Source organism: Centroberyx affinis, unplaced genomic scaffold (genome assembly GCF_046629955.1).
Source record: "Centroberyx affinis isolate AG114_WGS23_722 - 3 ecotype Tasmania unplaced genomic scaffold, CSIRO-AGI_Caff_v1 ptg002337l_1, whole genome shotgun sequence".
NCBI classification, from domain to species: Eukaryota; Metazoa; Chordata; class Actinopteri; order Beryciformes; family Berycidae; genus Centroberyx; species Centroberyx affinis.
Window position 1 is genome coordinate 1 of NW_027280604.1, and position 144,179 is coordinate 144,179.

At 43.3% G+C, this 144,179-nt stretch overlaps 6 protein-coding genes across 6 annotated transcripts in view; 4 read left to right on the forward strand and 2 right to left on the reverse strand.

The window, feature by feature from the left end:
- The first annotated feature begins 10 nt into the window (after window positions 1–10).
- On the forward strand, window positions 11–10,980 carry tars3 (threonyl-tRNA synthetase 3). The gene is made up of 11 exons (XM_071533188.1): window positions 11–83; window positions 2,231–2,329; window positions 5,356–5,522; window positions 6,279–6,441; window positions 7,011–7,148; window positions 7,690–7,767; window positions 7,860–7,960; window positions 8,649–8,753; window positions 9,304–9,376; window positions 9,689–9,803; window positions 10,328–10,980. The coding sequence occupies exons 1-11, from the start codon at window positions 18–20 to the stop codon at window positions 10,474–10,476; spliced, it is 1,254 nt and encodes a 417-aa protein (XP_071389289.1). The 5' UTR covers window positions 11–17; the 3' UTR covers window positions 10,477–10,980.
- Window positions 10,981–12,354: 1,374 nt separating this feature from the next.
- tm2d3 (TM2 domain containing 3) lies at window positions 12,355–19,911 on the forward strand. The gene is made up of 6 exons (XM_071533190.1): window positions 12,355–12,463; window positions 13,276–13,377; window positions 15,728–15,888; window positions 16,275–16,449; window positions 18,191–18,266; window positions 18,380–19,911. The coding sequence occupies exons 1-6, from the start codon at window positions 12,358–12,360 to the stop codon at window positions 18,543–18,545; spliced, it is 786 nt and encodes a 261-aa protein (XP_071389291.1). The 5' UTR covers window positions 12,355–12,357; the 3' UTR covers window positions 18,546–19,911.
- A 2,191-nt stretch (window positions 19,912–22,102) lies between these two features.
- On the reverse strand, window positions 22,103–28,386 carry larp6a (La ribonucleoprotein 6, translational regulator a). The gene is made up of 3 exons (XM_071533192.1): window positions 27,608–28,386; window positions 25,171–25,369; window positions 22,103–24,177 (listed from the first exon to the last, which is right to left on the reverse strand). The coding sequence occupies exons 1-3, from the start codon at window positions 28,384–28,386 to the stop codon at window positions 23,071–23,073; spliced, it is 2,085 nt and encodes a 694-aa protein (XP_071389293.1). The 3' UTR covers window positions 22,103–23,070.
- A 5,045-nt stretch (window positions 28,387–33,431) lies between these two features.
- On the forward strand, window positions 33,432–75,624 carry LOC139655818 (leucine-rich repeat-containing protein 49). Its single transcript, XM_071533186.1, has 17 exons — window positions 33,432–33,491; window positions 33,657–33,722; window positions 33,836–33,914; window positions 34,545–34,647; window positions 35,251–35,454; window positions 36,335–36,401; window positions 41,126–41,269; window positions 49,485–49,546; window positions 52,445–52,592; window positions 54,997–55,080; window positions 57,790–57,965; window positions 58,782–58,877; window positions 66,674–66,908; window positions 67,898–68,083; window positions 68,924–69,033; window positions 73,839–73,992; window positions 74,875–75,624. The coding sequence occupies exons 1-17, from the start codon at window positions 33,432–33,434 to the stop codon at window positions 75,088–75,090; spliced, it is 2,190 nt and encodes a 729-aa protein (XP_071389287.1). The 3' UTR covers window positions 75,091–75,624.
- A 10,262-nt stretch (window positions 75,625–85,886) lies between these two features.
- LOC139655822 (thrombospondin type-1 domain-containing protein 4-like) lies at window positions 85,887–134,451 on the forward strand. Its single transcript, XM_071533191.1, has 17 exons — window positions 85,887–85,915; window positions 86,085–86,154; window positions 87,603–87,940; window positions 89,012–89,456; window positions 90,613–90,715; window positions 92,422–92,558; window positions 120,973–121,177; window positions 124,101–124,276; window positions 125,657–125,753; window positions 126,028–126,225; window positions 126,997–127,126; window positions 128,009–128,213; window positions 128,744–128,917; window positions 130,716–130,889; window positions 131,072–131,251; window positions 132,132–132,276; window positions 132,423–134,451. Exons 1-17 carry the CDS (start codon window positions 85,887–85,889, stop codon window positions 132,563–132,565), a joined length of 2,949 nt encoding a protein of 982 aa, XP_071389292.1. The 3' UTR covers window positions 132,566–134,451.
- A 536-nt stretch (window positions 134,452–134,987) lies between these two features.
- The window catches only part of pepd (peptidase D), a 20,518-nt gene continuing 11,326 nt past the window's right edge, over window positions 134,988–144,179 (reverse strand). Inside the window, exons 8-15 of the mRNA XM_071533189.1 lie at window positions 143,441–143,516; window positions 142,546–142,592; window positions 140,620–140,688; window positions 138,955–139,032; window positions 138,184–138,332; window positions 137,891–138,075; window positions 136,776–136,967; window positions 134,988–135,546 (exon numbers count right to left, since the gene is read on the reverse strand). Of these exons, the coding sequence (XP_071389290.1) occupies window positions 135,403–135,546; window positions 136,776–136,967; window positions 137,891–138,075; window positions 138,184–138,332; window positions 138,955–139,032; window positions 140,620–140,688; window positions 142,546–142,592; window positions 143,441–143,516 (940 nt within the window). The 3' untranslated portion in view covers window positions 134,988–135,402. The remainder of the gene's footprint in view (window positions 135,547–136,775; window positions 136,968–137,890; window positions 138,076–138,183; window positions 138,333–138,954; window positions 139,033–140,619; window positions 140,689–142,545; window positions 142,593–143,440; window positions 143,517–144,179) is intronic.

The following is a 144,179-nucleotide window of genomic DNA, read 5'->3' on the forward strand; positions in this document are numbered from 1 at the left end:
CTTCCCCAGACTCCAAGATGCTGAAGGAGTGGGAACGTTTCCAGGAGGAGGCCAAGAACCGAGACCATCGCAAGATTGGCAAGGTGAGTCTCTGCTGCTCACTGCAAACAGCCGTGTGTTCAATCCTGGCTCGGGTATTAAACTGGAAACTGAATCTGTTGATACATCACTTTATAAAATGATACTTGACAGGGTTTGAGGTTTGGTGGGAGTTTCTACTTGTTCTCAGTGAGGGTTACAAGTTGGAGGGTGTCGTTTTCATTTATTGTTTCATAATGTGGGCGTTGTGATGAAACCCTTTGAGACTGTAACAGTGATTAAGGGCTATACAAATAAACTTGACCTGACATCTGGAGATACAATCAGTGTTTTATTAACTTAACATCCGTTAGTGAAAAAATATCTTTTTGGTTTGCAACAAAAAGTCTTTCACAAACAAAATGTGATTTAAACACTTTAACAGTTCTAATTGAATGGTACACATGTCTACAGAAATTATGGACAGAGTGTGTTTAGATATATGTTTTGTTTTTTAAACCTTTATTTAACTAGATAGACCCACCGAGGCTAAGAATGTCTTTTTGGTGGAAGACCAGGCCAAGAAGGCAGCCTCAAGGCAAACAGAAAATTTAGAGACAGGCCATATACAACAATGTGCAAAATGCAGTCAAAGTTGCTTAGAAAGAGAGCAAAGTCTAATTTTCTCCCTCCTGTGCTCCAGTAGGTAGACTTCAATACAAAACAGAAGGCCGCTGGGCCAAACCTGTTTAAGTCTTGACTAACAGCTCCCTTATTGAGTCACAAAGTCTGCCTCAAGATCCTTTATCAGTTTCAAGTCGCCAACATAAAGCAGCTCCTTCAGCTGTAGATCATTTTGCAGCAAGTTGCATGTACGAACAGCTTATGACTATGAAAACTATGCTTGTTTTGTGTTGAAGTGTCTGTGTTACTGGTTTATACCAGTTGAGGGCACTGTGTTCTATATGTTGCCACATTCTGTGACATCTGTGAGTCATCTGAGCGCCCCAGCTGGTTTCCCAGCCATGGGAGACGCAGACGGCAGCACCACATTCAGCACTGATTACAACACAGCTCCTTATTAAAACCTGAGAGTCAACACTGTGCTGTACCAAGCCAGTAGGAGGGAGGTGACAAAAGGGCCATGTTGTTTTTAAAGATGGTGCTCTGTGGCATGAGCCCAAGATAACCCGCTCCATTTGTAGATAGATGGATGAATAAATATGTAGATAGTAGTAGGTGTACATAAAGATGTTTTTTCTACTTAGAAAAAACAAAACGGTGCATCAAGAGAACACAACATCTGAAGATGAAGTCAAGACTTAAATGTGCATTAAGTAAGATTTTTATTGCACAATAGCACAAGTCAACTTATGTATCAGTGGCACACAGTGAGCAGCCTATATCTTCAGTTTCTCATGTTTTATTGATCTATCAAACGAAGATCACACCACACCAGTCGTGACGTTTCCGGGAGTGTGTTTATCAGATTCCTAGGTGCCAGTCTTGCTGCCCTGTAGCGGCCGTAATATATCTGCGGGGCTTTGATAGGCTTGTTGATCAATACCAATGAGTCAACGATTACCTCTCCCTGCGCTGAGATTTCTGCCTTCCACATTCTCTGTTTTGGAACCAAAACTCCCCACTCATTGGAATTTCAAAAGGACTCCCAATCCCCAAGACATTTGCAAGACATTTCAGCTGTGAAGGCTAACGAGCCGTGTTCTCAAGCGAAAAAAAAATGTCAAAATGGCAGTATTATTATTACAGTAATTTGCATCAGGATATATTGCTCCTTCACTCAATATTTCTGTTGGATTTCCGCTCTAATTACAGCTTAATGGTCTTAATGGTCTAACTATAGTTTGTGTCAATTACAGGCTATTGTGGCTCAAGTGGAGAGGAGGGGTGAGAGGTGTAGGGTGGCGGTCTGAGCCAGAGACCTGTGTGTGTGTGTGTGTGTGTGTCGGGGGGGGGGGGGGGGGGGGGTTGTAAGAAATGACAAAGGTCATGTGTCAAAATCAAACCCACAGTGTTGGGAGGAAGCAGTATGAACCCCATCTTGCTACCAGGGCATCCTATCTGCTTCTTTTTCTCCTCACCTGGAGTCCATTGAACCTTCTTTGGCTGTCACTCATTCACAGATTGGGACAAGGACATATGAAGTCATTAAAAAGTCTTTCTCTGCTCTCTGGTCCGCTCTGCTCCACAGGATCAGGAACTGTTCTTCTTCCATGATCTCAGCCCCGGCAGCTGCTTCTTCCTGCCTCGTGGAGCCTACGTCTACAACACCCTCACCGAGTTCATCAGGGTAAGAGTCGAGGCCCGATGCCGAATTTAAGTCATGACTCAGGTCACGCTTAACATTTCCATTGTGCTTGTGCTGATTGCCAGCTCATTGACATGTAGCCCACGATGAATGTTTTGTTTTGCGAAGCATACAGTCACCAAGTAGCACATAGATTAGCAGCACAAGTGTTGCAGTGACCTGAATAATTCAGTTCAGTCTTTATAATTATCTCAGAGGGCAGCTGATTTGCAGTCCTGTGTAGCTCGATAGGTCGAGCGAGGTGCTAACACTGCCATTGTCACTGCCATTGTCAGGGGTTTTGTACTGGATGGAGCTCTGGATAAAAGTATTCACTAAATGGCATATGTAAGGAAATAGCGTTACACACACCCATATTCAGCTCCAACTTAATAGGAGCTTATAAAGAATTTGAGTGACAGTGCAGTTTAATAGGTTTTGACTCTTAGCCGCCCACAGCAGCTATGTACCTGTGGAGAGGCTGATGAACTCTGCAGTGCTGTACGTGACCAGGCTGAATTATGGCCTGAGCTGTTCAAAGGGTTTGTCAATCAGCATAGACATGACCTCATTGCATGGACTCGGAATATGATTCAGTACATTTCTGTGCTAAACAAACATAAAAATGTCTAAAAAGATTAGCAGAGTGTAGTCTTAAGGAGCTTGTTGATGTATCAACCATCTTAAGCATAACATGTTTTTGACGTTGACACTTAGTCCAAGTGTTTCTGTGGAATGAATATTTAGAACTCAGCTGCCATTGGCTTTGAGTTTAAATCAGATTTGACATGGTGCACACTCAGATCTCCAGGGGCCGCATTCACAAACATTCTGAGAATCCTCTCAGAGAGCTCTTAGCAATATCCCACTTAGTTGTGGGTTATTTGGCACTTGACGCCCATGAAAACCATAACATAAACTACTCACCAAGATCGGGTGCAGCTGGACAAGTTTGTAGTGTTTGAATGAGGCCACGAAAATATCGGGACTGGTCAGCAGAGCTGTAAAAGGGGAAATGTCCCTTGCTTGGGTGAATGCAGGGTCAGTTGGGTTTATGAGGCCTTGTGCATTTAGCATGACTTGAGGTTGTTGTAACCAGTGCCTTGCCCAGGTGCAGGTGCGTCTTGGTCTTGGAAACAGAGGGGGTTGCTCCTACATTGGTTTACACTAAAATTAGTATTTAATAATAAAAGTAGATCTGGTCTCCCAAACAGGAACTATCTCTCCTAAATGGTATCCCTCCACTATATTCTCTTCTATCAATAAAAATGCTTTGGCAAAATTATGTTCTAAAACGTTCGACCAACAGTCAATTGAAAATCAGTGTTGAAACTCCTAAGTCTCCTAAAAGTCCTCCTCTCTACTCTTAACAGTTTTTCACCTTAGCAGCTCTCGTAAGGGCTAAGATGCTTCTTGAATAGTTTTACCTTTACTAGGATTTAATCTTACTTTTAATGGGAAATTCTTAGAAATTGTCTTAAGAATTGTCTTAGAATCGGACAAACTAATAGGAAGTTTTGTGAATACAGCCCCAGATCTTCAACGCACATTATTCAACAACGTCAAACAATAACATTCTCTCATGTGCTTTGAGCAGTATCACTTGGTTAAAGTGATGAGATCTTGCTCACTAATTGGCTGTTTATGCACGTCAACATCATAACATCATAACCGGTGAAGATGCCTGGCTTACTTCAATATTAGACAAGTTACTGTGGCATGGAAACATTTTTCTCGTTTCACTTTTGGGTTTCGCTGTCAAACAAATTCAGACTTGTGCAGTGTTATCGGTGCATTTTGAGTGAGCAGCACATAATATTGTAATGGGATCATCATTTCTTTCCCCCGTATTAGAAGTAACCTAGTATTGGTAAGTTAAAGAGTGTAGCTGGCGGACAAACCTTTCAGAATTTGTTGACAGGACAAACTACGTAGACAGGAATATTCTGCTAATTGGTTTATTCAGGGCAACAAGGGACCCAATCACAGGGTATCAAAGGTTCATTTTTACAGCTCAACCCAAATAAGACCTTAACCTGATTTATGACCAATAGCTGAATTGCATGCAAATTGCATGTCGATTCGTCGGCCATCCAGTATACAGCTCTAATTTTGGGTCCAGCACAGCACTTGGCCTCGTAACAGCTAATGTTTGAGAGGCACTCAGATTTTCACATTCTGTGATTGCGGCTCAAATCATGGAGTGGACCAAAGTTGAGTCTTGAACCAACTGCAGATATTTAAGTAACTTGAATCAACAAGTTGAGTGACTGTACAGGAACTTGTCTCTGTGACATAGTCGCAGAGATGCCTTGACAGCTCCAAGAGTTTCACAGAACATGCTGACGCACACGGTACCGGGCCAAGAGGAGGGTGCAAGATCATTATCACTTCACTTTGGTGTTTTACCACTATGTAAAAAATAAACCCAACCAGCTAATCTTACTAATCTAAGTTCACTATGCATTTTGCTCTATAACTTTATGTAACTCACTGTGCAGTGAACCCCTCTCAGATTTACAGGTGAAGGAGGCTGGCAGTTGACTGCACTGACATTTAGAGGCGTAGCTCTCTTCATCCACTTACCTTTATTTATCCAGGGAAAGTTGAGTGAGCATGCATGATCTTTTTCAGCACCTTCCTGCTTCACATTCACAGTTATGCACATTCACACGTGGGAGCTGAGCAGCTCCACTGGAGCAGTGGGGGTTAAAATGCTTTGCTCAATGGCACCTCAAGAATGAGACCGTTTCTCATTCTCTTTTTCCCACCCAGATTCACCCAACTGGTCTGGGGACACAAGCCCGGTATCATCTAGTCTACCGCCGCCCCGCATCACCATTTGTAGGAAATGCTGCAAAGACAACAGGCAAAAAAAAATGCAGAGGGTTGGGTTAGGGTTATCTCTAGTTCGGGCTAGAGATTCACTGCCAGAACGCATGATTCAGCTCAGTTCAGTAGAACTTCAGCGCAATCCAGCAGGCAAGTTTAGCTTGTTTATTTATTTAGTCTTTCCTCTTGTTGTGTAGGAGGAGTACTGGAGAAGAGGCTTCCAGGAAGTAGCCTCCCCCAACATCTATAACAGCAAACTGTGGGAGACATCAGGCCACTGGCAGCACTACAGCGAGAACATGTTCTCCTTCCCCGTGGAAGACGACATCTTTGCACTCAAGCCCATGAACTGCCCCGGACACTGGTAAATTCATTCGCCCTCACTCTTCATTAAGAGGGAATACAGTTGATCACACCAATTGAAGACTTCAAGACAAATGTATTTAAATGCACCCTTAACAAAAACAGTGCTTTAGTGCTTTACAAAGTGCTTTACAGAACAACAAATAACAGATACTAATAAAAACAAATTAGAGAGATCCTTTTCTTGAAAAATGTGACACTTACAGAAAAGTTATCAGCAAGAAATTATAACTGAATTAGTTGTTCATTCATTGGTAATTATTTCTATGGCATTACAACTTTATGAGCTAGTATACAGTGGAGACAGATGGGCAAGATTGTGGGGTGGCGTTGGCTTTACTGAATCGTTAATAGCAAAACATTAAAACATATGCAATGTTGTTACCAAATTAACATCTATGTAATGTTATCTATTGTCTTGAAATGTTTGCTTACATAAAAGTGAAATTATAGTGAAGTTATCATCTCTACATCTGATATATTGATCACTGAACATCAGGCAGCATTTGAAGTTTACTTCTAAAACGCTATATATCAAATATATCATTACCTGAAATTCATTATTTGATGTCTTGATGCCTGCTATCCTTTGAAGAGTACCAACATTTAATTTTGTGCTATAAATCATTTTTTAAGTGTCACTTTTTTTCTAATGGTAAAAATATTTTTTGTCATGAAACTGAGACAGTGTCCACCTAATGACTAATGTTATGTATGTTCCAGTGGGATGATTGACCTCTTTCTGGTTGTCCTTCAGCCTGATGTTCAGCCACAGGCCCAGGTCGTGGAGGGAGCTCCCTCTGAGGCTGGCAGACTTCGGGGTCCTGCACAGGAACGAGCTGTCGGGAACACTAACCGGCCTGACCCGAGTGCGACGCTTCCAGCAGGACGACGCTCACATTTTCTGCACAATGGAACAGGTGACTGCATGAGTAATTTTCCACATTTTCCAGGGTTGCTGTGCAGGTGTGAAAATGAAAGAAAATGATTTTGACAATTTCCAGGTCTTTGTGGAAAAGCCACAGCAAATCATGAGAGAGCTTGGGGTGGGGGGAAGGCACTCTAAGTATCCACTTAGTATCAGTCAAATTTCTACCCTTTAGTTATTCTCTAATCTATCAAATTTGAGGTCTGGAGAATGGGTGGAATGTTAAAATGAAAATAAATGGTGTATGAACCGTGTTTTACTTCCCCTCACTGTAACCTAGCTATGCCTTATCCTCTTCATGCCTTTTCTAACCCCGTCTATTTTTGAGTATCTTTTACACTATAAAATCCAGGTTTTATTTATTTATTTTTTTAAATGTATAGATAACAGCAGCTATTTTTTCACCTATCTCTTCTCTTAATCCTTAGATATTCCCTGTCTGGTTAATTTCTCCCCATCTCCTTCCTCTCAAAACGCTTTGTTTCAGGCTGCTGTTATGGATAATGCGTGGATAATGTTTGAGATATGTTTCTGAATTCTGAATGGTCTGGTCTTCTCCAGATCGAGTCGGAAATGAAGGGCTGCCTGGACTTCCTCCGCTGCGTCTACGATGTGTTCGGCTTCTCCTTCCAGCTTCACCTCTCCACTCGTCCAGAGAAGTACCTGGGCGACATCGCTGTGTGGAACCAGGCTGAGAAGGTAACTTGCATTAGTCATAGTCCGGATGCTGGTAAATATTCAGCTGTAGGTCTGACTTTGTAGGTCACATTGTTTTGGTGGCAAATTATATTAAATGCAGGGACTTTGCCACACCTTTAGGGTTTAGTGAATGGGTTTAGTGACGCCCCTGTTGACATTGACTTGCTACTCTAGATGAAAGAGTTGGCTCCCTGCCCTGAGTAGTAACGCTGCGGTGAGTCACTGTCAAGTGCCTTCGTTTTCTCTTGGTGGCACACTGTCAATAAAAGACATTGTTCTTTTGTTGACATGATTTCATTATTCGCCCACTGTCGCTCTGGGTAAGAGCGTCACCTAAACACTTAAAATGTAAATGTAGAAATTGTTCCATATTGAGAGGATGTTCCATATTGGTTTACATCCTCGTGTCCTGTACTTGATTATGTTTTCCAATCTTAATTCAAGCCTCTGGACTGCTTTTGATTATTGGTCTACTTCACAGTAATTACATTTGGCCATTTAGATTTAAATTATATGTTAATGTATGCCTCCTGTGTGACAGCAACTGGAGAACAGCCTGAATGAGTTTGGGGAGCCATGGAAACTCAACCCAGGAGATGGCGCTTTTTATGGCCCCAAGGTCTGTATGATTCTGAAATTTACTGCCAAGTGCAAGATCCATTTAATTTAGCGAGGTCTGGAGAAAACTCTGCTTTTTCTGTGCCGTTTCAGATTGACATTAAGATCAAAGATGCAATTGGACGCTACCATCAATGTGCAACCATTCAGCTGGACTTCCAGCTGCCTATCCGCTTCAACCTGACCTTTGTGGGGTGAGTCACCTAATCAAAACATTGACACACTGCTGAGCCTGTGTACCTTATTGAACCAAGGATTACATATTAATCCCCCCCCCCCCTTGAATAAGACCTCTCATCTTGCACACTGCACTCCACGGAGTCACGTTCTTTACAGGTGAAGTGAAGAGATGAACGCAAACTTGAACTCATTGAGTAGATGAAGGATTGATGTGACGTATGACATTATGCTATTTATCATCCCGAAGGAGCTTCACTTTGCAAAGCTATCATAGAAAACATAGGGCACATCATACACAACAGTCGGCAATGCACAACACATTCATAAGTTTATAATATTCACATCGCATCAGTTCGGTCAGCCCAGTAATGCACATGGAACGTGGAGAAAATGAAGTGCTCAGTGTACTCAGTGGCCACATGTACAGTGAACAGAAATTTAGATGGATGGATGGACAGATGGCAGTCAAATACATACAGTACATAAGTAGATGCAGACAGATGGATACCAACAGACCAAATTGTGGTGTTGTCAGCAGCATAATAAGAAACAACATAGTCAAGATAAACGTGAAATAATACAATACAAAATCTAAAGGGGCAATAATAACTCCCTAACTCTAGCAAACTGACTAATTCACACATTGCCACATTCCACAGTAAGATTTTTTTTTTAATGTTTTGCTGACCCTGTGTCCCGCAGGAAGGATGGGGATGACAAAGCACGACCAGTAATCATCCACCGCGCCATCTTGGGTTCGGTGGAGAGGATGATCGCCATTCTCACAGAGAACTACGCAGGAAAATGGTGAGCTGCTTTCTGGTAGTTCTTGCATTCGTGGGCCTCATACCACCAAATTAAGTCCAGCATTGTGGTTTATTAAAAGTTGACGGGGGTGCTCCGATGGCTCACAGAGTAGAGCGCATACCATATAAGGCTCAGTCCTTCCCGCAGCGACCCGGGTTCGAATCCGGCCCGTGGTCATTTGCTGCATGTCCTCCCCTCTCTCTCTCCCATACCTTCCTGTCTCTCTCTCTCACACTATCTCTGTCTAATAAAGCATAAAATGCCTAAAATAAATATTAAAAAAAAAAAAAAAAAAAAAAAGTTGACCATGATACCAAAATCAGCAGGTTGCATTGTTTTTTGCTCCCTTTTTCAACCAATCAAGACAAATCTGATTTCTCTCATTGTCTTATTAGGTATTATCGTTATAAATACAACTCCCCTCCCTTTAACAGCATGACTTGAACCCCCTACTACCATACAGAATATAGCCAGTAACTTGGTCTTGCCAGGGAGGAAGAGGTGATAATGTTCATCATCTTTCCATGTATCCATTCTGTCCGTCCTCCAGGCCTCTGTGGCTCTCTCCACGTCAGGTGATGTTTGTTCCTGTCAACCCGTCCTGTGAGGAATACGCCAAGAGGGTAATCCTTCCACTTCCCCACCTTTGACTAAATTTATGTACAGTACAGTCATTATGAATGCACATAGTAATTAAATGTGGCATGTAGATTTGTAGAGCGCTATATATGGTCTCTAGCTCTATTATGGTCTCTATATGCTGTCTATCATTTGTCTGTGGACTGTCTTGTAAGTCGTCTATGTCTCTGCACCCAAATATAAATTCATGTCCATTTCCAGTACTTGATGAATACAGCGACTCTGATTCATTCCGAGTTAACATGTAATTGAAGATATCTTCCATACTGTATAATAATGAATGGTATTGCTGTCAGGTTTGTAAGCAGTTTGTGGAGGCCGGCTTCATGGCAGACGCTGACTTGGACTCTGGCTGCCTCCTAAACAAGAAAATCCGCAACGCTCAGTTGGCACAGTATAATTTCATCCTGGGTAAGGAAAATAACCGTACTATGTAAACACTGACCATCCACTGATTGAAGGGCATTTTCCTCCTGTTTTTGTTAGCAACTACCTACCAGGCTTGGCTGCAATTTGCTGTCACTTCAAAATTCAAAATGTGAGGTGAAACTGCTTTTCATTCGTTAATGCCAGAGCATTCATGGTCAATTATTTCATTTCATTCATTTATTTTTATTTAGACAGTGGGGGAAACAAACAAGAGAGACTGATTAGGGGAGACACAGGGGGCATATGTGGTTCCAGAGGCAGGGGACTTGCACTTGATTATCTCTAGGCCCAATATTGCAATTTCAAACTAAATAAACTCCCTGAATTGGTCGAATTAAAGCGAATGGACCTCCAAGCCTGCTACCCGCCCTCAGCTGTTGAATTCAGTGGCTGAACGTTTGACGGATAGCAGACAAAAACATGAACGTGTTAGGGTAGCTGTGTGAAGTGCGACTTGGCCTGTGTCAAACTGTTGTGTCTCCTCGTGTCTCCTTGTGTCTTGGCAGTGGTCGGCGAGAAGGAGAAGATGACTAACGGCGTCAATGTGCGCACGAGGGACAACAAGGTCCACGGAGAGCTGTCCGTGGCCGAGGTGCTGGCCCGCCTGAGCCTGCTCAAACAGGCCCGCTGTCGAAACGCAGAGGAGGAGTTTTAACCCCGACAAAGAGCTAATCAGACTCTTTCAGACGCTCGTATTTAAATACCTCAGGCTCAGTCTTCTCTTAGAAACACAGTCAGAGGAGCGGTAGAGGGATAAATGATTGCACACATAGAAGCGGTACTGGGGAAGTGTAGTATGTGAAACAGAATGAGAAAGGAGAAACTGATGAATTGACACTCTGTATGTAAATGGAACGGGTGGGGCGGCAAACCAACTTGAAGCCGGTACAGAAATGACTCGCCCACAGGATCGGCTGGTGGACTAATGAGATACTTTTGGGGATTTAGAAGCATTGATTTTGAATGTGGTGTTGGTATCAAAACTAAAAGTTAAAGTGATTTAAGTCTTTATCTGAAGGATGGTGATTTGAGAAGGATAATTTATTGAGGAAACGGTTGTAATCATTGTTACTAATGAAAGTATGTGAATGTGGCACTGACTTAATTTCACAAAGGTCTGTCTCCATGGTGAATGGCATAATCCAGAAATAAAATAAATCTGCCTAAATCAAGCCTTTTGTTCTTGCACTTGCATACTAAATTAAATTAGTGCTTGTACTGTAGGCCAACTGCATGCAGGCTACCAGGAATTCGTCCTGGCTCACTGGTGCATAATGCTCATTCTACAGATTGTCAGGTAGTGAAGATTCATTCTTTCGGAGTTGTATTTAAACTGTTCGGTTCCTACATGGCATTGACTGGATACTTTTAGCCAGCAGCTTGCAGTTCCCCAAGTGCATGCATTTTTTAGCTTTGTTGGCTGCAGGAGGAATTAAATCCTTAACGCTGGCAGTGTTGTTGCCATGCTTGAGCTATACATGACCACATCCTGCAGCAAATCACATCTGTCATACACACAGTGTGAGTCATTTTCCTCTTTGTTTTCGTCTTTTCAACATGATTGGCCCGCCTCTCATGCCACTGGATACCGTTCCTTGTCACTTAAAATGAGAAAAGACTATGAAGAATAACGAAACCATACCTACTGTAGTTCCCGCAATCTGACTATGTTTTTTAGTAACAAAATATTATGTATTCTTATGCAGTAGAAGTACAATACAAACAGGACGCATGTAAATCAAATGTAACAGTTTGATGGGAAGGGAGACATTGTTAAAATAAATTTCAAATTTTGACAAATATGGATTGACTTAATAACTCTGGGACGTTTTAAATGTTGGAGAGCCATACAGTAAGAAGTCAATCTGAATGCAGGCGGCCTGACAGCTATTTGGGGTGGCGTGGAGTGGGCGTGGCTAAAATGAGGACCAGGAAGTGCTGTTGCTTGTTGTGCTGCGTTCAGGCCCCATGGGAAATATAGTATATATGAGTTTCCTTCTTTAAATTACCTTTCGCCTAAGCTCTCAGGCCATACTACTTGAAAACTCGGGTTTTGGCGATTGACCCTGATTTCTCCGACATCCTGAATTCTGACCTGACGCCACCGACAAGTGAATCAGTCAGGTGTACGAAACGATATGCGCAAGCGGGAAAAAAGTTAAAAACCCATCAAAATGAGTGATCTTCATCATGTACAGATTTTGTAACTACAACTCGTCAAATCTCGTGGCAGGACACAATTACTTTCTAGGTTTTTTGTTTATGACTGATACTGCAATGGTTGGTTTGTTGTAAAGCCTAAACTGAAGAACATCACAGACTAAGTGCATGTGTGTTAAGTGTGGGGAAAAAACGGATAATGAGCCACCAAAATCTATAAAAAACTTAACACATGTCGTCTTGACGGAGTTCGAACCAGATTTGAACGGTTCGATCCCGTGAACACTTCCAGTCGTTGCTTTTAACTGTCAAGTTGTCGTGAGGGCATTTTCCCATATTGCATGAATGCAGCTTTAGCTTGCAGTGCGTAGCAACAATGGCAACTATCTGCCAGATATGGAGACCTGACCGAGGACGATGCTTGAAAACCCACGGAATCATTATCGTTTTGTTCATGGACCTATTCTCACAATGTGTTAACGGTATGTTTGTGTGGGCAGTTATATTTTTAATCCCAGTTTGGCTATCCTATATGTGATTGCTGGGTAACATGCTAACATGCTAGCTAACGTTAGCCATTTGCTATTTGTCATCTTACTAGTTTGCTGCCACAGCTAGCTAGCTAGCTAACACTGTCACTAGGCAGATATCAGTGGAAACAATGAGTAGCATTGATTGAATAGTTATCTGTCAAAGACAACAGGCATGCTTGGGTCTTTATCTAGCCATCTAGAGTGTCGGGCTGGGGGCTTTCTTGACTTTAGCAGCCCCTTCCTTCTAGCCCTGATAACGTTACGTCCCGGTCTCTCTTGTTAGGAGAGGACGTTATGCCACTCTATCAGCAATCTGGCAATTCTAAATGGCCTTGCTTAGCGGCAAACGTTGATAAAGTGTAGAACATAACAAAATAATTTTAATGAATCGTTGGGAGACACTGGTTTTGGCACATATATACATAGATCTACCAAGCAAAAATGCGAACTCGTACGACTGGTTTGCCTGTTGTTCCCACAATCTAGTTAATGTGAAGCAAATCTAAAACTTGACATTTTATTAAAATTAAGTGCTGCTGAAGTGCTGCTTTGTAGATAATGTAGATGGCACAACCTTTCATAAAAGGTCTTAATTTATGTTGTACGAGGTATTAATGTTTACCAATAAGCGAGGTTACGTTAAATTGCCAAAATTGGCCAAATTTGAGGTGAAGTTCAGTATTTGACCTGATAGGCTACATAACTGTGAGGTGAGGTAGACTAAGGTCGTATGTTGTGTTCATTGTGTGGTTGTTTATCAGGGTACCTGAGCTCTCCTCATGTTGGGCAGGAGCCCCCCTACACCAGAGACGCCCAGCACGGCCCTGTCATCACCAGCCCAGTGGTCCCTGCTGCAGCCTCCGGTAAACTCTCCAGTCAGTCACTGACATTAAGCTGACTATAAGAGGAGTGACATTATAGCACACATAAAGAAAATATGATATTTTAGGTATCCTAAGTCACTGGCTAACAAAATGCCAATATTTCACAGATTGGATCCTCTGCATTTTAGTGATACAGAGTGATGACCTTCAGGTCATGTGTTTTTTTTTTTTTCCCAAAAAGGATATTTAGCATTCGGAAAGGAACTCTTCATATGTAGCCTGAAACAGCAAATCAGTCCATAATACTCCAGTTATCTGCCAGAATTTCCTATGTCTTACATAACAACTTAGAAACAACCTTCCTTTCCAAGACACTTGAGCATGCAGTCTTTAATCAAGTCTCTGAATTCCTTTCTGAGAACTGCCTGTATGATCCTAACCAGTCTGGCTTCAAACGAGGACACTCTACTGAGACTGCGCTCTTGTCTGTAGTGGAAACACTGCGATCAGCTAGAGCTGCCGGTCAGTCCTCTGTCCTACTGTTACTTGACCTATCGGCCGCCTTTGACACGGTTAACCACCAAATCCTCCTCTCCACACTTGCTGAGCTTGGCTTCTCAGGATCTGCTCTCTGCTGGTTTGAGTCCTACCTCTCAGGGAGATCCTTTAGAGTGTCTTGGAGAGGGGAAATGTCTTAATCCCACTGCTTGTCCACAGGGGTACCTCAAGGGTCAGTGCTTGGACCCCTTCTCTTTTCAATATACACCACCTCACTGGGTGCAGTGATCCGCTCACATGGCTTCTCATACCATTCATATTCTGACGATACCCAGCTCCTCCTATCGTTCCCGCCAGACGACCCCACAGTCTCGGCACGGATATCGGCATGCCTCGCCGATATCTCAGCTTGGATGAAGGAACACCACCTTCAGCTTAACTTGTCAAAGACCAAGCTCCTTGTCATCCCAGCCAGTCCCTCTGTACAACAACAGATCAGTTTCCAGCTCGAATCAACTGGGTGTCATGATTGATGACCAACTAACCTTCAAGGAGCATGTGGCTTCTGTTGCATGCCGATTTGCTCTGTACAATATCAGGAAAATCGGACCCTACCTGTCTGAGCATCAACTCCTGGTACAGGCGCTTGTAATATCACGCCTTGACTACTACAACTCCTTACTGGCAGGGCTCCCGGCATGTACGCTCAAACCTCTGCAGATGATCCAGAATGCGGCAGCGCGTCTGGTCTTCAACCAGCCCAAAAGAGCACATGTCACTCCACTATTCATATCCCTCCACTGGCTCCCAGTTGCTGCCCGCATCAAGTTCAAGTCCTTGATGCTCGCCTACAAAACAGCAACCAAAACGGCTCCGACCTACCTGAACTCCCTCATTCAGGTCTATGCTCCCTCCCGCTCACTATGCTCTGCCAAGGAGCGGCGTCACTAGCTAGACTCTTCTCTTCTGTGGTTCCCTGGTGGTGGAACGAGTTACCAAACTCCATTCGATCCGCAGAGTCCCTCTCAATCCTTAAGAAAAGGCTAAAGACCCAGCTCTTTAGCGAATACCTTCTCACCTAATGGCCCCTGTAACCAAAACAAAAAACAAAAAAAAGGTGCCTCTATGCACTCTATGCATTGCCTCATAGCACTGCCTTGTAGCACTGCCTTGTAGCACCTATGTCCTGTTGGACCAGAACTTAGCTTTATAGCACTTACTCTCGTTGTTCTCTCCTAACTAGAACCTTGCTTGTGTTGTATGAAAAGCTCATGTGTAAGTCGCTTTGGATAAAAGCGTCTGCCTAATGTGAAATTGTAAATTGTAATTGTAAGAATAGAGAAGCAATGAGTAGTCCTGGTCCAGAGAGAAAATAATCAGCTTTCAAATGCCTCTTCTGTCTTCAAATATGTCATGAACTGAAACAAATTTCCTTTCTCTCCATCACATCACAGTGAATGTTGTTCTTTTTGCAGTTTTGTTTTCTAGCCTTCCAAATCATGGAGTTAATGACTATTCAACAGTTTTCTGTTGTTGGCCAGTAAGCAGCTCTAAGCAGCTCTGGAGCAATTGGGAGTTAATTGCTTTGCTCAATGACACCTTGATTGCTTTTGGCTTTTTTGTTGAGGGGAAAGTGTTAGTCATTCACTTCCCTTATCCAGATTTTCCCAATTGGACAAGAGACTGAAACTGGTAAACTTCTGTCACAAGCCTTCTGTCAACCTGTAGGCTGCTGCCACCCCCATTTATGAACCCCAAAATAAACAAAAAAAAATTAAACTCGGCCTCAAGACTGTTCTGTTAAATTGAGGAATGATGATCTCTGGGACTGAATATCTAGCTACTGAAATGGGAATCAAACCCTGTGTCTATATGTTTGCTGTGTTTGCAGTGTCTCCTGCAGATGAAGAGAACTACACCTCTAAATGTCCTAGTGGGGGTCTGTGTAGTCGACTGCCAGCTGACTGCATTAACTGCAACTATCACCACAACTGCAGTTATGGGAAGCCAGCCTCCTTCACCTGTAAACCCAAGAGAGGGGTCCACTGTACAGTGAGTTATATTTGATGAGCAATTAACAAATCTGTGTCGCATATACAGTGGGCTAGGTCAAGTGATAGCGTACAAAATTCATATTGTACAGTCTGTCGTATGTTTAGTTTAGTTTACTTGCACAGTGATAAAACAAAAATGAAGTGATGAAACACGGTATATCTTGTCTCTTTACACCACATGTGAGGTCCTGTTGTCCTTGTAGTATGTGTGTCAGTATGTACTGTGAAACTCTAAGTTGTCTCTATGTCTCCTCACAAATGTCACCAAGACAAATCCCTGTACATTTATTGTACTTGGTGATTAAGGTGATTCTGATTCAGAAACAACTGTGGTGTTTTAGTTTAGGAATCGTTGTGGTGACATGGTGTTTGCTCTCTTTGCAGGGGGAGTCAGGACAGCAGCAAACCAACTTCTCTCTCTCCATCACATGTCAGTTCTGCTGGCAGCTGGACCCGTCCCAGTACCGGTGCTCCAACTCCACCAGCTGTATGACCGTGTCCTGCCCACGCAAACGCTACAACGCCACCTGTAAAGTGCTAGACCATGTACATTGCTTAGGTATGGTAAATGTTGTGTTCTGGTCAAACCTGCTGTGTTGTTTTACAGAATTCGGGCTCTTCTACTGTTGGCCCCCCAAAAAGCAACTGAGGCTTAAGTGCCTCGGTCAAGGGCACCTCAGTGATAGTTGTTGAGTGAAGGGAGAGTTTTACTCTTTCACGTTCCCCGGACAGATTTTCCTAGCCAGTGTGAGGATTCAAATCGGCAACCTTCTGGTTCAAGCCCACTTCTCTAACATCTTAGCCTGGTTCCAGAATCGCTTCTCGCCCACTCTTCAGTTTTTGTCGAGCGATTCTGAGATTCTGGTGTTGCTCTAGTCAACAGCTTGTTCTCGCTCAGAGAAACAGTTGAGCCAGTCAGCGCCTTTATGGGCGGGACTATGATTTGAACCATTCGTGCAACACTTTTTCATTGCCATTTCGGCAGAATAATATTTGTTGAAATCACACCCTTAACCAACATATTGTCTTTGCAAAGACGATATTCTTGTCAAAAACCACCGTCATTCTTGGTGAAGTTAGAGACCCTGCTCTGTGGACCTAAGGGACCTGACAGTTTTATAAAGGGTCAACAATTGGGTAACATAGAATGGATCTAGGTTGTGTAATGCCTTATATGGGAAACACTATCCAACAGATCATCAGAGAGATGGGTGCAAATTTGTGTGACAAAACGGGAGGAATAAGGCAGCTCAGTGTAGGAGCTGGGAGGTAGAATATTTGATCTAATGATATTGATTTTATCTGCAAAGAAATATCAAAATTGTTTGCAATTCTCAACAGAGGGTGCTGAGACAGCTGGGAGTAAGGTATTCACAAGCCGATCAATGGTGTGGAAACCTAGGGTTATGTTTGTTAACAGTTATCAGCTCAGCAAAGTATGCAGCTCGTACATCTTTAGTTCTTTGATTTAGCAAGACCATCAGCTTCTTCATATGAATATAATGACGTGTAAGCCTGTGCTCTTCCAGCTGCGCCCTGCCTGTCTGCATTTTGTTTTTAGAAAACTGATGTCATCATTTATCCAGGGAGTTACGTTTCAAGTCAAGTTTGTTTATTTATACAGCCCTTTATCACATGCATGTCTCAAAGGACTTTGCAGAGAATGAGCCTAACTAGATCTAACTAATCAACAATCAACCATAGAACAGAATGATATACATCAAGAAAAGCACAAGAGTAGATTTTCGCAAGAGAGATGATCTGACTGCAGTGAGACATCTGGTCTTAAGGGTAACAGCTGATAGACGAGCATTATTAAAGCTATTTACCAAGTTGTCAGTATGAGAGAGCTGAGACACGTCTTGACTCATTTCTGTGAAAATAGAAATAAATTTAGCTGCACTGATGGCTGAAATTGCAAGATGGAGCCGAGGTGAAGGTCTGACAAACGGTATCAAAAAAGAATGCATTTATGATCCAAGATAAAATCCTGCATGCTTAAGGAGCAAGCCCAGGGTGAAAACATGGTCATGGGTGTAGCCAAGGTTATGTGTAGTACCCATGACATGTTGCACTAAATTAAATGATTCAGTAGCATCATTAAAATAAGATGGAAATCAGATGGCTAGAATGAAAACCAGCATGGTTCTGGGTCCTGAGGACCAGGATTGAAAACCACTGGCCTAGACGACAGATATCAGCATTTACAGCATTAAGAAATAGACCTGGAAAAAGTATGTAATTTTTAAATGAAAATGTGTAAGAAACGCGTGTCCCCTAAATCTCTTTTCCTTATATAGGTAAAAGAGATTTTCAGAAACGTTTATTCTGCAACTGGACTGGAGGATACAAATGGTCAACAGCACTGGCACTCAGGTAATCTCCTCTTTTACTGATTAACAGAGTTAAGATATCACTCAAGTCTACAGTTGTTCTGTCCCAGAGCATCTCTGATGTTTTTTTTCTTTCTTTCCCATCTCCATCTGCAGCATTACGCTTGGTGGTTTTGGGGCAGACCGGTTCTATCTGGGCCAATGGAGAGAGGGTCTGGGCAAACTGTTCAGCTTCGGAGGCCTGGGCATCTGGACTTTGATCGATGTGCTTCTGATAGGGGTTGGTTACGTGGGGCCTGCGGACGGCTCTCTCTACATCTGAGACAGAAGGCTCCGGAGGCATGGATGGATGGCTGGTGCCCTCTTCCGCTTCGTACCGCTCGGCTCTCAAAGACTGACGATCCAAGACTGTCTTATTGGCACGTCTGCCCGCCCAAGCTCCCTCTGCAACACATCCCCGCGCCATCTGCTAACAGGCAGGAAGTGTTTTCCTCCTCACACCTGGGATGACTCTACCCACATGACCATCAGATCGATCCCATTCATTCTCCGTTCGTCTCCTGTTAAGACTCAGCCAGTGAAACCGCGCATGGAGCCGTTAACGTCTATCAGTGGCTCTGCGGAAGTGAGAGTTAGCTGGTTTGAGCTGACTGATGGTTAGATTTGGTCATGCTGATAAACTATAGATAGGTTTGGTTTCCTGTGGAGCGGCGCTGGCGGAGACATCCTGTCACCTTGGAGCCCTGCGGTGCTCCTCCCTCGCTGCGGGGGGGTCAAATGGTAACCATGGCTACAGAACATTTATGGAAACACTGCACACAATAGGTAGGCCGAAAGGTAATGTTTCCGTCCTCCAAGAAAGCATGAATACACATAGGAGATATGTTTAGGTGCTTTGCTGACAACAAATAGTGAAACCTGTGAAAAGACTCAACGGTTAATTTGCATGTAGTATGGATAGACACAGTAGCAATTATACCTGATGGTTGTTACTGTGGCTGAGAGATGCAGTGTTTCTCCTACATTCATTCAGCAGCGCTGGCCACAACTGTAGGAAAATTGCCCCCACAGCTAGAGAAATTATAATCCGACCTTGTTAAAAGCCCAAATCAAATATTGGTAAATTAAGGTTCATTTAGTCTGTATATTGTGATATAAATATAAGAGCTATGTTCAAAACACAACAGGCATTGGAACTGATACAGGGAATAGGACCAGGAGGAAGCTCAGGTCCTTCATCACCCACTGCTGCATATAACCAGATTTAAAGGAAACACTGAGTTAATGTGTATCTCCTATATCACTGTGTATGTGTGTAAGTTATACAAATTTAGACACTTGAAAGTGTGAAAGCTGGGCTGTATGTCTGAATTTCTGTTCTCTTTTTATATGCTGTTAACCAGAGCTGGAGAGATACAGAAAAATCCAGTGCATTCAAATAGTGTTTTTCTCCAGTTCATATCATTCTTCATGTTGATTGTTCCGATTTGTTCTCCATACTGCCCAATCCCAATACTAACAGTGTTGTAGGATGCCTTTGCTTGAGAATGTGCAGCACAGATTTGCTCTCCTCTCACTTGCTGTAAATGTGTATTATGTTTTTGAAGTCTGGTTCTTTTTTTCTGTTGGAACACTGTAAATGACTTTTCTTTTTTTTAAAGGGATGTAAATAAAACTGTGAAATGTCATGGAACCATTTGTGTTTGTTTATGTAATTGTTCTTCGCAGTGCTAACAGATTGTGAGTGGAGATATAAACCCATTTGAAGACAACCATGCGATTTACTCCTCATCACCGCTCCAATGACTAAAAATGTCTTGCTAGAATTTGGGGTCTGAAAAAGGCCAACAAGCAAGCAACTGAAGAAGGTAAACACAATTATGACTACTGTTTCTTTGCGTGATTTAGAAAATCTAACAGTGGTTTGTACCAACTATAGGTCTTTATGGAGGGACATGTTGAAACAGGAGATATTTAAATTCTGAAATTCAAAGCAGCAGTGAATTGACTGCGACTTGGCCTTTCTAGTGCTAATTATTTTCAGTGGGCAACATATTCATGAGTACGTGTGAAGCAGTCTCTGGGTCATCGTTTTCTATTGAATTGGGGTGACCCCAGTCCCGGAGCTGGTGGGGATTCAATGTCTTGCTCAAGGACACTTCAGCAGGACAGATGCATTTTTTCACAGGGGCTTGAGCCTGTGTATGTGGCTGAAGGACGGTCTCCTTACACTTCACACCACCCTGATACCTTTTGATACGACTTCTATTATTAGCTGAGACCATTTTCACAGGTGTCTGTTGTTTTTCACACGTTGAGTGGCGGCAGAAGGCTACAGGTCACAAGTAAGCTTTTACCAGAATATTGCCAGTTCGAATTCCTGGACTGTCTGGAAAACTCTGTGGGTGTCTGCTGAGGTGCCTTTGAGCAAGGCACTTTGACCCAATGGCTCCAGTGTGGCCTGCTTAGCACCCACTAATAGAAGAGAGTGGTTGAACTGGGAGGAGCATGTGGCTTTAGTCAGTATTTCCTGGATACATTTTTTTTTTAAGTCCTTCAGACAGCACTATTAACCTCCACAGTATATAGGGAGACTTCCTACATTGAGACATCTCCCTGCTCATGTTATATAATATGAGAACTTGGTTTTTGTGTCGACTTTTCCAATTGGCTGCTTTGCAGAGTGTTGTAAATTTACTCCACCCTATTTCTAGTTCCTCAAATTTGAAACCACCCACTCAGTGACTCTGCAACTCACTCCCACAGACTGATGTAAGTGTTTGGCGAATACTCCGAGTTGAGAGGGAGAGGCAGTCTCGTCGTTTGGGGTGTTCAGCTTTTATAACTGCTCATATTTTTTAACAGTAGACAAACACACAGAGCAGGGAGATGTAACCTTATCACCACATTCTACTAGTTCCTTATGGGAGAAATCAAATTTGGGAGTAAATTACTAAATTACTGGACTAAATAACTTCTTATTCATGTAATAATGAACATTGCGCAATTACAAATAATAACCAGAACGGTGTTTGCAATTCCTAATATCTCCCTTTATAATATTCCTGTCTGCCATTACTATAAAACCACCCCTAATGGTAATTATATTATAAGAATAATGGTTTACTTTGATGTTACCTATCCAAAATGCAGTCATTATTCTCACCTTTAGAGTGAACATCCACCACAATCCAACCCACGCCGATTGCTAATGATGAGTGAAGAGAACAAAAGATTATTTATTCCACTCTCAGGCAAGTCCACTTAAGTCCCATCATCGCACAGAATATTGGAGCATGGGCTCCGGTCCTGTGGATGGAACAGTGAAGCAGGTTGTGTCCTCCCATTACGGTCACTCCTACAGCCGATAAACATCTCATACACAAAGTTGGATAAACAGAATGCTGTACCTACATGAATTCAAATGTCTACAAGCATCTCACCATGCGCTACTTTGTCTCAGACTTTGATGGTTGCCAAGGAACATTTGAAACCGCTTCACATGGGCACAAATTACATACCGAGATGTAGCTGATCTGAGTAATTGCCTGTCTGCATCATATTCGACTGGTCTCACCATTTTACCAATCTTATATCTGCTTTCCACACAGAAAGTTGATATTGTTTACATCCACTCTACATGTAGTGTCTCATTATCCTCCCATCTGTGCAGTCCATTGCAAATGTGGTGGCACATCAATGTGGAACACAGCCAATTCTGCTCTCCAAGTCTGGAATTAGTTCAGTACATGTGTTGGCACAGCTACAAGATCTCTCTAAATCTTGCATGCATATTTAAATAAAGAATTGCATTTGGGTCATGACCGCTTCATACAATCATGCCAACTCAAAATAAAATTCAGTCAAGCCAACTGCGATTTTAGTGATTTATTTGTACAATAGGAAATGCACTGTACAATACCCCAGCTCAGATGTAAAGGCAAGAACATAAGAGCATCTATTCACTCTGACCTGAACATCCCTCAAACCTCACTACCAGCTTATCAGACTGATAGAAACAGATTTAAGCCAAAAAAAAATAAAATAAATTAAAAAAAAAAAAGCTACCTGCTGCAACATTTTGCAGGGCTAGACGAGACCCTTCCCAATTTTGGAAGCTTAAGTTAATTGACTGCCAAGGCATACTGAAAACAAAGAAATTAAAAAAGGCAAAATAAAAAACTAAAAATATTGTCCATGAAAGTTAACTGGTCCAACTTTATGGCAGGGGAGAGATTATGGCCTCAGTTTAAATAGCATGTAACAATGACACTCACAGTAGACAAATACAGAAAAGGCATATGGTGATATCTCCATATCAAGTCCATGTGCCTATGCCACTTTTCACACCGTTTACACATTTACACACCATCCACAGACAATGTTGTGAGCTTCTACACACATACTTCAAGACAGAGGACTTTCCAATTAAAAAAAAAAAAAAAAAAAAAAAAAAAGACAAAAAAAGTGGAAGTTCTTCTCCACCCCACCCCACGTAGAGCAAGTTCAAACGGCAATGGAGGTGACAAGGTCCATTACCATGGTGTCTGAGAAACGGTAAACTATTTAGAATCCATTTCTTAAGTTTCCCTTGAAGCAATATCAATTTACATTCACTCAACTTTCCATTAGTAAATCAATAAGATGTCACCATGTTAACTGAAACGTCGTATAAAAATAGAACAAAGAGGCAAAACTAATACACAACAAAAAATATCTACACAGTCTCTCCAATGTGGGGTGGGGGCTGAGTGATGCGGTCAAGGATCAGGTCAAATTTCCATTTCATTGCTGGGGGATAAGGGACGCATGAGGGCGCTCATGCATCCCCGCTCATGAGGGCCATATCAAGTCTGAGTAGCAGCAGTCTTTCCCCTCTCGCCAATAGTGACACAGTGAAAACCACGGGTCCCATCGGGGCCCCTCGGCAGCCTCATTACGCCCGGTGGCAAGCCGTCGGCGTTCTGGATCTTCCGACCCAGCATGGGACTGCCGACCGGACTGCTCTCCTGGGAGGCCACCTGCCTGCGCCTCTGAACCCACGGGCTCCCTGAAGGGGTCAGGCTGCTGTCCGAGGAGTAGTCCGCCCAGCGGCGCCCGGGCTCGGGGCTCAGCCTGCCCTCGCTGGCCAAGGGAGACTTCTGGGAATGAGGAGATTTGCGCTGAGGACAGGGGCTGGCGCGCGGACTGGACCAGGGACTGTTGCGCGGGGACACGGCGGGGCTGAGGTGATTGTTCTGGAAGCTGATGCCCGCAGTGGTGGGGCTGAGCTTGTTGCAGGAGCGCGACTTGCGGGCCAACCTGGGCGACGTGGGGTTGCTCTCCGTCTCCGAGGAGCTGCAGGCCGAGTCCTCGCCGTGGTACTGGAGCTCTCGCACTCTGCTGTTGAGCGAGCGACTCTTGCGCATGCCTCCCTCCTCGCGCGGCCGCTCTTTGGGGACCTTCTTCTTGGGCGGCTTGGTGCCGATCAGGACCACCTTCAGCCCCAGCGGACCGGCCCCTCCGTCCTCACTCCCCGCGGCTTCGTTGGCTTTGACCGCCGCCTCCACCTCCTCGAACTCCACAATGGCGCACTCCTCCGTGCCCAGCTGGGTGTAGCGGCCGCTCAGCCTCTTCAGGTCGGGCGGCAGGTCCTTCCCGGGCTTCAGGACTCGCACCGAGGCGATGGTGCCGTACGTTCCAAACGCCTTCAGCAGCAGCTTCATCAGTTGCTCCTGCTGGGTGGCCCCTCCCTCGCTGCTTCCGTTATCCCCGTTGCCTCCCTCCAAGGCGGCCAGCTCCGGCCAGCTCTGCAAGTCACTGAGCAGCAGCATGCGGCTAGGCAGGGACTCGCTGGCAAAGACGGGCACCATGGATCTGCGCCGCACCTTACGCCCCTCATCGTTCAGCTCGAGTATCGTTGAGTGTCTCAGAGCGTAAGCGGTTGTTCTCCAGTCACGAGTCAAGTGTTTCACCTGCAAAGAGATAATATTTGTGTTACGCAGGCAGGGCGCCTGGTGGTTAAGGAGACCGTCTTGTAACCGAAAGGTCACAAATGTGATCCAATGTGAACAGCCTCTCATTGTGAGCTCTAGATAAAAGCATCAGCTAAATGACTAAGATGTAAGACTGTCAGCAGGGGCCATCAGTAGGGGAACTCGCATGGTGCACAGCATCCTGCGTACTACCTTCCCTTTTGTCATACTTCCTGAATCAGTAACTGTACTGATGCCGTTATAGCTGATTCATGAGGTCTGATCAACATCCTGGCCTCATTGCATTACTCACTCAGTATTTATCACTGTATAATTCACTCATGTTTAAGGTGCGTCACTTCACTGTTACCAAGCTTATATTTGCAATACCCTATTTGAATAGTGTTTGTGTTAAAAATGAAACCGAGTGAGGAACCAGATCAGTTGTGGCGTAAACAGAATTTTTTTTTTTTACCAACCAATGTATATGCATGAGCCTAAAGTAGCACCAGCTGTTGAGAATCGATGTGAGAATTTCACTGCATCCCCCAATCCCAGTAATATTGACACTAGAAACAGCCACTCAATGCTCATGAGCCTCCACAGCATGTGGAACTCATAGCAAAACAGGAGGCTGGGAGCTTTATCCAGGATTCCTACACATTTTCCATTTTAAAACTGCATATTTCCCCAGACCATAATTTAATTAGGATTTGTAGATTTTGGTCAGTGTTCCAATATGATGTATGCCAGTTGTGGCTGGAACTATGACCGGTCTTCCCACTGTGACTATCAGCTTGGCCATTTTACCATATAATAACATCTAATAACACAATATGAGCCAACAGTGGGACTGAATTTAGTGTGTGGTCATGTATATACAGAAGGGACTCTACATTTATACAGTCTTGTCCAGGGTTTGCAAATCCCAACCCTGTCAAGATGGGGAATAAACATTTCCCATGTGTTTCTAGACTTTGCAACCATGGTTACCTTTTTGAATGAGGTCAGCAGCTTGACGCTGACAAACCCGAGCTTGTTGCGTCTGACGTGTTTGAGCAGGAAGGCGTCGTGCTCCAGGTTCTCATCCGACAGGTAGTACTCGATCTGAGCAACCAGCTTTTGGATGAGGTCTGGGTCCGGGGGCTGCCAGCTCTCCTCCTCCAACTCCCCTCCACTCGTCCCGGCACCACTGTGTGTGGGAGAAAACAGTCGCATTACATTTAGCTGAGACTCTTATCAAGAACAGTTTACCATCATTGAAACAGTAAAAAAAAGCTTAAATTCCAAAATGGGCAACATTACCAGTTTCATTAATTCAACAAGGCGGGAGCTTAACAGGCTTTGGCAGCAACATAGAGGCGTCCTCGCCCTGCCATTACCCATAGCAACATGCTGGAGTGAAGAGAGCTGGTCACGCTGTTACTCTCCCCTCTTTTCAGATTTTCCTTGTGACAGAGACAAGCTGTGTCTCCAGCCGTAGTCACCATGCCTCGGTGCCCAGAACCTCAACACCACAGAGTGTCCCACCAAACCCCCAAACTGCCAAGACCTCTCCATCTGAGGGGTGCAGAGTCACAGATCTCCACAGGCTCTCCCTCCCACACAGAACATGGCTGCTCACCAAACCCACTGTACACATTTTACAAAACTGGTACAAACACTGACTACGTGAGACTGAGGCACAGCTTGATCACACTGAGGGCGCCTGGCTGAAGCTGTGAAATAAGCACATAGTGCGGTCAGGTAGGCCCACAGATCAGAGTGAGGGTCTGAATGAAATTCTGTGGATGACTCATCACCTCCTGCAGCCCCCTCTCTCCCTCCCTCCCACACCCTCCCTCCCACACCCTCAGTCAATAGCTTTCTAGCCCGCTGACCGCATGGCTGACACAAACCCACTGCTTCTTCACCCACTGACTTCAGATAAAGCCAACCAAAGGCATGAAATGCCAATTCATGTTACCTACAATGTTTGGACAAAACATAAAAAACCTATAGTAATTCTATAACCAATTTCAGATGGATGCAAATATCTCAGTAAAACTAAACTTAATAGAAATGTCATCTCTTATGGTATCACTATAAGAAAATACCATTATAGGTTGTTTTAAGTTCACTATAACCTCACTACCGAGTACCATAGACACCTATAGGAATACTGTAGGAACATTATGGTGATTTTTCGTTAGGTACACGCCACTTGAATTAACAATGACAGCCGACTGTCTGCAATTCCCTGCACTGTAACAGTTTCAACAGGCGTCCTACCAGGTAAGGTGAGCTCGAAATGCATCATGTGCGGAAAATGTGAAGCAAAAACCGCTGGCTTGCACAGGTGTTAGGAGCTCTTTGACTCTTCAGGTGTGACCTACAAGGCATTTTAAAGCGTAGTGTGTCGGATTATTGTACTGCACATCTCCCTTTGCAAATGCTTGCTCAATATGGAGAGAGGGCACTCGGGCACAATGCGCAAAAAGGTGGAAAAGGAGTGATTTATTAGCACCTCTGGCCTTTCCATCACTGACTCACGCTTTGTGCGAGCAGTAGTCCGAGCAGGGAACTTATAGGCCAGAGGATAAAAATAGCAGGGGATGACGCAGGGGAATTAGATTAGAGTAATGTGAAGGTGCCGTCCTTTATCTCTCAGGTGTCTGGTTTTACAGAACCAATACTGCCTACAGGTGGTTACAGACTTTCACTCCGTCCAGCCCTGTAAGGAAATATCACTAGTATTCCTAAAGTGTTCTGTATAGTGTGTCTGTGGCACCCAACAGTGAGTTTATAGTGACCTTGTCGTACTATGTTTTTTTCCTCCTATGGTGTCACTATAATATTCCCGTAGCCTATGGGCTTACATTTCTATTATTTGTACAGTAGTGGCCTATCATTCTAAAAAAAAAAAAATGTTATAAGATTACTATAGTTCTTTCAGTGAAACAAAAACAAACCAAGTACCCAAGCTGGCCCAAGTCATGCGTTGGCTGTCCACCAACTGAAGCTACTGCCACTAAAAATCCGACGCAGAAATAGACTGGTAGGCTTCCAATAACCTTGACAGCGAGAGGAAAACGTTTCATTCATTAGGCCATTAGGAACGCAGTGGAGAGAAAACCCCAACTACACTCAGTTTGCCCGCCTAATTATTTGCGTAATACAGTTTACCCACCTTTAGCCTACAGGCTGACATACATCTTTATGACAGTATAGATCATAGGAAGTAGTATCAAATTGAAATAAGTTGTGAGTATAAAGTCTGTTAAGAGGAATAAAGCAGAGATTCGTGCTTTTCTGGGAATACAGCCCAGTTTATTTCTCTTGATATTAGTATTCGTTTGCCATGCTGATCACTAACTGGAGGTCACAGTTTACACACCGTTTTATTTACCACCATCACTGGTTATTATAAGTAGTAAGTAAAAACCCCAACCTTGACTTGTCATGTCTTCCGATTTCGTCTTCACTACAGCTGCCTCCGAGGAAATCAATATTATTGGATGACACTTCCTCGGGTTCCTCGTCTTCGGCAGCTTGAATGGCCACTGTTATCGTCACCGTCCCCATCTCCTGCATGTGTTGATCCACCGTGATCACCTCATCCATGCCCTGCTCCACTGACGCATCTGATGCGTACTCCGCCGGGCTGGGACTGGGGATCCCCGCGGACGCACTCATGTTGTTGCCCGGGTACGTCAAGGTGCTCCCTCCGGCTCCCTTGCCTTCCTCCGTTATAGCAGCAGCAGCAGCGCCTCCCTGGAAGCTTTTAATCTCGCTCGACTCGAAGGCACCGACAGGATACGGGGTGCGTAAACCTGCTCGACGCTTCTTTGGACACCAGCGGCGGCTGACAAGGGCCCAGGGAGATCCGAGGACGCGCTCCACGGCTCGCCAGAGACCCCAGATCCAGATCCGACCCCGTGGAGGGCCCTGAGGTGCGGCGGGGCTTGCGGCGGGCAGCGAGACGCAGCCTGGACCTGGCGAGACCGAGGGGCTGGAGCCTCCTTGTGCTGCTTCTACTGCTGCTGCTGCTGCTACTGCTACTTCCTCATATGTAAGAGGCTTTCTGCTTTTGAAACGAGCTCTGGGATTGGGCCGCGGCACCGTCTCTTCGCACTCATTCCCAACCCACAAGCAAAGGCTGACACAAAGCCAGGAGGGAGGCAAGAGAAAAGAGACACAGCGCATGAACGCGTTCACTAAAGCGTGCATACTTCTCTCTTGTGTTTTTTGTTGTTTTTGTAGTTACACGGAGCGTTGTCTTTTTTTCTTTTAAGACATGGCTGCCTCGTTCACATGTGTCTAAATAGGGGAGTCGACCTGCAATTGCACGTGTTCTTCTCTAATTGGGAAATTGTCGTGCCAAGGACGACCACTCTCTTTTAACCCCGCTAATTGGATAATAGGCTTTCAGCGTTTAGTTGCATGCAGGTGTCCAGTCCGACCTTTTGTGCCGAAGGAAGGGTGGAATAAATGAATAAATGTTGGGCTAGATATCATGAAATGACTGATGTCTACGGCAGGGAGTCCAAAACATTTTAGTGCCAAGGCCCTCAATTCGATAAAATTGGGCTTTGGACCCTCATTTGAGAAGATTTGGTCGCACATATGAGAAGATTTTTGGTTGTTTTACAATGATTTTATTACAGAACTGGACAACTGTTGTACTTATGGAGTGAAACCTCTGATCAAGATAGGCAATATAATTCTGTAACTGTCCTGACTTTAATGAAATAATAGTGAAATTACACCATTGTCTTTTGCTGGGGGACCCACCGGAACCTCCTTCAGACCCCATATTGAGACTAACTCGTCTCAGTCATCTTGAACCCTACTGATTGCTTTGTGGTAAAAGGGCATAGGTAAACAGTTGGGAGTATCATCATCACGTGCAATCATCCAAATAGTTATCTGTATACATCCAACCCAATTTTTTTGATCTTGTTGGCTTGCATCCTAATGAACCTGTAAATCACCCACAACAGTGTTGTTGGCTGTTGCCAGCCCTGCATGAAATAGCTTTACTCCTCCCTGTTGGCAAGCCAGGCTCACAGCTGGTGGACTGTCTGACTCATTCTCTGCACCACATGCCATACAGCACCCCTATTGATGTACAGAGCAACATGGGGGAAGAGACAGAGCGAGGGAGAGAGAGGTAAAGAAGGAATAAGGGAGAGAGAGAAAGATGGAGAAAATTGTAAATAGAGGAGGCAGAGGATGGTTGTAACGATTTCAGTGTTTGTGCTATTTGTATTCTGCTATTTGTATACTACAAATAATAGTCCTTTACACATCTAGTGTTACAATCTACCCTGCTACTGGGGTGAGTTGTAACACTACCTGGAAATGGATGTAACAATGAGAAAAAATTGCTGAAATCCAGCACACACTGTGAAATCTATACAAGAATTTCAATGAATGTTTGAATAAACACAATTTTTCAACAAACTAAATGAATGCAATAGATATTTTTTTCTTCAAACTTTAAACTTAAAATGGCCCTCAACATTTTCAAAACTAAAAATCTGTTTACAAACATAGAAGTCTCTTTTGTTCAATGTCACACATTTCTTAACAATTTTTTTTGTCATTTTTTGTTACATTTTCAGCACAAACTGAAAATCTCTTGTTTTAAAACATCTCAACATATAAACACTGTGTATGTGTGTGTGTGTGTGTGTGTGTGTGTGTGTGTGTGTGTGTGTGTGACTGCTCCTGTATGCACGTTAATGGTTTCAAAGACTGTCGCAGTTGTGGAAAATACTTTGTTCCAGAACACACCAACACTACAGTAGCAAGCAGAGCGCTGTAGGCCTAGTGCACAGCCAGAGAATTGTCTGTGAAGAAAATATAGCAGATAATGAGGTAAACATTGGACTTTTGGTAAAATCCTCAGTGTTGCAGACAGAACCATGAAACTTCTGTGAGCTCAAGAAGGAAGTGGGCATATACAGTATAACATTGATCACACTACTGTAGCTCATTCCTGACTGGTCAAACCGACAGTGTTACAACTAACCCCTGTTACAACCATCCCCGGTCTCCCCTATCTGGATCTAAAGTCGCTTTATCATCTCTTATTTACCAAGTTGTTGCCTAAATAATGCATTTGGAGCTTGTAATCGTTGACACAGAGCTGTCAAGTAATCTCTCTATCTCTCTGTCTCTGTGAGAATGCAGAAATGTTTTCCAGCTCCCGAGGATAGACAAAAACCTGACACATGCTTGGGCAATGGATTGACTGAGAGAAAAATCCACTGTACACACACACACACACACACACACACACACACACACACACACACACACACACACACACACACACACACTAGACGTTGGCTGGTAAAATGTCAAGCTAAAGCCAGGTTGTAGAAAGCAGCAGATGTATGTTGCTCACCCATTCCCATGATTCCATCTCTGTTTCTATCTATATGTACTCTGCCAATCATGGTGGTAATTGCTGGTGGAGTGCCACTGCCAACAATATCAGCGCTTCTGGTACAATTATGCCTTGTGTATTTTTTCATTGTTCAAATAAAAAAGCCACCAGTTGGTATGTTCTTCAATCAACCAGCACAACACTGTTGTTATGCTGTATGTCACGCCTTAAAAACTGAGTCACACTAGATATTTATAGGCTGCTGCACCCAAGTGACTTCTGACTGGAGGATTCCCCTGGTATACTACTTAAGAACAAATTGCATTGATCTCAGTGTCATTGCTGCATGTTTTTATCTCTCTGGTGAAAGAGATCCTTGATACCAATGGGTTTAACCTTGATAAGAAAAAAAAGATTGTTTGTGTTTTACATCACATTCATAATTCGGCTTTGATGTCTTGCAGACCATGCTTTTATTCAATGTTTATATAACCGGGCAGGGCAGTTAAGAATAAATTCATGTTTACGGCGACGGCTTGGCATGAGGCAACAGGTCTTGTTAGGACAAGGACTTGTGATATAGGCGCAGATAAAAGGTGACAAAGGGAAAAACAGCTTTTAATGCCTCTGCGTCTGACTTTCATCTGGCGAGCGACTGAATCCTATGGAAGTCATGTAGCTGTGTGAAATATACATAGAGCTACACATCTATACACAGCTGGAATTGACATAGCGGTATGTCATTATGTGCCTGTCACACAAGCAGTTGATGATCACATCCTATAATAAGTGTCAGCCTGGGCTGTGTGAATAGATGGTGACAGGCAGTGTGTGGGATGTCCCTTTCATGAATCTGGACTCATGTTCTTTCAGCAAGCCACACTTACCACTGCCAGTGGAAAGGCTGACAATATACTACACAACCTGTTTTATCCGCTTTCATAATGTTAAGTCGTGTTCCTCGGCCCTTGTTACTGAGATTATATGGGCGGTCACCTGGCTTTTATTGTCATCACAGCAAAGTAAGCGCTCCAACACTTTGTTGATATAAAGAATGGGGCCAAAACATTATCCATCAATGACACAATACAATAAATGAATACAATACAATGTAATGCAACACAATAATAACCCCTTGGCCTTTGGAAATTTGCTTCTTTTGTTGTTTTCCACACACAATACACATATTCATAGTACACAATAAGCCACAGACTAGGTGGTACTCATTGTTAATAAATCTAACATCTGTAAAGGAGATCTTTAGATTAGCCTGAAGTTAAATGCAGCAACTTTCCAAATGAGTGATGTACAAAGTGCCCAGGGTATGGTTTTGGATACACTGAACAGGAAGCTAATGGCAGAGATGAATCAGCAGAAAATAGTTCCAAGATATCTGAAAAATGGAGCAGGACGCGTACCAACTCGTATAAGCTTGACACTGAGCCCACATGTTAAAAACAGTCACAGTTGTACAGGTATCAGAGCTAAATGTGGTTTCTGTGTTACATTACCTGCATCAATGCCGTTGCAGTCATCATCATCATCATCGATATTTTTCCTTTATCCAGATCATAGGAACTGAGAACAAGACCCAAAGAAGGCTTGAAATGTTTGCAGTGGCAAATAGGCTACTAAAAAGAAGATCATTTTGTTTTAATTATGTGTGGAATTATGTTTAAAAAGTACACTGTACTACTGTCATATGTAGTTTGTACACCTACAAACATTTCATGCATCGAGTATCTTTCTAAAATGTATTACTGATTACTGTAGTTCTTTCTTGTAAGGGTGGAGAGGCTGGACTGCACCCACATGTCCAAGCTGGCTACCAACACTAGCTTTGCCCCATGGCAGTTAGTGGTCGCCAGGGGAAGAAGGTGCCATGCTTTACTTCTCCCAGGAGTGTTCCAGTCTTCCTCAAAAAGTGTACAAATACACTGCTTCACTATTTCCTCTGAGGAAGAACATCTGAACCGTTTCAACGACACTGACCATAAAAAATGTATGTTCTATAATGATGAAACTGAAACAACAAATCATTTGTTTTTCTAATGTATTTACTCCAAGAATTCTGGGAAGACATGTATGATTGACTGGAGACCAAAATATTTCCACTGACCCCTTTTAACAGAGACAATGTAGTCTTCGGTGTGATGTTAGATCACAAGAAGACTTTATAATTGATAATGTATTACTGTTCGGTAAATTCTTTATTCACAAATCAAAATGTATAAAAATATACCCCTGTTGTCCGTGTTTAGAAATTAACTAGGTTACTGTGTAAACATTTCAGAAGACTCAAATCTATGAACAGGAAAAATGAAAAAATTCTACGGTATCTTGCTATCCTTATCTATTTATATTGTATGTCTATTTTGTTGCCTTACTCTAAATGTAATAATGAATGAATTATGCCAAATTGTTTGAGTAACTCCACAAGCAAAGCAAAGCAAAGCAAAGCAAAGCAAAGCCTTTCACTTCAGCAAAGGAGAGGAACCTGTCGATCGTAATTTCTGTTTCCTGGAGGAGTGTTTTTTAGTGACACCGGAAGTAATCGTAACCATGCAACGCCGTTGTTGCTATGGAAACGATGCTCGTTTCCGAGGAAGTTTGTGGTGTCTGAACAAAACCTCCTTGTGTCCATGGTCTGCGGCAAAGATGAGCATCGGTTTTGTAAAAGCAAAAACGAAACCCAAACGTTCTTGTTGTATGAATAGCTCGCGTCTTTCTCTTAAAAGTGGAATTGAGACGTTTGAAGTTTGTACCAAAACTGAAATACAACATTTTTTCTTGACGTTTGAGGTCGCTCATAACTGTAAACGTTAACGTTAGCTAGCTAGCTGCGCAGTCGGCGAGGGGGCACTGAAGAAAGAGAAAAATGCATTCTCAAAAACACAACGCTGGTGTCAACAATGGATGGACGTTTCTCAGCCCCACGGTACAGAGCTACTCTCATCACAGCTGCACAGTCTAATGAACTAACTAAATTGTCAAAAGTTCAGTCTCAGGCGGAGCAGAGAAACGTATTCAGTTATTAGAGCCGTGTGTGTTGTAGGCTAGTTAACCTAGCTAGCTAAATTAAAGTATACTTTAATCTCCACAGGTCAACAGTTACAAGTTGCGCCTTACAGCAGTGAAACCTCTAGTACCAGAGAAACTTCAGAGGCCGGTGAGTGATGATGAGGCATTGACTCAAGGACCAGCTATGTTTAAGCCTGTAACTGTAACTATTCTCTGTTTGCGATGCATGCCTCAGTGTATATCATATTTCCCATTTGACAGACAGACCTCAGATTCTCTAAAGACCTTGCAAAAGACACAAATATGAACATCAGCCTGACAATGAATCCTCCAAAATCAGGTACTGTTTGACCCAAACTCCCCATCAGTCAGTCACTCACTCACTCACTCACTCACTCACCCACCTACCCACCCAATCAACCAATCAACCACCCACCCACCCAACCAACCAATCAATCACTCAATCAATACAATTTCTATCATTTAGCACTGTGCAAATAAAGTCTATAATTTATGATGAATTCCGTAAATAATTTTAGGGGATGCTTCAGTTCATTATCTCTTAATTCCTCTCTAGACAGCAGGTCCTATGCACACAACAGGAGAAGGCTTGTCCAGACACCCCCAGCATTTGTCAGTGACTCTGCAGATTCTCTTGCACATAGTCTTGTACCACTTGTGGCTGGTGCTCCAATGGGGTTGGCTGCAGTCTCAGATGTTGCACAACAAGAAGCTAGAAGCAAACCTAGGAGACCGACCCACAGTGCGGGGGCCACTTGTTATCGTAACACCTTAAACCTTCCCAAGCCAACAGGTAAATGTGGCAGCGTCACCTGCTAAATCCTCTGGAATTGGAAACGTAATTTTATTGATGATCTTTACATGTCCAATTTGTACTCTGCAAATTGCTTTTTACATTACACTTTGATATTTTGTGTATGCTGAGTTCAGTGTGTAACGTCTGTACCAGGTGAGTCAGGAGGATTCAGTGACAGCCCAGTTCCTGGGTTTCCCACCACCTTGTTTTCTTGTGACGATCGTGAATGCAGTTGTGAACGAATGGACCTGGACAGGTATTTCTTGCTTTTTGTTCACATAAAGATCCTAGACAGTTATATCTATAGTTTTATCTGTAGTACATAACACATGTGGCTTTAGCTGGCTCCTCTAATGGCTCACACTGTAGACTGGACATATGGTTGATATGACATGTTATTATTGTTATGCCACTTGTACGTTATCTTTACTTCACTGTTTTTCTTGTGACCTCCCTGTGTGATTGTGTTTTGTTGTTTTTGTGTACTCAGTGTGACAATAATTTCCCATTGGGAGTAATACTGTTTATATAATGTAATCCAATTTAAAAGGGTATGCTGCTAAACTGTCAAGTGCTACAGATTGCCACCAGGGAGCAGCACAGCCCCTTAAAACATCTGCCCCTAGCCTCAAAAGATCAGTGTGTGTGTTGATAAGGAACCACTTTACCATTGCTAGAGTTATAATAAATCAATCAATAGATATATTTAAGTACTGAATCAATAATTTGGAATAATAATGAATTGACTAATGCCTTGAATGCAGAATGCAATTGTATGAGTCATTCAATTCAATGGTAGACTCACTGTAATCAACATCCATATTTGGCCTAAATGGTGAAAATGTTTTTAATCTTACAGATGTTATCTGGAAGAATGCCCCCAGCTGGGCATTATGGATAAACTGCAACTTCTTAACCTACAGCACAATCTAATCACAAGGATCCAGCATCTGTCCCACCTGCGGCACCTGGTCTTCCTAGACCTCTATGACAATCACATCTCTGAAATGACTGGCATTGAAGCTCTAAGCTCTCTCAGAGTCCTTATGTTGGGGAAGAACAGGTTAGTTGTCGTCACTGGCCTCACAAGCAAGCAAACACAAGAATAGGTCAGATTTGTCTTAGTGTTTCTGTTTCCTTTGCATTGATGAAGATGTTACTTCTGGGATATTCAGTATTCTGTTTTTTGGATTTACCATCTGATACGCCGACCGCTGCTACATGGCAGCTGACATAGATGAGTGTTTTCCTGCAGGTGCACATTTTCAGTACAAAACCATACCTCTCTGTGTTCGTCTAATGTCGTTTTGGTTTCAAAAGGTCGGCAGGAAGGAGATTAAAGTCACAAATCACAGTGAATGCTATCAGGATCTTACAGACGAGGTCTGGTTTTGTTCCAGACTCTGTAAAACATGACATTTGTCTTTTTAGACCTGCTTTCAGGGCCGTGCGCGGTTCCTTTAGAGTAAAGCATACCACAGATTTAGGTTCCTGTTGGCATTTTCAAGAGACTGTAACCTTACATCCTCTGCAATTTGATAGACACCCATATGGACACTCCAGAACAAAAAGTCTGTGTAAACCATGGTCAGCCTCCCTAGGGAAAAAACCTTAATACTCTTCCCTGACAATCAACTGTCCTCTGCCTGGCAACCATTGAAATACCAGCTCATTGCTACAGTAACACTTAACATAACATGAACAAATGTCGAAAAGTTAATATGAGATATGAAAAAAATGAAAAGAAACTAAAGATGGAGTGTGTCTATGATACTAATAAAATTAGCAATATGATGGCTTTTGACACACTGACATATTTACAGATGTCTGCTGTTTGAAATTTGCAAAAATGAGTTGTTCACATACTATGTGTTATTTATTTACATTTTCTGCTAATTTTCTTTAGAGTTCTAATTGTGTTACTTTTTCCCCTTACTTCACAGAGTCCATAAAATATGCTGTCTGGAAAGCCTGTCCAAACTGGATGTCCTGGATTTGCATGGCAATCAGGTACTTTGTCTCATGTCTGCGAATGAGTTGATTTGATTGTCTGTCCTCCACTATCCACCCGCCTACTGTACAGCATGGGTGTATTTAGTCTTGCTAATTTAGTTGCCCATACTGTAACGGGAGCCTGTGATATCTAGCTGTGAAGTTCAGCAGGAGTGGAATGGCTCTTCCACCTCCTCCACACTGCCTGTAACTAGCGGTTTGTTATGTTAGATGCAGCACTCTAAGTGCTAGGGTCAAACAGTCTTGACAGCAGGAGACCAGGCACAAGAATTAATGTTGTCAGGCCTGTTCAAAACCCTCTATTTAATCCCATTGGCCTGTACCATGATGCCTATTCAGGGCAGCCAAACTGTCTACTTGTCACTCTCTGACATCTTTTAAATAGCAGAGCTCCATTTTGTAGATTGAATGCCCTAATCTATTAGACATGAATGCAAAATGTATGGGAATCCTTTTCCTTGTGGTATTGCAACATCTTTTTGAGCCAGAATCTGACGGATATCATGATCATCCTTCTACTTACCTCAGCTTTTAGGAACTGCAGCATGAAGTGCTTCAACATTTCTTCCAGTTCCCACCATTGTTAGAGAACAAAGGATTGAAAGACATCAGAACCCATAAGCTCTTGTCTGGCGTCTACTCCCACATCCATTTCCTCAACGATCCTACCTTAATTTATTCAACAGGCACAACTGTTCCTGTGTTTTAAACAGCCCGGGAAAGGCTTTGTAGCGTAGCAGATTATGCTGCTCTTCAATTAATCTGACTCTAAATCTATTACTGGGAGCCATTCCCCCAGCCTCCACAATAGCACCTGGCCCACATCCAAAGATATTAAAAGCCTGAGAAGTCAAAGGATGTCAGTAACACTGGTGTCAGATGAGGATTTTAACAGCTCCTGGAAGAGGAGGAGAGAATAGAAAGCCTTCCCTTAGTCATATTAGTGTTTTGCCAGCATCCCGCCTACACCGCTCCTCTGAGAGCTACTTCAGAGCCCTGCTGAGACTCCCTCCCTCTCTGATGTTGGCTGCTCTTTGCATGTGCCGGAATCCCAATTACTATTCAATGACTACACAATGTTATGTTATTCCACCCGACAGAGGTTGCTTTCCAGTCACTGTTGGCCTGAAAACACTGTCCGCTTGTCCTCTTCTCTTACTGCATGTGTGCTTCTCCCAGTGCAGAGCTGTTACTTGAGACAATTCCGGTGACGCGTGAAAATGAAATGAGTGACTTGAGAATGAATGAACGAATATAATCTTCGGTACTGGCCCCATCTGTAATGAGAGCAAACTGCATGCAGAGTTGGCTGTTTGTTAGCAGGCGGCTATTGAGGGTCAAATGATAAGGTTGCTTTTCACTCAATGACCTCAAAACACTGTCTACTTGTGTGTGCTTATGCCAGTACACAGTACCTTTTTCAACATATCAGAGACTTGACCACTTGACCAAGATGATGAAATGAGTGAAGTTTGAGTGAGTGAGTGAATGAATGAATGAATCAATCAGTGAATCAACAAATGAATGAATCCTTGGCTCTAATCTAATGTCAGTACAGATACTAGCTGCTTGTGTTCTTTTCTTATGTGTGCGTGCTTTTCCCCAACACACTACTGTCACAAGCGTCTCTAACCACAAGCAGTAGATCACTTTCCCCCTTTCATCCTCCCATCCTCTGGCAGAGAGGCTCACATCACTCCCAGCCTATCCTTTTTACCCAGAAGGGCCATTTGTTTCTGTGGCAGGATGTTGTTATATTTCCAGTTTGTTGGATCTATTCAAAAGGGGATATTCTCTTTGGGAGTGTAGAACATCCAACCCACACTTGGCCTCAGTGACCAAGTGTTGGGGTTACAGTGTGACTTCACATTGTTGAATAAGCATCCTTTAGTCAGGCAGTGATGCCTCCCGGTTTGGGCAGTTGAGTACTCACGGGAGATAGCTGATGCTCTCCAGGGTATATGAAGCAAAGATAAAGTGTAACACAGTTGGAGAAGTCGGTTGAATTCACTTCCAAGGTAGAAATAGTATCCGTCATCCAAATCAAGAGCATGGCTTTGATTAGGCTTGACTGGTAGTGCGGGAAAGTGTCATGTTGATAAGTACGGGACTCAAGGTTAGGGTGAGCTGGGACGGGGTCTCACCCCGAGAGGAAGCTGTAGTCTTTGCTTTCATGAATGACATCTTGAACGCAAGGTAATCTGTTTTTGTGCCCTCTTCCCTGACAATAGAGGCCTTTCAGGGAGTGTTTGGAGTGTGATTACCAGTGGTTACCATTTTGGAGGAGTGACACCGAGAGGGGAGGGTGTAATGTTATCACCTCGTCCACCCTGATCTTGTTCATCCACCGCACTGAACATAACCATTTACTTTTCTCAGGGTGGAAGGGGTGATAATGTTACTATTTCCCTTTTTGTTGGCGTGTCCCGCATAACCATTGGTATCCACTCTCCAAGCATTCTGAGACAGGCCTCTATTGTGCTTTTGAACCAGTAATGTTTTATTCACATCCTAAAGAATTATTTTGCAAGGTGTAACAAGCTACGTAGACACTACCTAAGTCTTTTACAATCTCACATACTATACAGTCGTGGACCCCAGGAAGACTAACCTTTTTCCTGTGCATTAGGCTCTATAGGGACCCAACATAAATAATAAACAATACAGATAAGATATTTTTCATAACCTAGAGGGGATAATCCAAGCAGGAAAACCACTTTAACATATTTTGGATGCCTGACCTGCACCAACGGAAAGCACCTAAGTTGTGGTCTGTAACACTAGATCCTTAAATATTTTCATATGAGATTATCCAATCTACTCCGCTGAGAGACAAGCGTAGATAGAGGGGATGATGTTTCTGTGTGGTGACAGGTTTGATGTGGACGCCGGTCCTGCTTAGGTCAGTGATGTCCCAGCCTTGGCCTAAGATCATGTTAACCCTGCAGTGCCTCTGTCAGTGTGTTGTTGTTGTTTTTTTAAATTTACACAGGAAAAGTTTGCTTTTTCATCCACTCCCTGCTTCACATGCATTTACACACTTTCCAACTAGGTTTCCCCAGCCTTTCCTGTGATTTGAACCAGAAATCTTCCAGTCACAAGCCTGCTTCTCTATAACCTTTGGGCTACCACTGTCCTGTTGGTGTGTGGGGAATGTGTGTTGACTGTGGGTGTTCCCCGGAGCTGTAAGACCACAACATAACTAGTGTGAAGCCATTTGAATGCAGCCCGATGTCCTCACTCTGTTGTATCCATCAGCAGCGAGGCTGTTTGGAGTGGACTTAATGCACTGCGGTTATTGTCATTTTGTTTTAACTGTGCTGCCCACCTGTACACACATTGTCAGTACAGCTGGACAGGGAAGCCACACACAGCCACACAAAGTTTCAGCTGAAAAAGGATGATGAAGTATTTCTCAACATCTCTCTTGAAGCCTTTGAATTTAGAAAGCACGCCGTCTTCCACAGGCCCTCCTCAACTTCATCTGAACATCTGTGCATTTTCAATACATCTCTGTGTCTAGTTTGGGAAAGCATATGATAACATAAGTTGTGTCAGCATGTTTTGTTCTTAACATATGGTGTGCTGACAAGTAACGCAAATGTGCGTTCTCAAAAGAGAGTCAGATGTTGAAAATGACACATTCCTTTTTTTAAGAATGCACTTCTAATCTGCTTCTCATTAAAAATCTTCCCAAATATACCTCCTTTGTTTGCCTCTGTGTCTATCCTTCATTGCATCAAACCTACTGTAGGAATCTTTCTGATGAGCCCATTTAACCTTTGAACTGTGGCGAGCCTTGGGTATTGTATTTGGAGGGAACTGGTGACCTTTTGACCCCTTCCTCACACATACAGTGTGCACTATAGAGGGGCAAACCCCTCAATGTCAGAATAACAGCCACTGGGGATTCTCCTGAACTAGTTAAGAGTTTCATTCTGACAGGGGCCCTAAGTATCCCTCTCTCCCACAGATTGATTTGGCAGAGAGAGATAGAAAGAGAGAGAGAGAGAGAGGCCGGGGGCAGATAAGATTTCACTATCGACCGGCATTCTATTCAGTTAAATTTAAGTCCTTGTTTGTTACTGTTTTGACGGTGAAACTATGATAAGGTCAAACAGGAGTCACTGGCTTGATGTGAACTGAATATCAGGGCAGCGTGGAATAGTTCACTCTGAGGTTCATGAGAGTAATGGAGATGTCATTTCTGTTTTAGCTTCATTTAGCAGAATGTATGTAGCCCCAGGCATTGCAAAGAAAATGGGACACAGTGGTTGCTAGCTTACTTGCACCCCAAAACTATTTAGCTCTTTGTTTTCTTTTATACTTTCAGACTATATATACCCAAGCTGTCTGAACATTTGCAGTTAGGCTGTGCTACCAGTCTCTCTTGATGCCTTTTAGCATTAGAAAAGTTATGAATTCTTACCAGTTTACAGTCTGTTGAGAGCAGAGATAGCTAAATATGTAAATGTTGGAAAGACTAATATCATAACAGCCTAAAACATGCTAAATAGATGTTTAGACTTGGTTCACCGCTGACCATACAATATGTGGTTTGCATGGGAATCTACAAATAGGGGATGAGTGTGTGCCACTCAAGTGTGTTCTGCTCACATAGCCCTGCCTCTCTGTGTGTATCTAGATTGTTATTATCTAGATTATTGTTTTGCCTTATTTGATTGCACACACTATCTTTGTCTCATGTTTCTTTCATCCAGATCTCCCAGATAGAGAACATGTCTCACCTGAGTGAGCTGCGGGTGTTGAACTTGGCGGGAAACAGCATCTCCAGAGTGGAAAACCTGCAGGGCCTGGACTCTCTGACCGAACTCAACCTGCGACACAACTGCATCTCTGTCGTGGTGAGCAGCCTCTTCCTCCCATTCCTGACTGCTGAAGGGTGGGATTTACATAATGTAGCCACTGTAGAAGTCATACATTTTATTTACTGCAAGCTTGCTGCACTACTCTGCCCTACGAAGGCAAAAGGCAGCAACTGCTCAGAGTGAAACTGAGAAAAAAGGCTTTAAAGTTTTCATTACTGCCCCACCAAATCACTTGTAAGAAGATTGTTGATATTGTGTGATCTGTTGACTGAGAGAGGGGTATTCTTTATCCTCGTGTCCTCCTCTGACCGACCAAATGCTGACATACAAAACAAAATCAAATTTTCAACCAAGACTGTTCCTGCCTTTTTCTTTTATAGGGCATTACTGCTGCACTTTTGCTCCACCTCCGAGTGGACATTCAGAAAATTGTGTTTTACTTCTCTATTCAGTGAAAATGCAAATAATGTCTGACAAAAGGTAGAAATATTATAGCTGTGTGTTAAAATATACCAGTTCTACCTACAGCAATTGAGAGTGAACAGGCTGCAGTGTTTGTTGCAGCACTAGTAAGTAAGATGAGTGCAGGATAGATGCAGAGCAGTGGACGTTTTTGATGGCTAGCGCTAGCCTATACCCCAGAAAGGGGGGGTTGACTGTAGCTGTTTTGCACTTCAAGGCCTGTGTGTGTGTATACTGAGGCAGCTGTGCCGTGTCTGATCCGTAGGCCTCATACTAATGCACTGTACAGATGTAACGGCTCAGGCTGTAATGATTCAAACCTGGCCCCAGATCGTAAACACTTCAGCTGCCCTGTCGTCTGTAAGAGCCGGGGACGGTGCTCACTTCAGGTGTGTAATGTCTCCTGCGCTGGAGCAGTTAGCACTCTGTGCTGCTGCGGCTGCCAATGATAACATATGGACGATTCCAACCGCATTCTGATGAACACACACATGCACACACACACCCCGACACACTTTCCTTAGGTTTGTTTTTACCCCACGGCATCTGCGAAAGATGTGAATGATAACATGCGCTGGTAGCTCCCAACATCTTTCATCCTTTTGTCATCCTCTTGGAACGGGTCCTTTGCATGGTTACTGGTCGGCTGTGTTATGGGATCACATGTAGCCTTTTTCCACTGTCACAAAACAACAAACACAGGAATTATATGAAGAGAAGCCTCGGAAAAAAAGTCTCTGGTGAAATTTATCTTGTTGGTGTTACCCAGGGAGACGTAGCTCATTACCCACAACCTCCCGCCGACTTTGTGGCTCAGTGGAAGTGAAACTGGATATTCTAAAAACAGAAATTCACTCCCCTTGGTTTCTATAGTTTTAATCTGATAAACAGAACAGTGCATGCCTAAACAGGCCCCTTCATTTGTATGCAAATCCCCCAAGCCCTCTGCTGCTTCGTGGGGTGGAAAATAAGAACGCAATCCAGCATTGTGTCTTATCAACAGAAACCCCTCACCGCCGCTCACCCTGCCCGCTGCCTCAAAGTTGTGATCGAGCAACGCTTCCACTCCTAATTGTCGGATGTAACGTTTTATTGGATGCGCAGGAGGGAGAAAAGAAAAATCCCACCTCTCAGCAGATTCTCCGGTCTCTGTCATTAGAGGTGTTTGCTGCCAAGTGCTTAAAGCAGGCGCAAAGTAAATAACCATCCTCCTCCAGGTGTCCAGGTTTTCCCTCTCATTCAAGACAGATGTAAAGTGGAGTTTTGGACAGGAAAAGACGCTGTGAGTGAGTTTCAAAATACGTTTAAGACTTACATATATGTTGGGCTCAGCCATCCTACATAAAAATGTTATAATTATATGTATACGTCTACACATCTAGACACTTTCTGTAGATATGTATGGCCCTCTGTAGACCTGTTAATGTATTTTCAAGCAGATTTTTCATGTATATATGCTTTAATTTCCATATATTGTTTTTTTCATATTCTTATATTCTGCTCATTTGTTATACAGTATATTGTGCATATATACTGATATATTGGTAAACTTAATTTCACCCTTTTTGTCCCAGTAAGTTCTACTGACTGCTGCTATTTTGCACTTTCTAAATGCTGTAATCCATACTTACTCAGTACATCCTGTTACTGTCTCAAATTGTGTACATGTATGCACAGCAGCTGACATTCTAGCACAGAACAGCCAAGGCCTATTGTGTGCCAACTAAGCCCGTATCTCAAATCCACGCTATTGAAAGAGCCGCCACAATACCCAGTAGCTCACAATCGTTGAAACTCCCCCAACGCACACATGTACCTGTGTGTTTATTTGAGCGCCTTTCATGCTCCTTTGTGGTGTGTGTCGTTGCGTGCAGCAGAGACAGCGGTGATGAGAGGTAGCGCTGTGTTTGTGTGAGTAATGCCTCTGCCAGAGCTCGGTATAACTGTGAAAATGAACACACGCAAGCTGTCAGTGAGCAGAGGGTGGAGCTGAGATGAAGAGGTGAAGGCACGGACACACACACTCAAATATACACACCCACAGGCATACAGGCACACATACAGTAGCGCAGGTACACACACACACTCGCATAGGATTCTGTCAGCCGATTGGCTCTGATCAATTGGGTTTTTGGAAGAAGAGACCACATTGGTGGGCTTTTGTTATGCAGCACATCAGCCCAGTGATGACATCACTCTGTCTGAGACAGGGATGCTATATTTAGTCTCAGACAGAGCACTGTGGCTGCTTCACCAGCAGCCAGGCAGAGACTGGCAAAGACAGAAACTCTGAGACTGGTGTAGGGTCAGTATAAGGCAGCGCTGGATGGCATGACTTGCAGTTTTAAGAGAAGGAAAGAGAACACACCCTTGGATTATTGAAGTGCTGGCTGCAGCATTTTGCAGCTACCACAACAAAAAGTGTCCGCACACTCACATTCTTATTCAGTGTGTCAAACAACCAACGTTTTGACATCTTCATAAGGATTATAGTTTCAGTTTCTCCATACATCATAAATGACTAATTCTGTATTTTAGTATTCTGTATTTTTGATCACCTGAAGTGTAACTGTGTGTTCATCAGGGTTTCTGTAGTCACTTGGCGTCTGTATCTCTGTAGCAGACAGTTTTTGCCTCTGTGGGACTACACCAGCAGGCAGTTCTGCTAATGCTCAAGTAAGCACTCTCAGAGTGGTAAGATGATATTCCCTGGGTTGTAATTAATCTACAGTGAATTATGTGAGAGCTGACTCTTAGGAGGGGTGGCTTTACGCTCAACAGGCAACAAAGTAAGACACAGGGTCTGAAATCTACTTACATGGCACATGTATGGCACTTTTTTTTTTAAAGCAGAGCAAGAAATCCGCTTGTCTTAGTAGGTTTATTCAGACAGTAGGGAAGCTGGATGGGAGACTTGGGGTTGCAGTGGGATTTGATCCAAGGCCAGCAGGGGTACATGTGGTTCCAGAGGCAGGGGTCTGAACTGTTACACCATGTTTGGGCATCATGTGTGATTAAAGCATCAATGCTGAGGCTACTTAATGTTGTTTAATGTTGCCCTACAGTATTGTTGCCCAAAAGGTTTCCCTGTGTATTAATGTCTGTACCTGTTTTAACTAGACATGTTGTTGGGATAGATAACACACTGTTAAGGTTTGGATCGCATTCTTTTTCCAGTCTGTAGCATAATTTTACATTTACATTTTAGGCATTTAGCTGTGGCTTACAATGGGTGCAATAGTAGAATGAGTTTAAATTCATAGATCGCCAAAATTATAATTAAAATTATATAATTGTAAGACAGAAGTTCTAGGAAAATAATAAAATAGGAGCTAAGGAGAGAGGCAGAATGGTTTCTTTTGTTTGAGCATCCTTTGTCAGCTGAAAAAATGTTACCTCAATTAGACTCCATGACTGTAACACCGCCTACACAGGATGAGCATTTGAAGTTGTCACAGAGTATGAGACAGCACTCGTAACACATTATAACACAGGTGGCTGTGTAGAAATAGGAACAGCTGAAGTGCTGAAGCACCATGAAGTGAATGCCTATCAGTGGTGTGCCATCCTGGTTATTGGAGCAGTTAGCGACCGTGAATTGAATTTGTTATGATAGGCAAGCACATCCCCCCTTCTGGTTTTGCTTTATTATTTTAATGAATACCAAGATAGGAAATTGATGACAACCACCAGCTGGAACATTTTGGCCAAAGCTGGCAAGTTAGTCTAGCCTCCATGTTAGCCGTTTTCTGTGGGGGGGTTGATTTCCCCCTAACCAATCACTAGTATCCGGCATATCCGGCCGCTCTGATGTTATTTTCAGTTACACTGATGCTGGGCATATTTATGTACTAACTTCACCAAGAATGTCGGTCGTTTTAGACAAAAATATTGTCTTTGCAAAGACAATATGTTGAACGAACGGTTCAAACTTTAGTCCCGCCCACAAAGGCACTGATTTGCTTGATTGTTTCTCAGAGCTAGAACACGCCGTTGACTAGAGCAGTGGTTCCCAACCCAGTCCTCAAGGACCCCCTGTCCTGCAAGTTTTTATTCCATCTTTACTCTTGCACACCTGATCCCACTGGGGCCTACACATTTTCATGCTGCTCTGTTCAGGTAGATCTGTCTCTACCAATCAGCATTAAGACCTTAACTGGATCAGGTGCGCAAGAGTAGAGCTGGAGCCAATACTTGCAGGAAAAGGGGTCCTTGAGGACTGGGTTGGGAAACACTGGACTAGAGCAACACCAGACTCACCAAATCTGAAGAGTGGGCGGGACGCAATTCAGGAGTCTGGAACCAGGCTAACGTTAGTCTGCTCTGAAGAAGGAAAAAGCATTGTACGCTCTAGCGCCATATGCATGGTATATTTTACTGACAGTGTGGTGCAATGCTTTTTTCTTCTTTCATATATCTGCATCATGTTTCATGTTGAGATTTTTGTGCCAGTGATCAGCACCACATGAACTTTCTTTCGGTGTGCGTAACTCCCACACAAACATTAGTCTGCTCTACCACTTTTGCAGGTAACTGACCATCACTTAGAGGTTCTTCTCTTTTCCTGAAAACATTCAGGTTGATAAAATAGTGATAAGTGTCTGGTAACCAAAAAAAGGTTTCCTGCCATGATAAATAACCATTAATTTCCCTATGTACAATGCTTTACTTCTGGACATATGGTATGATACAACCTCCGGAAATTGGATTCTTTTTGTGTTCTACATGACATGCTTGGCTTGTAAAATATTTAAAGTGGTGGATGAATTTTGTAATGCATCAGCCACTGTAACCAGTGGCAGAAAAAAACTTGATAACCCCCCCACCTTCTTTCAGGGATAAGTTCAACAGTCTAAGAACAGACCACTGCTCCTCAAGGCCTCTTGCTGTGGTAACTTCAGCTCTTACATAGTCCAGTGGCTCATCCGATAGCATCTACTGAAACACATGTAATAAAGTTACAGAGAAAGGTTACTTGTGTCACTCATGACAGAGGCTCGATCCCAACCCCCTCGCCACAATCACACACTGACATATTGACTTATTTTACTGTGATATTTAAAAACATTTAGCACTGGGAAATCAATTAATCCACATATTGACGCACTGGCAAATTTGAAAGTAACCTTTTACAGGTTATTGGCATTGTGTGCAGGCCGTACTCAGCCCACCCTTGTTGACCGATGCTGTACAGAGGTGATGAAGGAGTGCAGTAGATCGAGTTTACATTTCAAAAACAGTTCTCAACAAAACAGTTTTCTTATACCAGTGCAGGAGGAGGCCATATGGGGGTCACATGTGTTCATGTGTTTTGTGCCTGAAGGGGTGACTGTCCTGTACTGCCTGCCTGCCTACTTGCCAGCCTCTCTTGCTTCAGGACAACTCAGTGCGAAGATGGAAAATATCCAGTGTGGTAATGACTCTGAGCTGCACCACTGAAAGATATCCTAAGCTCAGAGAAGACAATCAAGTTTTAAACTTATTGACTTTAGGCTCTTTTATGGAATACTTTTCTGTTAAGATAATACTCTTGGAAGGGTAGAAAGTCACTAACAAAGCCTGTCTCTGGTCTTAATGAGTTGAGACATGTTTCCTTTGTTGGTGGTGGTTTGTGTAACTTGTTATGAGTTGTTTAATGTAGGCCCCTTTATTGTCTGTTCATATGCTTACAACATGTGTTATTCATCGAGCCATTGATCTACAAACACTTAATGCTGCCCCACTGGTATACTAAGCCAGTGATCAGTAAGGCTTCACTCCTTCACTTTAAAAAATATCAAATTATCAACTAACAGCCATTAAGATTATTAACTAATCTGGTATTGGATAACCAAGAAATCACTGAATTTGCTTCTCTCACATGACTCTCCTCCTGCAAATGAGTTCACTTAACCACCACTTTCATCATCATGTGTACATGTGTGAAAAGTATGGTGATGTGCTTGTTATATTTCAGGAAATAACTTAATGAAAATCTTATAAACAACTAATTGATGAAGAAAGTCAACTGAACCATTTGTATGCTCTTAGTTGACAAGAGGGGGCAGCCCAGGTCCTGTAGAGGCAAGGCTGTTGTTGAGTCTATAGGAAGTCTGCAGATGAGAAAGGTAACATAATCCTTTCTGTAACCAGAGAATTTTGAAGAGTTTTTCTTCTCTCTTGAACTTCTGTATCAGGTTCAGTAGACGGGTTGCAGCCAGACACAAAGTCACTCACTCACTGATCCTATGCAAGGATTCCATGGCTCAAACTGATCAGTATTGCAATAGTATTGACATGACTGCAATACATTTTCATTGCAACTTTGATTGACTGATTTCACAGATCTAGAAAAAAACGGCGTAATACATTTGTTTTAGTTTATGCGTGCATCGTCAACGCAGCATTGGTAGAAATCCAACACATGCTGCACCTGCATTGCAAGGCGTTGCAACGCAATGATGCAGCAGTAACAGATTCTCTCATTTGAACTGAATGAACTTCCATCGCAGTGCTGCAAGATTTTCACAGCAGCTGTACAACTCAGTGGCTGAGTTAACCCAGGCTGTAGTGCTGAGTAAAGGCAGCCTTGACTGTGGGCAAAAATAGCCATGGCTGGTCAGAGGCACACTACATCATTCACTGTGCATCTAAACACCCACCACACACACACACACACACACACACACACACACACACAAAACACTGTCAGAAAGGCTCCAGCACTGCTCCTTTGTTTTCATTTATTTACTAAAGTGGGCATATGGGCCTTTGAAATGGGTGGGAGGAGGATGGGTGAGTGTGCGTATGTGTGTGGGTGGGTGTGTACAGTGTTGTACTGTATTCTGTGGAGGAGCTAGCATAGCCTAAACGCTCAGCTAATGTATCATTTGAATGGAGACAGGCAACAGTGCTGGAGGAGGCTGCGAGGCGGCGGCTGCAATATGGGCTGACGCTGACGCAGCTCATTCAGGCTGCTGCTGGGAGTGTCCGCTCCCCTCTGCTCCCACCAACCCTGCCCACACACACACACACACACACACACACACACACACACACACACACACACACACACACACACACACAGCGCAGACCTTGCCCCTGCTGAACATGCTTCCCCTCCCACACTGTCATCTGGTTAGCTGGAGTCGCGGTGGTTGTGACATTGCCTATGTGTCCTGTTGAGCTTGCCAGCCAGCTGCTGCTCTTCATCGCCCCTCCCACCCCTCCAGAAAACCCTCCATTGATTTTGATGCTCATCCTGCCTGATGAAGAAACAGATGCCTCCTCCGGACCAAAAACCCCCGCAATCAATTCCTATTGAACAATTCAAACGTAATTCTATCGTGCCCTATCTATTGTTCTTGCGTGATGGGCTAGCTAGCTGCTCTGCGTCTGTGTGTGTGACTGAATGTGTGTGTGCTTCCAATAAGCCGTGCGGGTTAGCCTCCTGCAGCAGGGGATCTCTGCATTAGCGCAGCACACACTTCGCACTCCCTCCCCTCCCCCCTTTTCTCCTCATGCTCTCTCTCTCTCTCTCTCTCTCTCTCTCTCTCTCTCTCTACCGCCCCTCCTCTCCGTGTGCAGACGAGGCAGTGTGCTGTATGTGTGTGCGTGTGCATGCGCAGGGCGGATGAGGCTGCTGTATGCTGGCGCTGAGAGCTGCAAGGTGACTGAGGGAATGGAGAGGGATGGGGAGCTATGAGCCACGCGCAGTGACGATGCAGTGCCCTCTTCCCGAGCACTTTCTCCTCTCCTCATCCCTCCATCTCTCTCTTTTTCCTCTCCCTGTTTCTCTGTTTCTTTCTAGACTGAGGTGGACCGCCTGCCCCGCTTGCAGCGCCTCTTTCTCAGCTGCAACAACATCGCCAGGTAAGAGCTCCTACTGCTTAACTCCCTCCTCTCCGCAGGACAGGGACAGGGACAGTGGCTGGCCAGCGCCACGTCCCCTCCCTTGGCTCTGGGCTGGGCCTGGCCAACATGCTGCAGGCAACACACACTCACACACACACACACACACACACACACACACACACACACACACACAAAGGACAGGATTGCTGTGGTGGGCAGTCTCTGCAACCTACAGACTGACAACCTGTGTTCTTTATTGTTGGTAATTAGCATGCCGTTACCTAAGTAATGGCTGCGACAGTGTTTTAAGTTATTTAGGCAACAGGGGAGGAGGGTGAGAGAGGGGAGCTCACTTGCACAGAGAATGAATGACAGATTTGGAAATTGAGGGATTTTAAAAGCAGCGTTGCTAGGTGAGAGTGTGTTGCATGAATCTATTTTGTTGCTTAGCGTGAACATCAACCCTCCTATACACACTTTTTCAATCACTGTGCTCTGTGTTTTTTTTTTTACTCCTGCCTCTCTGAGCCAAGTATAAACAGTCAGAGGTGTCAGAGAGTTTACTTGTTAAGGCAACGCAGGCTTCCCAATGAATGAGGCTGCCTCAGTATTGTGTTTGCCTGGAGGAGGGGCCTGTCTGTGGGATTCAGAGTAGGACAGCATTACCATCAGCCTCCTGGACCTCAGTCACCTTGTGCTGTGATAGATCTGACCTGACGTTTCAAAGCCAGCACCCTGCTCAAGTGTCTGTATGATTCAGTACCTGGCACACCCTAATAAAGAGCATCAGTCATTGTCTTTATGATGGCGAAATACACAACAAATAATGTTGATTTGGATTCTTGGTCTCTTTAGGGCTTTACAGTGTCATTTTATTCAGGATATGATATCATTATCAGACTCAATTACATAATACTTCGACTTGTTTTTTGGTAGTTCATGGTGAAGGGATTAAAAACATTTCATCAGTGAATCAAAGTTGCAATAAAAATGTATGTTGCAAAATATATAATGAATAACCACACCTGATCAGTTTAATATGTTTGAACTCTACAATGGAAAAATGCTGGAAAAATATTTCCTCAGCATGATTATTGAAAATACCCATCCCTACTTTGAATCTCAAGTTGCACATGAGCTCCTATGAATTAAAATGGTGGCAGTGTAGAAATCTGGTATGTCTACCTTTTGTAACTGTACAATGCTGATAGGATAACAGTTGCTCTCTGTTGCTAGGGAGAGAGGGAGAACAGACATGTCTTCTTGGTGCGGTCAGTCAAAGCCTAATGGAGGGCACTGGAGCAAAAATCCTTTTAGAAAATAAATATTCTATTTATAACAATATGGTATTTGACATAACATATTTGAGTTTTATACTTGCCTGGAATACATACCTGATTTAAGTTACCCACCTTGCAGGAGGATCAAAAAAGGTGAAGTAGATGGAAAAAGGCTGGGGGAATAGAGTCCTAGCTGAAGTTGGAAGCTACAGTTTCCAACCACACCCCACTCTACACACAAACATTTTCGACATTCAGTTCTGATTGTACAATGTTGTTTTGGGTTCGAAAGTTCAAGGTTCTCAGTTAGTTTATTGGAAAATATGATAAAACAAGCAATGGAGAACCGACATGGACCTTCAAGAGCATTCCAGAACAGGTGCATTGACACATTTCACTACTGCAAGGACTGAGTGGCTGTATCATAGTAATAATACTACAGTAAGAGGGCATTGTTTACTGTGATTATGGGTACAACAATGATGCAATAGATAGGAGACGCAGCTGAGTACCATCAGCATCTCTGAAGTACCCATAATCACTGTGAAGAACGCCCTCTTGGTTATTATTGCTAGAATATAGTGCCCTCGGGTATAATGGCTGGTAAACAATGCATAAAATGCATGTATGCTGTCTGAAAAATGAACTAGTTCTTTGGTTACTGCAATAATTAGCATGGAACCACTGTCATTCCACCAGCTAACTGTGCTTTATATGAATTATGAGATTTTTTGGAACACATCTGATTGCTTATGAATCATTTGTTGAGGTCATTATCAAAAAGTAGTACAACAGAATCTCCACTTCAGTGCCTCACACTGGCACTGTTTTTTCTGACTACTTAAATTAATATATGAATTGTGAAATTTTCCTTTGCATCTGACTGAGCTCCAATGCTAATTCATGTGCTTGTTCCGTGCACAGTGCCTCCTAATGGGCTCCACGAGGCTCATATTTGTTCCTTAATGTTTTTGCATGCTTTAAGACTCAGTCAAAGTTATTACCTAAGCCTCTCTAAAAGCCAAGGAAACCTCCGGGTATGGTCAGACATATAGCAGTGGAATAGTTCCAGAAGTAGTTCCAGGCAAATCATTCATCAAGGTCATTATCACAAATTAGTAATGATAGAATCTCCATTTCGCCGCCTCACACAGCACCACTGAGCTTTTTCATGTCTCTTGTAGCCACAGGCACGCTTGTAAATGTGTAGCTGATTTTTCTCTCTTCGTTGTCCCTTGTGTGCTGCTGGGCTGCCAGTGTGCACGCTAAATTAACAGGTTTTCATGTCTTGTTGTGGCTGAGCTCTCTTAATACAAGCCTGGATTAAAGGTTAAAGAATCAAAGCGAAGATTGTCGGAAGATGTCTTCTGTGACTCACCCAGTGGATGAATTAGGTTTTTTAGTACTTAGCTCATCATGCCACTAGATGATTGCTAACATTCAGTGTATGTATATGTGTGTGTGTGTGTGTGTGTGTGTGTGTGTGTGTGTGTGTGACTATTGGCAGCTTGTATTCTTAGCCATCTAGTAATTAAAGCTTATTCTACTGTTGTTCTTACTGTAAATTGCTATGGGTAAGAGCATCAGCTGAATGCCTAAAATAATGTAAATGTAAATGTTCTTTCTCTGTGTTCAGTTTTGATGAGCTAGCCTGCCTCGGAGAGTCGTGCTCCCTTTCTGAGCTCACCCTGGATGGGAATCCTGTAGCCCTGGAGACATGGTACAAGCAGGCCGTCCTGCGCTGTGTGCTTCATCTGAGACAGCTGGACATGAAGCGCATCACGGTAAGGCTGGACTGTTTGTTTCCGTGTGTCTGAGTGTTTCTTTCAGGGTGCAAGATAAACACCGACCACCAGCCAAAAGCTGGTAAATGTTGACTGTAGCTGCTAAATAAAAGTATGTGGTGAGCACCAGCTACTGTGGTTGGCCCTGTGCATTGTAGGTACAAAATATAATGTTAAAAAGCAAACAGGATCAGTCATGCAGAGTTATGACACACTTTAAGCTATGAGACCCTCATAACTCTTGGCTTTAGTGTGCTTTATATTTACATGTGCATGTGTCTGTGTCATGCAAAGTGCATTTACCAATGACCCTATGGCCTCTATGTCTCTGCCTTATCATGTGCTGCTGAAGGTACATGTTGATTCTTGAGAGCGACTCTGTTGGGCTCTCTGACATATCCACACGCTTTACTTTATTATTATTTCCCAGTTCAGAACAAACTTTGCATGAGCCCACATAGGCAGTCTCCCATTCACTGTCAATGGAGCATCTCCAGGCTGTTGTACATCTTGATGACACCACCAATTAGTCTTTGTTCTCTGGCATCAATGCTTCAATGTTTATCATACTCTTGCTGTGCTAGAGGCAAAGACATATGAATGAATGAAGCGGGAGACTGAGCTAAGCATTTGTGCTGCATTTAAATCTAATTTAACAATACAAAGTTGCTGTTCCCAGGCATATTGGGATTGCCTGATTGCCCTGCAAACATGATGTCATTACTTTCACACTGTACAGTTTGCCAGCAAGGCGCTTCAGTGGAGTATCGGCATGCTTTTAGAGTCTGTCAAGCAGGCAGCACCCAGGTCTGAGCTTGTACTTTTGAAAGAGTATGTAAGTACCACACACCTTGCCCTCAGAACATACTGCTGCTGTGGTGGAAAAAACCTCGTAACTCCAATTTCAACAGTTTTCATGTTTTTACTCGAATTTAAAGTTCATGTGGTCCTTTTACAGGTTGAGCAGGTTTCATGACCCCAGGGCCCTTTAAACTCATCCAAAAGCAAAATACCAAACCAAAATAAGATGGGAGAGCTTCAAAAATCTACAGCTGTTAATCTGAAAAAGGGCTGTTTTTTCATTCCTGGAAAGTAAAAGTTTACTTTTGGGAGATGCAAAGTTTTGATATGATAGCAGCAATGTAGGCCTACCAGTAGAGGCTTCCATCTTTTCAATCATATCATAATATTGCTGTGGGGAAACTTTCCTGCAGCCACTGAAGATCTAGATTTTCCCCTCCATCTAATTTGTAAAACTTGCCCCAAGTGCACTATGCTGTCAGTAGCGGTGAGATCAGATTATCTGAGATAAACTCCATGCCTGGCTGTTGGCAGATTGGCTATTATTTATGAATGGAATGAGTGTTAATAGTGCAAATGAGGAGGCGCTTCTGTTCTGCTTTGAGGCAGAATCAATAAATGCCAAGACACTGCTCCTCCATCTCCTGTTGAGATAAACTGTATGTGTCATTGCAGTTTGGATTATTTCAAAAGCTAAATGATGGGTGTTGATGGCAGATGATTTTCAGAGGGATTGGGCCTGCTGGTTGCTTGCATGGACTAGAGCTGTCCCTGACGTGTCATTAGTCAACTAATAGTGACAGTATTTAATGACTAATCAAATAATACATACAATCCTGCTTCTTTATCAAAGCAGACTAATACATATTTGTGAGTATTGTTGCTAATGTCAGAGGTGTACCCATAATTTTCTGGAAATAACTGTTTAATGTTTAAAATATCTTTAAAACCTATTAACTGAAAATATTTTATTTGGCTAAAACCATAACAGCCAAACATAATCGACGCCTTAACAAAGACAGTCTTAACAGTGATACTGCTGAAAATTAGCACTCTCTGTAATCAATAAGATATTGATCAGGTGTCACAGGATAGCATATTCATTTTGGTCATTTTTTCCATTATACTCTTTTATACTTTTCTTCACACAAATTGGTTTGAAATAACAACAAATAGGCCTAACACCTCAATTGTGTCTCCTTCACCAGCTTAAAATGCCACAGTACCTTGGATCAGTCAGGATATCGTTTTTCCTCTATTGATCAGACTGAGGCATCGTTCCTGCTTGCTCGTCACAGAGAGCCGAATATCCCCCAGCTCTCAGCTGGCACTCTCAGATTGTGTTGGCAGTGTTGCATTCTGGGAGTTTTGGCTCTCCTCAACAGCTGGGCTCAGTTGATCCGAGTCCGAAAATCAGACAGATAATCCTGTGATGCAGCCGGCTGGTGTGAGAATCTCCCTCAGCCTCCACGGCGGTCCAATTGCCAGTCCTGATGCAGAGGACAGTCTGACTGACGACGCTCTCTGCGGCTCCCCTCTCTCTTCAATAATTCAGAGGCCATGAATGGAGCGACACCCTGATTGTACCGGCTGTCTCTTTCAGGACGAGGAGCGGCGCATGGCTGGCGTACAGGCTCGAAAAGAGGAGGAGAAGAAGAGGGAGAGTCACAAACAGACCATTCATAAGGTACCACTCAGATGATCTTGCTCTTGTTGTCTATGTCTCTCTGCCTGGATTCACATTCTAAACATACAGTACATACACAGTGCTAGCCTATGTCTTGGCAAAGGGATTAAGCAGTCTCCTCTGTACCCAGTGGTGCTCTTTTAAATACGTTTGATGTTATATGATTAGTTACTGTTGGTAGTAATTGGATTATTAGTTGCTAGGTTCAAAGTACTAGATGAAGCTTTGATAACATATAGATTAGTGATAAGAAGCACCTGACAAAGTGTGTCACCCATCAGCTGAATGTTTTATGTAGTTTAATGCCAATATACCTTCCAGTGTTAGACAGAATTATTTCATTATAATTATGGTATGGAGATTTAAGTTAGGGTAAGTGTCTATTTGGACAATAACCAACCTCTCTGGCCTCCTAATGGTGCTTTAGGCGGTGTTTTGCATCTGATTTTCTTTCCTGTTTGTGCAGCTTGCCTGCCAAAACATTTTAGAGTAGAAAGCTCTTTAAGCCATTAGGTCATAAAAATATGACATTTGTGCTTTTTTTGCTAGTTTGACCCACATTTTACCTCTGGTGACAGCGGAGGTGCACTATTACCTAATGTGTCATGGGATTGTCAAGGCTGTGTTTTAAAAGGCCATAAGTGCACTTTTGGGATGCTAACCTACAATATCAGTTTTTCACCTGTATCAACACAGGTGATAATGCCCTTTGGACGTATTAGTTATTGTTAATGCATGGGGAAGGCTAGACAGTGTCCCCTGTGGTATCTGTGAATGGGGTCTGAGTGCTGGTCTCCAGTGACGAGTATACTTTATTACTTTAAATGCTCTGTGCTGTTCAGTCCTGTACAGGCCATTCATCTGTTCTGCATTAAATGTCGAAGTGGGGTTGATCAATGGGGCAGTTTTAATTCAGGTTTGTGGTGAAGAAACCCCAAAAAGAAGAACAAAACAAACAACCCACCCACCCCAGAAAGAAGAAAAGTAACTGCTCTATTTTGTGGCTTGGCTCCGACTTCAATGGTTTGAAAAGACACAAATGTTCCACATTTTTAGGCAGTTATGTTTCATGGGGATTTGGGGCAATGGCGAACTTCTCAAAGAGCTTGAATCCAGGAAGTAAGGTTTCTCCCCCATTTTCTTTCTTCCTGACATTTCTCAGTTTACATTTTGGAGATGAGATTCTTTGAAAAAGTGGATTTTATAGAATATTTGATATCATCAAACTGGTGAAAGGTTTTCAATTGCAGTGTCAAGCAAGGTACTGATCTGCCACAGAGCACATAGCTAAATGTGTACTGTGTGTTACATGTGACCCTCTGTGTGTGTGTGTGCATGTGCATATGCATGTGCCCCTGCTGTGTCTGTGCTGCAGTGCTGGCTTTTGCTGAGAGATGGACCCGGCCTCTGCACGGAGCTGATTGTCTTACTGTAATCCAACTCCTGCTAATCCCTGCTGTTGAGAAAATGATATTTTGAACGCTGCAACCCGGGGTTCATAACGGCGTAGGATTCACTATGGATTGATACTGGCTCACCCTTGCGTGGGGGAGTGGCACATTCCATACCTGAGCGTATCGAAACTAAACACAGGCTGGCGAAAAAGAAATGAAGAAGAGAAAGCAGCATTCTTCTCTGCTGCAGGGCGGGGATGTTACTGCTACCGCCGCTGCAGCCAGCCACTGTTAATAAACCTGATCAAAACACTGCAGTAGCACAGAGGTAAAGGTATTGGAGCAGAGAGTAGGAAGTGAGCAGAGCTGTTTTGCTTGATGACAACTCAGCCCCTTTTCACATAGACACACAGCTTTAAAAGCCCCTATGTGTAGCATTATAACACCAATAAATAAATACCACATTATTTTTGAGTCAGTATAATAATATTAAACAAACGAGACTATCGTCAAGAAGACTGGATTCATTCATTGATACACAGCTTTTTACATTGCATTGTGTGCCTCCGGATCGGATTGCTTTACAGATCTGCTGGATTGCTTTATGTCACAAAGAGAAATTACTTTACAGGATAAAACAGGAACCATTTGCAAGTACTGCACAACTTTACTCCAGCTCCACTATTCTAACTGCATAGTTTCAAATTCATGTTAACTTATCTTCTCAGACTGCATACTGGCTGTTATCAGTGACTGTTAGTGGCTCTTACCCTTCTTCTTGCTCTTCAAAATAAAAGCAACATCCTCTTTGTGAAATGGAGCAATAAGGTTTATGAGAAATGTGGTTTTAATTTTGAGAAACACAAAATGCTACACGTAGCACCTTTAATGTTGTCCAACAGGTTAGTCCCAACAGACATGGAATTTGTCTTAAGCTGTTTGGAGTTCAGAATGGTTGGCCAGTTATTTGCAGATGCCATTTCACTGAGATCTGCAGTGTGCCAGTAAAACAGAGTAGTTTTCATAGAGTCCTGCACATAATTTGCTTCAACAGCACACCATCACAAGCTCAAGTCTCAGAGACAAGCAAGGCAGGAGGCATAACTTTGCCTGCAGCCAAGTAGAGACAGACAGAGAGGTTTCATAAGCTTAGTGCTTGCCCTTTGTGTGCTCCACTCAGGAGAATTGTCACTTGAAACCGTCTCTGTCCTCTGTGTGTTTGTGTGTGTTTGTGTGTGTGTGTGTGTGTGTGTGTGTGTGTGTGTGTGTGTGTGTGTGTGTGTGTGTGTGTGTGTGTGTGTGTGTGTCCATCCAGGAGAAGCGGCGTCTGGCCATCCGTAATGCAGCGCAGCAGTGGGAGGGCGTCAGAGCCTGTCTGGAGCTGCCGCCACCCAACGGTGCTAAAGAGGAAGTCAGTCCAGAGAACAGCCCCGCCCACAGCCCCGCCCAGACCAATGGCCTCGCACAGGAGCCTTCTCCGGATGAGCCCAGGTACACAAATTGTGGAAGTAAATCCCATGTGTTGTCTTAATCTCGCAGAGCCGCACGCCAAACCACGGAGGTCTGGAGAAATTTAAACACAAAAGTTGGATAGAAAATCACGACAATGCTGTGGTTATAATTCAAGACAGTCAGATTTCGCTAGGGCGGAGCCTGGCACTGGTGTTCAGTCGTTGCAGGAACAACAAGGAAGTTTCTACAGTTAGCTAGTGAAGCAAAACTTTACAAGCAGCACAGAATTTTCATCCATTTTCATCATGTTTATTTAATTTACCTATAGATTGTGTATATTAACTTGAATTTAATTGGTTAAGTAGCTAGCGCTGTAGCTAAGCTAACGATGTAAACTTTTTCTACCTGGGCAGAAAAACAAACCAGAGGTGCTGTTGCCGAGAGCTTGTGCAGAAATCCCGTAAATTCAAACTCAGAGCCAAACAATCGATGCTGCCTTTGGCTCAGCGACGTCTTCCACATTATGACGAGAATTTTTCCAGTTGGTTGAGACAAAGGCGTGGCTACCCGAGATTAGCTTTTGTCTAGATCTGCATAATTTATTTATAGATACACACGGCCCATCCAGGCACTTGCAGGGTACAGCTAACTGAGTATTACCGCTCGAGAGCTCAGGGTTTTAGTGTTCCATGATGAACTAAATGCAGACTAAAATGATGTAGCTCAGATGGGAATCTGTGAACATGGCTTGAGTATGTACCTTACAGGCCTGTTTTCCCTGCTTGGCCCTGCATCTTAAATGATTTTGGAAAGTGTTGTTTGAACTGTGGCTGAGGTTTTTTGATGTTTCATCAGGCGGGTAAGCCCAGGTTCAGGACCGGAGCGACCGACAGGGGGCAGTGAGAACAGACTCCGCACCAACAGCCGTCCCAACAGCCCACGAGATCCCAAGTAAGACATGATGCATGTGTGCACACACACACACACACACACACAGGGTCCAAAATTAACACCTGCCAAGCATAAAAGAAAATGTCTTTATATCAATTAGGGTCACCTGCCACTTTGGCCAGTAACTGTATGAGACAATAAGTGAGTGAGTGTGAGAATTCACACATGCTACCTCATTCTAGGGGGCATATTTTGATGACATGTAATGTCATGTAATTAATGCAATTCATTAATTTGTCCAGTAAATATTATTCCTGACAGGTCACACACACACACACACACACACACACACACACACACACAGACACTACACACTATGTGAAAAAACAGTGTTCTTTCATGGACACATGTGGCTTGCCACCTGGCCCTCTATCATTTTGACACCTTTTTCAAGCAACAATTAGTTTCAGTTAAGCCTATATAATACTGTCTTGTTTGAGCACAAAGTAGATTCTCTTTCATTCTCCCAAGCGTCATCCATATCTGTCTGATAGATCAAAGACTAGCGACTTCTCACTACACCAGATAGAATTCCTAAAGATCATTTACACATGTTGAACGAGTGGCCTATACTGGTGTCCCTAAGGGCTTCTGTCCCTGAGTGCTAGTGTATCGGACAGTGTCATTGTTCCAGTGTTGTGGTGGTTAGTTTGCAAACTGTGATATACATGGCTGAACCCCTACCTGCTCCAAAGACATTCATCCAGGGTGAAGCTTGGCCATTTTCATTCCATTCTTGCCCTGCCAACCCCTTAGTATTATTCACATGGAGGAATCTCAGTAGCAAAGTTTCTGGCAGCCGCACTACCCCTTTTTTTTTCTTTATTTATAGGGTGGCAGGATGGCCTACATAGAGCAGGTAGAGAGATCATCCAATAACCAGAAGGTTACACATTTGATCCTTGCAGCAGCTGGTGCATCAAACCCATGTCCAAATGTCCTTGAGCAAGACACTGAACCCCCTACCTGCTCCAGGGGCAAGGCTCTTCGCTGCCCTGCACCCTGAGCTCTCTGGTAAAATGCGTACATGCGTGAGTCAGAGAGATATGTGAAGACATTCTGTGATTCCACTGCGTGTAATATGCCAATTGAAGTGCTCTAAATCTGCTCTTGGTGCTGAGCCTAATGCGAGTGCAGTGCTCTGATATGCTCTCCTAGAGAGAATGTGGTCCAGGCCTGGGTGAGTTATGAGGGGGAGGGCTGAGATGAAAGTGGAGGCTGTGTCAAGGACTATTATTACATGTTTCAAAGACGGCCGTTCCTTCCTGCACCAGGATATGAAAATGTCCCCGAAGCGCAATCCCTCAATGGCAATGGCTTTCCTTTACAGGGTCTATTATAACTTCAATTGTGTTGCTAAACAGGTTATGGTCAGAAACAGGACGCACGCGATTCTATCTACCACACTCTTATGAGTTGAGAGGGATGCTGTTACTGTTTTTTGTATTGTATGACAAAATGGCAAGAGCCTTTAGACGCTGGTTGGCCGCCAGTAGCTTGAAAGTTAGAGAAGTGAGCCTTGTGACTGGAAGTTTGCTGGCTCAAATCCCCAGGAATTGAATGAGTCATTTTCTTCTCCCGCAACAACTACCATTGAAGTTCCCTTGAGCAAGACACTAAACCCTCAGCTGCTCCAGCAGAGCAGCTCAGTAGCCAACAGTACACTGTAAAACCAGACAGATCCCAGGTGTGTGTGTGCGTGTGTGTGAAACCCTCCCTCCGTCTACAACTGCTCCCTCAGGCTGTTGCCGTAAATTAGAGTGTGTTCTTAGTCAACTTGTGGGTTATGTAGAAGGGTTATAATGCCACCACAATGTAGCCCAGGATACCAATCAGATAGCTGTTGAAGGACTCCTACTATAGAGCACATACTGAATAAAAATACACCATCCTCCCCCACGGAGAGTAAGAAGGGGCAGATGATGGATGAACTCATCTGTGGTTTTTGTGGCCTGAGAATCAGCACTCCTGACCCTCTATCCCATGACATCAGGGATCAGGTCCTTGGGAGTGTGAAGGCCCCATGAAATTTCACAATAACAGCGTGAGGGGGTTTTATTCTTTTGCACCCTGAAGAGATAGTCTATGGTTTGTTACAGTTCATCTATAATCCTGCTTCTCACAGACAGAATCTGGGTTGTTTCCCACATGCTGGGCAGCCAGTGGCTTGACCCGTGCCGTCCACACATCTGGATCTGGTCTGTGGGAGGCAAGGGAGTAGGGCGACCTGGTGTGTGTGTGTGTCTGTATGTATATGTGTGTGTTTTCCTGAGAGACAATCTGGGAATGCCCTCTATCCCCTCATCACTAAGCCTACCCCTGAGAACTTCCAGGCTTAGGCAAAACATAAAATTTTTGCATGTTCCGCAGTTGTCTTATTTGGTCATAGTACCACAAAAATGTACTTATCTTCATATGTTGGCTATAGGGACCACTAAGTAACTAAAAGGACTTAAGTCTGGAAAAGTATGAAAAATGTATTTGATCATTGCCAGGTCTTGAAAAATCTGGAACTGGACAAAAGTATGGGGGGAAACAGAGTTGTTTAGTTCCGATACACATATGACTACACATTTCATGTAGTTGTAGACCCAGCGGTATTTCATGTATTGTGATATTCATTGGTGTGAGGATAGTTGACAGTCCCAATGCCCAGCCACTCTTAGCATAAACACAGGCTAAAATCTTCAAATTTTGCCTGGATTTGAAGATTTTAGTTTGTGTTAGGTTAGGTTTTGACACAGTATAGAATTTTGAAATGGAAGATTGGTAAGAATTGTGATTAAATCTGGATATGGCAATATCTTATGTTCCCTGACAGTAACCTTCTCATACATTGAAACCCTGTGAGACTGTCACTGCAGTAATCATATTTTTTATTTATTATTTCTATATTGCATTTAGTCTCCACAATTATTGAATGCACAATGTTGGCATATTGGCAATATTAAAACCCACTGTAGTTGAAAATCGTCAGTATTCAGAGAGAGAGACATGGACAGAGACAGAAAAAGATGCAAAAACAGCAGTAAAAGAATTTGTTCCTCAAATTGTCAAAAGTACTATTCATGATTAATAATCACAGTGGAACAACATCTTGTGTATATCACAAGGGGTTATACAAAAAAGGTACAGCGGAAAAAATTATGTTGATCACAACTTTTTACAAAGTAGCCCAACTACATTGCCTCAGAATATAGCCAGTGATTTGTGATTTATTTATTTAATAGGGACAGTGCATGTTAATGAACATTTAAATCCAAATGTAAATCTGCCAGATTTTCATGTGTTCGGAGTATCATGACCTTTAGAGAGAGCTTGTTTTCAAATGCGGACGAATAGGGACAAAAATGGATCTGCTCCAATCAGTGTTTTAATGAAACCAATCCATTTTCAGAGAGCCAGGAGATTAAACAGCCTCTCTGGTATGTGGCCAGTTCAAGTCATGCACCTCATAATTTCAGAGCCCTTGTCAAGGCCCAATGGCACACACAGTGAGGCATGAACCTTGGCTAACCTCTCACAATTAGACTAAACCTTCAAAACCTTTACAATATATTTACAGTGTGAGCGAATGAGCTGCGCCAATGTCACTTCCAAGTTCTCAATTTCATCTTTCCAGAGTGGGAGATGGTATGGATTGGCTGGAAGGGACTAAGGAAAACACATGATGTCATCTCTGGTAGGCATTAGCAGCTCCAGTTTGGTGAAAAATTAGAATGAGGGTGAATCTTGACAGAACATTTAGCATGATAGCGCCAAAGGTGAATGTGTTACTGGGAAATGCAATGGGACAATAGCTTGTTTCAGTGCCAAGCTGGTTTTGTGTGTGTTTGTGCATGTGTGTCTTTGTGTGTGTGTATTCTGTGACTGCAATATAAGCTCCAATTTAATTCCTTAGTGAACAGATGAAGATTTATTTTATCTCATTACCCCTGAGAGATGGATGCAGGGATGGAAGGGAGTGGAAGAGTTATTACATAGAGATCCAATAGTGGGGTTGGTCGCTGTGTGAGGAGACAGCAATGCCCTTATTCTGTCTATACTTTCATATAAGTTGCTCTGAGATCCTAAGCAGGTGGACTAGCAAGCATATAAATCAATGGGTTATCTTCATGAGGGAGAGTTATAAGTTTAGCAGGCCTGTGGAATGAGAGACACAATTTGTAACCGCCGCAGAGAAACACACTTCAGTAATCCACAAGACTCAACAGTCAATAAGCCAACATCTTCATCATGCCAAGAACTGCCGCTTCAACCATTTGTTTTCGCTTTTCATCAGAGAGAAATGATGAAAGGCTATCTTAAAATGACAGCCCACATAGCTATTATGTTTCACATGTGTCACTATCACACAGTATTTAGGGAATTGGAGACATGTGTACACTATGAGACATTTCTTCGGGGGAATTAAGTTGTTCGGAGATGACAGACGTCTTTTTTTGAAACTCCTGTTGGATTAGCTTGAGATAGCCCTAATTGAATTTGTTTCAGAGACGAATAGGCTACAGCAGGATCCATTTAATCGCCACAGACTCCTCGTTCTGTCTTCCCTCCCTTTTTCACTTCCTCTGTCAGGGTTTGTTGCTGAGTTCATGTCAGGAGGGGATTCAGGGCCACCTGGCAGTCTTTCAAGTGTGATTACGGGGGAACAATACGTGACACAGCACAGAGTGTGTTGATGGCACACTTCCAGGCACACAGAAGTTACCGTTGCTCTTTACCTGACTTATCTTCATGTTATGCTCTATCTCCTGCGCCGCTGTCCAACTCCTCCTGATTTACTACCTTTGGCAGAGCCGCGTCTAGGAGGCGTAGCGTGTCCTGGCGATGAAACTGCCTTGCAGTGACTGGTGCCTGCCCGTCTAGTGCTGGCCAAGGCCTATGTTTCGGCCCGGAGTTTCCAAGATGCGTGTGCTTGCCTTGCAACAGGACACATTAGGGCTTGGCAACTTTGGAAACTCTTCAATACTGATGCTGGTTTTGATACTTCAGATTAGACACTGGCTCTCAGTCAACATTGTTTCCGATTAAATATATGTACATCTCATTACCTGATAGAGTACTCATTGTCAAACATTTATACATGCCGCCTGCTTTTCCGGCCACACTCCTCACAAGAATCCAACATTTTGAGGCTTTTTGATACCTTTTGATATCTATATCCTTGCTAAAGGTTGGGAGCGTACCATGGTACTTCTCTTCCATAGCCAACCCTTTTAGCCACCATTTTCTAGCTCCCCTGCACACCCCAGCATGGTGAAAGCCCCCCTTACAGGATTCCACGACATTCCACATCTGCCCCTGAGCATCAGACGTCCACCTCCTCAGAAACACGAGCTGGTTTGATTAAGACTGGTTTTAACACAGGCCACGTGGTAGCTCTCCCTACGGTAACGTGTACGAGCAATGTGTCCGGATAGAAGTGATGATGATTGAGTTGGACCTTCCCTGTCAGTCACCGGTTTCTTGGAAGAGATTCAGGCTGTATGTCAGGAATCATCTGGGGGCTGGGTTTAATTGGTGGATTGTTTTGTTAGGCTGTAGCTCTCCCAGACGTTATTTTAAAATATGGGGCGAAATTGAGTTTTATTCAGTGGAGTATTACAGGCGCTAATGACTGAATTCTGAGGATTCTAAGCTCATGGCCTCAAAGTAGACACAGAGTAGGCCTATAGTTCATTGACACGCAAGCATGAGCGCACATGTTGCCCCACAAATGCACACACACACAGGCACACACACACATAAGAAGTTTCCCAGAGGCCCAGCAGTCATGCTCTGACCGGCTCCTGCACTGCGCCTCCTGAGGCTCCTGACCATCTCCTGAGGCTCCTGACCATTCACCTGTCTTTCACACAGGAATGAAAGGAACTGCAGGCCAAAGAGTGACCCTCCCAGCACACGATGTCAGTGTTTTCTCACGTCCCTCCTCAGATTTGATGTAACAGGAGAGGAATGCTCCTCTAGGGTTACTGCGTAATGATCACATACCAGCCATCTTCACTGTCATCCCTTTCCAATCACCTGGATCCAAAGCGTGTCCCCCCCCCTCTCTTTTTGGGTCTCTACTCACCTAGGGCCTAATTTAGAGAAGGTTCTTGATTGCAAATGCTGCGCTTTCAATCAAATCCAAATTTACTGTGATGCATGGACAAAATTTATGTCAAAATAAATGGGTTACCTAGAATTTATCGAACTAATTTTTATTACATTCTCTGAAAAGAACATGAAGTAGGATCTAGGACAAGCCAAGGAACGAGAGGTTGGTTCCACAATGAGATATTTAATGAGATATTTAAAAAAATATTGTGACACCTACTATGACAAATTATCAATATCATAAAAGCAAATCTCACTGAATCCACTACTTACAAAATATAAAATTTTAGAGGATGTAATTATCTGTGTTTTTTAAGCATTGACCTGTGAACATCAGGGAACATATTTCCTCAAAAATGGATACCTAACATTTTGCAACAAATCCTGAAACCTTTTTGTAAATGGAGCACCTGAGCATCTATCCTGCAAAGCCCCTCAGGTTTAGGCTGAATAGCGGACCTCTCTCTCCATCACTTCTTCCTCTCTGTTTTCTCCCTGCTGTCTTTCCTTACCTGCACCAGTCCATCTATCTGGCCAGGGCTCTGATCTAATGTATCTCTCATTCGGAAGACGGCCTTTAATTCTCCAGAAAGTCTTTGGTTCCCTCACCGCTGCTCAGATAGGAGAGGAAACTGTCTGTTCCTGTTCTCAGGTACTGAGAGGAGTCACCTCTGGGGGATCAGGCTTACTGTGTTTGCCACAAAGGTGGCCTTTTCAAACAGGCTTCAGTTACAGCACAGCCTCTCTCTGTCTCTGTTTCTCTGTCTCTGTATTTCCCTCTCTTTCTCTGCATCTCTCTTCCTTTCTTTCTCTCTTTCTCTGTCCCTGACTCTCTCTCTTTTTCTCTTTCTCTCTCTCTCACCTGACACACACACGCTCTCTCCCCAAAAATCGGTCTCAACAAGACTTCTTAGATTACGGCTCCATAATCAAAGGATTAGTCTTCCACCCGCTGCGTTTTTTCTCTTGCTGCGAGATTGGGAGGGTGTGAAATATGAATAGGGGTGATTAGTTTGTTGGCGGGCTGAACCCTAATGACCAGTGTTGAGTAGCGGGCGGCCCAGTAGCCATCTGATCCCCTGGTATGCCGAACGGTCCCCTGAGCGTCAGCAGACCCAGAAGGCCGAGCACACAGGCTCCGGCAGGGAGATTAGGTCTCCCTGAGACTCGCCCAGATTCCCCACTCTCACGACTCCCTTATCAGGGAAGGGCACTTCCACTGTCGCAATGGAGAATGGAAAGCAATTAGGCAGCAATGGAAGACAAATGGCACATTGACTAGACCCACTGATTGTTCTGTAGCGACATTGCTGTTTTTCTCCCCTCGGCTCAATGCCTGCTTTTTCGAATGCATGTGAGCGAAGCAGTTTTGGCTAAAAGATATCCTTGTAAACCAGGTGATAGCGCCGTCTCAGAGGAGAGGGGTTGGCATCACTGTGGCTTGTCCCCAGGGAGTCTAGTGATCCTAACAGGTGTAGGTGTAGATATGTGAATGTCTGTATGTGTGTGTGCTTAGACTGAAAAACTGGGTACTGAAAAACTGAAAAAGTGGGTTTGTAGCTCAATCAGACTCAAAGTTTTATGAAGCAATCAATTCTGAATCAGAAACAACAGAGGTGAGTCAATAAACACAGCAGACCAATATCAAAATTTGATCAGCACTGGTTCACAAAGTGTGTGTGTGTGTTTTCCAGGCTCGTGGAGGCAGGGAGTGGCAGCGTTCAGAGCCTGTCCTTGTCTGACAGTCACCTGGCAGAGCTGGATGGGGACACCCTGCGTCTGTTTGGCCTCGGGGCCCTGGAGGCCCTGGAGAGGGGCTGGGGGGTCCAGACCGCCGGTGCTGTCACCGTCATAACCTTCCGCTACATCAACTTTGACGCCATTGTACCAACACTGCCACGCATAAGGGTCAAGTTCCCTAATCTATCGGTGAGAGCACTAGCCACAGACCATAATGAGCTGTGGGTGAGCCAACATGTGTGTGAGCCAACATTACATTCAGCATCAGAATCACTATTTACCAACAATTTACCAACAACTTACATAGCAACACAGTACATACAGACATACACGATACAAGGACAATAGGACCTTACACACAGTTCAATGGGACAGTGTAAGACACATGGTAAACAGTAGACTGTTGACCTCCATATCACTCTACAAATATAATATTCCACAGTCAAGCATGTGACACATACCCAGTGTTTCTTACTATACAAGATACATACTGTATGTTTATAAGTTTGCTAAAGAAAGCCCTTGTATAATGCTACAATTATAAAGTCTTGTAGATCACTGATCAATGCAGTGTCAATGTTCATGTTGATTGTTGCTCAGTGACTTTTATAGATGTGCACAAAGAGGCAAGGCTAATCAGGAAAGATATGTTAGCAGGATACTATCTCAGACACCACTGATTTGATTTTGACAAAACTAGGGAAAATTATGCATCTCACCACAGCATTCCAGCATTCAAAATTATGCTAATTGGCTCAAGGGGCAACTACAATTATAGCTCAAAACAAGGTGACATATTTGTTACTAATTAGCCCAGACGGGGAATTCATCATTTGTAGGGGATGACATGTTTACTGTTGCCTTGTTACACTGTCTGTGAATCAAACCCATTTTGTACATATTTGACTCAACAAACTGATTAAATGGTAACTATGACTAACTTTAACATAACATATGCCATTTGGTGGACACTTTTATCCAAATCACATACATTTTTTGAATGTGTGGCCCCAAGGGGACGCAAACTCCTAACCCCTGACAGTGTTGGTGCCATGCTCAGCTCACTGAGCTACAGCCATAAACAGAGCACCGGTAGCATCATTAGCGAGTTAGCTGTAACCTGCAAGCTTGCCTGTGTGGATCTGCTCTGTGAAACCGACTCGCCACTGTTCCTGCAGCATCTGATCTTCTTGGAGACCAACATCAGCCGTCTGCCCCAGCTGGCGGCCCTGGCTCAGGTGAGGCGTCTGGACCAGCTGACCATCCACCCAGAGGGCAACCCGGTGGTCAGCCTGGCTCTGTGGCGCTCCTTCGTCATCTACCGCCTCCACCACTTCAACCTGCAGAGGATCAACGGCGTGGAGGTGAGCACCAGCACAGTATCGCTCCTTGGGCAGGTTCCTAAAAACTAAAGGCTTTTGCCATAAGGGTTGCTACAGTTTGGAATGCCCTACCTGAGGAGTTTAGGCTAGCATCCTTTAAATCACTTCCTACAACTCATTTTATAGACTTGCTTGGAATTAATAATTTTTTATTAATTGATTTTTTCCCTGCCATTTATTTTTTACTTAGCCTCTTTCTTGTTTTTGTATTTCTTAACTTGTTTTCATTGCTTTAGCTGTCGATTTTGCTGTTATCCCAACCAGCGTCTGTAAGCTGTATTTACACGGGAAGTGGCTACCCGAAACAAAACAATACACTTTTGCAGAGTACACACTTTTTGTTACTGCAACAGACAGTAGGAAAGCTGGGAGGGACACAGAGGAGAGGAGACACAGGAGAGAAGATTATGGTGGGATTCCATCCTAGGACCGCAGGAGCACAGAGACAGAGGTCTTAACTGCCACACTGTCTCTGGGCACAAAATGGTGTACTTTTAAAGCATTGATGCACCAAATCTGAGCATCTATTTTAAATTTTGGGAACCATGTCATGATGGCGACTTTGAAATATTTGGCTGTCTCTGCTTTCATCACATTTAGGCCAGGTCAGTTTTTGGGAGTGACCTTATTTAGCTGCAGTGTGTACGTGGCTGAAGAGAAACTAGAGGCATTGCAAGCAAGTTAGCTGTATCCCTGAAAATACCTGGATGACCGGTGTGGATCTGTAGCCGGTAGTTATGCATTGAACATGATTACTGATTTACTGCACTTATTCCTGTCCATGTATGTGTGTGTGTGTGTGTGTGTGTGTGTCTGCTCTAGGTGACCATGAATGATGTGATAGCTGCAGAGCGTGTGTTCGGGACGTTGGGTCATATAGCAGCCACTGAAACCCCACGCTGTCGCCTTCTCCTGCTGCTGGAGGAGTCCAGGTAAGAACACACACAGCGCTGTTTACCACAACATAACATTAACTACAATTTAATTACAGTTGTGCGCTGTGTCCTGGAGTATGTATGTGTTTGTTTACATATGCTAAGAACGTGTGCATTCCTAAATGTGTATATGTGTGAGTTGGGGCTTGTGAGTGTGTAGGCTACCTGTATGTGCTTGCCTGTGTGTGTGTGTGTGCGTGCTTGCGTGTGTGTGTTCTGAGACAGCAAGACAAAGCCTGGCACCCAGGAGCCAGGGGAGTTAGACTTAGTGTCTCAGGGTAAGGGTGGGTACTTGGCACCTCGACACACACATTCCTCTCCCCAGCCAAAAGCTCTTCAGGTCTGTCACTCCAGGTCAGTGAAACACAGCCACGCAAAGCAAAACTTTGCTGAATTCGTCGCCCACAGAAAAATTCTCTAAAGTAGTTCTAATGATAGCCACGTTTCTCGCTCATGCTGGACAAAGATGAAATTGTAAATGTTCAAAAGTAAGCCCGCACATAGCACTACTACATCAGGGAAAGTTGCCTAAAGGTTAGAGAAGTGGGCTTGTGATCGGAAGGTTGCCTGGTCGACTGTCCTGACCAGCTGAGAAAACCCATGTGGAAAAAGTGAATTAGTAATGCTCTCACCTCCCTCAACAACAACCATTGAGATGATCTTAAAGGACCATACCGTTGTTTTTGCATGTTTTAGTCCATTTACTACAGTTCACGTACTGTATACTTAACATTACTACCAACCATTTTCCAAAGCATTTCATACTTTTTTAGATGTCTGAATGCATTTTTCCTACCTTCCAGGCAGCCATTCGTTTCTATTCATTTCAGTATACGCACGAAAATCAACTTGCAGAGGCTTGAAACTCACAGTGAACATCCCGCCCGTGTTTACTTTATCGTTGCATGGTAATTTAGTGTAATGGCCGCATTCATTTGAAAATAATTCTACATGTCTTCTGGTGCGTTCTTATGCTGGTTGGAAGCTCCAACATCCGGGACTGCAAAGTCGGCTGTCAAAATTGCATTCACGTGCTATTTGGTTGGAAAATCAAACCCAGAGGACCAGAGAGAACGATAAGCAAACACAAGCAAATGCACCATTCCTCTCTGTGGCCCACACAACAGAATGTACGTCTCCACCGGAAAGTAGACCCTGACGAAAGGTTAGTTTTACAAACTACATTCAAACCTTCATGACTTCAAAACAAAAAAAGGTAAGTTTATCACCTGAACATTTGAATTTTTAAAAATCGGGAAAGTGAGTAAATATTAAAAAATCTAAAAAAAGTATGGTATGCTTTGAACAATGTGGTAAATAGTAGTATTATGGTAGTACATTGGCTAAAACATGCAAAACCACCCTTATGGTCTTTTAAGCAAGGGAATTAATAGCCAATTGCTTCAGTAGAGCTTTTAAGTGATTGGTAGCAGTTGGCAGACGTGTATAACTTTATAAATGTGAAGCTGGGTGGTGCTGAAAAAGAGCATGTGTGCTCAGTGAAACCTTAAATATAGATTAAAAAATGGAGAAAAAATTCTAATAGTAATAGATTTTGTGAAGCAGTAAGGCTGTGTGTGGGCCTATTAATGAATATAACACCCTTAAGCCGCCTCAGTGCCCTCGACTGCCCCATCTGAATGCTGTTGAAAATCAGCTGGCAAACAAAAGGACAACTGGCTCTGTGCTGCGCCTCACCCTGACTTACATTTCCTATTCTGGACAGATAATACGCAGCAGCCCGGGGCTGCTCATTATTTTCACATCAGTGCAGAAGTCTTAATTGCTGTGACCTGCATGTGCAAAGGCTACGCCTTCGTAGTCAAATGTCTCTTTTTGTTATTGAAACTATTGTGAACTCTGACCTTTTATTTGTCAATCCATTCTTAGTATCTTATTTTTAGTTTATTTGTACAAATGACAAAAACACTGGAAAAAGAGAGAAGAAAACCATTTCCAGTGTGCAGGGAACACAAAAAATGAGCTTATAAAATCACCTCACCACAAAAGAGAGCGGAAATGACAGATACTAAATGATGCAGTCTTTGATATTCATGCTTTATGAGTTGGTGTATCATAACATGCACCAAATGTCATATGCTATGATATGTCTGCAATGAATGTACTGTACCATACTACTATATTTCTGACCTGCTCTGCAGGGGTTGCTGTGTGCCCTTGCATTTTCATTTACTGATGTGATGTGTATGGGTACTGCACATGCATACTGTACATATATTATGTACAGTGTATGTGTGTGCGTGGTGTGTGAATGCCGTGTGTGAATGGGGGTCCTCTGTGGGGGCCAGCATACCTTTGGGCAGCAGTGAGAACACATTACCATACACTATCTGGTTGAGCATCCTGATGGAATTCACAGCCTTGTTATCCCAAATGAGAACACCAAAACGCTTTGCAATGCTACGCTTTCCCTCTCAGTGATGTGTGCGCTTGTAATAAACACCATGTCAGCTATTCTCTCCCTGCCTCAGTGCATTCACTATCTCCTCAGTGTGGTTTGGTCCTAGAGAATTTGGCCAAGAGAATCTCCTGACAGATGGAGAATCACTGTTTCCTTTGTGATTTTATGTAGCAATGGTGCTTGGGGTTATAGTGTTAATCTGCCCTCGTTTTATTTTTTGTTGTTTTTTTTGGCAATGTCTATGGTGTTAAGCTGTCATGCTAAGCAGCTAAGCTGGGGTGTTTTTACTCTGCACTTCCCTTCACTTCACTCAATCAAACTGTGTGTCCAGTACAGTGACGTCTTTTTCCACACATTTTCTGTTAATGATGTTTCAGTTTCTGTAGGTTGCGCTTTTTTCTTTGTCTGTGCAGCCATGGTGGCTATCGCTGCTCATACTAACTACCCAGTGCTTCTTCTGTTTATTCCAAACAAACACTGTTGCTGCTACCGGAAACATAAAGAGGATTTCTCCCGGGAAAAACCCACCAGACACCGGTTGTTTAGAACAGTAAATGTAGCAAAGCTTTCATTAACTGGGAATAGGTTGAATCAGTATTATATCAGTTGGTGATTAAGGAGTAGCAAAAGGAACATTTATATAAATGAAAATGGGTGCGATACATGCTGTGTGTAATCTTTAGCTGTGAGATTTTGACTCACATTTAGGTGTGGACACATGCTCCTGTGAGGTGGATCACATGGCTTTGTGTGCTGCAGTGTTTCTGAAAGAGGCTGTTGGCAATACTTACTGCCGCTGTTGCATGAAAACCTTCTATCTCCAAAAAGGCAGCTATTATATGAAAACCAGGCCTTTGAACAATTTCCATAAACTCTGTGTTTGTAAAATTCAATCTAAAGGATTAAGGATTAATAACCTGAAGGATTATGTAAACCTTCAATTCAAATCCAAAATGGAACAATGAACTACAAGTAGTGTTACAAGGTTTTCATCAGACAGCAATGCTACATTGCACATTGTTCACACTGGAGCGATATGGCTGAGTCATCCTGTGCTGTGTTCTCTATAGGGGATGTCTACACTCTACGTAGTGAAAAGGATTTCTTTGATGGATACACACCACTCAGTTTTTCCAATGCCCAATGATGAATCACACACATGCACACGCATACATGGATGCATCCACACAAACACGTACAGGTACACACACACACGCACACACACACACACGCGCGCATGTCCACCTACTTTTCTCAAGTTTGTTTTTACCTTGAGACTTAGAAAGATGTGCAAATGACACACATAAATGCCTGTTACGCCCACATGCACATGCACACACACGTACACACACACACACACACACACACACACTTACAAACTATCTTATGATATGGAATTTTTGCCTCCAGCCTCGTCTAAAAGAACTGTTTCAGCATTCTGGCACTGATGTGTGGAACATGTTGGTGCAGTACTGTATCGCATGAGATTTAATACTGATAGACAGCAGCATTTGATGTAGCTTACATCCTTGTTTTAATGTCCTCAACTCCTTTTACATCTGTACACATCCTGCTGCTGCATATGGCTAGAGATGAGAGTGAAAAAACATTGGGAAAAGCATACATTTATTAAGATTTAAGATTATTCAGATTTAAGTTGGCGGCAGTTGGATTGCTGTCATGTCATGACTGATGTTGTCTTTTCCAAAGAATTTCATGCTGGCGCATCCTCTGTGCTGTCAGCGCTGTATCCACTATCAGTCTTGATGGATATCTTAATGGTGAAAAGGGAGTGAATGTAATTACACTGTTTCTGGAAAATGTGTACTGTGACACAGTATTAAGGTATGAAAAGATAGAGAAGAGCGCACACCCAAGCATAGGTGCCAAGGCAAAAACAGAATCCGTAAAACCTAAAGTGTAGCGATGAGATGATGAAGCCTTTTTGCTGAAATGTTGGTGTCCTAGATCAGTGTTTCCCAACCCAGTCCTCAAGGACCCCTTTTCCTGCAAGTATTGGTTCCAGCTCTACTCTTGCGCACCTGATCCAGTTAAGGTCTTAATGCTGATTGGTAGAGACAGATCTACCTGAACAGAGCAGCATGAAAGTGTGTAGGCCCCATTGGGATCAGGTGTGTAAGAGTAAAGATGGAATAAAAACTTGCAGGACAGGGGGTCCTTGAGGACTGGGTTGGGAACCACTGTCCTAGATAATGTCATGCAGTGAGAGTTTAGTGTGCGACCACACTATGCTTTTTACAGTATTAAGGTATGGCAGTGTTGTTTGATGCCCAAAATAACTCACCTTATTACTTTGTTGTTACTCACTTGCTGTCTGTCTGTCTGTCTCTCTCCCTCTCTCTCTCTCTCCCCCCTGCAGGAAGCGTCAGCTGCAGTTCCTGCTGGAGGGGCGTGGCCGGCGGGCGGGGCTGAGTCCAGAGGAGCTGCGGGACAACGGGAAGCTCCTGGGAGAAGGCCTGAGCAGAGCGCTGTTCAACTACCCCAGCCGAGACTGCAGCGCAGACAGCCCCGAGGTCAGCGCTCTTTGGCACAATAACGTAGTGGTTACAGAGACTGTCCTGTGACTGAAAAGTCACCAGTTTGATTCCCACATCAGCCAATGTGTCCACCAGCAGCCCGCATGGCCTGTTGAAGTGCCGTTGAGCAAGACAATGAACCCCCATTGTACCTGTGCAGTCATCGTTAGTCACTCGCCACAATGTAAATGAATATTAATGCACCAGGATTACTGCTGCTAGGCTGGGCACGCCAAATCCTCTTATGGCATAGTTACATAGGGCAACTTTTTGAATAATGGTTATGTGCAACATTATGTACAGTGACAGGGCAGTGATTCAGTGATTACATTGTAACTTTTTGTTGCCATTTAAAATGACTCTTGGTGCTGGGTCTCATTTAGTTTTCTGTTGCTGAGAACTGTTCCCATCAGTGCATACTTCAAAATATTGCTAAGTTTATCACAACCCTTTTTCTTCAGGGAAGGACACTCCTTGGACTGTACATTATAAATTGTATCTTTACTTATTCACTATAAGTCTCTTGGAAAACATTTAGAAATACACAGAATTTGATGTTGTAATCCTTTTTTGCGTAATCCAGAGTGAGTATTCATACAGAAGCCCAGTTCAGATGTCAATAGAATGATGTACTAAGGACATCAGGCTATGCCGTTATAAATCTACTGGACCATCAGACAGGCAGCACCACCTAATCTAAATGCAGTGTGTGAGTGCACCTCCCATCACAGATGTTTCATTGAATTTGGCCTACGACACCTCCAGAAGGCTCACTCTTTCCTACTGTGATTTGCCTACCACGCCACCTCCCCTCGATGTAATCATAACAATCAGTCAAACCAAATCAAGTGCACCCATGTTCTTTTACTTTCCTCACAGGAGGGCGCTGTGGAGTCGTCGGAGCGGGCTGCCATGACAGAGCAGTACCTGCAGGAGCTGGTCCAGAGGGCGTCGGACACCAACCTGAAGGGCGAGGCCCTGCACAAGCTGTGGCCCTCCATGTTCGTGGAGATGGTGAGGGACTGCGTGTTGGAGATGAGGGACCGAGCGGCCTTCCGCCAGGCCAACCTTGCCAGGCTCTCCCAGACCAAGTGAAGAGGACCAAAGGTTCACTCTTTCACCACACACACACACACATATACACACAGCGTACTGGACGCCTCTGAAGCTCGCTCTCAAACTTCATGTATACCAAACACATCATGACTCGGTGACTTTATCAGCCATTAAAATCTTTGGAAACGGAAGGGTGTATTTCCTTAGTATCTGGGAAGCTCTTCCTTGAGATGGATGTAGTAGACTGTTTTAAAGATGTCTGAAGCAGCTGTGATGACCGGGGCGTCTTGACTGAATGTACATTTTCACCGAAAAGACACTGTCTGGATTCTGCAGTGCATGGAGCTGCAATTTGCTTGAGAAAGTAAAAGGGATGGACGGTGCACTGTGGTCCCTACGGAGCATCCTCTGCACTTTAAAAGCCTTCTGAGTGACCCCTCTTCACCATCATCATCATCAGCTGGAGATGACCATTGTCTCTTTTCTCGAGACTAGAATGATTTCTCTGTCTTAACTCATGTTTCATGTGTCGCTCTCTCACTTTCTCCTGCCTGACATGACAAGGGCACAAAAGACACGTTTTTTTTGTTTGTTTGTTTTTGTTTGTTTTCTTTTGATGACCACTGATTTTCTGTATTGTACTTAGTATTAAAAAATTCCGTATCAACACTCAGTTTCTGTGCGTGGTTTGCATGGTTGTTTTTCCCAGAAATGTCTCTGCAGGAGGCGAGAACAATGCTTTCATTAATCAGGCAATCAGCATTCACACACTTAGATTGGACTCAACCTGCAAACACAGCTTTCTAAAATGTGGGAATGCAATCAAATCACTTGTTTTGTTCTAAGGACAAACATTTTTACAAGTGCTATTTCTACTGCGTGAGCATGGCTATATGTTGGTCCACCTCTAAGGTATGTTAATGCTCATGTTCGACTCCTCTGGTTCCACTCTTTTGAGCAGATCACACTTGACAGTCACTTTGAAGGACAGTATTATCAACGCCTCATAGACCATTAGTCTCAGCAGAGGTTACCCCATGAGGCAGAGGCTGTGCGTGTGCATGCTGCACCCTGCTATGTGCTGGGAGGTCCAGGAACCATCAAGGGTCTTCTGGGTAGTGCGAACCCAGGCTGGAATGTCCCTGAAGGCATAGAGGCTGCACCGGCTCTGCACCACCTGTTCCTGCTCCCCTCTTAACCATACAGCAGAGACCCTTCTTTTTAACCCTTATTCAATCAGGCAAGTTGACTAAGAACTTATTTGCAGTACCAGCCTGGGGGAGGATAGTCGCAGGTGGACGAAGGGTTAAACACTTTCACTCACTCACACACACACACACACACACCTAGGGGTTGACAGGTACTACAGTTTACTGTTGGCTGCTCCACTGGAGCAATTAGGAGTTATAGAGCCTTGCTCAAGGGCACTTTGACTGTAGTTGTTGAAGGAGGACAGAACATTAAGTTGTGTGTCCAACGGGAATCTCTCTTGTTTTTCCTGGCTGTCAATGGCAGTGATGTCCGACAGCACTGGGAGCATGCTTTTAGCACTCAGAGTGACGTGCACTAGAGGCTGAAAATATTTTATTTTTTTAGGAAAAGAGTGCAAAGCTCCAAAAGTGTCACATAGCAACAACAAGAGCTACCTATGCTTCCCCCCAGCATCTGTTTAGCATTACTAGATGAAAAGAAAGAGGTACCCGCTGGATCCAGTTGCTCACTCGTTCACTTCCCCTGTTGCCCTCATTTTATCTACATCAACATGTTGACAATTTTCAATGACGATGGACATTTTAAATGAAATGAAATGTTACAATTTTTCCAATATGAAAATATTCTACGATTATTAACTTTGGTAACTACAAATTTCAAAATGCGATTATGCACGAGTAATTGTGCAGCCCTACACTGCACTGTCATGGTTCACAGTGAAGGGCCGCCAAAGTCAACAGCAGATACCTGTGGCACTTACATGAAGTGGTGAAAAGGAGAACTGGCACTGTGCCGAAGAGGGAGAGATCGGAGTCGAAGTCACCCAAATGGTTTTTGTGGAATGTTCAAGCAACTGGATAAACAGAAGCATCAAGGCAAAGGGAAAATAGGTTGAAGTACTCAGGGTTAGTGCACACCAGAAATTTTGAGGGGACACAAATTCACACAAACATAATTATTAACATAATATTAACAGTTGAACCATCTTGGCAATACAAATTCTATGCCAAATGCAACTCCAAATAAGACAGAGATGATCACATGACCCAACACATGCTAATGCAAATTTAATGCAGGTAAAAGCGCAAATTAGTGCGTTAATCACCTCGGTTGCAATTTTTGAATTTGGCCATAATATGTATGTTTTTACATTTGATTGTCTTATCTAATGGTTCAAAATTGGGCAGTTCACTGAAGCACTGCATCTGAGACCAAGCCACCTGAGCTGGTGTTGACTCAGGTATAAATACATTATTTCTTTCTGACTGATGGAGTGGACTGCAGGCTCTTGACTCCCGTACCTAAAATGCCACCAATGGGACAGGAACAACATACAATAGAATGCCTGCACGAACTCTGAAGTTGTGACTTGACTTAAAATAATACAATATCTAAGCACAGCATAACATATACATCCTGTTTATTTGATCAGGGACTATCGGTGAGTTTGTACAATACAGAGACATAACGTGTATTTTACCCCACTGTTGTGAGTGTGTGTGGAGGGGAGTGGCTGTAAGAGGCCAGAACTCATTGCTGAGTCTTCTGGAGATGTTGTGGGCCAAATTTAGCATCTGTGATGGGAGGTGTTGACATGATAACGCTGATGACATACCCACTTTCACCCACTCCCACTTTTCTCTTACATCCAAGCCAGGTCTCTACATGGACACTCACCCTAAATAGCATAATGGGGATTGGCCAATGCGAGATGGAGAGAGAAAGACAAAAACCTAAATATGTTTTCTATAATGCACAGTAAATAACATTGCATAACGCAAAGCTGTCATACCAACATGAAAGGTCAATGCCATGTTTCCTACATTGACAAGTAACCGCTGGATGCATTCTTTGATAATCCTGGTGATTTGGAAGGAAAGTGTCTGCTATCAAAACGCTGCAGCAAGCAAAGTTTGTTTTCTCAGCAACTTTGATAAATAATACTGCTTATGTGACATTTTGTGTAATGTTATGGCAGTTTGGAATGGTTGTCAACATAGTGATGGAAGAAGTCTAGTCCCAATGTACGGACAGATTTCATGACAAGTGACAGCATGCTTGGCTTGTGGAGGTACAAGGAGAGACAGAGAGAGAAAGACAGAAAGATAAAGAGAGAGAGACAGAAAGAGTGAGAGAGAGAGAACAATATCTCATCCTTTGTAAGAATGCACGAGTAGCAATCCTGACAATGTAGGACTTCCCAAGCCCCACACAGCTCAACAGGCTGAGGTGCTGAAACTGAATGCTGAACCCCTGAAAAGTTCCCCTCAAAATTACTCTGTCACACACGGATGATAGAAAGAGAGAGAGAGAGAGGGAGAGAGAGAGCCAGAGAGAGGCAGAAGTGGCATTTTCATCAAGCCATTTTATGCAGAAATTGCCGTTTCGAATGGGAATAAGCTGAATGGAAACACCAACTTTTGAAAAAAAAAAACCCAAATATCGCAAAAAAGTTTATACGTTTGCTTGAGGTGGATTTGTTACCTTAACCCTGTAGTCTGCCGCGATGCATTCCTCTGGGGGAACCAGTGGCCCGACTGGCCCAACGAACGGCCTGATAATCCTGCACAGCAGATCAAATGTTGTTCTGGACGTCCTAAAATGTTGCACCCAAAGGCACCCAGATTTGCATTTTAAGATTGTCAAATTCTCAAAAATATGCTTAAAATTTGCGCAAAACCTGAATGGAAATGTAGCTAGTCACTCACTCACTCATTCACTCACTCAGGGACGGTTTGCACGGAGCCTGCTCTTCGTCAGATGGACTCTAGAGGGCGCGCAGTGGGTCTGCACAGGATCTGTGCTTGTTTTCTCTGTTGGCAGAGAGAGACGGAGGCAGTGCTTCTGGCCTTGATGACTGTCGATGCACAAGAACCCACTCTGCATAACATAACACATTTTAACATTTTCATTTATCCCTTTAGCTGACACTCATCCAAAACAACTCACAATGAGTGAGCAGGTTGGGATGTAGTGTTGTGCTCAAGGACACATCAACAGCCTGTAGCAGCAATGGAACTGGCAACCTCTTGGTTATGGGACGCCACATGAAGCCAGACAAAATTATAGATTTCATTCCAAAATGCTATATACGTATTTTTGGAAAAAAATGTTTCTTGAAATCTGTCCCTCGATATTTCAAATAAATGGGTACTTCTGTCTTCAAAAAAATTTGTATTTCATAGTGAAAGTTTTAAAGCAGCTTAATAACTTAATGTAATGTTTTCCCAATGTTTTTCATGTCAGCAGTCATTTTTAAGAGTAGATGTCATCTTTGTTTAAGTTGGGAGCCTGCAATTATAGATAAGAGTGATGTGCTCAAAGCAGTTTGTTCTGATCTTGTCACAACAGCATCATCGTACCCAAGGCTCAGCTCTGAAGCTCTGACAGCATGCTGTGGAGGCAGGCCAGCTGAAAAGCAAAACATTGCAAGTATGTTTGCGGTATCACATGCCTGTATAGGTCCTGTCATTTTAAGGATTTAATTAATATTCCTGGACTCTAGAAAGATCATGCTATGTAGGTGAGATATCTTTCACTTAATCCACCAAATCCCTTGGAAGCAGCATAGGTAAAAGCCCTCAGAAGATTCCCTCACACTTATGAGTAGTCCCTCAAGGGAACAGGGAGTGGAGACCTATGTAGTTGGTTAATAAATATATGGTTTAACTATGAACTCCAGATCATCATAGGATAAACAATCAATCGTATATCTTTAATTTCTTGAAAATAGCCAATTTTCATGTACTTAAATTTTTTAGCCTTTGTTTTAGCACATATAGTCTTTTCCAGTGACACCCTGCTTCACATTCATCCAGTTACAAGCATGCACACCTGGACTGTGGGCTGCCCAGTACATCTGCAGTCTTACACTGCTGGCTACTGAGCAGCTTCACTGGGGCAGTCGGTGGTTTAATGCATTCCAGGAGTTATTTTGTATATTTTGTGTATTTTGAAAGTGGTGTAATTTAACTTTTTGGTGTACCCCTCAACCTGCCTCATCTAATTTTACTTCAGTTAGTGATTTCCTACATTTCCCAGAATACCTTTAGATAGCCCCCAGAAAACGTGCCTGAACTTGTTCCATTCAGCTGTGGGTTATAGTGTAGGTGGAGATACTGCAGCAGACTAGCAGTACTACCATGTGCAGAGCGGATACTGGGGATGTGGCGAAATATCCACCAGACTTTCAGCAAGATGCAAATGTTTTTTAGCTATTTGGCCAGCAACTATAAGTCACTTGGTCAGTTGGTCCCAAAAACCCCCCCCAAAAAACAATTTTACTGTGTATGTGCCATTGTGGGACACATCTAGGCTGTATGAGCGTGTTTACTACATCACTTTCTGTTTAGCTCGGTTGGTACACGCCAGACAACCTTGGCTCTAATACAGAGTGAGTCATTTTTGCGCTACGATTTCGCCACTCACACACGAGATACTCACCTTCATGTGGTTAGTAGTTGTTAAAATGTTCAGCAAGCCAGCAACTTCTTTCTCAAATCAAGAAACATACTCATACTGCATTTGGTTTGATAGCCAAGTCATGTTTTAAAATAGATTAGCATTGTCTACAGTCACCTAATCAACATGCCAGCTCTCTAGATAACAGTCACAGTAACTATGTAGGTGATAGTTTTTTTCAAATTCCAACCTTGTTTGGCTGTTTATTTTTCCTGTAGGCTACTGCCAATAGAAAGAGCAGGAAGCAGCATCACATGACCTGATGATCTGCACAGGTGAGGAGGAAGCTGCTGAAAGGAATGATAAAGAAAATAGATAAACATTCGGTCTGATTGTAGCTAATGTTAGTTAGCTACAGTTAACTTGGCTTCATATAGTTAGCTGGTTGACAGTTATGGTATTTATTACAATTTGTACATATACATATATATACATATATACACACACACAGTATATATGTATATTTTATCAGTTTCTACCTATTCTAAATTTTACCAAATGCTTTGCACTTTTTCCTTTTTTCCTGCAGTGTTAATAGAAAGAGCAACAGGGAGCAGCAGCTGATTCTGCACAGGTGAGGATTAATTTAACAAGCTGGCCATAGCTAGAAGATAAGATTACATTGAATTTTCTATTCTGCTTGATATTTACCAGTTAGATAATTGACAGTCATTACAAGTTTTGGGATGCCCCTTTTAATTTCTTTAAATTTCACCATTGACCTTATTGACATGGCGGCCATTTTGAACACTCAGGCCTGAGGACTTCAGATAGACCCAACAGTTATCAGATTGGCAGTAATCTGAGGAACAGCAACCACAACTGCTTGGATTTAGCAGTAAATTAGCTAGCTAGTTTACTAGTTAGTTAGCTACTAGCTCCTGAGGCTAACATTAGACTCTGTTAGCGATAATGGGCCAAATATTAAAATGCGGACATATATCCCTCCAGATTCTTGAGACCCATTTGTCTCTAATATGATTTTCAGTGGAGAATCTGTGAAATATAAATGTGTGTCTGATGAATCTGGATTCACAGCAGCTGGACTCACTCTTCCAGGTAGTTTCCCACCCCAAGTGTTCAAAATGGCCGCTGTGTGAATAAGGTCAATTGCTTTTCACTTTTTTCTATACTAGCTACTGTCAACAGAAAGAGCAGGGAGCAGCAGAAAAGAGCTAAATATTTTGCTCTCTGTTTAGCTAGCTACAGTTAACTGGTTGACATTCATGACATATTGTATGGATACCCATTGCAATTTGTGCTGGTGGGTGTTCCTCATTCACTTTCAATGCATAGAGCAGTTCTACATGGCTCTAGTCTGTGTTGCATTGCTCAGGTGTCAGAACATGTAGATACATTAAGAAATAAGCTTGTGTAGCTCTGATAATGTGAAGTTATCAAAAGACTAAGACCATGCTATATTATATAGACAAACACAAACAAGAATAGGTGATAGCTCTAGTCTGTGTTTGGGGTTGAATGAAGTGATGTTGTTACACAGTAGAGTGGATAGTAACAGCTGAGGTTAGGAGGATGACCTGTTGATGTGTTGTATCCTCTGAGAGACCGCTGTATAGTCTGGAGACATGGCTGACAATTCGTTCCACCTCACAGGACCAACTATTAGTTTCTCCTGGAATGAGCCAAGCACATTGTTTATTGTGAGCCATACACTGCAAAAAATATCCATGTGAAACAGTGATTTAATCTTGTATTAAGTTTTAAAATCCTGTTTTTATTTAAAATAAGTGAAAAATGGGGTAACATGCCATCAAAGGGGTAACATATTTCCACCTGTTTCCAAATCAGCCTGATTCAAGAATGATGGCGAATCAAATGACATCACCTTGACACCAGTGGAGTAATCTGCCTTATTTCAAGACATTGTCACTTAGTTCAAGAAGTTTTTGTGACACAAATGAAATTGCATTGAAAACAAGTGAAGTTATGTCAACCCATTCGCAGACATAAGAAGATTCAATCACTCTTTAAGATGGATATTTTTTCCAGTGCACTGTACGTCCAATGGCAGGGCAATGCGCATTTTTGTTCAATGACAGACAACGGGAGCTCTCCTCTCCAAATCCCGTCTGCATAGGCTTTGAATGGGTCATCCGGAACAGTAGTTCATTAACGCTGCTTTAATTGGAGGCTTGTTCGCCTGTGACGGGGTTTGGAAACACTGGGGTTAAAGGCAAATTCCTGAGCAGCATCAACATCCTCCCACAACTGAGGACAGTCAGTGTGGGCAACAACAATGACTGCAGGGATACATGGATGAGTACATACGTAGATCCATAGAGACATACATATATTCATAGGCATATTGACACATTGGCACTTTTCAAAGTATTTACAGACTATGTTGGCTATATAATGAAGCCATTATACAGCCAGTACCTTTACAGACAATGGCTGTAATGAGATGCATATGTCACAAAGTATGGTGTAAATCAGTGAACCATGCACAGCCCTATTTTGTTCTCTCAAATTAGACAAATAGGCACGCTAAGGGGAACAATGCTACCAAGCAGTGTTGGGTTCGACCAATATGGGTTTTTGAAGGCCATTACCGATACTGATATTTTTGGATTGAAGCTGCCAATAGCTGATATTTTGTCCCGATATTCAATATCTTTAAATTGTCCATCTTCGTACCATAATTACAATCACTGTTTACTACCTGATTTTTTTCCTTTGCAAGGTAGAAAAGCTTCCTCGTGATGGTTAATTTAGACCATCATGGGATACTAATACTCTCAATTGAAACTCAGACTCAGACAAATCTTTTAGGTTGGGTTAGCAGCTCCTTAAGGCATGGTGACCCACCTCACCTATTGAATGGCAGGTGAAACTCTGGGAAACATTACTTAATTTAAATTAATATCCTAATTTGCAAAAAAAAAAAACATTATTAAACAATTAAATGAATAAATAAAATGTGCAAAGAAAATCCAATTTCATTGCAGGTTTCAGACTGTTTTTCTGTAGCTGTGATCAGGGAGGAACCTCCATCATATCACCGATGGACAATCTGGCTGAAAATACTGGCTGAAATACTTAATAAAATGCTAACATTAGACCAACATTAGATCTTTTGCCTCTCTCATCCCTTTGATATCCTCTGGTATAAAGCATTACTGACCCGCTGGATTGGTAAACATGAGCAGTTTACTGAAGGCACCTTACAGGATTTATGGGTACTGGAGTCTGCACAATTCAAACAGTTGCCATTTGGGGCTGCCAATATGCTGCCTACTGCAGCTTTAAGCACTGACAAACTGTGTACTCTGTTACACTTACCAATGCACTGACTGTAGTTGCTAAGGCTGTGGCACTCTCCCTACCTGAGGCTGCCATTATAGTCTGTGTGTAACTGCATGTTTTCCTCTGTTGTCATGGAGAATGGTCCAGGTCCAGATTTCAGAGGGGAGCAGATGATAGTGACAGAAAGACAGACAAACACTGCAGGAGCATTTGAAAAAAGTAAAGCATGCAAAGTGTGGTTGAATTGTTAACTCAATCCACAAGCATTGTGTGTCTAATTTCTTTATTTCTCATACAATATAGCCTACACTATTTCTCTCTCTCTCTCTCTCTCTCTCTCCATATATATATATATACACATAACCACGCAGGTAAGCGCGCGCACAGAGAAATAGAAAGAGAAAGAGAAAGTAGAGAGAGATAGAGAGAGAGAGGGGCATAGAGAGACAGAGAGAGAGAGTAGTTGCGGCAGGGGGCGCAGCAGAAGTTGTTTTCTGTCTGTCGTGTCGTTTTCCAACTTTCTGTCACTGTGTGTCTTTGTGCGTAAAAGCAGAGCCGCAGAGAGCGCACTGGAATCACCATGATGACCAGGGTCCGGAGGTTCTGCTGCGCTGGGATTTAACTGGAAACTCTGGGTACGGATTTACTGACTTAGTGTCGGGAGAGAAGTCCTACATTCCCACCTGGACTCATTTTCCGACTATGAGGATACCTGCATTTGTATATGAATCTGGACACGCTACAATATAGGATACTTTAGTGAGAAAATACACTGCAAAGTATTTCACCATATCCGACTGCATCAGTAAAGGTAAGGAAGGCATGGCGTTTGACGATAGCGTGCTGTTAATGCTGATTATTATGTTGATAACCCGAATAATAGTAATTTAAGTAAGTAAATAATAGCATAATAGCCTGATAATATCAATAATAATCATAATCATAATAACAATTTGAATTCACATGCGGCAAGTTTAGTTTTTGTTAATTTATTTTTCTATTTTTCAAAAGAAGATCATTCATTTAAAAAAAACGATTTAGATTTTGAAGATTATTTTTTTTATTTTGAATATTGTGAGTTTTACAAGAGTTTTCATTGGGATGAATCGTTCTCGTTATTCATTAGCCTAAAAGGTCAATTATTTCATTAATTCCCAATATTCGATATTCAATGTTCACTGCTTTTTCTCATGAACTGGACGCTAAACTAAACTCTCTTGATTTGTGCTGGACTCTCGACCTCCCTGTCCTCTTCAGTGAGGGATAGGGAACTTTATTTAGAGAAGGAGCAAAGCAGGCAAGATTTATAGGGTGCAGGGTGTGGGGTGAAAGTGTTTCCCTAACTGGACTTCAGACCTGCTGTCTAGATGGGGGTGTAGTTTTCCAGCAGGGGAGTTGCTCATTAGGAGCCAGAGGTCAGAGGTCAACTCACATGGTCAAGTGGGCAGCAGTCATTTATTTTTTCCCTGAGTCAGTGTCTTGACGGGTGGTCAGACACAGCGATGTGGTGGCAAATAGAAAGGTGGGAGAATTATGACCTTCAAGTTGGTGATCATCATGAGCCAAACAAACCAACAAACAACAATCAGTTATATATTGTGAAAAACAGTAATTTATGGTTTTAACCCCCTAAAAGACCCTATAGTTTGATATCAAATACTATTTATCATACTGAGAATTAATGTCATACAGATTTCCGTCAGACTTAAGAGGGGGTTAAAGTGAGTTTAGGTGGGTTTTTACCCTCCACTATTCCCTTATCAGACAAACTAATACCACTGGAGTGTGGTTGCACAGGCAGCAATTGTGTTTAAAATGTCAGTACCACTCAGGTGTGTGTTAATGCAAACTAATCTCCTTTCACAGAAGCGTCCAGCCCTTAGAGTCCAGGAGCTATGAGGGGAGCCTGTGTCTGGACTTTCAGGTAAAGTCAGAGTGATCGGTATCTCACCATCTTAATGGATCACTGATTGTTTGTAATGCTTGATGTTTTTTTGTTTTTTTTATTTCCCTGGGCATTAATATCCTTTTATCTATCTGTCTGACACTGACTATCCATCAATCTATCCTAACCTTTACTCTGTTGTCTGTAGAGTGTCTGTGCTGCTGCTGCTGCTGTGGTCAAATCCCCTGGACTGCCAGCACACAACAGACCACAGGAAGGTGAGCTGGCTGCAGTCAGGGAGTGAGTGGGTTGTAGTGGAGGGAGAAAATGAATCTGTGTTCTAACACGTGCGGTCTGTTTGACATCCGCAAGCTCACAACGATAGACCTCCCTTGAATGTTTGCAGGCAAATGTTTTTTTGTTTTCTTGTGCTGTCTGTTTCATCCCATGGCTGGCACAGGCTAGTGGAATGCAGATCTCCAAAGATGGCATGCATGATCGTGCCTTAGTGTCTTGTTAGCATAGCCAGATACCACCCCGAGTTCAAGCAGCAGTCTCATCTGTCTCGTCCTCTCACCCTTGTTTTATAGGGTAAACATTACTGTTCGACTCTAAAGCCCTTTCAATCCAGCGCCATCTATCCCAGTATGTGTAAACATGCAATCAGCCAGTGAGAATGCCCCCGGGGGAACCTGACCTGGGTGTTAATCTGTTGACTCGTGACGAGAGCAAGAGTGAAAAGTCCCGTTGATCAAAATGGAACAGAGAGGGGTTATGCCAGCTGTCAGCAAACCACCTCTTGAACCCTGGGACAACGGATAAAGAGGCTCGGAGGAGGGTTGAAGAGACAGAGACAGGAATGATGAGCCAAGATTTATAACTGCAACTTGTGGATGAAGCTGACGGACAGGTCATCCATCCAGTCGGAAGGAGGGGGGCGGAGGTCGGTTGGGGCATTCTGCCTGTGGGAGAGAGTCGGTCTGGGTCGGCCCCATGGGTTTCCACCGGGAGTCCAGCTGTGTGACCTATGGCTGACCCTGGAGATGACAGTGGCATTGAGTTACAGAGGCCGAAGCGGGGTTTGGGAGGTGGAGGGGGGTCCGAAGTCTCTCTGAATAGCTGCATGCTGGTGATTGACAGGAGAGGAGCCGGCTGCCAACTCTCCCCACTGCTTCTGTATTCTCTTTCCATCCGCTAAAAGTCAAAGGCAGCTGAGCTTTTACTACGGCCATGTGTTTGCCCAGAGAGGTCGGCCTGAATGGAGACAAAGTGCTCCTTAAAGAGCAGGATTTCCATGCGGCTCGGCGGGTAAAGCCGGCTTGGCACAGCGCTGGTCCTGGCAGGGTCCTCAAACAGAGAGCGCACTGATCGCCGCTAATACGTCCCTGGCAAAGCGGCACAGAGGGATAGAGTCAACAGTGGGAAACGCAGGTAGCCAATAGGGGATAGGCCACTAACAGACACCCACTAATCAGCCAAATCAGGGCTTTATAACCATGAACAGAGGTCTGTTTCATAAACAGTGAGGGGGGGTGCAGGATAGTCATGTTGATGAGATGAGGTCACTGACTTGAGGCTTTTCACGAGGCAAGGATCTGGGCAGTTCAAGGCCTCACTGATGGAGCTTTTCCATCCATCCTTGGCATTCCCCATTGTCTGTTTGGCATTCTCCCATTTCTGTGCGTGCCGTGGTGTAGCTAATCGCGGGTGTCGCTTCTCCATGCAGGTTCCTCAGAGGGCAGAGCCCCAACAGGAGTTCAGGGCAGGGCACGGAGGAGTGCAGGGCTCCTGGGGCGCCTGGGGGTCCTGGTCGACCTGCTCCCGGACCTGTGGGGGAGGGGTTCAGGAGCAAACCAGACCCTGCCTGCCTGTGTACACTCCGTCCCAGTACCCTTCCAGAAGACCGAGCGCCCACCCCCAGCACCCGGGACATGTAGTGTCAGCGCTGCGGCCGACCGTTCCTCTGCACCGCGACACAGCCGTAACCCCCCACTCCAACAGCAGCAGCCGCAGCGAGCTGAGGAGCCCGCAGAGGGAGAAGGAGGCTCGGCCCGGTGGACGCAGGTACTGTGTCACTTCATATAGGGGAACAAATTGAAAAAGTTTTGAGCATCATTCATTCACTTTCCCAGCTGAGTCCAGGGATTCGAACAAGAGTCTTTTCAGTCACCAGCCTGTTCCTTTAACTGCCGCCCTCCAAGAGGCTGCAATTTGTTTTCTTAGGAGGGAAGGAGTTTAGACAGCTTCCTAAACAAGGTGCACTGGTGCTGTGCAGAATCCCTGACCAATAAATACATTTGTTTGTCAGAGAAAAAGCTTTCATTTTATTCAAAATGAGCAAACTGTGTGCATTGTTATAGTTTGTTCCCCGCCACATACAATTTTTTTGGACATTTTTTTAAGCACTAAAAAACACTGTCATGAAAGCTATGCCTACATCTATTGCAATTCATATTGCTACCGTGATACTCAATGAAAAACATTTTCATTATTGCAGCGCTAGTCTTTGTTGGGATCTGCAAGCCCTTAAAGTGGATGTATGGCTGTGCTGCATGCTGAGCAGCCTGGTCTAAAAGTGACTCTTTGGAGCCTGCGCTGTGGTCCATTTGACTGCCCTCCAGTGGAAAGCTAGTCTTTTATGGATGCAGTCAATGGCTCGGCTTGTGCTTGGCAGCTTTGCGACCTCCTTCCTGTGTGCTTCAGCTAAGAAGCCTTTAAACAAATAGCGCTGACAGTTGAGTAATGGAGGGTTGTTTGGATTGGATTCCAAGGAGCAAAATAACAACAAAAGCTCCCAGCTTTCTGCCACTGGGATCCTAATGCTTCTCAGAAGTCCATGTAAAGGACGTCTAATTTGGATGGAGTGCTTTGACAATTTCCTCAGTCAAAGATGACATTTAGCTAGAACTTTCTAAGAAAAAAAGAGATGGCTGTTGGACATCAAAAAATACTGGCAAATATTTTTTTGTGTCATCTCTGGTCTTTTAGGTTTTTTTCCCCCCATTTTCCCAGTTTCTTCTTTATTTAGACAGACAGTAGGTAAACTGAGAGGGAGACTTAGAAGGAGAGACAAAGTGGAGAATGTTACTAGGCACATTGGATTGAGTGTTGATCTGTTCATTTGTGTGTCTTCAGGAGGGTCAGTCACATCACCCCAGGGAAGTACGGCTATGGGAGGATGCCTTTCGTTGCTCCGCTGCAGACAGACACAGGCCAGGCGTCTGGGACCGCTCACCCCCACAGACAGAGGCGTTCCCCGGTGGCTGAAGCCTTCCAGCCCGCTGCTAGAGGCCACGGTGGCCACAGGTCAAACAACTGGGACCCCTCCAACAACCTCCATCACTACAGCAGACCCTACCAGCAGCCCAGGGTGCCCCAGCCAAAACCTAACCCAGTCTGGGCCCCTCTCTACCAGCCTGGTTCAGCCCACCAGTCCCCGGTCCAGCCTCAGCCCCAGCAGGAGCTACATGCAGGCAACCAGGCCACTGGACCTCAGCAGAACCAAGAACGTCCCTACAACCCCCTGCCTACCTCCGCCTGCGCAGGAGAGCATGTCCACTACAAGATCTGCAACACTAATGTAAGACCTTCCACATAGCTTATCTTGTTGGCTCAGTAAATATGCATGGAGAGGCAGGGCCAAGTGGGAAAAACACTTTAGCACACAACCCTCCCCTGCTTCTAGATTTCCATGCAATATATAAACATGTATTTTATATTTTTGTTGGCCATATTGACCTTTACATATGTGGTGGTCTCACCAGTTAACAGACTGTAAAATGATAAGAACTACTAACTTGTAGTTACTGGTAGCAATACCAATGAGTTAGCTGTAACTAGATTTGGACAAATGTTTTGGTTTGCAGATACATCAGGCCGATGTTGGCCTTTTTTTAAAAATTGGATATTGGCCAGTCAGTGTCACCCACTTCCAATATGAAGTTCCTCCTTTTTTACTCAACAGCCTCAGGTGTGGCAATCTGTAAAACCTGCAATGAAACCTGTCTCACCCTGCCTCAAGGAGTTGCCAACAGTTTCATTTGTGTGGGTTTCAGCAGAGTTTTAGTGTCCTGTGGTCTAAATGCTGTTTCAGAAGCTATTCCACCCTGCCAAGAATGTAATTCTGGGGGAAACACTGAATACTTGTCGTTTGTTGGAATATTTTGAAATTAAAATGGTCAAATTTCTGGATATTGAATATCAATAAATATATATATATATCAGTATTTGTATTTACCTTCAAAACCCATATCGTTCAAACCCTGGCTGAAACCCACAAGTACCCAGATGGCCCATGTGCTGACATTATGAAATCCGTGCTGTGCAGAGGTTGTCGCAACATGATAAATTCAAACACAGTCTCTGTTTCAGTATATTGTCTCAGGTGTGTGATAACGCAGATATTCAAGTAAAGTAAAGCTGACTGGGGGCTTGTTTAGACAGAGGAGGACATGGAGAGATGTCAGAGAGGTTGACTTTTACTGCCCAGCCTTCATAAATACCGGAATCCAACTACTTTTGGCAAGAATGTGGCCTTACCTGGACTACAACCACAAGGTGAAAACAGATGAGAAGGTCGACTCCAGCAGTCAGTCAATGGCTATGGAGCATGACATTATGATATGTGAGCTGCAGTTACAAAATGCTTTAACCTGTTCTATTCATGTATCTGTGTGTGTGTGTGTGTGTGTGTGTGTGTGTGTGTGTGTGTGTGCGTGTGTGTGGTCCATCCTCAGGCCTGTCCTCCGTCCACCAGACACATCAGGGCTGTTCAGTGTTCTTCCTACAACAACCAGCCCTTCATGGGCCGACTGTACGAATGGGAGCCTTTCAATGAGGGTAGGAGAACTAATCAGCCTCTGCTGGTCTCTTAATACAGAATTTTAATTGTACTTTTGCTGATACACATTTTATAATAATATAACAATCCATTTTATTTGTATAAAACATTTCATAATGGACAATAAAACAATAATACCTGTAAATAAATGAGCTAATAAGTCAGACACAAACTAAAAAGAGGGTTAAAAAATAATAAAACAGGCACATACAATGAGAATAAAATAGGTGAAAACATACACAGCCTGCCTGTAAAAACTTGTCTTATGAAGTGACAGAAAAGGTGTGATCACCTTTGGCCTTCAGGATGTCCAGGTGGCTTCGCCTCATAAAGGGTTAAAAGATCTGAGATATAGCCAGGAGCCAGACCTAACCTAAAGGTAGTCAACAAAATCTTACACACATTCAGTTCACAATTAATCATATTTTTCTGGTCTGTAATTTCTTCTTCAGCTGCCTGTCTTATTGACGATATGAACTAAGGTGTGGTGTGATGTTATGTGTGATGTAATGATTGCAGAATGTCGCCTGTCCATGGGCTTCCTGATGGATGCTCACACATACAAACCTAGTGACCTTACTCACCTGAAGTATCCAGGCAACAGTCAAAACACCTCATGAAACGTAATTTCTCTGAGAACACTGATGGAAATAACAGTTGGGTCTCCAAATTAATATCCTGTCAAACATATGTGTATATTAAGATCTCGAAGATGAAGATGTGACTGACATGTAATGCAGATGTAAAGATTAAATAACTCCAGGTTAATGTATGAGGTTGAGTAAGGCCTACACCCATCTTGAACAGTGCTTAAACATACACTTGTACATCTGTTTAAGAAATACCTGCCTATTGGGCTCATAATATATCTGATTCATAAAGCACCTGAACCAAATGAACAGAACAGGATCAGGATCGTTGGGTTTGTTCGCTGCCCTTTTTGTGACAGTAGCTGTAATAAGGATTTTTTTTGTCAACAATCAAAGAAACCAGCTTGTTTGAATTATTTGTTTTATCCTATGGTACGGTTTTCCCAATAGGACACTAGGGTTAGGACACAAACAGACCTGCCTATTGGTTGCATTAGTGACATGGTCAGATAATGTTGCCCTTTGCTCTGCATGATGTAGCATTTCAAATGACCCCTACCTTTCTGGAGAATATGGGAAATGACCTTTCAGGACTGCCATCATACTTTGTCATACTTATGTGTTCTCTTTTTCAACTAGCATGTTGGCATGTCAGCATCTGAGGTTTTATGCCTGAGTATTCTTTTGCTACAAAAGAACTATATATACATTTTTTGTGTGTATATAGTTTCTCATCCTTCATTGTACATTCACACTGTATGGACTCAACTATTCCTCATATTGAGTTTTGCACAGTTATCAAATGTTGAATGTAAAAGTGTAGTGATATGTATTGAGACACTAATGTGAAGTGTGTATAGAGACACTCAGGTCATTATTTGTTAAGATGCAGATTCATATGTATTATCTACTGTTCATCATACAGTATGTCTTTCACTGTCCCTTTACACTGTTACAAGGTCCTGTTGTCCTTGTACTGTACCATGTTTGTCAGTGTGTACTGTGAAACTCTTATCGATGTTATCGATATGTCTTTAGATAAATATTCCCAGGCCAAATTCTTGTGTGTCTATTATGCTTGGTGGCTGACATGATTCTGATGTTAAATCTTTCAGTTCTTGGGGACCAGCACTGTGAACTCAACTGCCGGGCCATAGGATTCAGGTTCTATGTGCGACAGTCGGACAGGGTGATCGATGGGACGCCATGCGGAAAGAACGATTCTTCTGTCTGTGTGGCGGGACAGTGTACGGTAGGCCACTTTTCAGACCTTTTTCATCCAGGGAAAAAATTTTATCCTGGGAAGGGTTTTGCTTTCTTTATCAGCAGCACCCTGCTTCACACCCATACAATTACACACATGCACACCTGGAATTTGCCCAGTACAACCACAGTCTTCTACTGTTGGCCACTGAGCAGCTCCACTGAGGCAGTCTGGGAGTTAGCTGCCTTGCTCAAGGACGCATTGATCTACAAGCACTAGTCTTTCATTTTCCGGGCCCAGATGGTAGTGGTTGCTGTGTAGATTTGAACCAGCACTTACAGTAGCTCCATTGAGTTTGTGTCAGTATATACCTAAAAATATGTAAATCTCATGAATTGTAGCAAATGCCTCTAATGAGTGTACACAATACGAGGACTACCTTCCCAAAATTGGGGGTCTTTCTCAATTTGTATTCTTGTGCGTTCTTGTGTCTTCCCTGACAAATTTGATGTAATATCTAACAGCCGAAGTACGATTCCAAAACAAAAGAAAACCGAGGATGAAGAACGGATAATGATCCTGGAAGTTTATTTGCCAACCGAGGATGGATCGGATGGTGACTTGACAGACAATGACATTCATTGGTGTATTGCGTCCTAACAGTGCTGTAGTCTATAATACAGTGGTAGTTGAAACTCTGGAAAATGAACAGCTGTTTGTCTTAGTTCATTGTGCGACACCAAACCCACAGTCCATCTCCAACTGCAGGGAAGCTTCTCTGTGTTTGCATTCTTGAGAAGTTCATTCTCTCCAAGACAACTCCCGAAGAAAGTATCGATTCTGTGTTCTTAGATTTGATATTCACCTTGGGTTTCACACCTTTGCCTCACTCCCTTGTCTCAGTTCTCTCAAGGCTTCAAAATCCTTCTTTTACCTGCCCCCTCCCCTTCATCTACCTCTCCTCTTCATGACTTGAGGGGATTTGATCAATAAGGGATCACAGCTTTTACCTGGTTCACCTGATCAGTCTGCTTTTTGGAAAGGGCAGGTGGTCCTAATATTTTGGCAAACATTTTATTTGGATCAGTCTTCTTGATATGCAACTAACTATCAGGGGGTAAAAAGTAAATGTTCAACAAAGTGTCACTGGCCTATTTGATGCATCTGTGTAATATAAAAATGTTTTACCCTAAACCTAATCTTGCTCCCATTTTTAATCCTAACCCTAAAATTAACCCTAACCCCCACACTGAATATCTGTAGACTGCTTTTCACACTATTGTATCACCTAAAACTCAGTGGATGATTTAGTGACACGTGATAGTCACTTGATGAATTGAGAATTGGACTATGTTATTTTGTACACCCTGGGTGACATATCATATGTGTCATATGTGCAATGATGGGTGTCACCAGCAGAGGGCAGCAGAGCATAAAGAGTGCGCTCTTCCTGTGAAGGAGTGAAGTGGAGGTCAGGAGGAAGCGTTTAATCTCTTGGCCCAAAGCAGGAGATCTGGGATTTCAATAAAGGACATATTTGTACTTCTGACCTCGTATTTAATACGTATCACCAAAACACACCTGTGTGCACAGAGTCGGGGAGACATAAGTCCCTGTGTGGGCCTGTAATGTGCTTATGACTGGCTATGTATTCAGTGTGCTGGATTCACTTTAGCGTTCTTTTGATCAAGATTTAACTCTAAGAAATATGTTGGGGTTTTTCAGCGTGACTTAAAGCCGTGATTCTGAATGAACTCTAGCCAAAAATATGCTCTTCAAGGAGCTCATTTCTTGAGCCTTCCTCCATCACAGTTGGTCACGCTGACCCTGCTCTGTTAACCCCATTTATTTCCCATGCACTGTAATCCAGCAGCAATCTTTGCCATATTAAGATTTAATCAAGATAGAAAGCCCTCTGATCTTTCATTTAGCCTTGATCTGATTTCCACTTTTAACACAGACAACATGGTGATTTTTCACAGGGGGAAGGGCTGAATGATTACGGCTAAAGCAATAATCCTGATTTTCTTTTCTAGATATTGTTACAATGATCATCAGTCTCATTATGTGTCTGGATGATTTGAGAAAGAGAATAATTTTGCTGCACTTTTGGCATCTTTAATCACATAATGCAGGCATTGTAGAGTAAATGAATTGTCTCAGTGTTGCTGAGATGCTAAGATTCTACAATTATTAATGCTGGAAACTAAAATCATGATATATGAATCACAATCATTCATACAGTTGCACACATTCACACTGGGGAGCTGCCCAGTACAATCATAAAAAAGTATTGATCTAGGAGTGGTAGTCATCACATTTTCAAGGAGGGGAGTTGTTTCTCATCATTCTCCCCACTCAGATTTTCCCAGCTGGCCAGCGATTTGAACCGGCGACCCTCCAGCTACAAGCCAGCTTGTAGGAACTGATCATGTAAAAACATCCAGATAATGTAATAAATTGTCAAAATGTAATAAAATGTCCCTCATTGCTCGATGGGTCAAAAATATAACAAAAAATGTTGACATAATAAATTCCATCAATGTCAGACTACTACATTAACTACATTAACCAGCAATTATTACCTCAGGTGTAACATATTTTTAAATGATGACATAATAATAATATTGACTAATAATATAATTCATTCATAGAATAAGAAGAAGGTAATAACTCGAGTAATCACATTATTAGTCGATGTCATTGTTACATCATCAGTTAAACATATTTTATACCCCTTATGAAGTAATAATGACCAAGTTTTACTACATATTTGACACATTTAGAGGGACATGTTTATAAATTTTGACAAGCTATTATACAGTCCAGCTGTTATTCCGCTGTCAGTTGCTACATGGCTTCTCTAACATTCAGGCTGTAGTTTCTCAGGCTGATGCAGCAGCTAGTGACCATGAGGAAGAAGTGGTCTGCTTTGATGTGGCCCTGGTGGCTTCCCACTCCACCCAGTAGCTAACCAACTGCTGTGGTCAGTGGGCTGAGGAAGGAGCTGTACGGCTATGCAGAGTCCACTGTATATGATATATTAAACAGTTTGATGGTCCCTGTGTGTGTCTGTGTGTGTGTGTCTGTCTGTCTGTCTGTGAAGGCATGCTTGAATGCCTAGCTGTGCATAGCTGACTGTATGTAGGGTTCCCACTGGCCATGGAATTCGTGGAATATCATTTGAGAGGTGTATATTCCACACAGTGAAAGTCAGGGAATTTGAATTTTGTATGTATTTTACAATTCATTGTTTATTGTTTCAAACTTTCATTGCATAAGATGGTTGTTTTCAGCTGTTTTCTCCACAGCAAACCCAACTGTAGTGGAAACCAGACTGTTTACCCATTTAGAACTGAGCTGAAAAATAATGTTAACAAACCAAGAAGGAATAATATGTTTTAGTTCATGGAAGCACTCTGACAACGTTATGGAACATTGTGGAAAAAGGCCACAGTGGGAACCCTGTGCATGTGATCTATTGTTTGAGGGTCCCTATGTGTGTGTGGGTGTGTTATAGCAATATAGTCTTCTGTACAGCGCTGGTACTCAGAGGTTTCTCTGGTGACCACATTTCATTCAAAAAAATGTGTGTGTTCTTGTGACCCAAACTATTCTGTGGGCTGTTTTGTAGAGCAATAACAGCAATACGCTATCTAAAACTAAAATAGAATAAAATAAACACTTGTCCAATCTTGTGAGCTAACTTTAGCTCCTGATAATCTTCACAATATGGATCAGGAAGTGTCTTACATAGCAGCCACATATTGGGCCATTTCCCCCGAGGCATTGAGGGGTGTTACTGATATACTCTGATAAACTCAACCAGCGACCACGCTGCCTCTACTGGGGAAAGCACCAGAACCCTACGATAGTTTCTCATCTGATTATTCCAACGGAGGGAATCCGGCAGGTCAGGGCCCATCCTGTCATAGCAGTGAGATGCTGTTGTAAATTTTTCTGGAAGACCAAAGCCCATTGATGACATAGCCAAAGAAACAGCTGTTCCTCCCGCCTTGGCCCCTTTTCTTTACAAAAATATCCTTATTTTGTCTTAAGGCTATAGTTTATTCTGTGCTTTTTGTAGTATGCAGACATTCATGTGTACATTCTGTTCACCTTTTGAAAAAGTGGCATCTACTCTTGCACAGTGATCTAGAGGAAAAAGTTAAAACATATTATGCTGTGTTTATAAGCTCAGGGTGTGTGTGTGTGTGTGTGTGTGTGTGTGTGTGTGTGTGTGTGTGTGCATGCGTGCGTAACTGCAGGGGGGACACAATGTGTTATTTTATGAATGTCATGACAATGTACCTACACTTTTACAAACACACGCGCACACACACACACACACACACACACACACACACACACACACACACACACACACACACACACACACATTTAGCACACAATGGAGACTAGTGACAGGAGCCAACCATCAGTACTTCTCATAATTCTACTTTTGCTCCGCAGTGTACCATAGTTCACTGGCTTTCAATCCTGGTCCTCCTGACTCTGCTGGTTATCATTCTAACCAGGGACTGATTTACACCTGGGGATGCAAGGTGAATGCAGGTACAGTAACTACCTGGTAGGATAGAAAACCAGCAATCCTGAATTCTCCATCTCCAGTCTTCAGGATCAATCAGAATCACAGGTATAGTTGAACACAGAGGCTCATCCACAGCTCTTCTGTGTTTTTTTAGTAGTGCCTGAAGTTTTGGGCTTTTGTTTTGGTCTCAGTTGTGGTTCTCTGGTGCCGGTTGTGGTGCTGAACTGGTATTTGGAACCATAATAAAGTATATTATGATAATAAAAAAACATTCAAAACATTAGGACTGTACTTCTTTGTTTTTTATGGGGAAATTTGGCTAAATTATACTGTTATTTTAATTTTCCGTTTTCTCTAGCAGTGGAAGTTGTGTGCTTGCTATAGTGACGCACCGCTGCTGATTACAGAGGAAACGCTGGCTCTTACCAGTCATGCTACAGTTTGTGTGGTCCCTGATACTTATCCCTGATGCCTCTCCTGCTGCATGAATAACAACTTAGCTCTGTCCATTTGACCTTTGACCTGAGGTGCTACCACATGCCTCCATCTCATATTTCTGATTCTGACGCAATGACACCCTTAAATTGCCGTGTTAGAGAGACGCATGTCTATCAGGTTTTACAACCCAAACGATGCACCCAAACTATGCAGGTACTATGGCTTTTACACAACAGTAACACGTTTTGACCAGTCAGATTGCTAGGTTTAAATCTTTCTGTAAAACAGAAAAATCCTTCAATGACCAACTCAATAACAGACTAAGTGCCCGTCACAGGTATTGAGTTGTTGAATCCGATGCCCTCATGCACATTTGTCTTCGTTAAACTAAGTTTTTGCAGTAAACCAGGCCAAATTTGACTCCTCATAATCATTTGTGATTAATAAAAGAGCAAACATAACTTTGACATACAACTGTTAAGGCAGATACACAGCTTTTTGAGTGATCAACAACATTTACCCACAACTTACTTCACCATTGTTGCTCTTATTGGATAGGAGCACCTTGTGGGATCTCATCCTCATTCCTCACCTTGCTGCCTGGGTTGTTGCCTAACAAACATTTCCCACTGTATTACCACCCATGTTCTTGTCCCAAAACTGTCCAAGATGGAATTTGGAGAGGATTTGGTGATGTGGTCGCTAGCAGTCTGAACACAGCGTAACAAAGCTTCTCACTTTGTTGCTCCGACTCTTGTCTATCAAAATTTCCATCACCATTTGTAAACTGCCCCAAACTTTGGTAGTATGGATAGTATGGAAAAAGGACTTGGAATCTGTCCAGGTTACTTAGCTCTTTTCCAGGTTAATGTTCAGTTTGCCCACGCATATTTAAATGACCCGTGAACGTTCTTTCATTCCACTTTAGTGCCTGTGCTTACTCACAGACAGACAGGCTACATCCTGAATGTAAGAGAGCTTAAGCAAGCCAAACAGTTGCTCACTGTTCAGGACACTCAGCTCTCTTTGTGTGCGCCGGGGCTTTGCTTTCCTTCATGATTTGTCAGTAGCACTGCACTCTTGATTGGACAGCTCAACACATAGCTGATGAAATAAATGGGTTTGGACGTGCAGTCCACAGTGCGTTGCTTCTTGGACAAATTGTCTGAACAGAGCTGGCCTTTATCTGTTTGTCAACATTAAGTGGAAAGTAAACCATTTTCTGTCACTCTGGCTTCACCATCTCTAGACTGTAATGAATGCTGGATCCTCTCCCTGCTGTTTTTAAGAGATAGCTTTCTGACTCCATAGGGATGATCTCAGAGAGACAGACAGAGCCTTGTCTTTCATGTCCTTATTTTGTCTGTGTTTTTGGCAAGAAAAATAAATTATCACTTGCTTTGGCAGGTACCCAGACATTTTTCATAGGTCCTGAAGATCGTTTTTCAGGTAAAATACTGAAAGTAGATGGAAGCCATCAGTCCCTGTGTGCATGAAGTTAGTTCCTTGCCTTGTCCTCTGTCCTCTGTACAGTGGTTGTGTGATGTAAACAGTATGTTCCTTTGGCTTCTGCGTTAATGTGAAATTGTATAGCAAAATATCTCTGCTATATATCAAGACGTATCAATATTTTACTTGTTAATACAGTGAAACTGCATTGGTCTCAACTCTTAGGGAAAGAAGGTAGTTCAAACCAGACCTGGGTCAAATAGTATTTGCAAACGTGTGTTTGTTTTAATCTGCATGGAGTACCAGGTAGGTGGGGTTTACTCCATCAGGTAAGTTGTGAGTCACTTAAAGCACTCTAAATTAAAATACTAATGTACAGCACTATGGATAATGTGTTTATTATGTTTTGTTTATTATGTCTGTTAAACTGGTAAGTGGAAGTCTGATATCCAGATGAATTAGTTTCTACTGTAGTTTTAGCAACAGTCTTCATCACACAAGTTAAACCTCAGGAGAAGTGTTCACCATAAACTTCATTGGCTTGAGAGTTACAGACTAAGGCTTATTTGGATAAGTTTCTTGTGGATCGCCTTTTGTCTTTTGCAAGTGGAAAGACCGAAAACGTCCTGCGGATCACATGTATAATGCAAGAACTTGGACGGTCTCTGTGAATGATACTGAGGGGTCTCGCCAGCTTTTACGTTGAGGAGGAAAACCCAGCACTGAGGCACAGAAACCCCTTGAATGTGGTTACTCATTTCAGATGAACACTGAAAGAAAGCTCCCTTTATGGCGGGAATTCCATTGAGCTGCGACTTCTCTCCCTTTATGCCAAGGAAGTGCACTTGAGAAGGGTGTGTGTATTTTTAAAGGGCGATCACTGACCACACACTTCTCTGCTGCCGGTGGTGGGCCCAGCACAGGGTGAAATCTATCTAGCCGGGACTTGTACTATTCTAGACCCAATAGTTGGCGGGGGCGGCTCTGAGTACGCAGTAGATAATGAAGATATAAGGCTTTATTCAACACTGCCACTGTAATGGTAAATAAAGCAGAAATCCCCAAATCCTCAGAATCTGCTGTTGCCAAAACCTTTCAATCACATTAATCCACCTTAAGATCTTGTTTTTGCTTTACTATATTTTTATTGATCTCACAGGCTAACCTGATCTGGACTTGACGTTTCTGATCCTTCCATTAAAGTTTCTTCATAGAACCTTAAGACACGTTTCCCTGGTGATCCATTCATACAAGAATGTCAATTGTAATGGTTACACATGCATTACAATGCACAGTCAGCCAGTGGACTCCTATGTTGCTACCCTGTGTCTTGATCATTGACTGTCCAAGTCCCTTCAACACCCCAGCTGCTTGCCAGTGGTCTGGCCCAAAGCGGCAGCACATGTATGTCAGGACAGCCTGTGTTTCTGTGTGGCTGTAAGGGTCTGCTTCGATAAAAGACCTTCTCTCTTTGTATGGAAGAGAACATCATGTCAAACTGCGCTCAAAAATCGGGTCATTTAATGTTGCCTTGCTTGTCCACAAACATACATACCTCGTTGAACATGACTTAAGGCTTTTTGTGAATCGCTAGGGTCCACTGGTGGATTGTGAATGTGATCCACCAAGCAGTGTGCTCATTTCAGTATAATGTCACCTTTTAAAATTGATTTGCACTGCTCGCTACTGCTCCCCACAGTGTATTTTTTGCTGGGAGAAGATGATGAAATAACAGGCAAACCAGTTATAAAAGTTCAAGTTGAAATCTTATTGAAATAAGTGCTACTTGGTGGATGATGCATGCTCCAAATTTAGAAGTGGACCTTACGTTCTGTAGTAGGTCTTCATTTAGTTTGCTGATAAGCAGTGCAACATTAAACAGTCAGATTTCGGCATGTAGAAAGAGAAAAAGAGAATGGTATATACAGTATTGGGGCTAGGTCTACCCAACCTTATGTCGAGGGCTTAGCCGCTGGCTTCCTCCCTGACTAGCCTGTTCTCCAGCGCTCAGTGCCCGGCTCAGGCCCAAACTCATCAAACAACAGCCAAGCCTCTCCTCACTCCTCTCCTCTGACAGCTGCATCTGTTTTATGCATTCCCTGGCGTGGTGGACAGACAGACTTGTTAAAAGGGGGATGAGCGCTCTGATATACAGCCTGCCTGGCACAGACTGGCGGAGATACCTCAATCCCGTCTCGCTCACGACAAGCCCCAGCTGTAGACTCACCGCGTGTTCCCCCGCCGCCCCCCTCTGCAGATGATCACAGATTCACGCCAACAGAACCTCTCTCCAGTCACTGGGCATATTAAGGATATGCTGGGACTATTTACTGGAGACAGTTGGTCACTTGTAATACTAGCAGTCTAGGAATTTAAACTTATTCGACTGCTGCATTCATTGTCAGTTAAATGTATAAAATGTAATTGTCGAGTGGTAGCCATTGTAGAAGTCCCCCTTCATGCACTTTTCTGTATCTATCCAGGATTAGTACTGCAGACATTATATTATTTTTTGTTGAAACTTCTTCCTTGAATATTACACAGTAGAAGTCAATTATTATATTGAAAAACGCTACTCTCTCGAACAATTTGTCACCAGACGATTTCTCCTGGCAAGATGGGGATGGAGCCAAATGGAGCCAAATTGCAGCTGTGGGACTTCTACAATGGCTTCATCTGTAATATAATGCGTAATGTTTTTTTGTGAGTTAATCCCCAAAGGAGAAATCCCCCCCCCCCCCCCCCCCTACATGGAGGTCAGAGGTCAGGGTCAGCTACAGGACAGCACCCTTGGAGCTGGTAAAGATTCAGAGTCTTGCTCAAGGACGCTTAGTAGGGCAGATGTTTGCTGTCACGGGGGCTTGAATCTGGAACTTCCGGTTGAAGGACAGTTGAGAGAGGTAGCAGCTGAATGTTTCAGTTTGTCCTGACTGCCCTGGTTCTCAATGGGCCCTGCTGGCCCACACTGACTCACACCGACCCACATCGGCCCCTGTCGGCTCTGGTTCACCTGTTTAAGTCTGTTGGACTTGAGCGCACCGGATTTGGGGGGTCACACACTTGTTCTGCACCGCCACTCCTCTGCTGGGTTGCAGCCTCCAGCTCATAAAGTCTTTCTTCAGGAGACAGGGGAGTGTTTAACTTTCTGAGTGGGGCCACGTTGCCTCCTTCATGCTGTGAGAGAGCAAAGTGTCTGCTTTCAATGGGACCTCCATTTGATGTGTTTCCAACACACTGTTGGTTCTGCCCTCCGTCTCCTGTCTTTTACATTTGGTCTGCTAATTTCCTCTGAATAAGGCTTGTATTTTCTTGTGGGAATCCCTGGGGTTCTCTGTCTAGCCCTGCTAGTCTTGTTTGCTGCTATACATAAAATCAGTGACTTACTGTAGTGTGTACAGGTGTGCAAATTAAAGTTTGCATTATAATATACTGTGCCACTCAATTTTGCTTTCGACTGGACCGTGTATATTGTGATTTATGACAAACGGAGGGCACAACCCTGTTTTGACTAATCACACAGGTGCTTGTGTTTGACAGCTGCTGCTGTGCAGTGTGCAGCACGCTAGCAATGCGGTCCCATCGGTGTCTGCTGTAATGGAGATCTTGGCTGTTCAGAATTCCCTGAACCGGGCTAGTGAAGCATCTCCAGGTCTCCACCGCCCAAGACCTCCATGCTCGTTCCCCATGGCTGCTGATAAGCTGAAATATGGTTCCTTTCTTCAGTGGGAGGTATCAGCTCCAGTGATGCTGAGCTGGTGGTACAGAGTATGTCTAGAAAAGCCCTTATTTTTTTGAAAGAGCACTTCAGTCACTGTAGTTTACGCAGTAAATTCTCCATAATTTATCTCTCTCTTCACATGTCCATCTGAGAAACACATGCAGCACATGTACACATGTACGCATGTCAGAGTGCAGCAGCAGCCAAAAGAACTTGAAGCAGATAGGTGTGTCAGTTCAGCAGGGAAGGATGGAGTCAAGAGGATCAAACCTGCAACGTTCCAGTTACGGGACAGTCATTATAACCATCAGGCCATTCTGACGCTCTGTCTGGGTTTAGCTTGGCTGGGTTACCCATAGGGCCTAGTAGCAGACCAGAACACAAGACAGCCAGTGTTCAGCGCTGTGTTGTAGAGCTTCCATTTCCTGATGGTATCCTGGCAGTTTAGCACAACAAGAGCTGAGCCGGCACTTTCACTATTAGTCTCAGCACAGAAAAAAGAAAACGCTTGCACATTCAGATCCAAGCAGTTTTCCTGTTTATAGCTGAGCTTTTGGTCTAAATGACCATCAAAGAATACCTTCGCCAGTGTATGCTCACATCAAGGGTGTTCAGACCGAAAGCTCAGCAAAAAAATATAAAATGCATGGTTTGGAAGTTTTTGAGTGTTGTCTGGAAGTTTTCTCTATATATGGACTTTACTGAAACCCCAGCACCTCAGCAGAGGTTTGCTGGGTGAGTCAGCACAAGTTAAAAATATATGAACACATACAAGGATTAATTTACTAAAACTTCTTGCTGTTGGTTTTCTTGAGGTAGATGCTTTGGCCAAAGTGCCTTGCAGTACCATCAGTGCATACACTATATTTATTAGCATGGCTAGATAGATAAATAGATAATAAATAAATAGATGCACAGATAGATGGATGGATGATTAGATGGACGGATGATGGTGACTCGGGGCAGCTGATAGTCATGTAAAGTGAGCTAGGTGGCTGACATACAACAGGTTGAGCTATGCAGTAGAGTGTTTGGAGGGCAGAGAGCAGCCCCAGTGTCCTGTCATGGGGACAGATTTATGAGGGGATACTATACGGCTACAAGGTTGTATTTTTAGCACTCAGTGGTCACACATGTCTTCCTCAGACAGACGGCTGTTGACAGTGATTGGCTGCTATCTGGGTGGCTGTCAATTGAAGAGATAGTTGAGCACATTTTATGCCTCAACGGTTTGTTTGGAATGTCAGAGATCTGGAGATCTTAATGTGTGGCCAGCGCTCACTGGGCGCCGGGAATTTATGGTCATTTGAGAGTAAGATAAGAGAAGAAAGGCTAGGCGTGTGAGTGTTGGGGCATGTGTTTAGGTGTGTGTGCCGCCATTCACACTTGTATGTGTTTATAAGGGTGTTTGGGAGTCTCGCTTGTACATGCACATTTATAAATATGTGTGTGTTGGTGAGTATGTTTGTGCGTGTGCATGCATGCGTGTGCACTTGCACGTGTGTGTTTGTAAATGTGTGTGTCTCCGTGACTAAGAGAGTGTGACGGAGCTGTAGGTGGCCTGCTGCTAAGGGTCAAGCCCCATCATAAATTCTTATCTAATGACTTCTAATAGCTTCATCAATGAAAGGCTGTTAACAGGTGTATAAAGAAACCCAAACACACAGAGAAAAATAAGTTAACATGGAGCTTATCTAGTCTATATGTTCCTTTCTCTGTCTGTCTTGTGAGTCAGTCACAGTCCTGTGCTTCACAACAGCCACTTGTTGATGTCAAGATAGAGCATGAGGCTTGGAGCCTCTATCATAGGCCTCGGTTTGTGTCTGCTATCAGCTTGCACACAATTTTTAGTCATCATCCCCTGTAATGAAAAAAGAGGTTGTCATGCTCAGCCCTTTATCCCACTTGCACGAAAACGTATATCAAGAGAAAAGACAAAGACAGTGAGCGAACAGGGACACTTGGCCTTTTTGTGGATGGTCAACAAGCTTTTCTGCTAAGAAAATTTAGCCACGGTTATCGGCCATTAACAGCCAATCAGGTTCTCATGCTTATTGTTTCCCTACCGATGTGATTTTGTTCTATGGACAATAGTTCCACCTGGTTAGGGCAAAATGGATCATGGAGCTTTGAATGGAGCTGCAGTGATAGTGTATGGCAGTGGTGTCCAAACATGTGCTATCGAGAACCATGCAGGTTTTCATTCCACCAAGCACAACAGCAGCTGATTTCACTGATTAGTACATCTTCAACTAGAGGCAGGGAATCAATCACTGACATCAGCTGCTGCAGTGTTTGGCTGGAATGAAAACCTGCACACACACGGCTCATGAAGGCACACGGTTGGAGACCAGTGGTGTACGGTAACTGCTCTATTCCTACTCCTCAGGATGACTCTGTCATTCACCGTCAGCTGGCTTTATGAGCGAAGCAGGCCAAAGACAAATAGCGACAGCAGCCACCCCCCCCCCCAGCCCCACCTTGCCCCTCCCATCCCCTCCCCAGCGCTAATCCCCTTCCCACCTGCTTTATTCATCAACCCGGTCCTCCTCCACTCCTCTCCTGCCTTCCTCAGTCGAATACATTGCTCGGAGGGAACAATCATGGGACCTACATGCCTGGCCTTGCTGGCTAATATCTATCCCAGATGCGCAAAAATCATGTGTTTTTTCTTCCCCCTCACTACCTTGCTTAACTCTTACTGATCTAGTTGAGTCAAAAGATTTTTAGCTGCGACCAGCAGCTCTATAGCTCGCTCTGTTGGTCGGTCTGTTGGTTGGTTGGTCCACAAATATTTCCGCTGTTGTGAATTTGCGCTTGTTGTGTAGAGTGTAGACTGATTGGAGGAGGTGTATGAAAATGTAAGGAAATGTTGGAAAATAAGATTTGAAATGCAATCTTGCATATGGCTGCTAACATGTGGAAGTACAAATCATGCTTGAGTCCTGCATCCGCCAGTCCCACAGTCCAGTGTGAGCATGTATAGAGCATGTCGTTAGCACTGCCAGGGTTAGGGGTTCCATTCCCTGTGTAACTCAGTGGGTAGAGCAAGGCACTACCGCTGCTAGGGAGATTTGTTGGATTCCCACTGAGGCAGCACATGCTAAAAATGTATACACTTATGGTCCTGCTAATGAGCTTTGGATTGAAACGTCCACCGAATGGCTTATGTCAAGAGAGCCTGGAAATTTGACAGTGAATAAGAATGGGAGCTATTGTATGAGCGTCTGTCTGCCAGACCCTGACAGTGTACAGTAATGTTGAGCCCACCTGCTGTAGAGCACGACTCTGATGTGTGTGGGTTGGAGACTGGAGGAATCAGGCGCCTGGAGCCAAGGTTGCTGCGGGGCTGACCCGCTTGTAAAGGGAAACAAAGGCCCCAGGGCGCAGTGGAGATTCAGTCTGGCCCCACCCGACCTCCGGGCGTTATGCCTCCATAATGAGATCTGTCCAGATCAGAGGCCGATCAGGGGAGCTGTAGACGATGTGTGTAAGTTTACCGTGACGGATGGGCTGTTGAAAAGAGCCTTTCCCCTCCTACACGTCTGCAGCTGTGCTGTGTTGAGTGTGGAGATTGTTGCCGCTCAGTCACTCACTGTCCACGCTGCTTCTAAGTGTCTGTGTGTGTTGGGTGGGGTGCAGTGGTGGTGGTGGGGTTAGGCGGTAAACCCATGAAAACAAAACTGATTTAATGAGACATTTCAATGTACAAGTCTTGTGTACTTAGACATGCTTAATCTTTTGAGGCAAGCATATGCTGCTGGCAGGATCAACCAGGCCAGGTAGGATTTGTGTGTGTCTGTGTGTGTGTGTGTGTGTGTGTGTGTGTATGTGTGTGCATGTGTCAGGGGGGAGACCGTGCCAGCAGAAGCCACGCCAAGTGCAGGTGCGGAGACGTTTGTTTCTTGCTACTTTCTCTACACTCAATGTCTCTGCTTGCTCTGTGAAACAGCTTCACAGAAAATTGAAAAAGCTGGCAGCATGTGATTTATTTAGTACAGTACCAACATGCATGCTATTACCAAGCAAATATTTGGCTAGCTGTTCAGCTGACTTGTTAAATGTGTGAGTGCACACATAAATCTGAAGTCCCAAGCCTCATAGGCGGTAGCTGTTAATTTCACTGAAGGGAAGTGAGCTGTTTTTTTTGGTGTTTAATAAAAAGTTGTGAAGTCCCAGTTAGTAATGTCAAGGCACCTGTGACCCAAGGGAAGCCCTGTGTGACCCTGTGTATGCACTGCTGGTTGTTGTACACAGGCTGCATTTACAGCAGAAATCATTCAGCTGGTTTGCCATCTCGTTTTTCTCTCCCTCCCTCCCTCTCTCTCTCTCCCTTTTTTTTTTAAACATGTTTTTTTTCTGGCTTCTTGACATTCGTTCCAGAGCAAATTCTCTGAGATGCACTGCAGGATGTTTAATGTTCATGAGCTGAACGGCTTGGTAGCATTGTTCTCTTTAGTGTGCCTATTTGTCTAATTTGACAGAACAAGATAGGGCTGTGCATGGTTCACTGATTTACACCATACTTTGTGACATATGCATCTCATTACAGCCATTGTCTGTAAAGGTGCTGGCTGTATAATGGCTTCATTATATAGCCAACATAGTCTGTAAATACTGTGAAATGTGTCAAAATGTGGGAAATAGTCATATGTCTACGTATGTATGTATTATCTATCTATCCTCTTTTTCATGGTTTTATTGCTTCTTTCTATTTTTGTATTATATCTTTCTTTCAGTCCATCTGTCTCTCTCCCTCTCCTCTCTCCATCTTTCCTTGTATTCCCACCTTATGTGCATGGGTCCTTGGAGCATCTGAGACGCTGCGACTTTTCAGCATATGCCTATTGCGGTCTCCGAGTACCGCTTCAAAACTGGGAAAGTTTTCAATTATCTCATGGTTATTCCAGGCCCATGGTTGCAGAACTCTCTTTGTGCGCAGACCGGTCCGGCCACAATGCCCCCGATGCGCTCGGCCTGGCCGTATAATTTTATGAGAAAACCAACTGTCAGATATGAGGATGAAGAGCGCACTCCTTACCTCAGTGTGTCCTGGTGAATTAGGGTTTAATGTCGTGGAAACAATGGTGGCGCAATAGGAAAACCATATGATGAGTCGAGTCCTTTTGGCTCCAGCCGTTGCGCTTCCAGCTTTGCGACGTGGCTTGTAATTAAGTGCTTGAGGGCGCTCATGGAAGAAAGAGTGCAAAGGGATTGTATTGTTTTAGGGTTGTGGTTTCTGCACATTGAGAAAGTAAAAATATGTTTTTCATCGGTGGCTATTTCAACGTCAGAATGTCCATGAGACCTCAGAGGCTTATTATTTTGTTCCTTTTTCTGGTTTGCTATAGATGACAGGATTAAATGAAGAATGTAAAGGCGATCAACTGCTTAAGTGTGGATTTCTGTTGAGATGCTCTTGAAATATTCATTTTATTGAGGTCCCTACAAGACGCCCAGGCCCACCTGCCTATTATTTCCATGCTGGTCTGGCTCTGATGGTTTTGCTTATCCATTCATTTCAACCCTGCGAGAATTTCCTTCCTCCTCTTACTTTCTCTGTGTCATGTTGAAAATATTCCCCAAAACTTCCTCTCTGACTTCCAATTTACTGTCAGCAGTGGCTGCCGCACTCTTCTCTCTCCCTCCTTTCCCTCCCACCCCTCTCTCCCTCCCACTCGTTTTCTACCTCACACTCTCCCTCCTCTAAAAAAGCCCCAGCACCCCCACCTCCCCCAGCTGCGCCTCCCCCAGCTCAGTTTACAAGGGAGCGCGTAGAGATCAGCTCTGTAGTGAGAGGGTTTTTTTGGCATTCTCAGTGCTACAGAGGCAAGAAAGAAGCAGCCAGGAGCAGCCGCTGGACTTGTGTGGACGCCTGAGTGACTGAGCGCCGGTCTGTCAGAGCCTGACTTGACTGAATGTTGGTCTATCATCACATGAGAGAATGCTGTCAGGACTGGTTCTTCTGCTGCTCGTCTGCCTCCACGTGCGGGTGCAGGGGAAGCCATGGTCACAGGTAGGACCCAGTTCACCTCCGCAGGGTCCTGGAGGAACCTGGGAGAGACCGGGTATTCCCTCTGATGCTAACACTCCACTTGTATTCCTCCTGTAAGAATTACACTGTGTGACGCATTGCTGCATGTATCCAAGTTGAGTGATAGGTGTAGCCTGAGGTCCACAGTTTGTGCTGCTTTGTGCTTCATGTTGCCCTTGTACAATTTACTGTGTTAGTTTGGAAGTTGTCAATATGTTTCTGCACCATTGTCACCAAGTCCCTGTGCGTTTATTGGGTGATCAAACTGGCTGATTCAGATATCTAAAGCTAGTGATTATTAGATGCAAGTATGGCTGTTACTGTTTTCCAACCATGGCTCAGATTCTAGTGGTTCTAAGTAGCACTGGACAGCGTCACTCCATAACTTGGACCGTCAGTGTAGCCCCAGTGTGATCCCCATGATCCTGTGGTCCAGCTACTGAGTGGAGGTATTTACAGTATGGCTGTTTTCACAGTGGCTCTGCTTGCTCTCGGAGCTGTTTATTTTTCCACAGCACATTCGCAGGCTGCTTGTGGGATTAGATTTCCCTCTTAGTGGAAGACTCAGTGAGTCAGGCCTGTCCTGGGACTATAAAGATGTACTTGGAATACATCGGGAACTCTATTAGGGATCGACTGCGCGCCTGAATTAGCCTGTCGCTGCCTGTAGCTCGGCTCAGCTGGTTGTAGCTCATCTGTGTTTCCTGATGATTAATGGGGCTGGTGTGAGGTGCCTGAGGTTGTTACTGCAAGCTTGTGATGTGCGAGGGTCTGGATGAGGATCCCTTGTACCTATTTTATATGACTCTGTACTATATAGTAGTATAGTATATATCTATTTTGTATAAATGTCTGAATTTACCAATACGCAGGATCTGGTGTGAGTGTTCCTTGTGCTATTTAGGATGATCATGTATGACCGATGTAGAAACATATATTGGATGTTAGAGGAAGGGGGGTTGTATAAGAGTGGGCATCAAGTAGGAACCTCCCATCACAGATGTTTGGTTGAATTAGGCCCATGCCATCACCAGAAAGACTAACACTGCTCACCTAAACTACACCTACACTAGCCTGACATTTCACCTGCACATAGGTTAACATCTAGTCCACAACATCACACCCAATGATGTCCTGCTATAGGATTGAGTATATCAGGTCTTGTCTATTTTATGTGAAGATGCTGGGGCCAACTGTGCTCAGAGGTCTATGGTATTTTTGTTAGAGCAACAACCTGTTTTATACCCATGTCACTGGCACACATCCCAAAGTTATTTCACGACCACAACTAGCGCGTCTCCTGTCAGAACAACTCTCAAGATGTTTGTGGCACTGTTCCTTTTGACACTTCATAAACAGAGAGACGTAGAGCTTATTAGCCATTTAAAGCGTTGGTTAATCACATGTTCTGTAGCAAGCCCTCCTTCTTTCAACGTGTGCCATCAACCTATGCCATTTGGTAGACGTTCTCATGAGTGCAAACCTTTTTAGGCAGCCCCAGTGGGAATCAAACCCCTAATCCTAGCGGTGTTAATGCCATGCTGTACCAATGCCCACCAGAGAGCGTGCCATTCTGTTCCCAAAACAGTCCGTCCAAATCAGAATGGTGATGTCAGGAGAAACCCTATGCGTTTTAATGGCTGTAGAATCAACACGCTTGGTGCTATTTCCGAGTGCTTTACAAGCATTGGGCTTTTATGGAGACGCTGTGCCCTTGGCCCCAGGCTGTGAGAGCAGACTGTGGTGCGGATGAGGCCTCTCGTTACTGTTGGGATCAAGGGTCTCCGCTCATGCCTATGTCTATCTGCACGCCTGGCTGCAAAAACCCACTCTCGCAGCTTGTAGAATACAGATATGAAGAGTTTTGTTGCAAAATGACGCCTACTCCTTTGACACCTACTCCTACAAAATGATTGATCATGTACAACCAAAAGAAATGGTACTTTTTAAAACTACTACTCTCCGCCTGGTATACTTGTTTATGCGACCAAACACTTTGGAAGGTAACAAAACATTGTTCCGGTGTTCTTCAAGGCTTGTTTCTGTGCAGTGGGCTGGTGGTGGAAATTGGCTTGTAAATTCGTGGAACCACCAACCACTGTTGGTGGAAAAGTCTAGTTTCCTGCCCTGATCATCTCTTCCTAGTTAAATAATCTCAGCTTGTTCTGTATACCCGCTTTGGTTTCACAGATATTGTCATTGATTTGGGGGAAATGCTGTATTGCGGGGAGAGTAAAGCTGAGTTACTTCTATCCAAAAACACCAGAACCTTGTGTTTCTGTTTGTGGTTACAAGCCATGGTTAGCCTTCTAGCCCATGATACCAGTTCCAGAAGTGAAATCTGAGGAAAAGAACAAATTAAATAAGTCTGCTAGACCTGAGCTATACTGGAAATCACATCTTCCTTATATATGCATAACGCTGCCAGAGTTAGGGGTTCAATTCCCTCTGGGGCCACCCACACTAAAAATGTATGCTTATTGTACTGTAAGGAAATTTGGATTAAAATATCCACCAAACGAGTGTGATGGTCCATTTGAATATTTATTTTTGTTAAACTAAATAGTTGATCAAGTACACTTGCTTGGGAGGTTTAGAGCATAGTATTGGATTGTTTTACAGTTCTTCAGTGAAAGCTTCAGTAACTCCATGCCAATTTTTCTTCCACAATATAAGCATTACAGACCAAAAGTGGTTTAAATTCCTGATCGCATTTCAGTGCTGCAATGTACGGAAAATGGAATACAATAATGTAAGTGGAACTGAAAAATGCAAATGCTATAGATATTACACTGAATGTACAAATAATTATGGACATCTTCCTGATATTGAGTTGCAGCCCCTTTTGCACAATCCACATCTCAGTCATCTCGAAGCTTAAAAATCCTTCTCTAACTTGTGATCCTTTTCTGCTTCCCTTTATCTATCCTCCTTTGAGATTGGATTAGATTTAATAATGGCTTCTACCTGGATTCACCTCATCAATGTACTTCATGAAAAGAGTAGGTCTCCCTAATATCTTGTACATTCAGTGTATATTTCACATAGTAGCAAAAGGCAGTCCATCAGGGAAAGCAGTCCTTTGTTCTCTAAGCTAGTGATTCTCAACCATTTTCATATCAAGGATCCCTAATTTAGTCCACATTAGGGCCACGGACCCCCATTTGATGAGATTTTGTCTCTCACGACCCAAATCTGAGAATATTTTTATTGTTCGATATGATTTTGTCCAGAATTCCAAGACTATTTTTATTGTAGGTAGAGAGAAGCTATGACCAAAATAGTCTACATTTCTTCTACATTCTCTAATTGTGTTAAATTCTTGTAAATGAAATAATGCTGAAGTTTAACAATTCATCAATTTGCTGGGGACCCCCTTGAACCCCTCAAGGACCCCTGGTGGTCCCCGGACCCCACATTAGAACCACTGCACTAAGCGGTTCAGTCAGTCAGTTTATTAGTGAGAATGTCACATTTGAACTTGACAGCAAACCCTGGTCTTGGTTCCACAGATACAGATGTGTTTTGAGTGCTGGCTGTGGTGAAGGCAGTGTCGCTCGCTCCCGCTCATTAAAACCAGTTGGGATCAAAACCAGTTAAAGATCCACAGCATCCCAGCATGTGGGAGGCAGATGCTGGTAGCCGTGGCGACCACAACATACCCTTCACATGGACTGGAGGGGGTGGATCAGCAGACCATACACTATGATGTGAGCTCACCTCCAAAACACACACACACACACACACACTGCAACAGAAGCATACATAAACACACCAACTTGCCTACGGGTGGTGCACACACACCACAACAGAGGCATATACACACATTCACACACATATTGCATACAGGTGTGCGCATGCACACACGCAAACACACACACACACAATCAAGTAAACACACACTCTCAGACAAGCAAGCACACACACACGCACACACACACACCACAACAGAAGCATGCATAAACACACAACCTTGCATACAGGTGGTGCACACACACCCCAACAAAGGCATGTACAGTACACACATTCACACACACATCTTGCAAACAGGTGTGCACACTCACTCACTCACTCACTCACTTACTCACTCACTCTCTCTCTCTCTCTTACACACACACACACACACACACACACAGGCAGGCAGGCAGGCAGGCAGGCATTTAGGCAAATGCATACTTACACACACTCAAGCAGACACACACTCACACACACACTCGGGCAAACACACATACACACTGAGACAGACAGACACACACACACACACACACACACACACACACACACACACACACACACACTGGCTGCATTCTAATGTCTGGTGAACAGGCCCATTGCTGTGGATTAGCAGGATCAGCTGGCTTAAATAGCTTCTCTCACTGAATTTCTAATTGTCTTCTTGAACCATAATACTGGAATGGGATCCTTTTACTGGTAAAGACCATAATCCCCACCACTGGTAGGGCCATCTTCACCAGTTTACAGTACACTAATCAGATTTAGAGTCACTTTCACCACCAAGTACATTTACAGTACATGTACTAGGACTTTTCCCTGAGATGTCATTGTAGATTGTTGGTGTAATGGAATTGGTATCAGTAAACTACTAGTGCTACAACTGCTACAGCTATGACTACTAACACTACTCTTTCTTCTCCTCTTCTTCCTAGTACTACTATTACTACTAGTACTATTCCTACTAGTACTATTTATAGTGAACCTGCCCTGCCCTGTCCTTGCCCATTATGGCAGCACTTCTACCTCTCTATTCTGTATTTCAGTAGAGAGGAAGCTGAGAAAAGGTGAAATTAATGTATTGGAACAACTGATCCCAGCCAAGACACACAGATGGCGCCATCCCATCCAAACCTGGGTGAAATAGTATTAGTTTTGGCCTATTTAGGTGCCATATGGGGGTGGGGAAGCAATATAATCAGAGGCAGAAGTTTAGACAGTCATAGGAAAGTATCTAAATCATTGTAGCAGATTTGTAGTGACAACCTAAGTGGCACAATCTGAATTGTACTGATCGGTAAGCCCACCCAAATACTATTTAACCCTGATCTGCTCCCATCCTGACACCAAGTCACAGGCTAGGGAGATACAGCAGTTTTTGGCCCATGACAAGTCAATCTGATAACCGCCAGAAGCAAAAGAGCCTTGATCAGAGATAATGTGGGGAGGTTAGAGAGCCTGTACTCACAGGGGAAATGGTGGTTGTACTTAGGAAGCATTTCTCCTCATCTTTTGTCCGCTAGAATGCACACTGTAGCCCTTTGGATAGAACCTCCCTTGTGGTTAATTAAGTTTCACCACCAATAAAATGAATTCAAAATAAGGGCAAGAGTAATTTGGGGAAAGTCATTTCAGGTTTTCTATTGCTTTTATTTGATAAGCTGAGAAGTCTGCCTTATAGTAAAATGGCTTTACTATAATGAAATTATAGTATAATTTAAAAATTTTATGAACTACTTGAGATACGCTTCACTAAAGGTGGACTCTGTGTTCACTTTATCAGTTCAGCCTGGAGAAAACAGCAAAGCACTTTTCCTACCTATATAACATCTAAGTGTTTACAGTAGGAATATGTTTGTTGTACAGAAATTGCAATGTGATGTATCAATCAATCTATCAATCAATCAGATGGATGCACTGGGTGATAAATGTAATATTTGATGTACTGTAATGATTAGTACTATAGTGTGGCAGGCAGCTTCTGGTTCCCCAGACTCATATTGTTTTAATTGGTTTTAAAATTTTGTTAAAACCTGACATTGTATGATATTGTCTATCTTTGACATTTGTTGCATTGTTAAATAGTATTTGAAATGATTTTTCAGTCTACCACTAACTTTGGACTACCTCTCAGCTGTTTTATTGGGTTTGATTTTTCTGGCATTTTGAGAACTACAGCAGGGCAAGTTTAATTTGTTCCAGCTGATGAACCGTAACATCTTGTATTGCGCTTGATTTAAAACGCCAAGAAGTTTCAGTGTCACCACTGCAGATATGGAGCAGTGCATTGTATCTTTGATTGGTGTTAATCTTGGAGCTGTGTGCCACATTTTCTGTTTACTCTTATCATGACTTGTAAGTCTGTCTGTCTGTCTGTCTATCTATCTATCTATCTATCTATCTATCTGTCTATCTATCTATCTATCTATCTATCTATCTATCTATCTATCTATCTATCTCTATCTGTCTAGTCAATCTGCATAAGATCTCAGTAATGTCATTTCCACACTGAGACCATCACCTCCACTATAAATTCTTCTAGGTTGGGATGATGTTGCCTCAGCATTCTCCACCTGGAAGCCCAGTCATGGAAATATTGCATTTCCAGATGAGCTGGTGTGTCACAGCTGGCCAAGTCTCGATAACAGCAGTGGCGGATCTCCAAAGAGCTCTACCAGCTTCTCTACATGAGAAGAGCTGAAGACATTCCTGCGATGTTCACCAAACAACTCCCTTTTATCCTAGGCTCATAAATGTGTTTTAAAATGGTGCATTACTTTCATCTCAAAGTGCACTTTTATAGTTGGAGCGTAGATCGCAGTATCCCTTTAATCCAAAAGATATCTCACGAAGAGCTGTGCTAATGTCCTGCAAGCGTTCTCTAGACCAGGTTGTCTAGAGTTTTTCTTTATTCAGTCAGTAGGAAAGCTGAGCAGGAAACAGCAGAGACACAGGAGAGAAGGTTCTGGTGGGATTTGAGCCTTGGCCAGCATGGATACATGTGGATCCACACGTGGGGGACTTAACCGCTACACCACATCCAGGCTAAGAAAACATCCTTTTATTCATAACTTCTTCCATTACATTTTTTCATTTTTCATTTTTGTTGCAGCATTCAGACAATCATGTGATCATTGTTCTGGGCAAGACTGTCAGGCTTGGGAGGCTTAAGAGTCAAAATTGTAAATGAAACTGCCACCAAAAGCTGCGGTGACACAAATTGCCACATAGAGGGCTCTGAGGTTACTTAGGGAAATTTCCAGCTGATTCTTTGGTTGTTCACGCTGACTTCTTACATTTTGCTGATGTTAAAATCCCCTTTATGTCTGCCAGCCTAGCATGGCCTTGGCATCTATCAGGCTACAGTCTAACCTATGGTGGGAACTCTGGACAGAGCCGGTTCTTGACACGCTACTGTGGACATGGTTTCAGCCAAAGCCACAATATATAATTGCAGTATGGCACCCAATGTTGAACCACTGTCGCCCCACTACTGGCTTTGTTTACATAGTAATTTACTGGTTATAAGATATTCCTTTTCACTGTCAATTATCATCAGAGCTTGGAGCTGACAGAGCTTTAAATATATTTTTGTGCCTGTAAAATGTTAAATTCTGCAGTGTGTGTTAAATTTATAATAACCAGACATGTAGTTTGAGTTATGATCGGCTCTCAAGCTTAATAAAATGCATCAAGAACATATGTGAATACACACAAAATTTAGACAGTAAAATTGCAGAGAGAAAGAGAGCGAGTTTGGACTTGAGCCATGTCCAATATGTACTGTGCATGGTTTATTTTCTGGTGGGTAGTTTGTGTATATGGCTGCCCAAACAGCTGCCTACATCTGGATGCTGCTGATGCAGTGTAGCTCTGGTCCAGCCATCAGCATCTGCTGCCGTCAGTCAGCCCATCAGCCTTGGACTTGATCTCTCTGTCAGTAGCGGATCATTCTGTCCACCAACCTAAACACTGACCGACACCAAACTCACGCTAGACACAGAAAATAGTGTATGCACAGCCTAAATCAAACTTTATCTTCTATGCTGGGTAGTTTTTAGTTTTATAAATTTAGGGGTGGCAGGGTGGCCTAGTGGTTAGAGTGACTGTCCCAGAACCAAGTGACAAGTTCAATTGCTGCCGACAAGCATATAAATTAGACAATATAAAAGGTTGATAAATCAATACACACAGATAATTAATAAAAAACAAAAAAACAAATGTCTTGTGAACAGACCCTGCGATATAAAACATAAAACAAAAAACATCTCAATCACAAAACAAATATGAGTTAACTGCTAAAGTCACTACTGAACAAAGGAAAAAAGGAATACCTGCACACTGAATCCAACTCCCAGTAGGATAAACTTGTGTAACACTTGAGGCCAATGTGACAAAGAACTACAACGCCTGACGATGTCCCACTTGATGAAGACACACATTACCTAAAATGCACATTGTCTGATAAAAACCCACAACAGATTCAAACACTGCAAAAGTAAAGCTTGCTAGGAACACAATTCAGACACACACACACACACACACACACACACAAGCACACACACACACACTCTACACTACACTCGACCACACGTTTCTGCTTTGAGAAGTTCCAGCACCGAACAGACCCTGTTTTTCCATCGCATCTTGACGTTAATTTACTATAGACGAGGGGATGGAGGTAAAAGACCGTATGCTGTATCCAACATTCCTATTAGTTTAAGCATGAAGTCATTCCGACCACTCAAGTTTTATTCATATTTGCATTCCACATGTGGAACCACAAACCAGGCCCCCCACACAGTTAAAAGCGCTATTATTGCAAGGCAACTGTAACTTATGCCAATGCTGTCGGGAAGGGATTCAGTGACAGAATGCCGGTGCAACTGTATATCTTGACATTGTGCATGTTTAGTGTTAAGCGCTGATACAAACGTCTGATATTTCCCATCCTCTCCCACCCACTCTCTTGCTATTGGTTTAGGCAGTTATTCACTGCGTCTAAATCTTTATTTCAGAGAAGAGACGCCTCCGCACACATGCTACTGAAACAGCAAACTGGGAATAATTTTTACAATTACTCTAACTGTAGATCAAGAGGACTGTGTAAATCCTCACTTATTTCTTCATTATGATATTGAACAAGCGGTCTATACAACAATCCGGTTGCTCCGTGGGATACAGTGGCACAAATGACCTGAGGTGGTACTTTCTTACTGTTTGTCACAGTGTGTATTCCAGTATGTCACGTTTTAATGCATGAATTTTGTTGCACCTTTTCCACAAATATCACCAAGGCAAATTCCTGTACATTTATTGTACTTTGCAATTAAAGTGATTCATAAAGGCAAGTGAGCACTCACTCCCCCTAGTTTATTTTCTTTGTTCAGACAGTAGGAAAGCTGAGAAGGAGAGAGAAGGGAGACAAAGTACTGGCAGTGTTCGATCTCTAGGCCAGTGGGGGTAAACTTGTGAAGGACTTTAACCCTTTAACCATCTCTGGGGACTTCGGTGTCTGATTGTAATCGTCTGGTGGTGTTTTTTTGGGAGTAGAAGAAATCCACAGCGACAACTGCCTTTGGCAATATGTGTGCGAGTTCAGTTTTGCTACTAAAATCTCAGCAATTTGACAAGTTTAAGCTAGCTGCATTGTGTGGGAAAATACCGTCAGGATTTACTTTAAGATTAATGTTGTTTTCAGTGTTCCCCAGTTGACTGGGAGTCGACTCTACCGTCCTGACACATCTAACCATTTCCAGATGAAGGTGGGCTTTAGTGACATTTTAAAAATCCCATTACGGTTCTACTGAAAATGGGGTGTTTTCCCTCACCAGATGGCACAAACCACCCACAGAGAAAAGAAGGTGAAGAAAGCATCGCCACGGTCTCTGACTAAATTAACTAAAAAATCGAATGCAAAACTAAAACACGACAGATGCCTTGAAAGGAAGAAGCTAGACCTAGACTCCAAACCCGCCTCCTCATTTGTCATCCACACAGATTTCTGTTGGAGTTCCTCTGGGAAGAGTTGCTAAGGCTCTCGCCAAGCTGTGGCAGTGTTCATGTGTCCTGACACTGGCGACACCTCATTTTGATGGGTTCACAGTAAAGGTCACATTTGTCAGGGACAGCCTGGAGGGCAGATGTGACTGTTTTGGGGATTACTCGGGGACGGATTAGGATGTTAGGTGTTTTGTGCAGCACGCTGCTGCAAAGCTGAAAAGTTTGTCTTGACAGTTCGGTGATTTAAATGGTGCAACTGTCCAAATCACTAGATATCAAGTAGTCCCTTAGCTCTCTAATGCTTCCTGCACTGTAGGAGCTGGAGCCTCTTGGCTCTTCCCATATCAGAGGAATGAAAATCCTGTGTGTTTTTCCCTGAAGTCCACAGTCATATGATACTACATTGACAATTCAGATTTCTGTCAATAAATTACACTACTATTCTCTACTCCTACACTAATATGTTTTGATTCAGAGATTTTCCCAGCCAAACGGCCATAGATAACCTCTCAGCTTGTCAAGCTCTGTTTTATGAGAGGAACATTTTCCCCTTTCTCAGGCAAATGCTGACTAGCTGCGATAATTGTGTTGTTTTAGGTCGAAGGGATTTATGGTGAAAATGGAGACGCGAAAGACAGATTCATTGTGTATTCACAGAACTGACAGCCTTCCTCCACTGCCACAAGCAGCAAGCCTTTTTGCCTATTTTCTGTGGCGGATTTACTGTAGCCAGTCAAAATATTACCAAGTGTTTTACCGTGCATTACAGCTCTCTTTTGTCACCAGTGTGTCGCATTCTGAGATACTTTATCCTCACTGATCTGTAAAGCTCGATCATGAAACTGCAGAACATCTCGCTCCGTCTCAAAGAGAGCAACGCTTCCCTGAATGTGCATGTCCTGTGTTATGTTTTGTGATTTTATCCAGGCTTTATCCAGCCTCATGCTGTACTGTAGCATAATTCCACATCAGCCACAGAAGCATTTGCCAGTTTCGTTTTTTTTTTTTTTTTTTTTTTGCAGTGCTCTTAGTTTGCTGTTCCTTTCTCTCATCGCTTATTTCCTGTGTAGAAGGAGGCGCTCGCTGTTTGCTTTGGCCCAGGCGGTGTTTTGGCCCAGTACAGAGTGAGCTGCTATGGGTGTGTGAGAGCCAGACTCCCTCTCCTGAGTCCACCCTCAGTCCACCATCTCTCCCTCTTTACCCTCTTACTCTCTCTGTCTCTCTATCTCTCCCTCTATTACTCTCCATCTCTTCCTCTATTGCTCTACCTCTTCCTCTGCATCTTTCCTGCTATTCCCCTCTGTCTCCCTCTCTTCCTCCTTCCCTCTTTCCATCTCTCCCTCTTTCCGTCTCTTCAACTCTACCTTTCTCCATGTCTTTATCCCTCTCTTCCTCTCTTAATCTCTCCGTCTCTCCCTTTACCCCTCTCTCTCTCCCCGCCTCTCCCTCTTTCCCCCGGCCTGCAGCTGACTTACTGCTGCCCTAGTACAGCTAAGTTCATGGAAATAACCACAATCTGCAGAAAACCCCATTTTTATGACTGTCTACACTTCTTACGCATTTGTTTATGTAATTTATCTTTAGAGTTATGTTTGGCACCTCTGGACCACATGTAAAGCTCAGTAGCCACACGTTGGTTACTCTGTAAAAGGAGCTGCTGTGTTTGAATTAACACGTTTTTATGAACGTTGGGACCCAGTGCACACATTAACTCCGAGGAAAATATGTTTGCATTACAAGACAGCGCAGGCATAATACCTCAACTGGGATCAGGAGAGATTCACATGAGCGCTGCGTTTAGGTGCTGTAAAGCAACGTCTCTATGGGAAAGAGCTGGAACCTGACTGGAAAGCCTGGAGACTGGCTGCCGTCCAATCACAGATGTGCTTTGTTTCATTAATTCTGAATGACTTTCCCCATGATGCCCACTCTATAGGTTGCCTCATTGGCTAGTTAAGTCCGTTGGGGATTTGCCCTGGTATTGCAATCGCCTTGGCCAGGTGGGGCTGAATGGACAGTAGCCCAATGGGACCAGTTCTGCCTCTGCACCACCTATTTGCACAGCAAGTTGCTTTTACGGCTGGTTTTACTTAATTTATGGACTGCTGATTTGACTGTTCTATACTTACCATGTCCAGGTTTCCTGTAATTTATGACCGCCAATGTGACATAGAAAACTCACACCTTGGAGAATTAGGTGGGAAACTCTGCGATTTGATCAATGACAGTCATGCCAAGATTATGCCTCCTGGAAAGTAACAAGATCCCTGCTAATTGGTTGTTGTATTATTGTAGTTAAGTATCTGCAGGCCATGGAGTTCAATTAGCAAGTGAGACATGGCTTAGCTTTGCAAATATATATTCTTATGTCTAATTAACATTTTGTTTGACTAAGAATATTCCATCCACTTACACACATCTAATAAGCCTCACACCGTTATGGCTAAAAGCCATAACACCTGAAGCACACACTGCCATACTTCGGCTCCAGCTGTTCTGTGTTCTACTGCTTGTCACAACACTCTCTCTCTGACAGAGTCTCGGCTGCGATGAGTACCTCGGATCAGGCAAGGTGATGGACAAATGCGGCGTGTGTGGAGGCGACAACACCGCCTGCCAGCTGGTCTCTGGACTGTTTCAACACAGCCTGTCCAAGGTCGGCTACCACAAGATAGTGGAGATCCCCGAGGGAGCCACCAAGATCAACGTCACGGAGATGGTGAAGAGCAGGAACTACCTGGGTGAGAGCAACTAGCTGGAGCACCAGTCCACACAACGATGAATGTCTTCAGACCAGTTTCATATTTAAATTTTAGTCTCTCCAATGTATTCTGTTGCAGCTGTATAGACACATTTAAGGAGAGGAGGAACCAATCAGTGAAATAACCTGATATAGTTATTGGTTGGAATGAAAACCTGCAGACTCTCGGTCCTCCATGGCACCCCTGCATTAAGGGACATTAAGTAATATGAATTTATGACGTGAACACAAGTCTCTGGCACAACCTCCACCCCCCTTGAGCTACAGTGGCATGTAACTGACACAAACAATAAAGTCCCATTTTCACAGTAGAGACAAGAAACATAGCTAATTACAGCAGTGGTTCTCCATCCTGGTCCTCGGTACCCAGAACCCTGCTGGTTTTCATTCTAACCATCTAATCAGGATGGATTTACACCTGGGGTGCAAGGAGAATGTAATTAACGGCAATTAACTACATGCTAGGATAGAAAACTAGCAGCACTCTGGGTCCTGAGGACCAGAATAGAGCAGAGATCCAACAGAAACATCTAGTGAAGAGGTAATACAGTATATCATGATGCAAAATACTGTAATAATGATTTTGCTCTGTCATTTGCTTTTTTGGCTTGAGAAAGAGGCTTTTTAGCCTTTATAGCTGAGATGTGTTGCAAAGCCGGTCATTATGAGAAGGTGGAGGAGGAGATTGGGAGTGTTTTGATTTTCCAGTGGACAGGGAGTTTTTGTTCCAAAACAGAGTACGGGTGAGTGAGTTTTGAAAGTCAGAAATCTCAATACCTGCCAATGTAATTGTTTAATTATTGGTATTGATCAACAACCATATCAATGCCCTGCAGATATATTATGGTATGGTATGCTATGAGACAGTGAAAATGACTCTTACTTATTACCCCTTTAAAGATATTTTAATATGAAATGGGTCTGAAGCCATTCAGTGTTTTGTGTTTGGAATACTTTCATCTTGTCACTATCAATTTACCAGCTGCCTTCCAGCCTTACCATTAGAGGATTTCAATTTCCTTCCAGGTTTACAGTTATCACTTGCTGCCTGCCAGATTCCCCACAGCTCTTCCTCCATCCCGGCCCCAAAAACACATGCGGGAAAAATAGGGGTCTCCTTGCGCCACATGCTGTATTATGTTTCAGATTACATTTACGACACCAATAAAAAAAAGTTCAATCTTAAAATCCTGGAAGAGATTATTAGATTAGAAATTTATGAAATGTCTGAAGGGGGCAGCCTTTTTTTTGTGTTTTTACATGTGATGCATTTATTCTCCAAGTTACAGCTGTAAGCCCAGCCGCAGGCCGCAGCAGCCTGCAGCTGCTTGTAAAATTGATTGGATTTGTCTAATTAAAAGGCAGATAAACTAGTGGGGCGGCCACTTTTCCGGATTTCTCCAAATTGTATATTACCCGCCGCCGCAGTGGTGCAGGCTTTTATTGGAGCCCCTCAGTGAAACGCACTACACAGATAATTGGTGTCTTTTCAGAGGCGACACAGTAGTGGGTTATTTTCAGAAGTGACTGTTGGAATGTCAGACGTTGTTTTAATGAGAGCCATGCCACAGCTCAGCAGTCGGTTCGGGAGAAGGAGCGAGTGGCCCTGAGTTCCCCCCCGGCCGCTCCCCTCAGGGAAAGTGTATAAACAAGCTTTCATTAGAGGATCTTACCCCCCCAGCCTTGCCATCCTTTTTAATTAAGGTGAGGAATTTCACCACTCCCTAAAAAACTAGGAACACTATAAGGATGGAGGCCTCTCTCTCTCTCCCTCTCTCTTCTACCTTTCAAGTCCAAACTACTTCGTTGCCAAGTATGCTCTGCTTTCTTTAATTTGACCCAACTGTTCATATACACACAAACACACACACACAAGAGCTCATGCACAGCTACACACACACACGCTTTCACACACGCTCTCTCACATTCACTCACTCACACACACACACACACATACACACACATGCACACACATGCACACACACTGTTACCCCCAATCCGGACAATACTTCCCCAGTAAGTGAGTAAGCGAAAATGTATGCATAGACAATGGCTCCTTTCACTCAGTGAGTGCACTGTACATTGAAGTTGCTGTTTGAGGAGCTGTGAATCAAGGCAACATCCTTGGGATAAAATGAAGAGTTCATTCCAAACTGAGATATCTGCCAATTGGAAAAAAACAAAACGATGCCTGCTCGTACAAAATGCTTGGTGGCATGAAAACAAAGCTCATTATGGGTTTCTGTTAAACGTAGTCATCTCAAAACCTTTGCTTACACAGAATTATCTGTGTGTTTGAAATATAGACTGACAAATTCCAGGTAACAACATTTTTCCAAAATGGATTTATAGCTTTTTGGAATGAAATCCTACAAATGTAAACAGCAAAGAGGAGACAAGGACAGGAATCTAGCAACAGCCACTTACAGTATCCTTACCATGGCCCTGATGTTCCTCAATAGGCCTCTGTTCTACACTGTGCATCTCTAATGTGCTTTTAGTTGTCCAAACACTCTTCTACAAGCCTGTCTAACGTTACACTTCTAATGCTTTTCTAATGGCCTCTTGTCCTTAATCCACGGAATCAGCGGAAAACATCTTGAGAGATTTCGTTACAGGATTTACATGAAAGATTTGCCAGCACAAACACGTTGTCACGTTTATAAAAGACATAACTTTGAAACTACACGTGAGAACATTTATCCAGTTAGCTATCATTACTTTCTAAAGTAGGGAAATTCAGCTTCAGACTTTAAGTTTTTTTTTACTACATTTCTCATTACGCCTTAACGGTTTTACGTTAAACAACAATTACGTGGAAGAGATCATAGCAGTGGTTTCCTGTCCGTTTGAGCTGATGCTGTCAGTAGTGATTGTGCGGTCGTTCTGTCTGTCTCTTCCAGCTCTCCGCAGCCGATCGGGGCGATCCATCATCAATGGGAACTGGGCCATTGATCGGCCAGGGAAGTACGAGGGCGGGGGCACCATGTTCACCTACCGCCGACCCAATGAAATCACTAGTACAGCTGGGGAGTCCTTCCTCGCTGAGGGGCCCACCAATGAGATCCTGGATGTTTATGTGAGTAACTAATCAGCTTGGAGCTACAGATACCTACAATAGCTTATTCATCATACAAAACCTGACAAAATAGGGTTTCAAGACAAGAGTTAGTCCCAAGTGCCCAATCAGTACCTTGTTTACCAGTCAATAGCCCCAAATTAGAAGTTGTGTAGTCTGTAGATTAACGCTTAGGCTGGCTTTACACGGTGAAACTTTCATGCAACTTTAGTTGGTTGAAACTAAGTTGCAATTGAGTTGCATGGTGTAAAGCCCTCTGCAACGCACTTGAAACTTGTCTGAAACTCAGCCGCAACAGTTGAAAAACTCTCAACTTTGTGAAACTAGTTTCACGCAACAGCCAATCAAAACGCTGATAACGTGTCAGATGATGATGTCAAAAAGCTGAGCCATGTCAACAAACAAACGTGAGCTAGGCAAACTACTGTTGATGCGGTATCATTTTAACCGATTTCAACTGATTGATTTCAACTCGACAACGGCTTATCACCAAAATGAACAAAATAATAAAACAGAATATGGTCTCTTGGATGCTTCAGAAGGAGATTATCCTCATAGACTTCATGCACGGTTGGTAATGAAGTTTTTCTAAAGTTTTGATGAGAATCAGAGCTATTATCTAAAATACAATCACATATCAAGCTACAATTTCATACTGATGTCACAAGGTGGCAACAAAGAGCTATTTATTTATTTATTTTCCTTGAATCAAAGGGAGAATGCACTCACCGGAGGCTCATTGGATCAAGCTCCTTGAATAGAGTGTGAAATGATCCTTCACCCACAGACGTTTAGCCTTTTTAGGTCATGTTTTTTCCTCCAGCATATCAATAAGCATTAATGCACCGATAGCTCTCTTCCTATTCTCCGGGACAGCCATTATGAAACAAAGTAGCCAGCCAGTGCCAGAAGAAAAAGCGATACAACACGTCCAAATTGATATTATCCAGCGAGAAAACAACTACGAAATAAGATACAAAGATGCAAATGTAGTTACAATGACACTTCCCACTTGATATAATTTGGCGAGAAAACAATATGACAGATGAAAAATTACCAATCTAGCTAGCTAATTTTAGCGAAATAAACTAGCCTATTAAATCGTGTTGCATGAGACTGATTATTTTTGAATTGCTTCATGTAACTGTCAAGTTGCATGGAAATTATGTTTCATGCAATTTGCAACCTGCAACTAGTTGCGTGGAAGTTTCACCGTGTAAAGCCAGCCTTACCCTGTACTTCATATTTTGACAATGGCTGCATCACATATTTCTCATTTTGGAAGGGCACTCTTCAAATCATTTCTTGACCTTTATAAACCTTAAAGGGGGATAGTTTTATTTAAGGGTTGTTGACTGAATCCCATGTTCTTGCTCTCAGATGATCTACCAGCAGCCTAACCCCGGTGTTCATTATGAGTACATTCTCCCCTCTGACAATCCAGTCAGCCCTCAGCACCCAAACCACAGGCCAGATGGTGAGTCAGACCCACTGTCCATCCTGCTCTCTGTTCATCTATTCCATCCATCTTTCTGTCTGATTGCTCTATCATACGTCCATTCATCCTTCCATCCATCCATCTGTCCATTCCTCCATCTATCCATTAATTTAGCCATCTAGCCTATCCATCCATCGTCCAACCTTTTTCTATCTGTGGCCATCTATCTATTTTCAAGTCCTTTGGTCCATTTTTCTGTCTCTGTCTCTTCATTCTTCCTGACTCAGCCTAAACTCCTGTGTTCATGCCTTAGGGAACACAGTGAATGGGCAGGGTGGGTACGACCATCACAGCAACGCCCACCAGGAGGGCTACGACCCAGCCGGAGGGGGGCGGTACCCTCCTCGTCTCCCCGACAACCAGGTTCCGGCAGTGCAGCCACCCAGACGCCAGAGAGACTACAACTGGAAACTGGCTGGTGCCACAGAGTGCAGCGCCTCTTGTGGTAAAGGTCAGTCAATACAATTTGTATTACTTACGCATTTACATTTGAGGCATTTAGCTGACAATGATATCCAGAGCGGCTTACAATTAGTGCAACAGTAGAATAAGCTTAAATTCCAAGATTGCCAACATTACAAGCAACAGCTTTTAATGGACCTCAAGACATAAAATAAAACACTGGAAAATGTAGAATATGGGACCTTTAAGAGATCTGAAACTAAATCGTGGATTGTATAAAAGCATCTATAATTCAGTATTAGGAAGTTGATGTACATATTTTGTAAACTGGTGCATATTTGATGAACAGTAGTAGTTGTACCAATACCAATAGTTGTCTAAATACCTATACCATTTGACCTGATAATTGCCTGAGAAAAATAAACTCATGGGGCCAACATGCAACAGAAGTCAGTACGTCATCCAAATATTTGTAAATACACTGTAAATAAATTTTGGAGACGCTGCATCATCTCTAGAGTCAGGCTAACCGTCAAATTGTTTTTCTTATTTCCCACATTCCCTTGTGTAGTAATACAGAAGGAGCAGGGAAAACAGAACTGCTGTTGTGATAGCATTACTAAGCTAAGCAAACATACTATTTCACAAAGCTGCTATTAAAACATTGAGGATGGCTCCAGTTGTGACGAGTGTCTGCAATTTCTGTTTACATTTCACAGAGTGAGGCATGCAATTTTGTTGCTTATAGAGGATTCACTTATATAGATTCCAGGTGCAGGATTTGGTGCATGAATATGTGTCTCCTTTGTGTGTTTTTCAGGTTTCAGATATTCCATCTTCCGCTGCGTCCACCGGCTGAACCATGACCAAGTGTCAGAGGCTTTGTGTGACAGCAGCAGCAGACCGAGTCCCCAGGAGGAGCCCTGCAACCTCCAGCCCTGCCCCGCCTTGTGAGAGACCCCTCTCTTCTACTATCAGGCTTATATACACACACTGATGAATACATGCACCATCACAGTTAGTTTAAGGCATTCCTGCTTTTATTAGGGAGTGATTTGTGGAAAGTGACAGTGAATGCGTACATGGCATGTACACATTTGTGTCCACCTCCCCCTCCTGTCCTTCATTTTTGAGGTGGATATCAAAGGTGAAATCGATGAGGGATCAGAGCTTTCACTTGGTTGTTCTATTTCATGTAAAAAGCAGGTTTTCTCAGTCTTACTGTGTGTACATTCAGTGTGCACAGAAAGCTTCATCAGTGTCCTATGTGTATAAAAATGGCAGCCTCTGGGTTTGATGTTATTACCCGTACCACAATGCCCTAATCATAAAACATTTAAGGAATTGCTGAAGAGGTTTAGCGGTGGCTATAAAACTTGTCAGTTTGAATTGCAGACTTGTCAAAAAAGACATTTAAAACACTGTAAGCTAAGTTGGACCAAATGTGGAATTAATTTAACTCTTCCAGTCTCCAAGGAGCAGTAACCAAGTATTCAAACTGTCATTGAGAGGCAATGAAGAATAACAGATACTCAAAAGATTTTTCAGCATCACTGGCTGTGAGGACTGAACGATGTCAACACAGTGGGATGCCGTCTTAGTGCGCCTGGTAGACTGAGATTTCATAGAACCAATGTACAGTCTGGGCTGGGATGTGTTTCACCATCTAGTTTGTGGGTATATTCATTCATTCCTTGAACAGTTTGACTTGTACATGGGAAAACATGTCTTCACCTACACCTTGGACCTACTGCTACAGCGTGCGTAATCCGTTTCCTGCCTAAGACACCTTCCTAACAATGTGCTCTTGTGTTTTTTTTCCACGTGAGCAGCTGGGACATTGGAGAGTGGTCAGAATGCAGCAAGACCTGCGGCCTGGGCATGCAGCACCGGCAGGTCCTCTGTCGCCAGTTTTACGCCAACCGCACCCTCAACGTCCACACCAGCCGCTGCCGACACCTGGAGCGGCCCGAGACCGCCAGCACCTGCCAGCTGAAGATCTGCAGCGAGTGGCAGATCCGCACCGAGTGGACCTCTGTGAGTGGCAGCTAAAATCTATTTATCCCTGATTACAGCTTACAGGTGGAAAAAAAATTATATTATAAAACAGATAGTTCTGGTCCACTGTTTAAAAGATGTTTAAAACACCTGCTAAACACATAACTTAAATACTAATGAGCCAAACTAATAGTACAAATTACTAAGCATAAAAGTTTATTGAACATTTGTCTTTTTTATTCAAATGGGTTTGTTACTGCTGTTTTATAAAGGCAATAAAAGTCTCGAGGCTGTGCTTTATGGTGAATGCTTCACATTGTGCCTACCAACGCCTCTTAGCCACCTAAACAGTGCTTACAGTAATTCCCCTAAGCACGTTCCAAAAAGCATTACACACAAACAAATGATCCAACGAACCCACAGAGCCCGGCTCTTATAGGACAGCTCCTCCTGAGCAGCTAACAAGGCTAGAGAGCTACTCGTGCAAAAATATAAAGAAGCAAGGCATTCTTCCCAGCACTGTACAGTAGTGTAACCACGCGGCCTGTGTCCCCCCCCCCCCCCCATAGTGCTCTGTGCCATGTGGGCTGGGTCAGAGGTCGCGGGAGGTGCGCTGTGTCAGCAACGTGGGCGACTTTGTTCCCGACGAGGAGTGCAACATGAACCTCCGGCCCGGCGATGTAGAGAACTGCGACATGGGGCCGTGCGCCAAGAGCTGGTTCTACACCGAGTGGGGCAACAGGGTAGGTATCAGACCCGCTATCTTTTTTTTTCTTTTTTTTTTTTGGACACACAACTTCCATTCATTTCTGATACAGTGGCAGCCATTGTAGAAGTCACCCCTTCATGCATTTATCCTCCACCTGTCCTTCATCGACACCGCAGGCAGTTCTTTCTCAAGTGTTGCACAAATTCTAATTCTAACGTCTCTCTGCCAGAGAGTTGTCAGATCCTTCCTTGCAACTTCTGACAGCTGAACAGACAGCGATGGTTGTTTTTTGCCAAACAATTCCTGTTGGGAATGCAGCAAAAGTGCATCATTAGTTGAGGAAGCATGCTGTAAATGGGACTTCTACAATGGATTCATTTGTAGATTATGGTTTTCCTGCTGTTTCATGCTGTTTTTGCCACTTTTTGTGCTCCTGTCCTTGATAACACTTCTAAATGACTTTCCTTCTCCGTTGTTGTCATTACTTTGTTTTTTCTGAAAATGCATTTTACATTTTAGACATGTAGCCAGTGATCTCATCCAGAATGACTTACAAAGAGTGCAACAGTAGAAAAAGCTTCAATTCCTCGATCACTTTTATCACAAGCAACCAATAGCAAAGAGTTCAAGGGTCAGAGCCACAGTGCCTGATAATAATCTTGCGACCCTTTGCCTGGAATGATCCTGAAACAGAAGTGCTAGGAAACGAAATGAATAAAATAAGAGCTAAGGAGAGACGCAGAAGGGGTTTTGTTTAAAGATAAGAGCACATTAGAATAAGTAGAGGAGGAAGATACGGGAGAGGGGGATGATTCACTGTGGAGAGGGTGCTGAGAGGTACTTCTTGAAGAGAGGAGCTTTCAGCCCACAGCAGATGATGTGGAGTGACTGCTGTTCAGACTGGAGTAGGGGATTATTGCACCACTGGGGTGCCAAAAAGAGAGAACAGTTGAGTCCGGTTGGAAAGATGACCAGGCCCCCGCAGCGAAGGGAGAGCTAAGCAACCGGCAGCAGCAGAGCACAGAAATGCAACACATCTATTTATCACAACAATACAATGGGACTCAGTGGGAATGCTGTAACTAGTAGAAAACCACATGCGTTCTCTGTGGAACAGACTGGCTAGTTGGGTCCAGGTGAAAACTATGATCTCTTATTGATTTCACCAAAGGGGAGATTGAAATGAGGGGGGAGTCAAAGATGGATTGTCGTAAAGATGGATACAACTGAAAACATGGATTGTTCCAAAAAACAGTTGGAAGATGGTCTTTATTAGCCTGGTATCCAGCCCCTATGAATCGAGTTTTCAGCACTCTTCGAATTTGTGCTGAAAACTGCAAAACTGCAAATTTGAAGAGTGCTGAAAACTGAAAACTGCGATTCATAGGGGCTGGATACCAGGCTAGGTCTTTATGTTTTGCACACTCAGACTATGTGTACATTCAAATTCATAACTGCAAATTAGACTGTTCTGAGTCTTTATTTGTTTATTTATTTATGGCCCAGTATTTGAGTGTTTTGCACATGGGTGAATTAATAAAGGAGGACAGTGTTTTTTTTGTTTTTTTTTAAATAACTGGGGATCCAGTATCAGAAAAAGACAAAGTGCATTTACCCAGTGAGGTGCTGACGATTGGAGCACATCAACTTGTAAAAAGAGGAGAAATCACTCACAGGCTCTTCTCTCCTTTTTGGGACATTTACTGTACCCGCCGTGAAGCAAAGCTTTGTGCGGAAATGTCAGCGGTCCAATAAATCACAAAGGAGTTTCCAGCTACTTTCCCTCTCTTTACAGATCACTGGAGAACCTAATCTGTGTGTTTCCTCCACAGTGCTCCGCTGAGTGCGGGATGGGCGTGCGGAGCCGCGGCGTCCTCTGCCTGACCAACCACGTCAGCAGCCTCCCCCTTGAGGGCTGCGGCAACGAGCGGCCCGCCGACTCGCAGGTCTGCAACAACGGCCCGTGTGAGAGTCGCATCGAGTGGTTCACAGGCCCCTGGAGCCAGGTAGGAGGCCGCCGAGAGGTCACAGCAGGCTTAAGGGGAAGCTGTCTGGAGCAGCTAAAATACCTGGGATTTCACAGTGATTTTACAGTGACATGTTACAGATGTGTTTCTTTTTTTTCTCTTTTCCCCCCCGTGTTGTGATGTCTCATTACATCCATATGGTCCGCGCTATTGCACCCCAGTGTTCTGCGGAGTGCGGCGTGGGCAGCCAGCAGAGGTCGGTGGCGTGTCTGATGAAGTCGGAGGAGGGATACACCGTCATGCCGCCGTACGAGTGCTCCTCCCTGGATCGGCCGCTCAGCCAGCAGAGCTGCCACCTCAAGGCCTGCGGGGCCAAGTGGTACCACACTGACTGGAGTGCTGTGAGTAAGATAGTACACCCTCTCCCCTCTCACAGCAACTACTGCCCCTGAGCAAGGCAGTCAGTCCCCAGCTGTTGCAGTGTAGCTGCTCAGTGGCTAACAGTACAAGCTCCTAGGTGTCGATGTGTTAATGTATGTAACCCTTGCTCCACCTGCAACTACTCCCTCAGGCCATTGCTCCAAAAAAAAAGAATCCTTAATAAGTTGCCTGGTTGAATATGAGTTAGACTTTTACTTTTACTTCCTGGAAAACAGAGTATCTTTCATGGTGACCTAATGCTGCACTAGTAGGTGTAAATATAAATTTCTAACCAATAAAACTAGATCAGATTTTTGAACAGTCCCACCCCTCTGCACCCCTCCCATCAAATAAAATGCCTTTCTCTCATATTCCATTAGTTTAGACTTTTGAACGATCCCTCACTGCGTTATGTCCCACCCGAACATCCTTTTTCAACAGGAAATGCATCAAATCCAGCAAGTAAAGATGCCATTTCATGGGGTCTTTTATAATAAAAGTTATACATACTCCAACTTGATCCAATAATCAATTCACTTTGAATTTCCTTGTACACATATATACTAGGGCTTTTTTTCAAGACAGAAAGTACATTGCAGCAGCAAATATTAATGAGGTACAGAAAAGAAAAAGATATAACCAAGAATATAGCACAAGAGGGCCGTATAAACATACGCAATCGACACTTCCAACATAGAAAATGTTCAGTAGAAATGTAAGAATGAAAGTATGAAAAGGAATGGATTACAGCATTAATATGATGTGCAAACTAGCAGCAGTAGTAGCGGTACAACTTCTTGAGACTGATCGTTTTATTAATCCGGGGCTTGTGCCGTTGTTCTCTGACTCCTCTCCCTGCAGTGTTCGAAAACGTGCGAGGGAGGTTTCCGCGTGCGGGAGGTGCGCTGCCTCTCTGACGACATGCTGTCCAGCGACGGCTGCGAGGAGCAGCTGAGACCAGCAGAGAAGGAGGAATGCAACCCAGAGCCCTGCATACCTCAAATAGGTCAGTCATTCCCTACAGTGTAACCTGGAATATGACTAACCTGGACGGTGTTCTGGCGCAGAGGCACTGTCCTTGTCTCTTGGTTAAATAAGGATCGGCTAGTATTGCTGGAACATTAGAGTATAACATGTTTGTTCTTGTTTCAGATGAAAACTGCAGAGACAAGTACTTCAACTGCAACGTGGTGGTCCAGGCTCGCCTCTGCGTGTACGATTACTACAAGAGCACGTGCTGCGCTTCCTGTTCACGAGTGGCCCACAGACAGTCAATCCATCGGGGCCGCAGCTAGCACTCTGTACCGGGGGCCCCCCGAGCCCCTGTGGGGCCAGACTCAGCACCCGCAGCAGGCACTCTGTTCCTGGGCCAGCCAGGGGAGGGGACTGCCTGGAACTCGCCTTAAACGGACACTTCTTTTTTCTGAGTGCCTGGGATGCAAAGTGATGAAAGAACACTTCTCTTGGAGATGGCTACCGGAAAAAGGAATATCTTGGGATAGTGGAGGACGGGGATTCAGCGGTTGGATGGATACAGCCCCGGTGATGTGAGAGACATCGGTAGCAAACAGAGGAACCTGGAAACACTTTATGGATTGTAACCAGAACGTCCAATAAAAAGAATCCGTCTCTTTTTTTTTTGCCTCATGGGAAGCGGTCTGCCGCTGTCATTCACCTGAACTGTGAAATGACAGTGAACTGCTACTGTGTCTGAGCTACCATAATGGCCCTCATGGATTACATGATGTGTAAAGGAACGCACCATTAAAATGTTTAATGTGGATAATGTATAGACTGTACACATTCTAATAAGCTTCTTTACACTACAATCCACAGATTTACGGCATGATTACCCACATGTAGTATGAAGTTGACTCACCTATAACCTGCCATAACAGACTATTTAACCCACATAGTTGACCAAAGATATTTCCCATCATCAAACTGGACAGTCCGCAGTGATTATCTTTTTTTTCCAAGAACTGACATACTGTACATCATACCTCCGTTTTGTTGGTGTATCCTTCTGTATCCTGTATTTTGCAGCACTGCCATGTATGGCCAGATTCTGATTTTGCATTCTTTGTGGCCCAGATCGGATCTTCCTGATTATCTACGCAGGGGGAAACCACAAGGAATGAGATTTTATTTTCCCCCCTGCCATGAGAAGACCCGATCAGCGCCACAGATCTGATCCGAATCAGATTTTGTGTGTGTAAATGCAGCCTATGTAATATGTATGTATATATGTATGTATGACTGAGTGAATGACTAAGTTGTTTTTCTGAAGGCTGCTCAGACAGTCCTCCCAGCGACTGGAGAGAGAAAGCCCTCTTTATTTATTTGTGTGGGTCCCGAGGGAGGGCGCCGGTTTATCGGCCACCGGTGGCCCCTTTTGGCTGCAGGGATAAAGCGTTCGCTGCCTCTCCACCAATCACAACCTCGAAAGGGAATGTAGGCATTCCACAGCCCACAGGATGGTATAAGCAGATGGTCAGAATGCTAATGTACGTATCTTTTGGAGAGAAAAGGTAAAAACAAACTGCATTTTTTTTTCTGTGGGAATGAGGATTATTCCACAATCTCTAACTCCTGGTCCAGAAGAATGACATGAAACCCCATCAATGGATTGGATTATCTATGAAATAGTGCAGTGGTTATTAATCATTGATTTTAAAGAGGAAACATTAAGTATTTTACAGCTATTCGTCTGGTAGATCATGCGCAAAGGTTACATTACAAGTAAATCCTAGTTTATGAACCAGCTTTTTCTACCATAACCCCCTTTATCAGTTCCATTCGAGAACTGCAAGCTGTACCTCTTATCCAACTGTTTTTGTACTAAAGCTTTTATCAGTTCCATCCAAGCACTATCAACTTACCTCTGATCCATAAGTACTGTAAGTGTTTCAATGTTTAAGTTCAGCACGACTTAAGTATGCAATGCATTCGCTCCCTGAGGGAATGAACCATTCTGAATGTGCCAACATGACAGCTTGACTCCTGATGATCCCACGTACAATCCTAGAAAAAAAGAGCAGGACTAACACACCAGAATCCAGCAGTATTCAACATACTAATGCAATTAATGTACCATCTGTATTCACATTACTTCAAATTTCAAATATGCAACTGTTGACTGTCACGAGGAGTGTTTTTTGAGACTGTATGGATAAATAAACAAAACTACTAATTATGTTTGTACAGTTTACAGCATACTGTTACTTTTCTCTTGTGTGATTCCTAAGTTGGTGCAGCAGTATTACATGAAACACAGGCAGTGAGGGTGAGGTAGTGTTGATGACATCATCTCTGGTTCATGCAGTAAGGATAGTCATCCATCTAGAGGACAAAGGCAGTATTACAACATAAAGATTTAGTTCCACTTTTTACGATCTCCATGCTGATTAAAAGCTACACGTCTGATCTATCTCCAACAGAAACTGTCAGGAAAAAAATCAAGTTGTGTTCCAGTGTACTACTTTGGTTCAACTGTATATATTACATACATTTAAGAAAGAACTACAGTATCTGCCATACTAATGCAGGATCAATGCATTAAGGAGACTTCTATAACTATTGTTCTATAGCCACTGCTGTAGGCAAACTGCATCAAATGTTCAATATAGTTTTGGAAATAATGTGATCCAGTCTCTCTAAAGCTTAAAAAAAAAATCATCCTGCTACACACAATTGCAAACAGAAGATTTTATTCAATTCAATTTCATAACATTTTTTCGTCAATCGTCCATGAATACCAAGTATAAAATATTTTTACAAAAATTTAACTAATTTAACAGGAGGCACAGAAATAGTGAATTCTTAACCGTTTTTGAAGCAGCAAGGTGGAGTTTGTCTTTCTAAGCAGCTGCTAAAGCGTTTTGTTTAATCTGTTTTGCATTCTCCCAAGTATGAAAGACTTGAAACTTGGCTGATTATTGGCATGTGTTGCGTCTACTGCATTAAATGATTGATAGTTGTGATTGTGGCTCTATTGTATGAGAATGTGAGATATGACAGTGACAGAGAAATAACCTTAATTTCACTTAAGAGCATTAAGTTTTCCTCGGCTGCAGGAACAAACATTCCCGACATCAAAGCGAACAGATGGGAGTTCAGTGAGAGATGACATTCAGAATTTCTCACTGCTGACGACGGGGCTGAAGGGTTTTGCCGCGTCGGCCATGAAAGCCTCGATCTCCTCCACGGTGCGAGGGACGCAGGTCAGCAGCTCCATGCCGTTTGCCGTCACCGCGATGTCGTCCTCAATACGCACCTGCACACAGGAGTAATGTGACACGTTCAAACAGGAGGCAGGAGACAAAGCAAAGATGAATCGATGGGAGACGCAGGAGTAACTATAGCAACTGTACCAGAGTCAATTCAATCAATTCAAAATGTAAATAGACACTAGAATTCATTTGTTAACTATAGAGAATTCATTCGCAGTTATTTCTCAGTGGGATGGACCTGTCAACCTTCTCATGGCAGAGAGTTTTAAATGTTAGAATTTTGCTGGAAATTGACTGAATTGAATGAAAAGTGAATTAAGCCCAATCCCTAACTGTACAGAGAGGCCAAAAATCAGACTTAATGAATTTCTGTGAAATAACAGTTCCCACTGTGGCCCTGATGTAAAATTCCATGATTTTTCCATAAGCACGTTGGAGCGCTTCCATGACCTACAAATGTTATTCCTTCCTGGTTTGTTAATGTTGTTTTTCAGATCAGGGAAGTTCTAAAGGGGTAAACAGTCTGGTTTCCACTACAGTTGGGTTGCTGTGGAGAAAAAAAAACAGCTGAAACCCTCCGTCTAAAGCAATGAATGTGTGAAACAAGTTGTAAAATACAGTCTGGTATATTCATGTAAAGTGATCCATTTGCAAAATTCCCTGATATTCCCCGACTTCCCCGGAGAGTTTATCAAAATCCCTGATATTCCCTGTCTGGAGTACACCTCAAAATCCCATAATATCTGGATAATACTGTGCTGCTTCAGAACTGTAGGTGCAGAAGTCAAGGTACACAGCAACAGATGGTTAAAGTGAGACGGGCACCGCACCGTATTCATGTGATGTTTTGATTTTAAGGATATCAATGCAAGCCCATCATAATGATTGTTTATCAAATGATGTTCTTGAAAAGGGAATAAAGGCTGTTGAAAGTCAGAGAGGCCTTGATTTTCATGCTGTAATAAATTTCTGCCTCTTTACTTGGAAGAATAATTGATTTACCATTTTGCTGCTGAAAGGGATATTATTTCACAATACATCACAGGCCTTGATTGAATCACCATATTTAGCCTTCTGCAAAACATATGTGAACCGCAATATTGTCATACTGTGTGGCCCCGAGTATCAAGTTAACACTGTACTGGGAGCTCTGTCTCTGGTGCTTTCACTTCAATATCAGTTGTGCCCACATCAAGGTGAGGTGTTGGGCTGGGGGACTTTTCCACCCCTACAAAACGAATATGGACCAATAAGACGGTTCGGGCGGACTGACCCCTCCGAAGCCGCGGAAGCGAGCCAGCACTTGGTTGTTGATGAAGCAGCTCTGGGCAGGGTTGGCCAGCGCCTGGTCCAGCAGGTGGTTGATGAAGTAAATGCCAGGCTCCACGGTGAGGACCATCCGCTCCTGCACCAGGCGGCCCATCCGAAGACTTTTCAGCCCAGGCTCGTCAACTCGCTCCACGCCCTGAACGGACCGACAGCACAGTCAGTTAAAAACCAAGAAGGAACTTTACTTTCATAGCACTTTTCAAATCAAAATTAGGGAAAGCTTTATGAACATTAAGACAATGTAATAAACAGCAATAAGGACCCACAATAACAATGCCAGACATTAATCAAAAACAGGGGTCCCGAAGAAGCATACCCAAAGATAGGTAAAATATCTTTTTAAGGGTTAGACCATTAATAGCAGTTTGTTGATATTGGCCCTTTATTAAATATTGGATATCAGCCACTCAGTGCCATCCACCACCGATATGATGGAGGTTGATGCTGTTCCAGAGGCTTTTCCTCCCCGACAAAAATAATATGTCATTCACTTTCCTCACCCCAACTTTCCCAGCAGGCCTGAGATCCAAACTGGTAACCTTCCAGTTAAAAGCAAATTGATGGGAGAGTCAGCGCAGGTGTTGTCACAGCAGTCAGGACTGCAGAACTGCTCCCCATCTCCCACCATAACCTGAAAACTCTCTACAGGGAACGTTTCACCTTCCCTTCTCCCTGCCTTCAGCCTCATCTCGACCCCTTTTTACTCGGCTCTTACTTCTGTACCTAAGACTTATCTATTATTGATGATGCATCAATATTCTAGGGAGACAGGGATGTGTTTACTTATTCGCTGTCTGGACGCTGTTTTGACCGGTGCATCCCTTGCTACTGGTTGCTTACAATGTGGGCAATCTGACAATTTAACTTTATTCTCCTGTTGTGCTTATTATAAGTCATCATGTAAATGCCTATAACATAACACGTAAATGATAACTTTCATCACACTGTATCTATCAAATAGGCTTCAGTCTCAAGTTTACAAGCACCCGCCCTGCTCTTACTACAGTATCCTTATGACCTGTGTTCAGTAACGTTTAAGAAGTGGAGAGCGGCCCTGACCTCCGGGTAGCCTCCCACATCGTGCACGTCGATGCCCAGCAGGTGTCCCAAGCCGTGGGGCATAAAGACGGAGCCCAGGTGGACCTTCACCATCTCTCCCACGCAGCCCTTCAGGATGCCGATCTTCACCATCTCCTCCAGGTGGACCTTGTCAGCCAGGCGGTGCATGTCGGTCCACTTCACACCTGTAACACAACCAGCCTCGTTTATACACTCTTTGACCTGAGCCTCCAATCAAATTTCAGCGTGTTGTTACGTGTACTACATTAGTTTATTTGAGTAAAAGATGATACCTGGTTTGATGGCAGCCATGACAGCTCGGGAAGACTTGAGCACCGCCTCGTAGATGGCCCTCTGGTCTGAAGTGAACTTGCCGTTGGCTGGGAAGGAGCAGGTGATGTCCGAGGAGTAGCAGTAGTACTCTCCACCCATGTCAAACAGACTGCAGAATGGATCCAGTCAAATTTATTAATAAAGAGCTTTGAACAATACAAGTTCATCACAAAGTGGATTACAGAGCAACATGCGTACAGATAAACACAAAAGAGATAAAACATCACAATTTGAAGATACAGTAACATAATGTAACATATATTTGGTAGACGCTTTTCTCCAAAGTGCCTTGTAGAGCTGAGGCCAGTGTGTGTGTGTGTGTGTGCGTGTGTGTGCGTGTGTGTGTGTGTGTGTGTGTGCGTGCGTGCGTGCGTGCGTGTCTTAACTGTCTTAAAGGTTATCCCTGGAAGTGTCTCAAGAGAAACATTCAATTTTTTATTATTCTTCTTGTTACAAGGAATTGCCCAAAGCATGTCCTTAAGTGCGAATAAAGCTTTTGACACTGATTGACTTTCAAAGGTGCTGGTGTTGGAGATACTCTGGTCTCCCAACGGCCACTTAAAATATACATGAGTGAAAAGACAGTGGAATGTGTCGGGTTCAAACCCAGACTTATACATCCAAGCCTATGTGTGGAGTCAGCCCATGGGAGCCGGTGCACCATGGTTAGGGCTAAGGTCACCTGCTGCTGAAAAACTGCTGAAATTTGAAAACAACTGAAAACTACTAACCACATGTCTCCATCCTCAATAGTCTTGTCATTGGGAGCCCCAGCATGGCCATAGTGGAGAACGGAGGAGTTGTTGCCCCTGTTGTTGAACAATGACAATACATTAATAACAAAAAAAACAAGGTGACAAATACTGATAACTATGTATGATTAAATATTACATGGCATGTGACATATATAAACCAGAAATTTTAACTACATCTTCCAAGACTATGTAAAGGAAAAGTCTGGAATTGGGAATCTGTGGGCAATCAAAATATATTCTTTATTCTAAACCAAATCCTTTGGGGTTTTTCTTGGCTCTTGACACATGCAACCTTTTGACTAGGAAACCCAGGCGCTGTGCCTCAGCGAGGGCTCGGTGTGACGCTCAGGTTCTCATTTAGCGAGCTCTTAATTTGAACAGGAAAATGCCTTCCATCCGCTGGCCGCTAATCCCCAGGAAGTGCTCATTACACTGGGTTTAAAAAAAAAAAGTCTGAATACAAAAGGCCAGAGCGTAATTAGCAACACGGTCTTCAAATTCTTCACCCGTAATGATGGCGCTACCCGACAGTAGCCCCGCAACAGAGAGGAAGTGGATCTTCTCCTACTGTTTGAGCAGAGGCGGCGAGGCTGGGGGACACACAGCGGCCAGACAGCCGGGACACTGCAGGGTGACAGAGTGCCAATTCCCCTGCATCCAAAACTCTATCTCTGCAACCAGCTGTGGGTCCTGATGATACAGTTCAACTGCAGCGCTTTAAACTCAAATCCTTCAGGGCACTGGACTGCCACAGTGACTTGAGGGACACCCTGGACCGCTACAGTAGCAACATCTAAGACTAGCAGAACTGAGGCTCGCAGGAAACTGGAAGGACACAAATCAACACACTCTTGGCCGAGACGGACATTTATGAGGGACATGGAGAGGTTATCGAGCTAAAAGAAGCATGCCTGCTCAGTGGCGTATACTACATGTAAAGAATGTATGTGGAACATCATCTGAAACAGCATTTATATTATTTATACATTTATATTTCAGGCACATAGCTGATGGTCTTATCATGAATGCCTTAGAATGTGTGGAACAGCAGAGTTAAATGTCACAGCCGCAGCACCACAACAAAAAATGTAAGAATATTCCTGCAACCCTAGAAAGATCATATACATGTATGATATAGAAGTGCTAGGTGAGGAAATTAGAGCTGCAGATAAAAGGTTAATTATTTTTTGACCATATGGAACTAAAACTCTTCATGGGAACCAATGCCGATCCATTCCTACATCCATTCCAAATACTATTTCCTACCAACTCCTTTTTGTGTAATACAATTTTTGCATGATTGTCTTATCTTTTTTATGCTGCATCTTATTATTTTTTTCTTTACTTTTAACTTTATAAACTAATTGTTTTAAAGTAGGCAAAGCACATACGCTCTTTTTCAGCAATGTCTTGCTTCACATACAATGCATACAAAGATCATTGCTCACTCACTTCTCTTTCCCCACTGTTATTTTCCCATCCGGTCTAGAGATTTGGACTGGCGACCCTATGGTCACAAACCTGCTTCTCTAACCTCTAAGCTACCTTTAATTATATTTCTGACAACACTCTAATTTCCCCTCGAGGGAAATAATATAGTAATAAAGTAAGTAAGGAAGAAAGAAAGCATCAATGCCTTACGTTCCACAGATACAGGTGTAGGAAGTATGACGCATCCCTCCTCGGGTGTAGCAGTAGTGCTGGAAGAGACTGCAAGAAAAAAAAAAAAAAAAGCACACCTTCAAAGAAATATCCTAGTCAAAGAAAGGAAACTAAACAATTTCAATACAGCAGAGATCAGAGGAAACGCTAATTAGCTGAAGGACTTGCACTGCCCTCCTCCTGACCTCGCGCTTTTTAAGAATTCATTTAGCACTCGTTCTTTAATCATCGCACAGCCGACACATCAAACGCTTCTATGGATCTCGACAGCATCGGCGCGCCGTCTGGGGTGACAGGCTGATGTTCCCTGGTTCATCTCACACAGCAAAGGCGACTGAACATGAGTGACAGCCGCTCTGATGGAGCGTTGATGGGAAATAAATAAATAAATCAATCACAGATAAACTGCAAATAACCTTTTACAGTTTGAAACGGTCGCATCACAAACACACAATCTCATCTTCACACAAACAAATAAAAACTAAATGTGCTTTCCTATATATTCTCTTTTTTCCCAGTCTCTTATCTTGATTAAAGGTGTTCTGATCATCCCTCCTACTGGAACCAGTGTCTACCATTGCAGACAAGTACATTTTTGGCATTTAGCTGATGCCCTTATCCAGAATGATTTACTACAGTACTACAGTAGGATAGGCTTAACCTCCTAAGTCAAATTTACCAGAAACCAATTGTAAGGAGTAATCATAACGGTAGTAACTTGAAAACAGATGTGAAAAAAATATTCCTGTGATTCCTAAAACGTAACATAGAGAAGTGCTAGGAAATGAAATGAGAAAAATATGAGCTAAAAATAGAAATGGTTTTATTAGACTAGAGGTGGTGGTCTATTTTAAATTCTGTCTCTGTGGAAATTACTACAAGACACTTAAACAACAGAGACATTTTCTGATTCACCAAAAACACAATGACCAAAAGGGCCAAAATGAAGTTTTGAATCTGGATTAATTTTTCATTTCATGAAATCCCTATGACTGCACATGTCCTGCACACTTCACCACACAGTGCTTGGACTAGAATTGTCACTACAGTGCTGTGAAGCGTGTGACACAACCTAGCATGGCTACAACAAGCAACAACTGTTGAGTACTTATTCCACTGCACCTATAACAACAATTATACAGTAACTGGAGCACTAACACACACTGAAGCATGACGTTTCTTTTTGTTCTCTGCTCTGAACCAGCAGGGTGTAATCCCAACTGCAGATTCACTGTGAAAGGCTCTTCACCCGTTACACATTTCACACGTCAAAGTCAAGGTCCTAACAGGAACACTAATCCACTAATGATATTTTGACAAAACATTGACTTAGTGAATGGAAAGCAGTGACTGCATCAGCAGGAGGTCTATTCAAGGGAAAGTGAAGGGAGCAGAGTTAATTTCTGCAGTACTGTGAGGCCACAGTGTTTCTTATCATGAGTCTGCATGAATGAAAAGCAGCCAGAGGGGCAAGTCTTACAATCAACCGACTCTTCTAATCTCCTTTATTATTTTATGAGGCTGTGCAATGTCCAGATAGTGCAGTAAACAGCTGACCGGCTTAATGTCGCAACATTACAGTAATTAAAACCATATAATGTGGGCATTTCACCTGCTTTGGTTCAAACAGTCTTGAGTGCAACCATACGCTACGTCACTCTTTTAAAGGCAAGTAGGCATAGAATGTCAAATGTATGTAATGTCAGTATGTGTCAGTACTGTTAAAACACCTTGATGAATATAGTTATACTGATTCTGGAAAAAAACCCAAAAAAAAACACAGTAGTGCTCATCAATTTCCTCCCATACTACCACAAAGTGTCACCGGGACAAGTTACTGTGCATGTATTGTTCGGCACACACAAAGTGGTTTTGATATCTCTAACGACAAAATGGACCACTTACCTCTCCATTTCATATTCTTTCAGTCCAGGTCTCACATGCTTCATGATCTACAGAGGAAAAGCAAGGAATAAAGTGCTTCATTATATCTAATGAGCTGGAGAGATACAAGACTGCAGAAAACCACTGGACCTAACCTTTACTGACTCCTTTAAAGTGATATTTCACTTTGGGAGAACATTTACAATTTTTAGTGCGCATTCCTCTACAGGTGGTCATGACTGGTAAACCACCAAAATAGACATATAGTCATCACTCTCTTACATTTATGTTGAAAACTGAGTCTAACAATTGTACTTTTAACATTGTAACAATTGCTGATATTGAAAAGTGGGGGGGGGGTTTGGATGCTGGTGGTGACAGTGTGTTTCCAGGGCAGAGAAGAGGCTGACTGCTCTAAAGAGGTATGCATGTTGGGAAAGAGAAAATGCTCTGCAGAAGTGAAATACCGCTTTAATGTTACAGCTTACTGGTTGAAGGCTATCTCTGTTAACTGCTATCCTTTGAACTGCTGGATGAAGCTAAAATCAATAGCCTCAAAATAGTTTACGCTAGAGCCTCACAGGATCCTGACATCCAAAATTACTCTCCAAATGCTTTTTAAACTCATCAATATTGTTTTATATGCTGTCCACTGCTGAATGCTTTGGGTATTACATTTTCTGCAGACCTCTCCAGGCGCTTCACTAGACTGATCAAAGTGATAATTTAACTGTGAATGTTGTGAACTTGTGAATGTGCCCTGCGGTGTCCACAGTGTTTAACTGCCGGCCTGGCCAACTGAATTTCCCTCAGGGCGATTGGTGCTGTATAGTTTAAAATTTCCAAATTTAAAGGTTTGAGTAGCCTGTGGAGTTCATCCCCATGCAGATGGTGTGTCAGACTTGAAGGATCTTACCATTTTGTGGGCTTCACTGGAAATCCTGTTAGTGTAGCGCAGGACCTCCAGCTCCATATCGGTCTTACTCAGGCGGCTGCAGGGACAGACAGCAACAAGGACTGAGAGATCGGCTCTCTGATCGTCACATCAGCTACTTACCCTGCCAGGTTGTCATTTAGCTACACACAGCACATGGCATCGAGGGCTGAATAATATACAGAATTCATATTGATGTTGCAATACAAAAGAATGCAATATCTGTATTGAGATGGCTGCAATAGGGGCGTTTGTAAAATTCATCTTTTATAATATACACAATCAATAAGTGATAGTAGTGAGAATAAGAAGTGTCTGGCAGACTATCCTCCCTCATTCCCAGAAATAGAATATAGAAATGAGAACCATTGTCTAAACTGCAATATCTGTCAAAATAGTCCAAATATTCGCAATTCAGTATTTTGCCTTTATTGTGCTTGTGCCCCAACAGCAACTCAAGGACTGAGAGTCCGTTCGTTGCTGTGCACTGAATAGTGGGACAGAAAGTTTATAGCTTCAGCTATCACACTATTAGACGAGAGACTTGAAACGGAAGATATGAATAAAAAGCCTCTTCTGCAGCTGGAACACTGCCTGAATGCACATTGTGCTTGAATACTGAATACATATTGTAGAGAGATATGTAAGGGAAAATGCCCGACGAGGTGTTCATTATCAGGAAGTAATGGATAACGGAATTAATGCCAAGGACAGCCAGGCA

Coding starts and splice junctions, on each gene's coding strand:
- tars3 (XM_071533188.1), top strand. CDS start 18: ATGCTGAAGGAGTGGGAACGTTTCCAGGAGGAGGCCAAGAACCGAGAC. Junction 84..2,230: donor ACCATCGCAAGATTGGCAAG/GTGAGTCTCTGC, acceptor TCTGCTCCACAG/GATCAGGAACTGTTCTTCTT. Junction 2,330..5,355: donor CCCTCACCGAGTTCATCAGG/GTAAGAGTCGAG, acceptor CTTGTTGTGTAG/GAGGAGTACTGGAGAAGAGG.
- tm2d3 (XM_071533190.1), top strand. CDS start 12,358: ATGGCAACTATCTGCCAGATATGGAGACCTGACCGAGGACGATGCTTG. Junction 12,464..13,275: donor ATTCTCACAATGTGTTAACG/GTATGTTTGTGT, acceptor GTTGTTTATCAG/GGTACCTGAGCTCTCCTCAT. Junction 13,378..15,727: donor GGTCCCTGCTGCAGCCTCCG/GTAAACTCTCCA, acceptor CTGTGTTTGCAG/TGTCTCCTGCAGATGAAGAG.
- larp6a (XM_071533192.1), bottom strand. CDS start 28,386: ATGCACGCTTTAGTGAACGCGTTCATGCGCTGTGTCTCTTTTCTCTTG. Junction 25,370..27,607: donor GGAAGACATGACAAGTCAAG/GTTGGGGTTTTT, acceptor TCCCACACACAG/TGGTGCCGGGACGAGTGGAG. Junction 24,178..25,170: donor TGCTGACCTCATTCAAAAAG/GTAACCATGGTT, acceptor ATCTCTTTGCAG/GTGAAACACTTGACTCGTGA.
- LOC139655818 (XM_071533186.1), top strand. CDS start 33,432: ATGCATTCTCAAAAACACAACGCTGGTGTCAACAATGGATGGACGTTT. Junction 55,081..57,789: donor ACAAACAGACCATTCATAAG/GTACCACTCAGA, acceptor GTGTCCATCCAG/GAGAAGCGGCGTCTGGCCAT. Junction 57,966..58,781: donor CCTTCTCCGGATGAGCCCAG/GTACACAAATTG, acceptor ATGTTTCATCAG/GCGGGTAAGCCCAGGTTCAG.
- LOC139655822 (XM_071533191.1), top strand. CDS start 85,887: ATGAGGGGAGCCTGTGTCTGGACTTTCAG. Junction 124,277..125,656: donor ATGAGATCCTGGATGTTTAT/GTGAGTAACTAA, acceptor TCTTGCTCTCAG/ATGATCTACCAGCAGCCTAA. Junction 125,754..126,027: donor CCCAAACCACAGGCCAGATG/GTGAGTCAGACC, acceptor TTCATGCCTTAG/GGAACACAGTGAATGGGCAG.